A 137,819-nucleotide genomic window follows, 5' to 3' on the forward strand; every position below is an offset into this window, starting at 1 on the left:
ATAGCATATTCAGTGTGGGTATCCCAAAAACCTGTCTGGCCTGGTCTGACCTGAGGACTGGATTGAGAACCCCTGCCCTAGACTAACCATGTAGGCGCCTATAGGGGTATTGTAGGCACGTACATGGTTAATGGATGGTTAAAACGTTAACACGCCCATAACACTGCTTAGTGAACACAGCCCTAAGTCCCGAGGGTCTTCTATGCATAAAAAATCCTTCCAGCCACCCAAAATAGCATGACAGCATTATTTCACAAATTCTTCTATATTGGAGTGAAATCTGGATTCTATACAAGATAGACCAAATTCCAGACATACCTAGTTCCAGGAGAGAGACATAGCTAATCCTGGTTTTTAATTTACATTCCAAAGCAGTGTGTGAGTTCTATTTCCTGATTCTACCCATTGAAATCAATGCTGCAGGTCCCATAATGCATCAGAATAGGGTCATCGAAACCAGAAATAGGCTAAAATCTCCCTGTGAACCGGGCAACTTGGCAGTTCTGAGAATTTGTTTATTATGAACATTTGTTATACCACCACACATGGCGGTTTACAATAGGATGCCAGAGCAAACCAAATGTCAATGTTAATATTAAAAACATCAGAAGCGATCAGAGAAGGCACAAATGGAGAGAAAGTACGTAGAATAACAAAAGTAACCTAATGACAATACATGATAAACCGGACACATAAGGAAGGGAGTAAATAAAAAATATAGCCATCTAATAGAGAAAAGAAAAAACAAAGTCCACACAGTACAAACTGCGACAAAACAAACTCGCTGTATGTAAAAAAATGAATGAGATGGGTTATTAAAATATCTCTCTCTTTATTCTGTCAATAAAATAAAATACCATAAAGTAAAATACCATTTTATTTCTTCTTCCTGTTTCCTTTTGGATCACTATGATCCCTTTTATTTCCACCAGTGATGCTTCCATTTCTTATTTGATTTTTTAACCATTCTCTTTGTAGCTGGTTCAGCATTTCCTCTGTCAGAAGCCCTTGCTGCATTAATTTGGTAGCAAGAGGTCCTTTTGTATGGTCTGGTTCAACAGATCTATATCCCAACACTTTGGATCCTCTCCTTCTCGGGCTCAAGGGCTTTGAAGCATTAAGGTCAGCTGTTGGCAAATCTTCCACATTCACTGTTCTGCCATTAGTCCTGTGTGCAGGAAGGTCTTTGTCTTCAGCCACTGCACCTAAACCTGCACTGGTTTCAGAGGCCCGGATCAGTTTTGTAATGTTATGAACGCCAATCTGTATAATGCCATCCAGCTCCTTCTGTATCTCCCTTACAAGGTTAGCATCCGGGAACATGTCCATAAACCGGTAACTGAAAAAGAAAAAGTAGACATTAAAAAAAAAAAAAAAAAAAAAAAAAAAAAAAAAAAAATATATATATATATATATATATATATATATATATATATATGTTACTACAGGAAGTTTGATTTAAACAAGGTAGTTTTTAACTGGACAAGCCCTTTGTTCACAAGCTATTTCCTTGTGGTTTCTTCGGACAACGAGACTCCACAAAACACATGTCCACATAGTTCCTAGAAACTACACTTACAGATCCAAAAAAAAAAAAATAAAAAAAAAAAGACTGTGGGTCACTGACTTGAAACAATAAAACTAAGATTTAATTTTTCAAAACAACCAACACATATCACTATCTAGATCAATTTGTTTTGTACCTAATCGGTGCCAGGGAGGTTGTGAAGAACTCGGACAGAACCATAGGTGTAGTTTTGACTACTTCATTGAGGGGGGGGGGGGGGGGGGGGGGTGGCAAGGGATAGCGAGATCAGATTGGTGGCAGAGGGAAACTTTTCTCCCCCTCCCCTCACATAGGCACTGATTAGCTTACCTTCTCCCCTCCTATTCCTTTGTTTTCATATTTTACTTACGTTTCCCTTTATTCTACTATACTCTTCCATTTGCTTTTCCTCCTCTTCCTCCTCACTTTTCTGCACACTTTCTTCCTCCCCATCTCTCCATAATTCCATTTACCTCCTTTCCTCATATCTTCCTTCACCTTTCCTCTGGCTTCTCTCCTCTACACCACCCTCTTCCTCTGACTTTTCTCCTTCTGGCCCTTCCTACATCTGTCCACCCTTCTCAGCAATTCTCCTTTCCCTTTCATCTCTCTCCTTTTGCCTTCCTCACCCTGCCTTTCCTCTTGCTTTTTTCCATCTCTTCCCTCCAGTTTCTCTCTCTTCTTTATCTCTTTTCCTTCTCGATCCTCACATCCTCCTCCCCCTCCATATCTATTCCTTCTCTCACCTTCCCACTCCCCAGTACACACTGCTCTTTCTTCCTCTTTCTCCTCCTAGAACACTCCCTCACCTCTCTCCTTCTCTCTCCCTCTTTCTTTTCCTTCATCATCCTGCAACTCTTCTTCTGGGGCAGCAGAACATCTTTTTATTACTTGAAAGAGCCAAAAGATCGTCCCTGCTCCCTTGCCCTTCCCCTAGCGTTGATGCTGCATGGGACAAAAAATTGGTAGGGCCATAGTCCCTGTGACTCACCCCATTCTTCTGGCTATGCTCGCTCTCCCTTCCCCTTCCCCCGCACACTCTTCTCTTCCCACCTGCCTGACACTTTGTGAAGTAACACAAAACCCTCCAAAATGGACACTCAAGATCATACCATACCAGTACATGCACGTGCCATCAGAATCTTTTACCTCAGTTGCAAAACATGACTCCCACTTGATTTTACAAAATAGGAAACCACAAAAAACATGCAGACAAAAACTAAAAGCAGAGATGCAGGATTCTGCATGTTGGGCTACACCAGAGAAACAGAAAGAAATGCACGTTCTCCAGTACAATGCACAGTAAAGCCGACAAACGTAAATTCAATCACTAAACTGAAAATAAAATCATATTTCCTACGTTTGTAGTTTTGTGATTTTATTATTCCAAGCATCAAGTTCCCAATCTTTGGCTCTGCTTTCCTCTGTCTGTGCTCTTTACTCTATTTACAGGGCCTCCTTTCTATTTGCTATTTCTTTTCTCACCTCCTGCCCTATGTCTGCCTGGTACTGATCATTCATGTTTAGCTTTCTTTGATTTCTCTACTTCCTTCTCAAGTCTATCTTGTTTTCCTTCTCTTCTCTTCATATGCAGCACATCTCCCCTCTTCCCTTCATGTGCAGCCTGTCTCTCCTCTCCTGCGGGTCTAGTCTTTTCCTACCTTCCTCCTCCCACCCCTTGGGCCTGTCTTTCCCCCCTGTCACAATTCTTCAAACTTTGCAGTTACCGGCAGGTATTAGAACAGGTCTTCCTCTGGCCATCCTGAGGCTTTCCCTCTGCTACATCCCTCCTGTACAGCAAAAGGAAGTCGCATCAGAAGAAAGGACCCTGGGGCTGGCTAGAGGATGGCCTGTTCTGGTACCTGCCGGCAACTGCGAAGTTTGAAGAATTGCGACAGAGAGGAGAGAGAAGATGAGGTAAATTGCATGATGATCTGGAGGTGATATCTGGCCACCTCACAGCACACCTGGGGAGCAGCTGTGGCACACCAGTTGAAAAATACTAATGTATAGCTAGATTTCACTCCTTTTTGTCTCCCCTCGAAGTCTGCAGTCTCTGTCTTTCCACTTTTCACCTACTTAGCACCTTTTTATTTCCTATTCCTACTTTCTTAGTCTTCCAATTTCCCACTTCTGTCTCATTCCTTCCCCAGCCCATTATATCTCCTCATCTTTCACCAGCTTTCTAGTTCCCCCATCTCCATCCTCCCTGGCCTCATGTACCTTACCCCCTTACCAGTCACAGTTACTTCCCTGTCACCAAACCCTTTCCACGCCTAATCCCTTTCCTAAGGCTTAGCCCCATCCAGACTCCTGCTCTCCCCTTTTACTTCCTCAATTTCTACCCTCTCTCCCTTTTTTTAAAGGCCAGTCCCCTTCCTTTGTTTCTCAACCTTTTGGTAGCCCTCTGTTTTTTTCAGCATCCTCCCAATCCATGCAGGTGCTTCCGCCCCATTTTTCTGCACTCATATCCTTGCACGCTTACCCAGTCCCCACTGTCCTTCCAACTAATCCCATCCTACCCAATCCCCAAGTCTTCATTCACAATCCCAGCCAATCTCCAACTCTCCAATAACATTCCCAAAATTCAACTAATCTTAAAAGTCTGTCTTCTTCTCTTCCACCCAGCTCTAGAGTCTATGCCTAAGTCTGAGTCCCTGCTGTCCCTTTTCTACATATTCATTACCCCTGTCTTTTCCATCTTGATCGACCTACCAACTAGAAACACATCAGAATCAACACGTACGTACCTAAATTTGCACTACCCCAGCTGCAAAGGACTCAAATACAAATCAACTTACACGTCCAGGTTTTCCTACATAAGCACACAATTGTGGAACGTATTACCAAAAACCCTGAAAACTACGAACGACCACCTAAACTTCTGGAAAGCACTAAAAACTAACCTGTTTAAAAAGGCATACCCTACCGATCCAACATAAATGCCAGATCTCTGCAACACAACAAAACTAAAGAACATAATGGACATAACACAACTCTTCCGTTGTACTATTCCCTAGTGTGGCTGGGCCACATGAACTTTATCTTACCACAACATCACTTTGTATTTGTTTACACCGGAGTCTGTAACGCCTCTCGGTTCTACGTAAGCCACATTGAGCCTATAAACAGGTGGGAAAATGTGAGATATAAATGTAACAAATAAATAAATAAAAATCATAACTTTCTCATCTTCCTTAGCATCCTCTTCCTGCATATGCCTTTGTGTTCCCACAAAGTAAACCCTGGCATGCACTAAAGGCCATTTTCCTATCACGGTAGCAGCTAACGAAAACGGAATGCAAATGATCCAAAAGAGCTGCACTACAGTTGCAAGGCTATTATAATGAGATGCACTAACGTTTACCGATGCCCCTTACCGTCGAAAACATAACGTGAGGTCTGCACCTCTCGTTAGGCTGGGGCTGCTGTGAACGGACCCATGGAGACTAGTGGGAAAGCGCCGAACACCCATCTAAAAAAAAAAAAAAAAGAACAAGCTGCGTGTCCCAAGTGCTCGTCAGGGATGTCCGTCTAAAGTGCCTAACATGGCCATCCTTCATGGACGTCCGTGACGTGCACTTGGCTTTTTTTTTCCCGCCCTTCATTATATATATTAAAAAAAAAAAAAAAAAAAAGAGCTGTGTCTATGGATGGTCCTTCGCCCCCGCCCCCGAGGTCGCCGTGCTCCCCCCTTCACTGAAACGACAGCTTCCAGCAGCCCCGGCCTCCCCGCCATCCTCTGCACCCCCGTCAAATGAGGGCGGGCCAGAGAGGAAAGGAGGGAAGTCCGAAGGGAACCAATCAGCTGTTACTTGCTGCAGCGCCTTCACACGGAGGTGAGAGGCGCTGTGAGGGCCGGCCTTGTGGCAGATGGAGGGGGGGAGCGGTGGGAGTGCAGAGGATGGCGGGGAGGCCGGGGCTGCGGGAAGTCGTCATTTCAATGCGGGGGGAGGGGGGAGCGGCGGCGACAGCTCGTATATTCCATCGGTAAAGAGTCGACTGGCCGATGGAATAGAGAATGCAAGTGAGCTACAACGAGCAGCTCATTTGCATTCCCTTTCCTTAATGCATGCCCGTTCCTTACCGGTTTGCTAAGAGAATCGGTAAGGGAAGGGCTTTAACGATTTGTTAGTGCATCTTGGACTCAATACATCTATATTAGTAAAGAATCTTTTGATGCACCTTTAAGCCAGTGGAAAAAAAAACATACTATGAAACATTTTTAGGTATAAACTCTGTACATAAGTTTTTTGATTTCAGCTGCTTTAAGTCCAGTAGGTGGAATTTTTCGACTGTACCACTGGGATATATATTGGTTGGCTAATTTCATGTGGAGTTAGAATATATGTATATGGATGATTAACAAGTATATATGTTTATACTATATGGCCTGTGCACATTTTAGATACTTATGTTATTTTATAATTTATACTTTTATGTTTCCTTTATATGTTTATTAACAGTCGTGACTTCAAGCCCCTGACGCAGCCCTTTAAGAGGGCAAAACATGGCCATATCAGGTTTTAATTATTTATGATTTTAGTGGTGAATAAATTGGCTTTTTATGAAACTTTATTTTCGTACTCCGTGCTCACTGAATACTGCATCCCAAGGGCAAATGTTTTGCGGAAAATTCAAGGTAAAAGCTGTGCGGTCAGTGGCTCTACCATATGGCTTTCTGCATCAACCCACCAGGAAAGGAGAACATACCTAAAGATTTCTGTCTATTGAGAATTGCTTGCCCCTTGTAGGCTTCCTGCATCAAGTTTTAAGTTTGAAATAGAGGAGTAGACTAATGGTTAGTGCAGCAGCCAGAGACCCTGGGGAAATGGGGTCGATTCCCACTGTAGCTCCATGTGACTCTGGGCAAGTCACTTAACCCCAGATTTAAAAAAAAAAAAAGTACCTATATATTTATTTGTTACATTTGTATCCCACCTTTTCCCACTTATTAGTAGGCTCAAAGTGGCTTACATAGTTCGGGAGAGGTGGTTACAGACTCCGGTGTGAACAAACACCGTATAGGGGTACTATTACAGTGACAAGTACAGTAAAGAAGTATCGGTAAACAGGTTGGGGTAATTCGCACAAAATGTTACAGTGTGATCATGCATCGGGGTTGAAAACTGTCTGTTATAATATATAAACCGCTTTGATTGTAACCACAGAAAGGTGGAATATCAAATCCCATTTCCTTAAGTTTCCAAGTTTATTAGTATTTGATATACTGCCTAATAAAATAACCGAGTCAGTTCTCAATGATTACATAAGAAAAACTAATAATAATTAAAAAAAAATACAAGAGAGGAAACAATCTAAAATTACAACAACACTAAGGGCCTCTTTTACCAAACTCAACTAGCAATTCCCACATGGAAATGCCGAAGGCCATTCAAAGTGAAAGGGCTTTGCTAGCATTGCCGTACCAGGAATTGCTAGTGTGGTTTAGTAAAAGGGGTCCTAAGGGACTTTTTAGTTCCACTGAGTCACTGTGTTGCAGGCTCAGCTCCATCCCCACCAGGAGATAACCAATTACACAACAGAAAAAGCCTTATCAAATAAATATGCTTTAAACCTTTAAATTTCTGGAATGACATCTCCAAATGTAAATGATTCAGCAAATCATTACAGAGCATCAGATTCACCTTTTGCCCAAAGAACACTACACCATAATCTCCTTTTTTTCATGAACTTTGCTCTCAGATGACCAAGGTATCGGAAAGTAAGAAGAAATAAAGAGCAATGCAAACATATTAATACCTTAACCAGAGATAGAGATCGAGGACGTCATGAACAGCCTCTAGGTGCACCAAGTCCTTTATGTTCTTGGGTGGGACTAACGGCCAGTTAGTGTGCCTACGCAGCCAGTCAAAGGTCACAGGCTCATTCCTGCTGAACTGTCTGGCAAACTGAAAGAGAAACAAGTTACAGTAAGTTCTAAAACACCTATACAACAGTGCTAGAATTATACAGGCATGTTATTTTCAACTTATATATGGAATATAGTTTCCAAATACAGTTACATTCTTTAACATCTGAATCAAGTGGAATGATATTAACAATTTGATTACTTGATGTTAATAACACTTTTACAAGTATTTCTTTTCCCTGGCTTCCTCTCATTGTCTTGCCAATGAGTGTTAACACAGTTTTAGATGGCCAGCTCCAGGAGTTGAGATGTTACATTAGTTTCTATCCCCACGTAACTCCTGATTTCTTTGCTATGACTTAACTAAATGCCAAAGAGTGAAAAACAAATGATTTTTTTTTTCATTTTCAAGTGATATGTACTCCTGTTCACCTGGGAAATGGATAATTAAAAGGTCCTTTTAATCAAGTGAAACCAATGCAGCTGTACTCCAAACGTTACTGAAATTGTCCACTGAAGCCCACAAAGTGAAATTCCAAAAATGTTCTCAAAGGTTATCCTTGTATTACTTCAGCTGCATCACAAAATACCAACTCTGTTGTCTTTATAAGATTACAGCTCAACACAAGACTGTTGGCAGTTGGACTGTTAGTCGTCATCCATCAATTGATGCACCTAAAATGTGCTGTGATGTGTTAATTGTGGCCACCCATTTTAAAGGTGGTATTTGAACGGCTCCTGAAGACACCTTACAGCAAAACACAGTCTTGTGTTGTGCTGTCATCTTATTATAGAGTTGTTATTTTGTGATACAGATGAAGTAATACAAGGATAACCTTTGAGGACATTTTTGGAATTTCACTTTGTGGACTTCAATGGACAATTTCGGTAACATTTGGAGCACAGCTGCACTAGTTTCACTTGATTAAAAGGACCTTTTAATTATCCACGGGTTATCAGTGCTTGATTTTAGAAATCACCCAATACAGAACATTTGACACTTTATTGTATCTCCTTGGATGATTTATTGATATATTAGATTACTAGCAAAAAATAAATTTGTTTGTATAGAAGAAAGAATTATAATAAAAACTGTGATTGGAGGATGTTAAAGGGTTTTAGACAACAAATAAGTGTTAATTTTGAAAAAATATGTTGATTTATATTAATCTATTCTTATAAATTATTATTATTATTATTAATGTACACCTGCTCAAGTCAGTAATCCAACCTGTCAACACAAATGCAGTGTAAAGTTTTAGTAGCTATTCTGGTCTTGGGAAATTCGAATCTTTGAGGCTGTCATCCTTTTTATTGAAACAACCACCAACAAGTGGGGAAAGCATGAAGTGTATGGTTCATGATAATTATTCCCACACTTGATGGTATCAAAATATTCCACCGGTATGGAAATAATAATAAGAAACAACAAACCTGCTTATAATCGAAAGAGAAAAACGCCTAAATTGCGACCCATATCGGGAGATGGGCGTCTTTCTCCCGTGGGCGCCCAAATCGGTATAATCGAAAGCTGATTTTGGGCGTTTCCAACTGCAATCCGTCGCGGAAACGGGTAAAGTTGACGGGGGCGTGGTGAAGGCGGAACTGGGGCGAGGTTATCGGCCGAGGAGAGATAGTCGTCTTTAGCTGATAATCGGAAAAAAAAAAAAAAAGGCGTTTTTACCGCGATTTTGGGTCACTTTTTATGGACCCTTTTTTTTCACAAACAAGTCCCAAAAAAGTGCCCCAACTGACCAGATGACCACTGGAGGGAATCGAGGATGACCTCCCCGGACTCCCCCAGTGGTCACTAACCCCCTCCCACCAAAAAAAACCCCCACTTTAAAAACTTTTTTTTCCAGCCTGTATGCCAGCCTCAAATGCCGTACCCACCTCCATGACAGCAGAATGTGTTCTATCCTGTGACAGCCTTTCCCTGGTTCTGATGTGGCTCTCGGGTGAGTGTGACACCTTTTCTGTTATGCGCACTGCAGAGTCACATCAGCAATGCGTTGTGGTGGGTGTAGGGTATTGGGCTTCGTGATTCCACTAGCTTGTGGCAAATGCTCACGATTTTGGTAGTTGGTAGGCTCTACTCCCACGGTGCTTTTCCCCCTGTTTACTGGGTCAGAGTGTGCCCTGTTTTGTTTCCGGTAGTCCATGAGGTAGTGGCCATTTTAGTAAGCCAGTTTTAGATCCCTTTCACGTGTTAGCCACGTTACAGAACTTAGTTCTTACCTTGAATGTGGCTGAAAGAGGGCATTGTACACCATTCTGCCAGCTCTGACCTACTGCTCATCTCAGTACCAGGGAGACTCGTTGCCAGTGGGGCACAACCTCTGATCTGCAGTTAACTGTGAGTAAGCGTGCTTATTCCAATAAAGGACGTTTTCGGAGAGATTATTCTTCAGGTGTCAACTGGTGTGCCAATGTTATATAGCAGCAACAAGTCCTAGAGGCCTGCGTGTATGCAGGTCCCTGGAGCACTTTTAGTGGTTACCGCAGTGCACTTCAGCCAGGTGGACCCAGGCCCATCCCCCCTACCTGTAACACTTGTGCTGGTAAATGGGAGGTCTCCAAAACCCACTGTACCCACATGTAGGTGCCCCCTTCACCCCTATGGTAGTGTACATTTGTGGGTAGTGGGTTTTGGGGGAGGGGGTTGGGTGCTTAGCACCCGTGGTAAGGGAGCTATGCATGTGGGAGTGTTGTAAGCAGTGCTTTTTTTGTAGAAAAAAAGGTGCCGGTACTCATTATGGGCGGGGTCACCACATATGGCTCCACCCCTATGATAGCCACACCTACATTAACCACACCCCCTATACCAGCCATGGCGCATATAAACAGACATCATTGAAAATATTATAGTACTATTGGAGAAAAAAAATAACTTGATTTTTTTTCATGATAAATAATCTCTGTAAGCTCTTACAGCTCCAGTATACCCAGTGCAAAATAAGACAGCCAATGTAAATTCTCAAATTGGACATATTACAAACACTAAAATGAAAATAAAATGATTTTTTTCTACCTTTGTTGTCTGGTGACTGTTTTTCTTTCCATATTGGTCCCAGTCTGTGATTCTGCTTTCCTTTGTTTTCGCTTAACTCTTCTGTGCCATTTGTCATTTTTGTCTCCTTTTTCTTTGCTTTCTTCAATATTTTTCAGGCTCTCTCTCTGTCCAGATTTAATTCATTCTTACTATCCATTCTTTAAATTTCCTTCATCTACCTGTGGTTTTTCATCTTTTCCTCACCCTTGTTCTCCCCATGCCCCTTCCTCTTATTCTCCAGTCTTTCTCTATTCCCCTTTTCCATCCAGCAGCTCTGCTTTCTCTCCCCATCCTTCCAGTGTCTCCCCTATTTCTTTCTGCATTCGTCCATCCAGCGTCTTCCCTCTTTCTCTCCCCATCCTTCCATCTGTTTTCCCCCTCTCTCTCCCCATCCTTCCATCTGTTTTCCCCCTCTCTCCCCATCCTTCCATCTGTTTTCCCCTCTCCCCAATCCTTCCATCTGTTTTTCCCCTCTCTCTCCCCATCCTTCCCTCTGTTGGTTTCCCTCTCTCTCCCCAATCCTTCTCTCTGTTGGTTTCCCTCTCTCCCCAATCCTTCCCTCTGTTGGTTTCCCTCTCTCCCCAATCCTTCCCTCTGTTGGTTTCCCTCTCTCCCCAATCCTTCCCTCTGTTGGTTTCCCTCTTTCCCCAATCCTTCCCTCTGTTGGTTTCCCTCTTTCTCTCTCTCCCCAATCCTTCCCTCTGTTGGTTTCCCTCTCTCCCCAATCCTTCCCTCTGTTGGTTTCCCTCTTTCCCTCTCTCCCCAATCCTTCCCTCTGTTGGTTTCCCTCTTTCCCCAATCCTTCCCTCTGTTGGTTTCCCTCTCTCCCCAATCCTTCCCTCTGTTGGTTTCCCTCTCTCCCCAATCCTTCCCTCTGTTGGTTTCCCTCTTTCTCTCTCTCCCCAATCCTTCCCTCTGTTGGTTTCCCTCTTTCCCTCTCTCCCCAATCCTTCCCTCTGTTGGTTTCCCTCTTTCCCCAATCCTTCCCTCTGTTGGTTTCCCTCTTCTCTCTCTCCCCAATCCTTCCCTCTGTTGGTTTCCCTCTTTCTCTCTCTCCCCAATCCTTCCCTCTGTTGGTTTCCCTCTTTCCCCAATCCTTCCCTCTGTTGGTTTCCCTCTTTCCCTCTCTCCCCAATCCTTCCCTCTGTTGGTTTCCCTCTTTCCCCAATCCTTCCCTCTGTTGGTTTCCCTCTTTCCCTCTCTCCCCAATCCTTCCCTCTGTTGGTTTCCCTCTTTCCCCAATCCTTCCCTCTGTTGGTTTCCCTCTTTCCCTCTCTCCCCAATCCTTCCCTCTGTTGGTTTCCCTCTTTCTCTCTCTGCCCAATCCTTCCCTCTATTGGTTTCCCTCTTTCCCTCTCTCCCCAATCCTTCCCTCTGTTGGTTTCCCTCTTTCTCTCCCCAATCCTTCCCCCCCCCCCCCCCCGCGACACTCCCGGCGAGTCCTGCACTTAGTTTTTTTTTTTAAGACTCAGAACGTGCGAACGATGCAGCTGGCAGCGATTGAAAGAGGCTGTCTGGGCTGGCGTCTGCGTCGGAGCTTCCCTCACCCTCTGCGAGTCCCGCCTTCGTTGTTACAACTTCCTGTTTCGCGGGACTCGCAGAGGGTGAGGGAAGCTCCGACGCAGACGCCAGCCCAGACAGCCTCTTTCAATCGCTGCCGGCTGCATCGTTCGCGCGTTCTGAGTCTTAAAAAAAAAAAAACTAAGTGCAGGGGCAAAAAAAGGTGCCGGTACGCCGTACCGCTGCGTACCGGCACAAAAAAAGCACTGTGTCTTTCGTAACCTAGTGCAATCCCTCGTCCTCAGCCATCTGGATTACTGCAACTCATTATACGCAGGCTGCAAAGAGCAAACACTGAGGAAACTTCAAACAGCCCAGAACACAGCAGCCAGACTCATCTTCGGAAAACCAAAGTATGAAAGGGCAACACCACTAAGAGAAAAACTACACTGGCTTCCACTTAAGGAACGCATCACTTTTAAGGTATGCACACTAGTCCACAAGATCATTCACGGTGAAGCCCCAGCCTACATGTCCGAGTTGATTGACTTACCACCCAGAAATGCTAGGAGATCTTCCCGAACATACCTCAACCTCCATTTCCCTACTTGCAAGGGCGTGAAATACAAGACGCTACACGTGTCAACCTTTTCTCACACGAGCACGCAGCTTTGGAACACACTGCCGCGCAACTTAAGAGCGATCCACGAACATGCATCCTTCCGCAGATTACTGAAGACCCATCTATTTGAAACAATTTACGGAAAGAACCAAAACACAGAGTCCACACTCACTGTTCATCAATGCATCATACATCCACTTATGATCTCCCATCCCCCATAATTCAACACTACTCATACATTTACTCACAGAAATATGTACACCATATGCCTTTGTGTTTTAACACTGCCCTTAAGCTTTATGTTGATGTCCCATTGTGATATTCCTAATGATAATTCGATTATCTCGCATAACTTGTACAATATAACCCATAACCAAGTTGTAACAAATGTATTTTCATTATTCTTATCTTATTGTAAGCCACACTGAGCCCGCAAAGAGGTGGGAAAATGTGGGATACAAATGCAAACAATAAATAAATAAATCCATATTTTTTTCAGCCACCCTGCACTCACCCATGAGGTATGAGGAGGAGCTACATCAGGCGTACTGCTTTGGGACCGGAAAGAACCCTACTCTTTACTTGCCCGCTGCCACTGCTCTGGGCTGGTGCTGATGTTTTTTCCAAATTACTGCCGAGACTTCCTGCGGCCATTTTGAAGAGTGACAGCACCACCCATACAGCAGGGGCAGCAAGCGGAAAAGAGCGGGGTTCTTTCCTACCCCCAAAGAGGCCACTAGACCACCAGCACATGCTCAGGTACATGCTCAGAATTTTGGCAGGGGTATACCCCCCCCTCTCTCTCTGCCCCTTTCCATCCAGCATCTGCCTCCTTTTTTGCCCCTTTCCATCCAGTGTCTGGTCTGCCCTTCTCTCATTTCCAGCGCCGTCCGCCCCTCTGCCTGTCCCCTCCTCCATGCTTCATCCATCATCATCATGCCCTCTTTCTCTCCCATCCAGAGTAGTGTTCTTTTTGCCCCCCCTGTCCTTCCTTTTCACATTATGACCCTGAACCCCCCCCCCCCACACACACACACTCACTTGACTGCAGAACTCAGTACTCAAGGTGAGGAGGTTTTACAATTTTCCACAAAGCTCCTGGCTATGACCAGTTTAAATAATAAAAAATCTGGACCCATGCATCAACATCAAATAATATTTTTTTTTACTTTAATAAAAAAGGTCTTGAGCTCAGCTTTAACTTGAGTCAAAGAGGTAAATTGTCTGAGGTGTGGAGGCAAGGAATTCCACAGTAAAGGGCCTAGGGTAGAGAATTTCTATACCCTAGGCCCTTTACTAAGGAATTCCTTGCCTCCACACCTCAGACAACTTACCTCTTTGACTCAATTTAAAGCTGAGCTCAAGACATGGTAAATAATTAGATCCGCGGGACCATTACCTGGCTAGAAGAAGAGAAGAACTGAAGAGAAGATTCGAGTCCAGACTGGTGGCAGGGAGGGGCGAAGGAGTGGAGAGAGACGGAGTGCACTGCAGCCAGCCAGTGCAGGAAGGCCAGGTGGAAGCTTCCAAAGGGCAGACGGAGAGGCGCGAAGCACGAGGAGCAGGAGCCAAGAAGAGTAAACACGGCACCGGCGGACTATCGAGGAGACGTGACGCGGCTACTTCGTTCTTCGACTCGTGGCACACAGGGTCGGTCCGCAGGGGCGTCGTGATGACATCGGGAGGAGCCGCGCGCGCCGGTACGTGCAGTATTATGGAAAGGCATTGGGCGGGCAGCAGACCAGAGGACATCCCCCATTGGTTGCTTCTAGGAGCTTGGGCCAGCCCTGCTGTCGGGTGCGTGCTGTTGCTGGGCCTGAAGCTGATAGGAGGTTGGTAACTTGCTTCAGACTTCCGTGAGTGCTGTCAGCTGAGTTTAAAAAGGTGCCGGTACGCCGTACCGGCACAAAAAAAGCACTGGTTGTAAGTCCACCGCACTGACCTCTAGGGTGCCCAGTTGGTGTCCTGGCATGTCAGGGGGGCGAGTGTACTACGAATCGTGGCCCCTCCCACGACCAAATGGCTCGTATTAGGACGTTTTTGAGCTGGGCGTTTTTAGTTTCCATTATCGTTAAAAAAAAACAAACGCCCAGCTGAAAAACATCCATTTTTTCGAAAATACGGTCTGTCCCGCCTCTTCACGTACTCATTTTCGGACATAGACGCCCATGGAGATAGGCGTTCGCTTTTGATTATGCCCCTCAAAGTGTGATAATGTAACTAACCATCAGATGTCACTGTCAATAGATTTCAAAGGATGGCTTTATAGTTTAACCACATACCCCCTAATTCTGTAACCCCCCCCCCCCCCCCCCCCCCAATTTACTAAGCCATGTTGGCAGCTGGTAGTGTGCTAAGGCCAATACAGCATATTCACTTTGAATGGGCTGTGTTGGTACTGCAGAGTGGCTTTGTAAACAGGGGGAGGGGGTAAAGTTACCCAACATTGCGTGGGTAAATTTGGGAGCATGCCCAATTTACACATGCAATTAAACAAGCTAATTAGTGCCAATAATTGGCTTTTAAACAAGCAATTATTGGCACCAATCAAATTTAATTGAACTGTACATACCTAACTTTTATGCATGATCTGAAAAAGGGGGTGCAGAAATGGTAGGGTCATGGGCAGAATGGGGCATTCCTAAAATTAACACGCATTTGTGCTACGTTTCAGTTAATGCAAATGGCTGCACCTAAAGTTAGGCACAATTCCTGGGCATATGCTATTCTATAAACCACATTTAACTTTAAGTGCAGCTTATTGGAACAGTGCTGATTTTTTTGGCACCATATATATGAATCTAGCCCATAGTGTCAATGTCGTAAGGTAACAGGTACTACTGTGCTTCTCGACCACTAGGTGGCCTAAATATAGCAACCAGTAGCAAACTGCATGGTTCTGTCTCCTGGTGTCATCATAGATAGCACCAATAAGAAAGCTATATGGTTCACTTTCTAGTTTTTATAGTAAAATTTATGACAAAGAAAATTAAATGTGCATCTTAAATCACTAACAGCCAGCCCAGCAAGGACATGGGTGTGGAATGTGGAGGTCACTTGGTGGAGAAAACATGGAGTATGCCACATGAAATTATTTCCAATCTATCTGTGTGAGCATTGAAAAAAAGCCACCGTGGAACAAAATGCCATACAATGAGCTGCCCAGAGCCTGGAGGAAAACTGGCTGCAGTTTGTCACAGATCTGTGACTGGGAAGAATATTCATTCAGTAGAACAGAGTGGCTTGGCAAGAAGAAAGTGAATGTCTTGGATTTGCATCTGGGCTTTGACTGGGCCACCCAACAGAAAACCTGTGGCACGATTTGTACACTACAATCTACAAACCATCCCCCTGAAAGGATGAGTTATTCTGCAAAGAAGAATGGGCAAAAATGCACCACCTCATTGTGCATAGCTGGTAGACACTTAACGTAAACATAGCCATTATTGCTATAAAAGTTGGGTGAAGACTTGTGCAATCAAGAGTTTTTGGTTTCTTACTCTAAATTACTTATCAAATATTTCTATAAATTGTTCTACACAACATACTCTAACCTATTAAAGTGAACGATCAATGAAAAGCTCCTATTCAAATGCATTTTGAACTTTTTTTTAAGACACCAGAATGTGAAACATACACACAAGAGTCTGAAGACTTTTACAAGGCACTGTATATCGGCTCCCCTGGAACAGCAGGAATTAGATTCCAGAGCCCCTGAGGATATACATCCTCTTGCATCTTATGTCATCATATAGTCGTCACTTCATGTTCTGGCTCCACAACTGCGGGGCTGGTCTTAAGGCAGCACTTCCCCCAATACCTCCTGAAAGGTGCTCTGAGCTCTTGCTTTCTGGGTTTTTTTTAGAGGTAAAAGCAGCTGCTCAAGTTCCTGCCTTCTACTCTTCCACATCATGGATCAGAACAACACGAGGAGACAGATACCACCTCAGGCTCTCCCTCCTTGCAGTGAGCATTAACAGGATGCCGTGCCATTGCCTGAACCGTGGGGGAAGGGGGAGCTGATGGTGTTTCACCGAAGGTCTTGCTCTCTCTTTCCTGCTCCTTCTCGTCTACCATTCTGAGCATTGAGAGGGTGGTAGGCCCACATCGTTTTCATGGCTTGACACTCCTTCCTTCTCAGGATTGTACCATGAGGCACTAGATGGCAACAGTTACATTTTTTAAAGATCTAAAGACCTACTGTACAAGAGGGCAATTTTTTAAGGGGGCATCTGTTTGGAGCCTATTCTGTAAAGGGAAGTAAGCACCTATTTTACTGTGCATGAACACTCACACCAGAAAAAGAGCTGGTAGAAATGATCACACCTAGATTGCTGAAAAGCACTTATTAACTACAGCAGTCTATCATTTAGGCATGTAACTATGCAACCCATCCACACTGTGCCCATATGTACACCTACCTTCCAACTATGCATGTTACAGAATTGCACACAGCTGAGATATTAGCACTGATGTGCACATGTATGTGCATGTATGCTAGTATTCTGGACATTTATGGACATCCTCAGGGCTTAAGTGTTAATGCCCATTAGAGTGGAGGAGTGGCCTAGTGGTTAGTGCAGAGGACTCTGATCCTGGGGAACTGGGTTCGATTCCCACTGCAGCTCCTTGTGACTCTGGGCAAGTCACTTAACCCTCTCCATTGTCCCAGGTACAAATTGAATGTAGTTGGAAAAACCACAGAAAGGCGGTATAAAAGTCCCATTCCCTTTCCCTGGTATATAATATGTAAACTGCTTTGAATGTAGTTGGAAAAAACCACAGAAAGGCGGTATATAAGTCCCATTCCCTTTCCCTGAAATTACCTCCTTTGGAGTTATTTAACTAAGGGGCACTTTTTTACTAAGCTGTAATATATGGTAGTGCATGTTTTCTGCAGTTTAAAATGGTATACCATGGGACACGCTCATGTGTCCTGAAGTGGCAAATTAGCACGCGCTGATCCGGGCACTAATACATTTTGGGGGGGGGGGGGGTGTCAAGGAGCGGAGAGTGCACATACCTGAGCAAATTAGTTAGTGCAGCAACATTACTGCATGCTGGCTAGTACAGGATTACTGCAAAATAGGTGTCAGCAAGTGCTCACGCGATAATTTTTTTTTTAATGGCAGTGCACCAATGACAATATTGGCACATGGCCATTAATACATAAAAAATGGTCTTTGCACACAGGAAAAACCTGGTAAGGGTGCCCTAAGGCTACGTTTTACTACTGCTTAATAAAAGGACCCTTAAAGCTTTTCTCCTATTCTGTGCTGATGGGAAATAAAGCTGAGAAAACCAGGTCCTTAGTGACACTGCACAGGAAGCAAATAACACATGGAAAGCATCATTATACGTACACTAGCCAAGTACATATTAGTGCAATATATTGTAAATGTTACTGTTTCATACTGTCACTAAATTTAAAGGTTTAAAGCTAATTTTATTTCAGATTATCAAGATGACAGAATTCATAAGTTCCAGATTCTCGTGTGTCCTTTCAAAGATTTTATTTATTTGTTACATTTGTACCCCGCGCTTTCCCACTCATGGCAGGCTCAATGCGACTTACATGGGGCAATGGAGGGTTAAGTGACTTGCCCAGAGTCACAAGGAGCTGCCTGTGCCTGAAGTGGGAATTGAACTCAGTTCCTCAGTTCCCCAGGACCAAAGTCCACCACACCCTAACCACTAGGCCACTCCTCCAGCAACATCTTTTAGAAATGTTCTGTTTAGCAAATTAAATAAGGACTAGAACAATTTCAAACTACTTTGAAGGACCTGATACCTGAACATATCTAAAGTGCCACCTGCTGATGTGGGTGGACCTGCTTAAGCTCAGGCTCACGTGCCCGTCTCCTGGGTATTAACTGAGAAAAAAGGCAGCCAGGGCTGTGTTTAGACTGCAGAACTATGAAGAGGGTTTTTTTTTTTGTTTTTAAAGGCTTTTCATGCCAAGAAACCCCTCTTCAAGAGAGGGAATGGAGAACTGTGTCTGACCTGGTGGAAGGGGAAGAAGAAAGCGCCAATTGGAAGGGTTTAAAGGCTGTATATGAACTGAGGGTTTTGCTGTAACTTTGGGGACTGGGGTATTAAAGAATTTTTTTTAATTATTTTTTATTTTCAGATTTATATTCCGCTTTAATATTAAAGTGAGTTACAGTAAAACATTCATAAAATCATAAAAAAACAAGATAACAGACAATATCTGTGTGTTCTGCTTGTGAATAAAAGAGAACAAAGGGAACATTCAAGCAAGAGGACTTCACTGGGAGAAAAAAAAAAAAAAGTTGAGGTATGACTCATCTCTCTCCTTCATACATATAAGCACACATGATATATCTTGCTCTAAACTATCACAGATACCTAACACATTAAAATAGAAAACATTACCTTTCCTACCAGAAGGCAAACAGGACATTAAAAGGACCTACCTTTAACAACGAAGTACAGACAAAAGGTTGTTTTTTGTTGATGGGAGCTGTGCAGAACACATATCTAGATCTTAGATTCAAAGGAATATGCTGAATCATATCTGCCAAAAATTTAAAGTCATCTACATTGCAGACAAAATAAAGTCCATCAACTTGTGACAAGCTCACAAAAATATCCTAGAAAAAAAAGTTGAAAACGAGGTTACTAGTTGAGAACCATGTTACAACAGATAGAAGTCTGGCAGCAGCTCTACTCATTTATATGCCACCTATTCATCATACAGTGCTATCACCATTTCTGAGGTTGACCCATCTAGGGTTCAATATTGTATGGATCTGCTAGGAAAATGAATATACCATTGTAAATTAAAACTTAACTGACACTGGCTGCACATACTATAGCAGAACATGTTAATTCACTCATACCCTAGCTAATTGTTCAAGCACCTTGCTAACCTCATTTGCAACTTTCTTTAAATTAGTCCCTTGGGGTCTTAAGTTTTGCTTGAGTTATTTGCAGCAGGGCCTGTAGGAATAAAATGGGCCCTGCTGCAGATAATTCAAGCTAAGCTTTAGTAAAAGACCCCCTTATTTTCTTACTCCTGTCACTCTATCTTATCTATATGTTCCATCTTTGCTTACAACCTTTGATGTCTATTAAAAAAATTTGTATATTGTGTTGACATTGTAATGTAGTCTTACTATACTATACTTGTACTGTTATTTGAATATTTTTACTGCTGCAATTGTCTATTGTTTATGTTTGACTTGTTTTTGCTGTACGCCGCCTTGAGTGAATTCCTTCAAAAAGGCGGTAAATAAATCCGAATTAATAAATAAATAAAAGTTGTTATGCATGGATAGTAAATTAGATTCTATTCCTAATTCCATTCATATTGATCAAACAGAGTATAAATTGTCCACAGTGATAAAAATTTTGGATATTCTAGTAGACAGCTATTTCTATGGAAGCGCAAGTTGCCTCTTTGGTGAGGAAATCTTTTTCATGCGGAAACTGCCTTGTATTTGTAGTCATTTTGAGACAGCTCAATTTAGATTACTGATAAAGGCACGTTGTCTACACTCACAGATAGATTATTGTAACCTTGCTTACTTGGGATGCACTAAATGTCAATTAAAATGATTACAAACTGTGCAGAACACTGCAGTACATTTAATATTTGGCTTAACAAAATATAATAGCATTTCCTCTTTTTATATTAAACTCTGCTGGCTGCCCGTTGAAGTCAGAATTCTTTTAAAACTGACTTTTTCCTGTTTAACATACTATACGTTCAGCTCCCAATGATCTTTACTCTCATTTTCAATTTGCTGCTTCTTCAAGGGCAAGAAAGTCCAGTTGCGCATATCTGTTTTTTTTTACTTCGCCCAAAGGAAGGAGAAGATAAAGAAAGTCTGAACCGACATTGGCTTTTCAAGCTGCTAGGCACTGGAAGGAACTTGCCAAGATATTCTTTTCCTCTTACTCTTATTTGATATTTAGGAAGAAGGATAAGACCTTGTTGTTTCGGAAATTTGTTTTACAAGACAATTTTTAATTTAAATTGATTTTTTTTTCTTTTCCCAGATGATGCTATGTTACCCGCTTTGAACTGCAAGGTGTTAGTGGGATACAAGACTGGATGTTATGCTATGTTACAAGGAGATGGCAGCAACTCTGGTTTCCTGTGGGCCCTGTTGGTAGCAGTGGAGCCTGCAGTAAATCATGAGTTTAATGTGTCATGGCTTCCCAACTCTCACCAAGCACAGCACTAGGACTCTGTATGTGTTACCCTTTATGTAAAAATGATACTCTATAGCTAAGATATAAAACAATTTAAACATAAGAGCAAATTGTTTTTGGGACTAAAGATATTACTATTTCCAGATTTCTCAAAAGACCCGCAAAAAAACCGAAAACAATTCTTGATATTGAAACCAGAAATATTGCGGCTAGGTGGTACATTTTATCTCAGATTCCCTTGTAAATGTGTTATGATACACACAAATATGTTTTCATAGATCCTACCCAATTAACAACATTTGTAGCTTCTAAAAGAGCTGAAGGAGCGAAATAGTATTAACCTTGCTTACATATCTCCTAGTTGTTAAGTTCTTTCAAAAGAAATTTTTTCTTTCTTTCTTACAATCCTCCTATATTAAGGATGTCTCTTTACTTAACGTGGACTTGAGTGTTGAAATATGTGAAATTTATATCTTTTTTTTTTCCTTTTGTTAACTTGAGAAAATAACACTTTCCAATCAAGTGTAATTTCTTCAATATAATTGTATATGCATAAAAATTAAAATAAAAAAAAAGAAGATATAAAACAAAACAAAAAAACCCCAAAGACAGAAACCTACAGGGTACTTTGCAATTCAAGGGATCGCCTAAAAATAAAGAAAATGTAAATGTGCCACATATTCAAAACTGGAAATTTGTTTTCTAAGCTCTGTACAAATAAAATGATGATGAAGAGCATAGATTAAACCTAAACACGCACCTGAGAAAACGTAGGGAGTCCAGGTTTTGACAAACAGGGAAAGATAATGACAGAGTCTGAAGAACTCTAAGCCTTCCCGTCAGAAACAAAATATTCCTATGCATTTCTCTCACTCCATCTCCACCACTCCCTACTCTATCCCTCCTCCAGCACCTCCTTCCCACCCCCAAAGTCTATTCTCCTCATTTCCCCCTTTCTCATCATTCCAAGCTGCAAAACATTTCCTGCTATTCCATGTTCTGTTCCCCTTTGATGTGAGGGTGGGCGGTGGAAGGGGTGTTAGCTGCTGCGGCTCAACTCCTTGGCTGTCTAATTCCTCTCACAGATGAGTGCATTTCCCACACCCCAACTTTCTCTCCTCCCCTGTGCTGTTCTCTGTACCCCTACTCTGCTGAGCCCTGTTGGCAGTGGTGGGCCTGTTCCTCACAGTCCAGCTTGTTGCTTTCTTGGCTGTTCCATACCACCAAGACCTGGCGGTTTTTGCCACATGCCCCCAAATTCTTGCTGGCGTTGAAAATGAATTCACCTGAGGCAAGTCCATTTTTTAACCATGGATATGGTATCCCCCTATCGACATCCTTGCTTTTTTTTTTTTTTTTTATCACACAGCTTAAATAATTACAGTAGACTTGACACCCAAATTACTTTTGGCTTCTAGAGGTTGAATATTGGGGAGAAAAAACCAAACAGCAGCTTATATAAAAAACAAACATTTGGTACCACCTGAATATCTGAAACCTGGCACATGCAGACTCCCTGTTTTACTTACAGACAGGCATTCACCCAAACACAGGATTTTATTTACTTCCGGCAGCCCTCAAGCAGGAATAGATTTACTGCAACCACACCAGATACCTTTACTTTATATTTATATATATATATATACATATATATATAATTTTGGTAAAGTCCCAGTTTTTAATTTAAAATTATGGGTCAATACTTACTTGTACACTACATTTGAGGCGGGTTAGAAATATAATCCAACATGGACATATATGTAAGGCACAACCTTCAACCCCCCTCCACAAAGTCATCTCAGCTTATGCATAGAACCCAAAACATGTTAAATAAAAATTCTACTTCAAAATGATACCAATCACATAATATTACTCAACAAGCAACAAGAGAAGCACAAAGCACATTCATATTATAGGGACTCATTACTACTTACAATTAGGTTTGAAAGTGAGGCATCAGGTAGGTGGTATGCAAACATTTCTATCTGTTCTGAAGTAGGATGAAGACCAACTGTCTTTAAAACAAAGAAATAAATCGTTAGCTGTCAAAAGCCTGGACCTGTCAAACACCCCAGACCCCCCTCCAAAAACAAGGCCCTGGTGACCTAGTGTCCCCCCTCCTCCAGGGCACGGGGCCGGAGGTCCGGTGGATCTACAGCCAACCCAACCCCTCCAAACAAAACATACCTGGTAGCCCAAGTGGGCTGCTAACCCACCCCCTCCATCCTCCCTGGTAATCTAGTGGCCAAGCTGCCCCCCCCCCCAATACCTATGCATTGGAGGAGGAAGTAGCACTCCCACTTTCCAGTGACGCCTTCAAAATGGCTGCGCCCTGCCCAGTATATCCAGCCCCCATGTCGCTATCCCGGGGGGAGGGGGAGGTGTGTGCACTAGGCCACCAGGCCTTTGCTTTTGAAACTGACCCCCCCCCCCCCCAAGGAAAGGGTGTCAGCCTGGACTGCCTGACTTTGAGCTGGGGTAGGGTTAAGGCGCTATTCTCCCCCTATGATCAGCCCTATTTTCTGATCATAGAGGCGGAATACAAGCAGAGAGCATTTAAATTTATATGAGCTCTGCGCTATTGCTTTGCTCAGTTGCTGTTTGCTCGATGTGGGTGCTACTCCGGCACTAGTGGCCTCTAGCGCCTACATTTGATCACTGGGGCCTGAAAGCATCTACCATATACAATTTATTTTTTAAAAGAATGTTGAAGCTTTGGAAGATCTTTACTCAAGTATGGCTAGTTTGTGAAAAAAAGTTCAGTATGGGATTTGTAGTATGGAGTGTTGCCATGATTTGTGTTTCTGCCAGGTACTTGTGACCTGGCTTGGCTACTGTTTGGAAAAACAGGATACTGGGCTAGATGGACCATTGGTCTGACCCAGTATGGCTACTCTTTTCTTACGATCCATGTCCCTCAGCTTAGATAAAATAATCAAATTTATGTCTTCATTCTCCTCTGTTATCTATTCTAAATTGCCTGACAGGAAAACAGACCCATTTTGAAAAAGCCTACCTTGGATTCCTCTCTATCTGTAGGCCAATTTCTAACCTCTGCGTTCTTTCAAAGATAGTCGAGAAGGTTATTTTTCTGCAACTAAGTCAATTTGTTGAAAAGACACTAGTATTGCATTCTTGTCAATTGGGTTTTAGGGTTGCCTGTAGTACGGAAACAATTCTAGCTTCAGTTTTAATTGAAGTACGGTCTAACCTTAATAATCATTATTTCACCTTAGCCGTCTCGCTTGATCTCGCTGTGACTTTCGACCTAATAGATCATTCTTTATTGCTCTCACAACTTTCATCACTAGCACTGTCCTTCAATGATTCTAGTGTTATGTGGCGTCCCGCAGGGGTCAATTCTTTCATCTCTTCTTTTTAACATTTTCATCAGCACACTTACAACCCTTATTCAAGATTCATGTATTTCCTTTCATATCTATGCAGATAACATTCTTTTACTGTTTAAAGTTGATCCCTCAACCATGAATCTGTTAGCTCTTCAACAATGCCTGCATGTTGTTGCACAGTGGCTCGCCTTGTGTTAAATAGTAACAAAATGGATGCCTGTCCCTGTGCTCCGATTCTACTATTTGATAACCATATTTCCCCAGTTCCTAGTTTCAAGTACTTAGGAGTCCTTTTGGACTCTGCTCTTTGTTTCGAACCATCCAGTTTGCCCAACAGATAAAATCATAGCATAAGATTTGATGCATTACTATATACGTATACTTGATCTTGATTTGTCCTTGACATTTTCGGGGCACAGACCCTAGAAGTCTGCTCAGCACTGGCTTTGCTTCCCAATTTCTGGTGTTACCATCTAATTACCACTAAGCTTGTTTGATTCTCTGCCTTCTATACAGGATTCCTTTGTGTTTATCTCACACATTTTTGAATTCCATTACCATTTTCATCTTCACTCCCTGCAGGCGGGCATTCCAGGTATCCACCACCCTCTCCATGAAAAAGTAGTTCCTGGTATTATTCCTGAGTTGGCCCCTAGCAACCTCAATTCTACCACCATCCGTCACTGGAAAAGGTTTGTTTGTAAATTAATACCTTTCAAATATTTGAAAGTCTGTATCACATCACTCCTCTCTCTCCTTTCCTTTAAATATTCTCTTTCTTTCTTTCTCTCTTTCTTGCTCTGGTTCATTTCTCTTTCTTTTCTTTCTCTCTAGTTCTTTGTTATCTGTACTATGTCTCACTCTTCTAAGTGTTCCTTTAGAGATGTCTGGGGTAGTTATCAGTACCCTATTACTGTACCCGATTACTATGGCTGATTACTGTACCTAATTACTTTGGCTGACTACTTTGGCTGATTACTGTACCAAACTACTGTACCTGATTACTGCACCTGATCACTCTGGCTGATTACTGTACCTGATTACTGTACCCAATTACTCTGGCTGATTACTGTACTCGATTACTTTGATTACTACCCAATTACTGTACCTGATTACTGTACCTGTTTACTTTGGCTGATTGCTGTACCTGATTACTCTGGCTGATTACTGTATCTGATTACTGTACATTACTTTGGCAGATTACTGCACCTGATTACTCTGGCTGATTACTTTACTCAATGACTCACTGATCACTACCTGATTACTGCACTTTGGCTGATTACTGTACTCAATTACTGCAATCAATTACTCTGGCAGATTACTGCACTTGATTACTGTACTTGATTACTGTACCCGATTACTCTGGCTGATTACTGCACTTTGGCTGATTACTGTACTCGATTACTGTACCCAATTACTCCGGCTGATTACTATACCTGATTACTGCAATCAATTACTCTGGCTGATTACTGCACTTGATTACTGTACCCAATTACTCCGGCTGATTACTATACCCGATTACTCTGGCTGACTACTATACCTGATTACTGCAATCAATTACTCTGGCTGATTACTGCACTTGATTACTGTACCCAATTACTCTGGCTGATTACTATACCTGATTACTGCAATCAATTACTCTGGCTGATTACTGCACTTGATTACTGTACCTGATTACTGTACCCGATTACTCTGGCTGATTACTGCACTTGATTACTGTACCTGATTACTCTGGCTGATTACTATACCTGATTACTGCACTTGATTACTATACCCAATTACTCTGGCTGATTACTGTACCCTATTACTCTGGCTGATTACTGCACTTGATTACTGTACCTGATTACTCTGACTACTGTACCTGATTACTGCACTTTGGCTGATTACTGTACTCGATTACTCTGATTACTATACCTGATTATTGCAATCGATTACTCTGGCTGGTTACTGCACTTGATTACTGTACCTGATTACTCTGGCTGATTACTATACCTGATTACTCTGACTACTGTACCTGATTACTGCACTTTGGCTGATTACTGTACTCGATTACTCTGACTGATTACTATACCTGATTATTGCAATCGATTACTCTGGCTGGTTACTGCACTTGATTACTGTACCTGATTACTCTGGCTGATTACTATACCTGATTACTGTACCCAATTACTCTGGCTGATTACTGTACCCTATTACTCTGGCTGATTACTGCATTTGATTACTGTACCTGATTACTCTGATTACTGTACCTGATTATTGCAATCGATTACTCTGGCTGATTACTGCAATTGATTTACCTGATTACTGCAATCGATTATTCTGGCTAATTACTGCACTTGATTACTGCACCTGATTACTCTGACATAACTGTACTTGATTACTGTAATCAATTACTCTGGATGATTACTGCACCTGATTACTGCAATCAATTACTCTGGCTGATTACTTCACTTGATTACTGTACCTGATTACTCTGACTGATTACTGTACCTGATTACTGCACTTGATTACTGTACCTGATTACTCTGGCTGATTACTATACCTGATTACTGTACCCAATTACTCTGGCTGATTACTGTACCCTATTACTCTGGCTGATTACTGCACTTGATTACTGTACCTGATTACTCTGACTGATTACTGTACCTGATTACTGCACTTTGGCTGATTACTGTACTCGATTACTCTGACATCACTGTACTTGATTACTGTAATCGATTACTCTGGATGATTACTGCACTTGATTACTGCACCTGATTACTCTGACATCACTGTACTTGATTACTGTAATCAATTACTCTGGATGATTACTGCACCTGATTACTCACCTGATTACTGCAATCAATTACTCTGGCTGATTACTGCACTTGATTACTGCACTTGATTACTGTACCCGAAATAAGATGGGAGAGTTGGAATATATTGCACTAAATGAAAAATTGGATATAATAGGCATTACTGAGACCTGGTGGAAGGAGGATAACCAGTGGGCCACTGTCATACCGGGGTACAAAGTATATCGTAATGATAGGGTGGACCGGACTGGTGGAGGGGTAGCATTGTATATTAACGAGAGCCTTGACTCAGATAGATTACAAATTCAGCAGGACACAAATCACACCTTTGAATCACTGTGGGTTGAAATTCCATGTATAAAAGGGAAAAAAATGGTGATAGGAGTGTACTACCGTCCGCCTCGCCAGGATGAGCAGGTAGACACAGAAATGATAAAAGAAATCAGAGACGCGAACAAAATGGGCAATGTGATAATAATGGGTGACTTCAATTATCCAAATATAGACTGGGTAAATGTAACATCGGGACACGCTACAGAGATACAATTCCTTGATGAAATCAAGGACAGCTTTATGGAGCAACTGGTGCAGGAGCCGACGAGAGAAGGAAAAATTCTAGACTTGGTCCTTAGTGGAGCGCATGATCTGGTGAGGGACGTTATGGTACTGGGGCCGCTTGATAACAGTGACCATAATATAATCAGTTTTGACATCGACCTTGAAGTAACTGTACACAGAAAGTCAAATACGTTAGCGTTTAACTTTAAAAAAGGAGACTATGATAAAATGAGAAGAACGGTAAAAAAAAAAAAACTTAGGGGGGCAACTGAGAGAGTAAAACTGTACAACAGGCGTGGACGCTGTTCAAAAATACCATCCTGGAGGCCCAGGCCATACATATTCCGCAAATTAGAAAAGAAAGACGGAAGTCCAAAAGACACCCGGCCTGGTTGAAAAGTGAGGTGAAGGAAGCTATTAGGGCTAAAAGAAACGCCTTCAGAAAATGGAAGAAGGAACCGTCTGAAAATAACAAGAAACAGCATAAGGAGTGTCAAAGCAAATGCAAGGCGCAGATTAAGAAGGCCAAGAGGGAGTATGAAAAAAAGATAGCATTAGAGGCAAAAAAACATAGTAAAAATTTTTTTCGGTATATTAAAAGCAGGAAGCCGGCAAAAGAATCGGTTGGGCCGCTGGATGACCAAGGGGTAAAAGGGGCGATAAAGGAAGACAAAGACGTAGCGGAGAGACTGAATGAATTCTTTGCTTCGGTCTTCACCGAGGAAGATTTGGGTGGGATACCGGTGTCGGAAATGGTATTTCAAGCGGACGAGTCGGAGAAACTTACTGACTTCACGGTAAACCTGGAGGACGTAATGGGGCAGTTCGGCAAACTGAAGAGTAGCAAATCTCCTGGACCGGATGGTATTCATCCTACAGTACTGATAGAACTGAAAAACGAGCTTGCGGAGCTACTGCTAGTGATATGCAACTTATCCTTAAAATCGAGCGTGGTACCGGAAGATTGGAGGGTGGCCAATGTAACGCCGATTTTTAAAAAAGGCTCCAGGGGAGATCCGGGAAATTATAGACCGGTGAGTCTGACGTCGGTGCCTGGGAAAATGGTAGAGGCTATTATTAAAAACAAAATTACAGAGCACATCCGAGGACATGGATTACTGAGACCAAGTCAGCATGGCTTTTGTGTGGGGAAATCTTGCCTGACCAATTTACTTCAATTCTTTGAAGGAGTGAACAAACATGTGGACAAAGGGGAGTCAGTTGATATTGTGTATCTGGATTTTCAAAAGGCGTTTGACAAGGTACCTTATGAAAGGCTACAGAGGAAATTGGAGGGTCATGGGATAGGAGGAAATGTCCTATTGTGGATTAAAAACTGGTTGAAGGATAGGAAACAGAGAGTGGGATTAAATGGGCAGTATTCACAATGGAGAAGGGTAGTTAGTGGGGTTCCTCAGGGGTCCGTGCTAGGACCGCTGCTTTTAATATATTTATAAATGATTTAGAGATGGGAGTAACTAGCGAGGTAATTAAATTTGCTGATGACACAAAGTTATTCAAAGTCATTAAATCACGACAGGATTGTGAAAAATTACAAGAGGACCTTACGAGACTGGGAGACTGGGCGGCTAAATGGCAGATGATGTTTAATGTGAGCAAGTGCAAGGTGATGCATGTGGGAAAAAAGAACCCGAATTATAGCTACGTCATGCAAGGTTCCACGTTAGGAGTTACGGACCAAGAAAGGGATCTGGGTGTCGTCGTCGATAACACACTGAAACCTTCTGCTCAGTGTGCTGCTGCGGCTAAGAAAGCGAATAGAAGGTTGGGTATTATTAGGAAAGGTATGGAAAACAGGTGTGAGGATGTTATAATGCCGTTGTATCGCTCCATGGTGCGACCGCACCTTGAGTATTGTGTTCAATTCTGGTCGCCACATCTCAAGAAAGATATAGTAGAATTGGAAAACGTGCAGCGAAGGGCGACTAAAATGATAGCGGGGATGGGACGACTTCCCTATGAAGAAAGACTAAGGAGGCTAGGGCTATACAGCTTGGAGAAGAGACGGCTGAGGGGAGACATGATAGAGGTATATAAAATAATGAGTGGAGTGGAACAGGTGGATGTGAAGCTTCTGTTCACGCTTTCCAAAAATACTAGGACTAGGGGGCATGCGATGAAACTACAGTGTAGTAAATTTAAAACAAATCGGAGAAAATTTTTCTTCACCCAACGTGTAATTAAACTCTGGAATTCGTTGCCGGAGAAAGTGGTGAAGGCGGTTAGCTTAGCAGAGTTTAAAAAGGGGTTGGGCGGTTTCCTAAAGGACAAGTCCATAAACCGCTACTAAACGGACTTGGAAAAATCCAAAATTCCAGGAATAACATGTATAGAATGTTTGTACGTTTGGGAAGCTTGCCAGGTGCCCTTGGCCTGGATTGGCCGCTGTCGTGGACAGGATGCTGGGCTCGATGGACCCTTGGTCTTTTCCCAGTATGGCATTACTTATGTACTTATGTACTGCACTTGATTACTGTACCTGATTACTCTGGCTGATTACTATACCTGATTATTGCAATCGATTACTCTGGCTGATTACTGCAATTGATTTACCTGATTACTGCAATCGATTACTCTGGCTGATTACTGCAATTGATTTACCTGATTACTGCAATTGATTACTCTGACATCACTGTACGTGATTACTGTAATCAATTACTCTGGATGATTACTGCAATCAATTACTCTGGCTGATTACTTCACTTGATTACTGTACCTGATTACTCTGACTGATTACTGTACCTGATTACTGCACTTTGGCTGATTACTGTACTCGATTACTCTGACTGATTACTATACCTGATTACTGCACTTGATTACTGTACCTGATTACTCTGGCTGATTACTGTACCCAATTACTCTGGCTGATTACTGCACTTGATTACTGTACCTGATTACTGCACTTTGGCTGATTACTGTACTCGATTACTCTGACTGATTACTATACCTGATTATTGCAATCGATTACTCTGGCTGATTACTGCAATTGATTTACCTGATTACTGCAATCGATTACTCTGGCTAATTACTGCACTTGATTACTGCACCTGATTACTCTGACATCACTGTTCTTGATTACTGTAATCAATTACTCTGGATGATTACTGCACTTGATTACTGCACCTGATTACTGCAATCAATTACTCTAGCTGATTACTGCACTTGATTACTGCACTTGATTACTGTACCCGATTACTGCACTTGATTACTGTACCTGATTACTCTGGCTGATTACTATACCTGATTACTGCAATTGATTACTCTGGCTGATTACTGCACTTGATTACTGTACCTGATTACTATACCTGATTACTGCAATTGATTACTCTGGCTGATTACTGCACTTGATTACTATACCTGATTACTGCACTTTGGCTGATTACTGTACTCGATTACTGTACCCAATTACTCTGGCTGATTACTATATCCGATTACTCTGGCTGATTACTATACCTGACTACTGCACTCGATTACTCTGACCGATTACTGTACCTGATTACTCTGATTACTATACCTGATTACTGCACTTTGGCTGATTACTGTACTCGATTACTGTACCCAATTACTCCGGCTGATTACTATACCTGATTACTGCAATCAATTACTCTGGCTGATTACTATACCTGATTACTGCAATTGATTACTCTGGCTGATTACTGCACTTGATTACTGTACCTGATTACTATACCTGATTACTGCACTTTGGCTGATTACTGTACTCGATTACTGTACCCAATTACTCTGGCTGATTACTATATCCGATTACTCTGGCTGATTACTATACCTGACTACTGCACTCGATTACTCTGACCGATTACTGTACCTGATTACTCTGATTACTATACCTGATTACTGCACTTTGGCTGATTACTGTACTCGATTACTGTACCCAATTACTCCGGCTGATTACTATACCTGATTACTGCAATCAATTACTCTGGCTGATTACTGCACTTGATTACTGTACCTGATTACTGACTGATTACTGTACCTGATTACTATACCTGATTACTGCACTTTGGCTGATTACTGTACTTGATTACTGTACCCAATTACTCTGGCTGATTACTATATCCGATTACTCTGGCTGATTACTATACCTGATTACTGCACTTGATTACTGTACTTGATTACTGTACTCGATTACTCTGACTGATTACTATACCTGATTACTGCAATATTACTCTGGCTGATTACTGCAATCGATTTACCTGATTACTGCAATCGATTACTCTGGCTAATTACTGCACTTGATTACTGCAAATTACTGCACTTGATTACTGCACCTGATTACTCTGACATCACTGTACTTGATTACTGTAATCAATTACTCTGGATGATTACTGCACTTGATTACTGCACCTGATTACTATACCTGATTACTGCAATTACTCTGGCTGATTACTGCACTTGATTACTGTACCCGATTACTCTGGCTGATTACTGCACCCGATTACTCTGGCTGATTACTGCACTTGATTACTGTAACCGATTACTGCAAATCCCAATCCTTTCTGTTGCACCAACTGAGATCGGTCCACAAATTTTTGATCATGATACATTCCATTCACTTATTTTGTCCCTTTTTATCACTCACATGTATTACTGTAACATTACTAAAATTCTGCTTACTAGGCTTCAGACACTTTAAAATACATAAATTTGATCATATTATGCCCACTTTACAAGAGCACCACTGGTTCCCTATCCAATACTGTACCCAGTTTAAAGCTTTATTACTAGGTTTCAAGGCTTTCCGACAACATATACCTTTATACTTGGCCTCTTTGCCTATCCCACATTCTTTACCTCGAGTGTTTTTTTGTTGTTGTTACATTTGTACCCCGCGCTTTCCCACTCATGGCAGGCTCAATGCGGCTTACATGGGGCAATGGAGGGTTAAGTGACTTGCCCAGACTCACAAGGAGCTTGCCTGTGCCTGAAGTGGGAATCGAACTGTTACATTCTATAAATGACCAACATATGACTCTACCAAGGCCTCGCTTTGCACGATTAGAGACAACTCATTGTTGTGCATTCTTTTTTGCAGTCTATCAACTAAGTATCAAGAAATTTAATGCCATGCTAGTTATTTGAGCAAGCCTACTCTGGCTGATTGGGATGGCTTGCAGGGTATCAATGCTTGAGAGAGGGAAATTTTATGTCTACCTCTAACAAAATGCTTATCTCTGTTTGAGTGCTTGTTTACCTTTCCTGTCACAACATTGTAGTTCTTTTTTTTGCTTTGTGTTTTGTTATTATTTTTGTAATACAACTTGCTAGCTGGCAGTTAAAGGCGGTATATCAAGTCTCAAACCAATAAATAAATTAAACCTGTCCCCCTACCCCTCCAGTTTTTAATCTCCTCCTATACTTTCTCTGTAAGAATGTTTGCGGTAACTCTTTATGAACAGGAGTTCTGTTTTCTTCCAGCACCACAGAACTCACAGTAAGTTTGAATTGTGTGATGCTCTCTCAGTCTTGTAAGAATAGAGTTGTATTTTCGGCAAAATATTAAACAGAATAATTGTTATGGAGATATGCCAGCAGAAAGCCTGAGAAAGAAGTGAGCAAAGACTGGAGAAAGTCAGGGGGCCACCCAGAGTCGATAGGGGCTGACATGGGCCTTGCAATGAACAATGTTAACAGTTTGCTTTTTCACTCCAAGTATTTGCAACAGAGCGTTTTCAACTTTAGATAGATATTCTATAAATGAGGCACTGGTTAACCTTTTGTAGGTCACATCCGACACAAGATATGATTGTGTACTTGGGATATAAATATGTACATATTCGATAAAATGCTTCAAAAAAGTTTCTAAACCACTTATCCTATATAATAAAACTCACCTCCAACGTTCTAATGTGCTTGGGACCGTGGCTCCCTCGGCTCAGAGGTGGTCTGCTAGGCAGCATGGAACCCGATGATGTCACTAAACCCAGCTGATCGGAGGAATTGGCTGCTGGCACGCGCCAAAAAACCCAAAAACGGAAACACAAAAAGGCTCGAGACTGCCGCGCTCAACAACCACCCTCAGAATGCTCGCACCTCACGAGACTGCAGACCAACTGAGGAAAATACCGCCGCCCTCCCGAACCTGCCGCCCACCTGAGGAGAATACCACCGCCCCGACACTGCCGCCCTCCCGAGAATACCGCCACCCCGACACTGCTGCCCTCCTGAACCTGCTGCCCACCTGAGGAGAATAACGCCGCCCCGACACTGCCGCCATCCCGAACCTGCCGCACAGCGAACCGCCCTCAGGACCCGCACTAACAAAAAAAAAACCAAAACAGGTGAAGACACAGCCTCTGGGCGCCTCAGCAGGGGACGGCGACCATAACGCAAGCTGCAGGAAGCTGAACCGCCCTCGGGAACTGCACTAACAAAAAAAAAAAAAAAAAAGGTGAACAGCCTCCGCGCACCTCAGCAGGGGACGTTGACCATAACGCAAGCTCCACGAAGCTGACGGACAAACTTTCCTAACAGCAGGTACACTTAAGGAAAGGAAGGGAGGGAGAGAGGGGGGGCCTGGAACATGAAGGGGAGACAAAGACACATGGAGAGGGGGGGGGAGGGGGGAGAGAACAGAACAGGAGGGAAGGGGAGAGGACAAACAAAAAAAAAAAAAAAAGCTTATGATAAAATATTAAGTCTCACCTTACTAGGCTCAATCGGCCTATTCAAAATTTCTTTCAGCAACACCAAGTCATCACGATGCATTGTTGTGACTTCACCCTCTTTAAAAACTGAACTGAATCGTCCAGCTCGGCCTGAGATTTGCAAAGCCTGGGAGGTCGTAATAGTATCAATTTCTTTCTCTCCCTTTTCATTGATGCTGGGCTTAACCAAAGAATTAAAAATGATTCTTTTTATACTCCTAAAATTAAAAATAAAAGTACCGATGTCACATCTTACACTTGTTTATGCTTCTTTTATGTGTAGGAATATGAATGATTAACCAGAGGGAAAAAAAGGAATTGAAAGATGTTTTGCTTATCTCTCCTGCCCCTATACCCCTCTCCCCCACCAAGGAGACAGAGGACACTCATGACTCCAGACAGAATGGGCAGAGAATAGGGAAATGTTGGCGAGGAGGAGGGAGAATATGAAAAAAAAAAATAAAAGAGGAATAAGGGATTAGATGGATTTTGCCATCATTAGCAAAACAACTACATTCTCTTTCTTTCTTTCAAATCTATGTCATCACATTTCAATATGGCAACATACAAACATTCTACATGTGCAGTTTCCACCTATGCTACAAGTTATTTATATCAGTTGGCTATGAACAATTTATAGAAAAGTCATGACAATTCACTCTCATGTTTCTAATATCCCTCCCACATAATATTCCACTAACTCGTCCTCTTGTGTGTGCCTCTGTAATTCTTCATCTTTCAAACAGTAATGCAAAGAAACAAAAGGTTTGAAATTATACACTGCAAAAGCTGCAAAATATATTAAATCATGAGAGGTCAGTGCCAGGCTTAAATATTTAAGTACGAAATAACGAAGACCTCTTCTGTGGGTAAAATCTACAGAAAAAGGCTGCTTAATAATGCCTATCCTACAGGTGGGTAAGAGCATGAACACTTTTGCCACAAGGCTTGTACCTTTTACTCACAGTGTTTAGGAGGTACTCCAGGTACAGGGTTTGTTTGAGGGAGAAAAGTAGATATAGTGAAGGTACTTGCAGGTGTTCTCCGAGGACAGCAGGCTTTATATTCTCACAAGTGGGTGACGCTGACCTGCGTCACCTGGTCCGGAATTTACCAAAGCTAAATGAGAGTTTTGCAGAGTGTAAGACGCACTCCACCACGCATGCATGAATGCCTTCCCACCCGCTGCAAGAACGCGGTCTCCTGAGTTTAATACTACAGTAAAAATAACAAAGACAAACCAACTCCAAGTGGCAGTGGGAGGGATTGTGAGAATATAAAGCTGCTGTACTCAGAGAACACCTGCTACAGGTAAATACCTTTGCTTTCTCTAAGGACAAGCAGGCTTCTAATTCTCACAAGTGGGGAATCCTAGCATCCAGGCTCACCAAAAAACAAACAAACTTTGGTCAACTGGGCCTCGCAATGGTGAGGACATAACACAGATTAACCTGAAACTATATACAATCTGAAAGAGTGCGCAGCCTGGAACAGAATAAAACGGGCCTAGGAGGCTGGAGTTGGATTCTAGACCTCAAACAGACTCTGCAACACTGTGACTGTTGCATCAGGTACCCTGCTGAAGGCAGTAGTGTGATGTGACTGTGTGGACTGAAAACCATGTCACAGACTTGCAAATTTCTTCAATGGAGGCCAATCTCAATTGGGCTACTGACATGGCCCATGGCTCCAACATTATGAGCCGCGACATGACCCTCCAAGGCCAGTCCAGCTTGGGGATAAATGAAGGAAATGCAATCTGCCAGCCAATTAGAAATTGTGCGTTCCCCCGATGGTGACCCCCATCCTATTGGGATCAAAAGAAACAAAAAGCTGGGCGGAATGTCTGTGGGGCCTTGTTCGCTCCATGTAGTAGGCCAATGCTCTCTTGCAATCCAAGATATGCAAGCTGCTTCCGCCAGAATGGGCATGAGGTTGGGGAAAAAATGTTGGCAAGACAACTGACTGGTTCAGATGGAACTCCAACACCATTTTCAGCAGGAATTTAGGGTGCATGCGGAGGCCTACTCTGCTGTAATGAAACTTAGTATAAGGTGCATCCACTACTAAGGCCTGAAGCTTACTGACCCTATGAGCTGAAGTAACAGCCACCAATAAAAAGGCCTTCCAGGTCAAGTACTTCAGATGGCAGGAATTCAGTGGCTCAAAAGGAACTTTCATCAGCTGGGTGAGAATGACGGTGAGATCCCATGACACTGGTGCAGGTTTGACAGGGGGCTTTGACAAAAACAAACCTCTCATGAATCAAACAACTAGAGGTTGTCCAGAGATGGGCATACCTTCTACACATTGATGATAACCACTAATTGCGCTAAGTTGAATTCTTACGGAGTTGGTTTTGAGACCACACTGATAGATGCAGAAGGTATTCAAGCACAGTCTATATGTAGGGAAAGCAAGGGGATCCAGAGCCTTGTTCTCACACCAGACAGCAAACCTCCTCCATTTGAAAGAATAGCACCTCTTAGTGGAGTCTTTCCTGGAAGCCAGCAAGACCCGAGAGACATACTCCGAACGATCCAAGGAAGCGAATTCTAAGCTTTCAACATCCAAGCTGCAAGATCCAGAGACTGGAAGTTGGGATGTAGAAGGGACCCCCTCACTCTGCTTAACGAGGGTCAGAAAACACTCCAATCTCCACGGTTCTTTGGAGGATAACACCGGTCGTAGAGGGAACCATATTTGCCATAGCCAATGGTGCAATCAGAATCACAGTTCTGCGGTCTTGCTTGAGTTTCAACAAAGTCTTCCCCTCTAGAGGTACGGGAGGATATGCATATAGAAGACCTGTTTTCCAATTGAGGAGGAAGGCATCTGACACTAGTCTGCCATGGGTCTGAAGCCTGGAACAGAACTGAGAGACCTTGTGATTGATCTGAGTGGCAAAAGGATCCACCGAGGGGGTGCCCCATGCTCGGAAGATCTTGCAGGCTATGCCCATATGGAGAGACCACTTGTGAGGTTGTATTATCCTGTTCAGTCTGTCGGCGAGGGTATTGTTTTTGCCCACCAGATTAAGTGGCTCAAGCCCAATGCCACATCAGTATACCCTCCATACACAGAGGGCGTGATCTGGACACAGAGGGCGTGATCTGGTCCATCCTGCTTGTTGATGTAATACATTACAACTTGATTGTCTGTGTGGATGAGAATAATTTGCTGACATAGCAGATTTCTGAAAGCCTTTAGAGCACTCCAGATCGCCCGAAACTCCAGGAGATTCATTTGAAAACAACTTGTTTCCTGAGAGGACCAAGCTCCTTGAGTGTGAAGCCCATCTACATAAGTGCCCCATCCCAGGAGAGATGCATCCGTCGTCAGCACTTTTTGTGACTGAGGAATTTGGAATGGCAGTCCCAGAGCCAAACTGGATCGAATGGTCCACCACTAAACAGAGCGTACAAGTTCTGGGGACATTTGGATGACATCTTCTTGACTCCCCGATACTACCGAGAAGCTAGGGTTCATTGAGCTGATCTCATATGAAGATGTGTCAAGGATGTAACATACACCATGTGGCCCAACAATCTTAACATCTGCCGAGTTGTGACCTGCTGAGAGGCACGAACCTTGGAGGCAAATGCAACAAAATTGTGTGCTCTCATCTCCAGGAAGAAGGCTCAAACCATCTGAGTATCAAGCAGGGCTCCTATGAGCTCCAATCACTGGACAGGGTGAGATGGGACTTGAGGTAGTTTAAAACAAACCCTAGTAGCTCGAGCACCTGAATAGTTATCCGCATGGACTCCTGAGCACCCTCTTCCGAGGTGCTCTTCACTAGCCAATCGTCGAGATACAGGAACACATGAACTCCCAGTCTGTGTAGTGATGCTGCAAATACAGATAGACATTTGGTGAAGACTCTGGGAGCTGACACGAGGCCAAAAGGCAACACGCAAAACTGAAAGTGATGTGTTCCCAACTGAAACCGAAGATACCTCTGATAGGCAGAAAGTATCAGGATGTGATTATATGCATCCTTTATGTCCAGAGAACATAGCCAATCATTTTTCTGAATCATTGGGAGAAGGGTGCCCACGAAAACCATCCTGAACTTTTCTCGGACTAGGAATTTGTTCAGTGCCCTTTGGTATAAGATGGGACGCATTCCCCCTGTTTTCTTGTGCACAAGGATGTACCTGGAAAAGAAGCCCCGCCCTTCCTCCTCTGGTGGAAAGGGCTCGATCACATGGGCCTTCAGAAGGGCTGAGAGTTCCTTTGCTAGTACCTGCCTGTGCTGACAGCTGAACGAATGAGCTCTCTGTGGGCAATTTGGAGGTTTCTGATACCAATTGAGGGCGTATCCGAGACAGACTATTTGAAGAACCCATCCTTTGGTGAAAATATTTTAGCCTTCCCACGACTGACAAGTTGTCCGGGATGGACACTTTTACTGCGGCTATGCTCTGCTGGACCCTTTGGTGCACACTGTTGACATGAACGACCACACTGGGACTGAACCTGAGGAGGCTGGCGAGCTGAAGGTTTGTACCGATGCATAGAATAGTAATAGGAATTCCTCCCTGGCTTGCAAAAAGTCCTCCTGGTTGAGGAGGCAGGTGTAGAAGGCGTCCGGCAGGAGAGAGAAGAGATGGTATCGGTACATTTTTTAATTTGGTCTGCAACCTCTTCAACCTTCTCCCCAAAAATGTTATCCCCCTGGCATGGGGCATCCGCCAACCACTGCTGAACAGAATGTTCCAAGTCAGAAACACGCAGCCATGAGAGTCTGTGCATTGCTATATTTTGGGCAGAGATCCTGGATGCCATTGCCCCTGGTCAAGAACTTTTGACACACCTTCTGCTGCTTGACCAACTGGTGAACTGACTCGGCTTGCTCCTGAGGGATCATATCAGCCAGGTCAGACAACTTGCACACTGAGTTTCGCGCAAGTGGATGCTTGTGAAGAGCTGGTACGATTGTATTTGGGAAGGTAAAATTATGTATCATACCTGATAATTTTCTTTCCATTAATCATAGCTGATCAATCCATAGACTGGTGGGTTGTGTCCATCTACCAGCAGGTGGAGATAGAGAGCAATCCTTTTGCCTCCCTATATGTGGTCATGTGCTGCCGGAAACTCCTCAGTATGTCGATATCCAAGCTCCATCCGCAGGACTCAGCACTTAGAGAATTACACCCACAAAGGGACACTCTGCCCAGCTCACCACCGCCGAAACGGGGGAGGGGAATTAACCCAGCTCATCCCCACACAAGTGGGGGAGGGGAATCCGTCCAGCTCATCCCCGCGGAGCAGGTGAGGGACACCACCCCGCCAATGCGGGGGGATCTGGCTTATCCTGCAACCGCAACCGCGGGAGGAGCTGACTGACCCTAACACCGCCGAAGCGGGAGGGGTACAAAGCTGCCCTACAGCCGCACGAAGCGGGAGGGAGCACCGGCAGAATTTATGTCTCAATCCAGCCCCGTAAAACGGAGGGGAGAGGAATGCAGCAGCTCACTGTAACACAAACTCGTCTCAACTCTTGAAGAATCCAATTGAAAAAACTTGAACACGAAGTCCTCCTGAACAGGAACTGAAGACTAAACTTGAACCTGAAATGCAACCAGAATATAAACAGTATAGATATCTGGGAGGGGCTATGGATTGATCAGCTATGATTAATGGAAAGAAAATTATCAGGTATGATACATAATTTTACCTTCCATATCATCATGCTGATCAATCCATAGACTGGTGGGATGTACCGAAGCAGTACTCACCCAGGGCGGGACATTGAAATCCCTGACCGCAACACTGAAGCTCCAAACCGGGCCTCCGCCCGAGCAGCCACAGTCAAGCGGTAATGCCTGGAGAAGGTATGGGCCGATGCCCAAGTTGCCGCCTTGCATATCTCTTCCAAGGAGACGGACCCGGCCTCTGCCATCGAGGCCGCCTGAGCTCTAGTGGAGTGAGCCTTCAGCTGAATAGGCGGCACCTTCCCCGCGGCCACATAAGCCGCTGCAATGGCTTCCTTGACCCATCTTGCCACTGTAGGCTTAGCAGCCTGCAGACCCTTACGAGGACCTGCAAACAGGACAAACAGATGATCCGATTTCCGGAAATCATTGGTCACTTCCAAGTATCTGATGATGACTCGTCTCACATCCAGATATTTGAGAGCAGAGTATTCCTCTGGGTAGTCCTCCCTACGAAAGGGAGACAGAGCTGCTGATTCACATGGAAGCGAGAAACAATCTTGGGCAGGAAGGAAGGCACTGTGCGAATAGTCACTCCTGCCTCAGTGAACTGCAGAAAAGGCTCTCGACATGAGAGTGCCTGGAGCTCGGAAACTCTTCTGGCTGAAGTGATAGCCACCAAAAAGACTGCTTTCAACGTCAGGTCTTTCAGAGATGCCCTCGACAAGGGTTCAAAAGGCGGCTTCTGCAAGGCTCTTAGCACCAGGTTGAGATTCCACGCAGGCACCACTGAGTGCAGAGGAGGGCGCAGGTGATTAACTCCCTTGAGAAAACGTACCACATCTGGCTGCGAAGCCAGGGAAGCACCCTTCAGGCGGCCCCTGAAGCAAGCCAGAGCCGCTACCTGGACTTTAAGGGAACTGAGCGACAGGCCTTTCTCCAGACCTTCTTGCAGGAACGCCAGCACTGAAGAAATCGGAGCAGTGAAGGGAGAAAGTGAGGCTGCTTCACACCACGCTGCAAAGGTACGCCAAACCCTGGCGTAAGCAGTAGAAGTAGAGCGCTTCCTCGCTCTCAGCATAGTGGCGATGACCTTGTCTGAGAAGCCCTTCTTCCTCAGACGCTGCCGCTCAATAGCCAGGCCGTAAGACCAAAGGGGGAGGGATCCTCCATCACCACGGGACCCTGATGCAACAGGCCCTGCTCCACTGGCAGCCGCAGAGGGTCGTCCACTGAGAGCCTGATCAAGTCCGCATACCAGGGACGTCTGGGCCAGTCCGGACCCACCAGGATTATTCGGCCCGGATGCTTTGCCACCCGGTCTAGTACCCTGCCCAACATGGGCCAGGGCGGGAACACATAGAGAAGCTCCTGTGTCGGCCACTGTTGGAGAAGAGCATCTACTCCCAGAGATCGAGGGTCCCGTCCTCTGCTGAAAAAGCGCGGCATTTGGCAATTGGCCGATGACGCCATCAGATCTAGGCTCGGCTGGCCCCAGCGCTTCGTGATGTCCAAGAACGCCTGAGCCGATAACTGCCACTCTCCGGGATCCAAGGTATGGCGACTGAGAAAGTCCGCCTTGACATTCATGACTCCGGCAATGTGGGCCGCTGACAGCTGTTCCAGGTTCGCTTCCGCCCACTGGCATAGATTCATGGCTTCCTTGGCTAGAGGGGCGCTCTTGGTACCTCCCTGGCGGTTGACATAGGCCACAGCCGTGGCATTGTCCGACAGGACCCGTACTGGCTTCAACGCCAGTACCGGGAGGAACTCCAAAAGCGCCAACCGAATGGCTCTGAGTTCCAGGAGGTTGATAGACCACTTTGCCTCTGCAGGAGACCAGAGCCCCTGCGCTGTCCTTCCCAAGCAGTGGGCTCCCCAGCCCGTCAAAGAGGCGTCCGTCGTGACGACAATCCACTCCGGGGTCACAAGAGGCATCCCTGCAGACAACTTGTCTGTCTTCAGCCACCAGCTCAGCGCCTTGCGCACTGCTGGGTCCAAGGGAAGGCGCACAGCATAATCCTCCGACATCGGAGTCCAGCGCTGCAGCAGAGAGTGTTGTAGTGGTCTCATATGAGCCCTGGCCCAGGGCACTACTTCCATCATGGCCGTCATAGAGCCCAACAGCTGCACATAGTCCCAAGCCCGAAGCGGAGAGGCTACTAGGAACTGGTCCACCTGAGCCTGAAGTTTGACAATCCGATTGTCCGGCAGGAACACTCTGCCCACTTGGGTGTCGAATCGAACTCCCAGATACTCCAGGGACTGAGTCGGGCGCAGCTGGCTTTTCTCCCAGTTGATGATCCACCCCAGGGAGCTCAAAAGAGCAATCACCCGGTCCACAGCTTTGCCGCACTCTGCATAAGAGGGGGCTCGGATCAACCAGTCGTCCAGATAAGGATGGACTTGTACTCCTTCCTTTCGCAGGAAGGCCGCGATGACCACCATTACTTTGGAGAAGGTCCGCGGAGCAGTAGCCAACCCGAACGGGAGGGCTCTGAACTGGAAGTGTCGGCCCAGGACTGCAAAACGCAGAAAGCGTTGATGAGGAGGCCAGATGGGAATATGCAAGTACGCTTCCTTGATGTCCAAGGATGCCAGGAACTTCCCTGCCTTCACTGCCGCTATAACAGAGCGGAGAGTCTCCATGCGAAAGTGCCGAACTTTCAAGGTCCGATTGACCCCTTTGAGGTCGAGGATAGGCCGTACAGAACCTCCTTTCTTTGGTACCACAAAGTAAATGGAGTAACGTCCCTTGCCAAGCTGATTTTCTGGCACCGGAACGACCGCACCCAGGCGGATCAGATTGTCCAAGGTCTGCTGCACTGCCACAGCTTTGACCGGAGACTTGCAGGGAGAGAGTACAAACCCGTCTCTTAAGGGTCGGCAGAACTCTAGCTTGTAGCCGTCTCTGATGACTTCCAGCACCCAAGCGTCTGAAGTTACCCTGGTCCACTCGCCCAGAAACGAGGACAGGCGTCCTCCAATCTGCACTGGGCCATGGACCAGGACCCCGTCATTGGGTACGAGACCCTGGGGGAGGACCGGAGGGCGCACCTCCGGGACGGCGGTCTCTGCGAAAGGAATGCTGCTTGGGGGAGAAGTTCCTCTTGAAGGAAGAGGGGGCAGAGGAGCCCGACTTGACCGGGCGGTACCGACGGGCTTCCTGAAACCGTCCTCTGGAGATACCGGGGCGAGCACTGGCCCGAGCCCTGACCTCTGGTAACCTCTTGCCCTTAGACGTGCCGAGATCGGTCACGATTTTGTCCAGCTCGACCCCAAAGAGCAGCTTGCCTTTAAAAGGCAACTTAGCCAGGCGGGACTTAGAGGCGTGGTCAGCAGACCAATGTTTCAGCCAAAGCCACCGCTGCGCAGAGACTGTCTGAGCCATACCTTTAGCCGAGGCTCTCAAGACATCATACAGTAAGTCTGCCAAATAAGCCAAGCCCGATTCCAGGGCCGGCCAATCAGCCCTCAAGGAAGGATCCGATGGGGAAGCCCGCTGCACAATCGTCAGGCACGCCCTGGCCACATAGGAGCCGCAAACTGAGGCCTGCAAACTTAAGGCAGCCGCCTCGAAGGACGACCTTAAGGCCGCCTCCAATCTTCTGTCTTGGGCGTCCTTTAGGGCCGTGCCACCTTCCACCGGCAACGCCATTATCTTAGTCACCGCAGTGATTAAAGAATCCACGGTAGGCCAAAGAAAGGCCTCCCGTTCACTTTCAGGCAAAGGATAGAGGCGGGACATAGCCCTAGCCACTTTGAGGCTCGCTTTCGGGACATCCCATTGAGCCGAAATTAAGGTGTGCATGGCATCATGCACGTGGAAGGTTCTAGGCGGGCGCTTCGTCCCCAGCATAATGGCGGAGCCAACAGGGGCTGAAGGAGAGACGTCCTCTGGAGAGGAAATCCTCAAAATGCTCATGGCCTGCACTAACAGGTTGGGCAAATCCTCTGAGCGAAAGATCCGCGCTGCAGAGGGGTCATCCACTCCATCCGAGCGGAAATCCGTCTCCTCCAAGGAATCCCCAAAGGACCGTTGGGAGAACTCAGATACGCTGCCCTCATCTACATCAGAGGAGACAGAGTCCTCTAAGGCCTGGGAATCCACCCGAGGGCGTTTACTTCCGGGGGCCTCAACCCCTTTATCGGACAAGGGAGAAGGGGCAGTGTTTTGCATAAGGAAGGCCTGATGCAGCAGCAAAATAAACTCGGGGGAGAAACCCCCCAGACTGTGCACTTCAGCAGCCTGGGCCACAGCCCTAGACGCACCCTCAACCGGCGCTCGCAAGAGCGGGGGAGAAACATGCTGCGCATCCAAGATGGCGTCCAGCGCGACACTCCGCGAAGGAGCCACGCGGGAAGAACGGCGCTTAACTTTAGCCGCTTTTTTGCCGTCGCCCAAATCAAGGGCGGCCATGGCATTAACGTCTCCCAGCTCAAGGGCGGCCCAAGAAGAAGCCGTCCGAGCAGAGTGGCCGGCCAAGATGGCGGAGGCGAGCAGCGGGGGATGGGCGTTTATGGCGGGAAAAACCGCCGCACCGGAGGAAGACCCGGGACACTGACCGGCCTCCAAACTGACACCCAACAAGGGCGAATCAGACTTTAAGACCCCCGCATCCCCGCTAGAAGCGCACACGCGGTCCGGGGAGCGATTCTTCGCGCCCTCGCCCTCCGACGCCATAGGCCACGTGGAGATCGATCGGGGAACCCCCTGCCCGCTATAAAAAGGTAAAAATTACCTGCTTCTTGCTCCAAGCTGGAACGAACTGGTGTCCCAGTGAGTAGCTGCAGTAAACGTTTTTTTTAACGGAGCCAGCGGGAGGGGGGAGAAAACGAGGGACCTGGCGCCACCAGGTTTGCACTTGCTCAAGAAGAGCCCTCAACCCCAGGTACTCAACAAAACCTAAAAATTAGGCTTGGAGACCTAGCCAGAGCTGCTGCTGTGTGTGACCACCACCTGCTGAGATAGAGAACATACTGAGGAGTTTCCGGCAGCACATGACCACATATAGGGAGGCAAAAGGATTGCTCTCTATCTCCACCTGCTGGTAGATGGACACAACCCACCAGTCTATGGATTGATCAGCATGATGATATGGAAATGAGAATTGAAGCAGATGCTTCTCAGGTGCCAACACCATGTGTTGAGGGTGAACGATGACCGAGGCTCCTCAGTACTGACAAGGATGATGTCGAATCCACACACTGCCTCGGGGTTGGGTCCAACGATGGACGGTCCCAGGGGCCCTGCACAGCAGAAGGCCTTCAGGCAGGTGGAGACCCACTCAATGCTTCACTGCTCCCAATGTCTAAGGGTCTAACAGCAGCCATGCTTACCGATGCTAGACGTCGATGAACAAACTTGGCTCCAAAAATCCTCTCTCGTTCAGCCTCTCTGGAAACCTGGGTCCTCTTCTTCATACGAAAACAGAGAACAAACACAGTTAGTGGGACTATAGTCATAGGCCCAAGACACTGTAGACACCAAGAATGGGTATCTTTCAGACATTGTCCGATTGCACTGGGTACAGCTCTTGAAGCCACTGGGAACCTTTGTGGACATGGAAGGAAAAACTCAGCTAAATCAAACGAAGCAATGGTGCCTGTAAAAGGGACAAAGCATGGCAAAAAAGAAAGGGAAGTTCGTGGTCGAAGTCAGGGCCTAAAAGTGGCCAGATGGCGATGGAAAAATAAAGGAAACAAACCCATGCAAAATTGCTAATACTCAAAAGAATGGGGGTTCCAACAACTGGAATACAATAAAAGAAAAAAAAAAAAAGAATGAAAAATAGCCAAAAGGCAGAAAAATAGCTCTCTAGGACAGAGTGATGTGAACAGACGGTAAAAACAAACAAACACACCCTCTCCTCACCGTGGTAGAAAAAAGACAGAGGAGATCGCGTTCTCACAACGGGTAGGAAGGCACTCATCACATGCTCCACAAAGCTCTCATTTAGCTTTGGTGAATTCCGGACCGGGCAACGCGGGTCGGTGTCACCCACTTGTGAGAATTAGAAGCCTGCTTGTCCTTGAAGAAAAATGAACTATGTGCATGTTTTTCTTTCAAGAGGTACTCGGACAAAAAACAGATGCAAATTTATGCAGGCACCTTTCTTTTGGCAATAATCAAAGCACAACACCTTAGTTTACTTTGATTAAAAACTACTTATAGGGTTTGCCTTGATAACATAGGAAAGGGTGACAGATAAAGAATATATAGCCGGGGGAGGGGGAAATTTTTTGTACTCTCATGTCTGTTAGTTGATTAGCATGAAAGAGCAATGTTGGGGGGTCAGGAATTTGTCTTTCCTTTTGTAATTTTGTATGACATACTACTGGGCCTTAGGTTATTCCTTAATCTATCCCTTCTCACCATCAACCTATACCCCCCTCATTCCAGAGCCTCCTTTGAACTCCTGGGCATTTATGCTATGGAGGAATTTCAAAGTCTCTTTTTTTCTCCTGCCTTTCTTCCAAAGTATACACGTGAAGGGCAATTCTACAATCTAGGCACCCACATCTATACACATTGTGTGGGTAAATTTTTAGAATACTAGCACTTACATAAGTGTGCACGTATCCATGTCAGTGCCAGCAAGAAACACAAGCACTATTCTGCAAATTCCTGTTTAAACTTACATAGCATGTATTTGCAAAGGATGTGTACACACTGGGAAAAGACCAAGGGTCCATCGAGCCCAGCATCCTGTCCACGATAGCGGCCAATCCAGGCCAAGGGCACCTGGCAAGCTTCCTAGTAACTTACAGAATACTGTAGATTATGCACATCCCTGCCACATTCAGGAACCCTCACTGATGCCAGCTCTAAGGGTGGTATAACTGTGGGTGCCTAAATGTCAGGTGTGCCACAAGCAGGGTATGCTAGTACTTTACAATGAAATCTAGCAATTAGCCTTGGGCGTGCCTAGAGGCACCCAGTTGTAGAACTGCCTCCATTGAGATTTTTAAGTCTGTCCCCATCTGCTTAATGATGAAGACTAAGGACCATTTTAGTAGCTGCCCTCTGGCAAACCTTACCCGACAGCCCTTCCATAGTATCATTCACAAAATGTTAAAAACAAAAACCAACCTAGACCAAGGCCCGATCCCCTTAGCACACTACTATAATGCCCTTATCCTTGGAGTGAATTCCATTTACCATTACCCTCTGTTGTCTCCAACTCAACCAGTTTCTAAACCAGACAGCCACTTTATGGCCCATACCAAAGATGAAAGGCTTTGTTTAAAGCCAAGTACACCACATCTGGTGCTCTCCGTTGGCCAGACAAGAAAGTATACTGCCGGCACGGATGGCAGAGATATCTTTTTGGGGATGATATAGCCGTGGGGCGAAACATGTCATGTTGAATAAAAAAATCCCCCTTAAAATCGACCTAAGATAAGTGAAAAAGTTTATCAATACTGCTCTAAGTTTTGAAATCTATTCTAAAGTTATAAATAGGAAATATGCAAGATAATTTGAACAATTTCAAAAAAACAAAAAAAATTAAAAAGCGAAGACCGGTGACGATAGGAGAGTGGTGGCTAAGAACATACACTGCTCCACAACTCTGCTTGACTGAGGTCTTCAAGAAATAAAGAATTGATTCAAATTGGTAACCCTACATAAGCATTATTCTATGATATTATTGATTACATACCCCTAGCTTATGTAAATAGTAGAGCCTCGCTCAGTCTGTCAAACTTTACTTTGAGATATCAAGAAAAAAACAGCAATAGTGAAATCAAAACTAGATAGTAAAAATTTTGACCAAATAGTGCTCAATGTGATAGAGACCACAGTCATGAAATATTAAGAAAAACTACCTAGAGGACCTAAGGTGGCAAAACTGCAAAAGATAAATAAACAAATAATTTTTTTTTTTTTTTTTGTTACATTTGTACCCCGCACTTTTTCCCACTCATGGCAGGCTCAATGCGGCAGGCAATGGAGGGTTAAGTGACTTGCCCAGAGTCACAAGGAGCTGCCTGTGCCTGGAATCGAACTCAGTTCCTCAGTTCCCCAGGACCAAAGTCCACCACCCTAACCACTAGGCCACGGGGGGGGGGGGGGGGGGGGGGGGGGGGAGAGAGGAAACGACAACGACAAAAATACAGCGACCACTAGGTTCCACAGGGGGAACCCCATCCCATCCCATCCCTCCCTCCCAGATTTGACCCTGCACATACACAGAACTATCTAGAGAATTCTAAAGCTTATTTACACTGCTCCAGCCTCAAGCCCTCTTATATAATATCACCCACTCGTGAGAGCTGGTATCTTGCTTCTCCTTGGAAAAACTCTGAATTCAGCGGATACAAATTTCAATTAAGGAAACAATTTAAGGAAAACAGTAACGCACTACAGCTATTACCAAATTAAAAAACAGGATAAGCAGTTGCTTATTAAGACAGCCTTACTTACAAATTAAGGCCCATTCCAATAGCGTCTGTAGCAACTAGAATTTTACATGGATCATCTGGATCATTGAACTTCTTTGCCTGAGCAAGTTTTGTTCCTACAAACAAAAATAATTAATGAAAACAAGAACTAGCAATTTATATTGCATTCAATACATCCTATGTTTGTGCCTCTGCAGAAATGCATGCTTTTGTTACTTTGAAAAGATTTGCTGAAATTATACACTTAAAATATCCCTGCCTGCGATCATAAGTACAGAGTGCATATGTTGTTTGCCCTAGTAGCCGTAAGGAAAGTAACATTATTGTTTTACCTGCTATGGTGTCAAAATAGAGAGGCTGTATTAAAAGCACTTGTACTGTCAATATCCGGTGCTAACTGCATAAGGGCATTTGATATACAGTTTACATTTATTATATGCAGATACTTTATTTATCTCATTTATACCCCACATTTTCCCAACTGCGTCAGGCTCAATGTGGCTTACATCGCACCGCATCTCTGTCTCTATTGGGCTCACAATCTAAGGGCCCTATTTACTAAGCCGTGCTAGAGGTACGTTAGTGCTTTTAGCATGCGGTAACCATTAGCACACGCTAATTGTGTAGGCACCCACAATATTCCTATGGGCGCCTACACAGTCCACGCGTCTTAATTTTGTGCACGAGCTAAAAAATGCTAGCGCACCTTAGTAAACAGAGCCCTAAGTTTTTGCACTTGTGGCAATAGAGGGTAAAGTGATTTGCCCAGGGTCACAAGGAGCCACAGTGGGAATTGAACCCAGTTCCCCAGGTTCTCTGCCCACTGCACTAACCATTAGACTACTCTTTTCTTTAAAATTTCCAGGCCGCTAGATGCCCAAGTTTTGTCTGAAAATACACAAAAAGATATCCATATAACATATGGGAAAATTAGGTTCTTACCGTGATAATTTTCTTTCCTTTAGTCATAGCAGATGCAGCCATTACAGATGGGTTGTGTCCATCAACCAACAGAGGGAGATAGAGAGCACACTTTTTTCAGTGCTTCATACCAGCTTGCTCCACTGCCTCTCTTCAGTATTTGAAGCTTCCAAAGCAGTATGGCAAACCGCAATGGGAATAACATAAGCTTTCCTCACAGCGAACGATGGCCCTACAACAAAGGGCATTAACTCAGAATGGAGGGAATGAAACATCCTCCCGGAGGGCATAAACTCATCCTCCACTGAGACATAACTGGAGAGAATAAACTCATCCTCCCGGAGGGAATAAACTCATCCTCCAAAACATGAAACTGGAGGGAATTAAGTCATCCACCTTTAATTGAACAAGAATCCTGAAGAATGTTTTTCGACTTGCTCCCAAGGACGGAATCTCCAGGAAACACGAACAGAACCTGAAATAGATTTACAGCAGATAGCATCAGACAGGGAGGGATCATGGCTGCATCTGCTATGACTAAAGGAAAGAAAATTATCACGGTAAGAACCTAATTTTCCCTTCCTTGTCATCAAGCAGATGCAGCCATTACAGATGGGATGTATCAAAGTAATCCCTAGATAGGGTGGGAACAAGCCACAACACGCGCCAGCACTTGCGCTCCAAAATGTGCGTCCCTCCTGGCAGCCACATCCAGCCTGTAATGTCGGGCAAAAGAGAGCTTAGAAGCCCATGTTGCTGCACTACAAATCTCATGAAGAGAGAGTGCTCCAGTTTCAGCCCAAGAAGAGGAAATTCCTCTAGTGGAATGCGCCTTAAAGGCATTAGGCGGAGGCCGGCCGGCAAGCAAATAAGCTGAAAAGATAGATTCTTTAAGCCAGCGGGCAATAGTGGCTTTAGACACTGGAGACCCTCTGCGAGGACCTGATAGCAAAACAAACAGATCATCAGAGGTCCTGAAAGAGTTAGTAACTCGCAGATACTGCAACAGAGTCCTGCGCACGTCCAACAGGTGCAATTGCCCAAAAGATTCTGGAAACTCCTCCTCGACAAAGGAGGGCAAGAAAATAGGTTGGTTTAGGTGAAACGCTGAAACCACTTTAGGCAAGAAGGAAGGCACGGTCCGAACCATGACCCCGGACTCTGAAAACTGCAGAAAAGGGTTTCTACAGGACAGCGCCTGGAGCTCTGACACCCGTCTCACCGAAGTAATGGCCACTAACAAGACGGCCTTCAGTGTCAAATCTTTCTCTGAAGCACGCCAAAGCGGTTCAAAGGGAGCACCCTGAAGGGCCTTCAGCACTAGCCCCAGGTTCCAAGCTGGACAAGGTGCACGCACGGGAGGACGGAGCCGAAGCACCCCTCTAAGAAACCATGCCACATCCGGATGAGCAGCTAAAGACACGCCTTCAACCTTGCCACACAGGGAGGCCAACGCTGCCACTTGCACCCGCAGGGAATTATAGGCCAAGCCTTTTTGTACACCATCCTGCAAAAAGTCCAGAATCGGCGAGACAGGAGCCCGCAGGGTGTGATCTCTCTGGAAGCACACAGACTTCAAACTGGCGCCAAATCCTGGCATAAGCCACGGAAGTGGAACGCTTGCGGGCTTGCAGGAGAGTGGTAATTACTTTATTGGAATAGCCTCTGCCTCTCAATTGCGCCCTCACAATCGCCAGGCCATAAGACCAAATCGGCCGGCGTCCTCCATGGTCACCGGACCCTGTGACAACAGGTTGGGAACCAGAGGTAACTGAAGGGGATCCTCTACGAGCATCTGTCGGAGGTCCGCATACCAAGGCCTCCTGGGCCAATCCGGGGCGACGAGAACCACTTCTCCTGGATGCAGCCGAATCCGCAGAAGCACTCGCCCTATCAAGGGCCACGGAGGGAACACATACAGTAGGCCCGGAGGCCAGGGTTGAGCCAAGGCATCCAACCCCGCCGCGCGAGGATCTCTCCATCTGCTGAAGAAGCACGGGACTTTGGCATTGGTGCTTGTCGCCATTAGATCCACTTGGCACATATCTGCAGGAACACTTCGTCTGCAAGTTCCCACTCCGCTGGATCGATCTGATGCCTGCTTAGATAATCGGTTTGCACGTTGCTCTGAACTGCAATGTGAGCTGCCGACAGAAACTGTAGATGCAGCTCGGCCCAGTTGCAAATTTGTTCGGCCTGCGCGGCTAGAGCTCTGCACTGAGTGCTGCCTCGTCGATTTATGTAGGCCACTGCTGTCGTGTTGTCCGACATCACTCTGACAGCCAATCCTCCCAGGGTCACTTGAAAGGCCAGAAGCGCCTGAAACACCGCTTTCAACTCTAGGCGGTTGATGGACCATTCCGACTCCTCGGGTGTCCATAGACCCTGGGCATGCTTCCCCTCGCAATGTGCGCCCCAGCCTTTCAGACTGGCATCTGTCACCACTAGGCACCAATCGGGGAGCGCCAGCGGCATTCCTCGCCGCAGCATGCTGTCTGAGAGCCACCACTCCAAGCTAAGTCGGGCTGCAGGGAGCCAAGAGAGTCTGCATCGGTAATCCTGAGATACTGGAGACCATCTTTGGAGTACAGCATACTGTAGAGGTCTCAGGTGTGCTCTCGCCCAGGGCACCAGTTCCGTGGTGGCCGTCATCGATCCAAGCAGCTGGACAACGTCCCAAGCTTGCGGGTGGGGCATCCTCAGGAGCAGACGGACCTGATTCTGAAGCTTGCATCGCCTTTGCTCGGGTAGGTACACATACCCCGAGGCTGTGTTGAACCTGGCCCCCAAATATTCTAGAGACTGCGAGGGGGTCAGGTGACTTTTGGCCAAATTGACGACCCAGCCCAGAGATTGAAGTACTGAGACCACTCTGGCTGTTACATGCTGACTCTCTGCAGCAGAGTTTGCTCGAATGAGCCAGTCGTCCAGGTACGGGTGAACCCAAATACCCTCTCGCCTTAGAAAGGCAGCTACTACCACCATAACCTTTGAAAAGGTGCGGGGAGCTGTGGCGAGGCCAAAAGGCAAGGCCCGGTACTGGAAATGCTTTCCCATCACCGCAAACCTCAGAAACTTCTGGTGCGGGGGCCAAATTGGAATGTGCAAGTAAGCTTCTTTCAGGTCCAGAGACGTGAGAAACTCTCCTGTCTGTACCGCCACAATGACGGAGCGCAGGGTTTCCATGTGAAAATGCCGCACTCTCAGGGACTTGTTTAATTCTTTTAAGTCCAGAATAGGGCGAAAAGACCCTCCTTTTCGCGGCACCACAAAGTAGATGGAGTAGCGGCCGCAGCCATGTTCGGCGGGAGGTACCGGGGACACGGCCCCTATCTGAATCAGACCTTGTAAAGTCTCCTCTACCGCCACAAGTTTGGCGGCAGAACCGCATCGGGACTCCACAAACACGTCTCTTACAGGGGAGTCGAATTCTATTCTGTAACTGTCTCTGATCAGGTCCAAGACCCACTGATCTGAGGAAATGTTGGCCCACTCCTCGGCAAAGAGGGAAAGACATCCTCCGATGACAGGACTTGAGGAGAGGGCCGGCGCACCATCATTGAGAGGGTCGCCCCTGAACTCCAGGCCTTGAGCCAGTGGCTGTGGAACGTTTTGTCCGAGCGAAGGAGTTCCTCTGCTGAAAACGGACACGAGAAGTGAACCCAGCAGAACGCCCTGGGCGGTACCTTCAAGCTTCACGGAAGCGAGGTCTGTAAGAGGAGTGGACCGCCGCACCCTTAGAGGAAGGCTGAGGCCTATCTTCGGGGCAAGCGCTGGGGTTTAGCCTCACCCAGGCCCTTCACAATTTTCTCCAACTCCTCACCAAACAGGAGAAGGCTTGAAAGGGCAACTTCACCAACCTTTGCTTAGAGGCCATGTCCGCCGCCCAATGCCGTAGCAAGAAGACGGCGAGCCGCCACTGCTACTGCCATGTGTTTAGCCAAAGCTCTGTATCATAAAGGGCGTCAGCAAGAAAGGACAAGGCCGACTCATCCGCGGAGCCACATCTGAAAAGGGCTCCGCTCCATCACCGGGCTGTTCCACTGCCTGTTGCAACCAAGCCAGGCAGGCTCTAGCAGCATAACAACTGCATGCAGACGCTCCGAATAGTGAGACCTGCAATTTCAAATGACCATTTAAGTGCTGATTCAAGTCTACGGTCTTGAATATCTTTCAGGGCAACACCTCCTCAACAGGGAGGGTAGTTCTCTTGTCACAGCTGTGACTAGGCATCCACTTTAGGCATAGCAAAGCGAGCCATATGCTCCTCACTCAGAGGGTATAATTGCCCCATAGCCCTGGAAACTTTCAAAGGTCCCTCGGGGTCAGCCCATTGAGCCGAAATAAGCTCTTGGATGGAGTCATGCAAAGGAAAGGCTCGAGCAGGCTTTTTGGTACTAGCCATCCTAGGATTCACAGAGGAGGCTGTGCCACTGGCAGGGTCCTCAATAGAGAGAGCCTGCAGGGCATCAGAAATAAGCGCTGGCAGCTCATCACGGTGGAAAATCCTCACCGCGAAGGGATCGTCCAGATCCTGAGTCACTTCTGCACCAGACTCTGGCTCCTCAGACCATGAAGGCCTGCCAGAGTCCTCCGAATCCTCGCAGCCCGACCATGGGGGGGGGGGGGGGGGAATGGAGGTGCAGCGCTGTCTGAAGGGGAATGAGCCCTTCTGCGCTTCATATTCTGCCAATTATCAGGGAATAACGCCTCAGAGGACATACCCAGGCTAGAATCCACCGGGGGGGGGGGGGGGGGGGGGGCATTAGAAGAGGCCCGTGCCGGGCTTTGTGGGAGAGCTCTTTTAAGCATGTATGCTTTATGCATTAATAAGACAAAATCAGGGGAGAAAAACTCACCCTGGGCACCCGGATCTCTGCCGGGGCTAGTAGCTCCCATATCAGCCTCACTCCGAGGCCTCCCCCGGGCTCAGGACTCTCTGTCTCAGCAGAGTTCGTGCCATGTGGTAAATTCAAAATGGCGCCCGCTGCCAGCTCAGAGCGTGAAGAATCGTCGCTCACCATGCTCGGGCCGGCTCTAACATCTGTACAGCACGATTTACAGAGCCCCGCTGCTGATCTGCGCTTGCCACACTTGGAACAGCGCTTTACTGTCTCCGCAGCCATCGCCGAAAACGGCGGTAAAATTCAAAATCGCCCCGATCGCGGGCCCACCCTGGAGGAGTCAGAAAACACTCTTACCTCACTGGACCGAGTATCACAGCTCCGGTCCCACAGAAAAAGGCAAGGAAAAACCTCTGTTACAGCGTCTAAGCGCTTTTTTTTTTTTTTAACGCTGTGAGGAAAGCAGAGGTAAATAGAACTCCGGAGGCTCAGGTGAGTGGGAAAGGTAGGGAAAGGGTGAACCTATGTGCCTGCATCCACTGTTGGTGGGGAAGGACAGGCAAAGCTAAGCAATGTGTCCACATCCACGGAGGTATGGGTAAGGCTGGGAAAGGGCGAACCTATGTGCCTTTAAAGTGAAGCTGCTATAGCCTCCAACACCCCTGCTAACAACTGGCAAAAGCACAGGAGCAACCTCCAGGCAGATTTTAGATGGAGCTCGAAGAAGCTGCAGCCACTCTGCTAGGGGAGATAGAGAATACTGAAGAGAGGCAGTGGAGCAAGCTGGTATGAGGCACTGAAAAAAGTGTGCTCTCTATCTCCCTCTGCTGGTTGATGGACACAACCCATCTGTAATGGCTGCATCTGCTTGATGACAAGGAAATGGATATCGTTATGCACTGAATACTGCCCACACAATTTTTATAAGAATCATGGCACAGAATATGCTTGATCAGCCAAAAAGAGAGTGGAAAAAATAACTCACTTTAAAGTAAAACAAAAAAAAAATGACACAATGGAGGAAAAAGACCTCAGCTGACTGTGGTAAACCAATCGAATAGACCCTATATTGGGGTATTGTAATATTCAAACTACAGTTCACAGTGAACTTTGGCTCAAATATTATGATACCTCAATATAGGGTTTATTCGACTGGTTTACCACAGTCAACTGAGCTCTTTTTCCTCTATTGCGTCATTTTTTGTTTTACTTTATTTTTTCCTCTCTTTCTTTTGGACGATTGTGTGTATATATTTGAGTGCGTTTTTTTTTCCAAGCATATTGTTAGTATTGAATATGCTTACAAATAGTGCTAGTAAAATCCCACTATAACATATCTTCAAATATCCCAGATTTATTCCATAATATTATTTATACATATAATAAATTTTACTTCTATTATGTTTTTTTTTCTATGGGGTCCTTTTACTAAGGTGCACTAATGATTAGCGTCTCAAATGTTAAAAAGTCCATTATATTCCTATAGCGTCTTATTATTTAGTTTGTGCTAATCGTTAGCACTCCTTAATAAAAGGACCCCTATATCTCGCTCACTGGTGGGGTAGGAAATGCTTCAGAAAATTCAGGTAGCTACAGCTGTAGGAATTGCTGTGTTTACATGCTGTAAACACTGCAATTCCTTTAACTACCTGAATTTTCTGAGTGAAATAGAGAAAAAAAGAAAAAAGATAATAGAAGGAAAATTTATATATGTATAAATGTTATGACATAAATCTGGGATATTTGAAATATATATTACAGTGAGATTTTATTAGGATTATTTGTTTCTGTACCACTGTTCTCATTTGTTTTATAAACACAAGCCCTGTTTTACTGTAAAGCTGACTAGCAACAGATCAGCTTAATAGTGTTCTTCAAATCACCGAAGAAACAGAAGTTTAGGGGGTGATATTTAGAACATCTTTCCAGCTAGCTGGGGGTGAAGTATCAGAGCTAATACAGTTTTAAGCCAGGGTATAAAATCGCTTTCTTTAATGAGTACCCTCAAGTTCCCAGATATGTGACCACCTTTAGGAAACGGTGACTAAAGTCTCCAGAAACAAAAACTTAGGTTTTAATACATTCTGTTAGAGCAAAACATTTGTAATACAACAGTCAGTCAAAACCCCATCCTTTTATGTGAAAAAATAAAGTTACAGAAGTTCAAACATGTAACTTTTGAAGACTGCTTATTGACCCATGACATGAAAAGATGCCCACTCTCAACATTTTGGATCTGTCACCTTTTCCCAGTGACAGTCACATATATAGTCTGTCTTATCCAACGGTGATCTCCCGTCACTGAACAGAGCCACAGCTTACCCACAAATTGTAATAGTATCTGAGCATGTTCAGTACAAAGAGACTGAAGAATTAAAAGAGAAAAGTTATTTTAAAAAGGGTTGGATGAGGTTAATGTCATGACTGTGTTAATGAATCCCTTTGCATGTTCCTTGAAGAGTATGCCCTGTATTTGTTAGAAGGCTACTGTGACAGGGAAGCACAGAATGTAAGAAAAGTGATAATATGACCAAAATGGGAAATAGGGACCGGAAAAAGGGGGGGGGGGGGGGGAAGATATGGTACTGAAATAGTTACCAGGAGGCAAACTGCCATATATGACAGCACATTCTATTCCACGGGCTTCAATTTGCCGACTCACAGAATAAATATCATTCTTGTTGAAGCACACAATGCAGTCACCAGGACGGAGGTTATCCAAGGATTCTAGTGCATAATCCAGCACAGTAATGGGAGTCAGTCTCTCGTAGCTTCGTACCTAGGAAAGAAGGATCATAATGCAAAATGTGCTGCTCTGTACAAATGACACAGTGAAAGAAAGAGATTAAATGACAAACAAAACCATAACATACTTCAAATATGCTTGGTCAGACGAAGAGGAGCATATCAGGAGCAAGCTTAGGAGACTGCAGTGCTGCAAACATTCTGCTTTATATACCCATTATGAGATAAGGCAGCAGGAGAGAATTAAAGGAATTAAAGAATGCCAGTGACACTTAAAGCAAATGTGCTTGGCGGCAATGAAAGCTGAGATTGCTGCTACACAGAAACAGACCTTGGGACCCACGCGGATGGATTGGATTAGTTGCTTGTGAGTTGTTTCCCTATGCCATGGAGGTTATCTTTTCTCCCATTCTCCCCGCCCAGCTGGCCGCGGCGTTGGCGTCGGGTTACTACTTTCGCCCTCCTGCAGTTTTCAACCTCTCCTCCTACCACAGTCACACTGCTTCTCATCCTTTGAAGTTCACTCCATCCGTCTATTCTACCCGCTGCCACTCAGAGTTGCAGTCATTTACTGCCCCCTGATAAGTCCCTCTCTTCCTTCCTTACCGACTTCGATGCCTGGATCTCCGTTTTCTTGACCCTCATCCCCATCCCTCATTCTTGGAGACTTTAACATACACACTGATAACCCATCCGACTCATACGCTTCTCAGTTCCTCACTCTAACCTCCTCCTTCAAAACTCCAACTGAGCTCCACCACCCCCTCTCACCAATCTGGCCACTGTCTTGACCTCGTCCTCTCCTCTACCTGCTCACCCTCCAATTTCTGTGCCTCAGCTCTTCCTCTCTCTGACCATCACCTGATCACCTTCACACTTCATCACCCTCCCCCTCAGTCCCGCCCAACACTAACCACTACTTCCAGGAATCTCCAGGCTGTCGACCCTCCCACCTTATCCTCTAGTATCTCTAATCTCCTCCCTGCCATCATGTCCTCGAGTCTGTCGAGCAAGGCTGTCTCCACTTACAATGCCACTCTCTCCTCTGCTCTGGACACCCTTGCACCATCTATCTCCCGTCCCACTAGGCGTACTAATCCCCAGCCCTGGCTGACCCCTTCCACCCGATACCTTCGCTCCTGCGCCCGATCAGCTGAATGCCTCTGGAGGAAATCTTGCACCCATACTGACTTCATTCATTATAAATTCATGCTATCCTCTTATTCCTCGCCAAACAGGATTATTACACCCAATTGACTAATTCCCTCAGCTCTAACCCTCGTCGTCTCTTCGCCACCCTCAACTCCCTCCTCAAAGTGTCCTCCACTCCCACCCCCCCACTCTCTCCTCAATCACTGGCTGACTACTTCCGCGACAAGGTGCAGAAGATCAACCTCAAATTCACCACCAAACCTTCTCCTCCTCTTCACCCTATAACCCACTCCCTCAACCAACCAACCCAGGCCTCCTTCTCCTCTTTTCCTGACATCACCGAAGAGGAAACCGCCCATCTTCTTTCCTCCTCGAAATGCACCACCTGTTCTTCAGACCCCATCCCCACCAACTTACTTAACACCACCTCTCCTACTGTCACCCCACCCCATCTGTCATATCCTCAACCTCTCTCTCTCCACTGCAACTGTCCCTGACACCTTCAAGCATGCTGTCACACCACTCCTCAAAAAACCATCACTTGACCCTACTTGTCCCTCCATCTACCGCCCCATTTCCCTCCAAGTTACTTGAACGCACCGTTCACAGCCGTTGCCTCGATTTTCTCTCCTCTCATGCCATCCTCGATCCGCTTCAATCCGGCTTTCGCCCCCTACACTCAACAGAAACGGCATTATCTAAAGTCTGCAATGACCTGTTCCTTGCCAAATCCAAAGGTCACTACTCCATCCTCATCCTCCTCGACCTATCCGCCGCTTTTGACACTGTCAATCACAATTTACTTCTTGCCACACTGTCCTAATTTGGGTTCCAGGGCTCTGTCCTCTCCTGGTTCTTCTCTTATCTCTCCCACCGTACCTTCAGAGTACATTCTCATGGCTCTTCCTCCACCCCCATCCCGCTCTCTGTTGGAGTTCCTCAGGGATCTGTCCTTGGACCCCTTCTCTTTTCAATCTACACCTCTTCCCTGGGCTCCCTGTTCTCATCTCATGGTTTCCAATATCATCTTTATGCTGATGACACCCAGCTTTATCTCTCCACACCAGACATCACTGCGGAAACCCAGGCCAAAGTATCAGCCTGCTTATCCAACATTGCTGCCTGGATGTCCAACCGCCACCTGAAACTGAACATGGCCAAGACCGAGCTTATCGTCTTCCCACCCAAACCCACTTCTCCTCACCCTCCACTCTCTATCTCAGTTGATAACACCCTCATTGTCCCTGTCTCATTGGCCCGCAACCTCGGAGTCATCTTCGACTCCTCCCTCTCCTTCTCTGCGCATATTCAGCAGATAGCCAAGACCTGCCGCTTCTTCCTCTATAACATTAGCAAAATTCGCCCTTTCCTCTCTGAGCACACCACCCGAACTCTCATCCACTCTCTCATTACCTCTCGCCTTGACTACTGCAACCTACTCCTCACTGGCCTCCCACTTAGCCATCTATCCCCCCTTCAGTCCGTTCAGAACTCTGCTGCACGTCTTATCTTCCGCCTGGACCGATATACTCATATCACCCCTCTCCTCAAGTCACTTCACTGGCTTCCGATCAGGTACCGCATACAGTTCAAGCTTCTCCTACTAACCTACAAATGCACTCGATCTGCAGCCCCTCCTTACCTCTCTACCCTCATCTCCCCTTACGTTCCTACTCGTAACCTCCGCTCTCAAGACAAATCCCTCCTTTCAGTACCCTTCTCCACCACCACCAACTCCAGGCTCTGCCCTTTCTGTCTCGCCTCACCCCATGCTTGGAATAAACTCCCTGAGCCCATACACCAGGCCCCCTCCCTGCCCATCTTCAAATCCTTACTCAAAGCCCACCTCTTCAATGTCGCCTTCGGCACCTAACCACTATACCTCTATTCAGGAAATCTAGACTGCCCCAACTTGACATTTCGTCCTTTAGATTGTAAGCTCCTTTGAGCAGGGACTGTCCTTCTTTGTTAAACTGTACAGCGCTGCGTAACCCTAGTAGCGCTCTAGAAATGTTAAGTAGTAGTTTGCGACATGGAGCAACTTACAAACCAGGTACTAAGTGGCAACAACCCATCTCAGGAAGAATGGTCCCACCTGGACATAATTATTGCAGAGGGGAGGTATCAGAGGAGGGTAAGGGAGGGACGAGCTAAAGGGACATGCTGAAGTACCAACAGCGTGTCCTTGTGTACTGTGGAATTGTGAAAGAGGAGGGAGGGTAGCTGGGAGTGGGGGGGGGGGGGGGGGGGGGGGGGGGGAGGTGGATGGTGGCAAAAACTAAGTAATCCAAGTTGAAGTTTTTCTATGGTGTATTATGTTTATAATTGTTCTTTGTTTACTTGTGTTTGATATACATAATAAAAAAGTATTGAAACAAAAAACAAACAAAAAAAGGAATTAATAAGGCATGAGCTAGCAAGACTGCTGCATGGAAACCAACTGGATTAATACAGCAAAACAGGGGTGGCCAGGAACTGTCCAGCACAGTCACAGGAATACAAGCAGCCAGAGCTATAGCCTTTTTGTACTGATAGCTGTTTGTTATAAGATTGGCTTTAAAGATTCTATTTGGACACATACTGCCTTTCTCTTCCTAAAGGGGCCCAAAGTGGTTTACGTGTGAAAGCAGTAAAATATATTAAGGTAATACATCAAGAAAACGAAACGGAATACATTTACATAGGGAGGATGAGGAGGCCTGGGTGTTGTTTTAATTATGGGAACTTAAATCTTAGATAAGGCTTCAGCAATATGACAAATACTAGAATACCTAATTTCTTTTATTCACTTACACAATGACTGGAAATCCATCATTGCTGGTACTTTCAGTCTATTTGTGCCGACTCTGTGGAGGGTATAAAATTGTACTAATGGGCTAAATCAACTTCTTGGACGCCAAACACAACTGTATACTACAGTTATTTATATAAGTTTAAATATAAAGATATGACTACAACATATCATTAAATGATTCCTTGTATTTGATACTGAGCTTTATCACAGTTGTGCAGGCTACTTTAAAGAGCTTTAAAATCTCCATTAAAATGGTTTTATTTTGGCATTACTGTAATTCCCCCTCCTAACTAGAATAAATATGGATACATTTCTACATTTTCAAAATGATAAAGCTCACTTGGCACATACAGATTAATACTGAACTGCAGGACTTGCTTGGCTTTGGAATTCACTTGCCCAAGTCACCTCAAGCTTTGCTAGCTGGTGCAATGTTCTCAACTTCAGCACCTCAGGAGTCTCTAACAAAAGGCTAAACACAAAATACACTGGAAAGAATTAGCTGAGGTGGGTTGTGTTCAATCATTTTCACTGGCCCCAGACTCCAGCATCCCCAATTCCCCGCTATAAAACAAAATCAGATCGGCTACCTCAACTTCCTCCCCTGTGGTAAACATGAGTTCTGTCACCAAATTAATAGCAGCAGCTTCTCCGCATACGTGAATTTCTTCAGCACAGAGGCCTAGAAACAAAAACAAAAAAGGAATTCTATCATGAAATGAAGAGACTGCTGGGGCCTCAATGTTTAAAGAAACAATCAGACTGATATTCAAGATTATCCAGCACCTGCTACCTGGATAAGCGCTGCTGATCAGGGCCATCCATTGATTTTCAGAGGCTTTATCCGGAGAATGCAGCTGAAAACCTTTAGATCACCTCAATGCTATCTGAACAGCACTGGGATGGTCTACAGGCAGTTCCAAGAGTTATCTGGATAGTGGAGATATTCAGCTCACTAACTGGATTAACTATCCGGATAAAGTTAGGACAGAAAAAACTCTGACTAGCTATCTGCATAGTGGGCTGAATATCAGCACAATCTGGATAGCACTGGAATGAACCACACTATTTTTCCAGCCATGGCAGCCAGCATTAAAAAAAACAAGGAAACCAACCACACTAACTGCCCACATCTGAATACATAAAATGCGCCATCAGGTGAAGTGACTACAGAAATCCAAACTAGTTTATTACATAAATAAGCAGCTTATGCCTAAACTAATAGCCTTGTAAACAGATACAATGTTGATGTTGCTAGTGCAGTGTTTCCCAAGGTATCAGGGCTGCCCAAATGAATATGAATGAATTATATTTGCATACATGTAAGACCTTGTGTATGCAGAGCTGGCACAATAAATCTTCATAGCTTTGCGTCCTCCCATATCATCATTCAGGCATCTCCCCCACCAAGCTTTTGATAATTAAATAAAAAAAGACAAAATCATCCCAACACCTATAGCCAGATCAGGTAAATATATATAATTAAAATATAAAACAGTGGGAATGACTAAACAGAACAAATCAAGTGATTGAATATCAGAACATCCTTTATTGTCAATCCTAGTCAAGTGAGTTGATGCGGACTCGACATGGGTAGTGTTTAGGCTCTATCGCCTGCATCAGGAGTCCATAAAAACCAGTAGGTGCAAGTCCAAACTTCACCAAACTGGCAAAAATTGCATCTTTGATCTCGGTTTTCAAGGGCTTCTGGTGCAGGTGATAGATTTGAAACACAGCCCGTGTTGAGTCCACATCATCTCACCCGTCTAAGATTGACAATAAAGGATGTTCAAATATTGGATCACCTGATTTGTTCCGTCTGGTCAGTCCCACTGTTTTTTTTTTTGTTTTTGCGTTTCGTGGGACTCTTTGGTTTTCTTCTTTTTATATGGAATAGACATAGACATCACACTTTAAATATATATATATATATATATATAATGTTACAAAAAAAAAAAATCATAACATTTCAGTTGTTTTTTTTAACTAAAGATTAAGCTCATGTTATCTGCAGTGGGGCTCATAGGAATAAAATGGATGCTGCAGCAGATAACACACACTAACCTTAGTAAACGATCCTCTTATCGAGGGCAATTCCAAAATCCATTTGCAAATGGCCTTCTCTCACAAGGATAGTTTGAGTTTTATTGGTTATGAGGACCTATCATTTTGCTTTGACTGAAGCTACTCTGTGCTGCCTCCCAGGAATTGCCCACACATACGTGACATGTCTAGTCAGCTCGAGAGATTTACATATACTCAATAAGCTTAACTATTCATTTTATTTCACAATTTATAAACCGTTCTATCCTTCATTCTAGGCAGTGTACAAGCATAGCATACATAATATATAAAATAAACAGAAATAACTTTAAAATCACAATCATAAATGCACAAAACGGACATCCAATTTAGTAGCTAATCCTGTTCACAAATATTCAATTAAAAGCCTGAACAGGAAGGCTTTTAGCGATTTCCAAAACTGTAAAAAAAATTGGTCATAACTTGCAAATATTCAGGAAGCATATTCCACAGTACTGCCTCTGCTACAAAAAAAACATTCTCTGTGTATAGCAATCCAAGTGAACATGTCTAGAAGAGGAACTATCGAGGCAGAGCATGCATGCCGAGTGCAATGAGCGCTGGGGACACTAGATTCTCAAAGAAGTTGATATTACAAGAGAAACATTATCATTCAGAGACATAGATAAAAATCAAGACTAAATTGAATGCACCATTTTATCGGAAACCAGTGTAGACTTTTTAAAAGTGGGGATACATAGTTAAATCTAGATACACCTGTCTAAATTCTAGCCATCACATTTTGTGCCAATTGTAATGGTTTCAGCACATACCCTGACAAACCCAAAAGCCAAAAAATTACAGTAGTCAAATAATAGCATCATTGATGCATGAACTACCATTTGAAAATTAGTATCAAATAGCAAGTCCTTCAATCACCTTAAAAGATTTCATTTAAAAAAGATTCTCTTCACCAGGAAATTATATAAGAATTAAAGGTCAATGCTGAACCATATATGTAATTTCTTGCAACATTGGGATTTTTACAACATCCATCACAAACTCAGTTGGAAAGCTCCTCTCAGGTGCTGTGGCAATGTGAGGATGTGCACAGTCTCTTTCCATCTCTTATCTTGCAATATGCTTAAGTATTTTGAGAAGCTCTCTATGCAGCCCACTCGTCAAGTGGTTTTCCCCCCAATTACGGCAGTCAGAAATCATGGCGTTTACTTTTGCTACTCAGGGCGAACACGTCAGGGAGAAGAGCTCAAGCTTTGGAGTGAAGTGACGCTTATCCCCGTAGGCCCTAATACTACCCCCCTGCCTCCCAGATTGGAGTCAAAGCTGGGATATGCCGGGGCATCACTGGTTGTGTCACCCTTGGTAGGAGCCTTGGAAGGCTGAGGTTCTCTCTAGAGCGATGGCATCACAGCAACACCATTGGGTGAGGTACCAGCTGGGGAGAATCTGGAGAAACAGGCTGCGGACTCATTAGTGGTTCTGCTGCTGTTGGCCAAACCATTCAAGATCACCTTGGAGTCGATTTGGTATGTCCTGGAAGCCCTCTACATGTTATTTTCTGAAGCCCTTCTTGCGATGGCCCAGAATGTTGGTCGGATTCAAAACTTAGGAGAGAGCACTGCGGCCATCAATGGGAAGGTGGGGACCTTGGAATTTCAATGAAATCTACTCAAACTGCTATATTACAGGATAAGATGGTGCTATATAACAGAACTGAAAACTTAGAGGACTATGTTAAGGGATTGAATTTGAGGTTATTGAATTTTCCTCAATTTATTATCTAAAGAGATATTTTATAAATTCTTAAAGGAGGTCTTTAAATGGTAAACCTGCCACCTCTGAGTAAGGTTTACTTTATTCCATTACCATCTAAGAAACACAGTAGTTCCTTAGTGAAACCTGACCAGGGAGAACTTTCCTCAAATAGCTTGAATCTAACATTTTGAAGACCTCCGCAGAAGAAATAATATCTTCTGCTACTCTTTTGGTGTCTTCTGCATTTCAACAGGACAAAGAAGCACTTTTGTGTCTTTTCTTTAAAATAAGAGATTCTAACTTTATTGGGGGGGGGGGGGGGGGGCATTACCTTTCCTAATGTTTCTAGCTTATTGTCAGAAGGTTCTAGCTTTAGGCGCTACATTTTAATTACAGTTTCCTTGCCAGTGTATGATTTCCTTGAATAATGTTAAATATGACTTTTTGAACCCTCCCAGTTACAATTTTTTCTTGAGGGAATAGAACTGTACCATCCTGATTCCTGGTTGTATGACATCATGATTTGGGCCATAATGTGTTTTATAGCACAAGTTGCACATTTTTCTTAGCTTTTTTTGTGATTTTTCTTCTAGATTTACCCAACTTGGTCTCCTCTATTTGTGGGCTATTGATGTGTGGAAGCTTTTATATATTGGTCAATTCATTTCTCCTTTAATATGGTGGAGCTTTTGTGCTGTTTCTTATCAAAGTTCTTCTTTGTATTAATTATTTGAAAAGTCAGTTTAAAAAAAAAAGGAAAATTCCTCTCACAATCGTGAAAGGATTAACATTTGTGTCGTCGCCATAATCAATTTATGTCTATATGCTGTCATTCAACTTTGAATAGATTTAAGAACTGAGGTCAACATACCCTGGGCGTCTTCCATAGACCTTTCAATAGGGAGAAGAAATACTAAAAGGTAAGTCCCAAACCTCTAAGGAGTTTACATAAAGACAACATGTATACATTGAACAAAACAAAGAAGAAAGCCGAATCCTATGGAAACCTTGATGTGACCTTAATCCAGTCTGAAACATCCTTTGCAACCAACTATTCATGCATATTCATTAAAAGCCTAAACACCAGACCAGTTAAGAGTGCTTCATGGATAAGATTGTGAAGCAACACTTTCATAGCCAAAATATTTGGAATGAGTGCAGTAGTAATATATACTATTCTGATTTATGGCAGCCCATATTGTATTAAATGCCTGAAAGGAAACAGCATATTATTGGCAATGCTAAAACCAATTTATGTACTGGAACTCAAAGCACTGGAATTTTTCTGTCAGCATGGCTGGATTTCTTTGTTTATATATGGAGGACCCATTAAACATAAGGAGTAATATCTTACAATTACTGCTTTTCATCCTCCTCCTTACTTTACGAGTACCGATTAGGCCAAAGACAAAATGTATAATTCTGCATCAGGTTAAAGGTATGATGGTCAGGGCCGGTCTTAGCAACTGCGGGGCCCTGTGCAGACCAGTTCGTTGGGGCTGCCCCCCCCCCCTGCCCCGCCCAGCCCCTTGTTGACAAGATATGTTTTAAACATTTTCTTTTATTTCAAATAACGACAAATCAAGCAAAACTTGTATACAAAAACTAATTCAAACATGAAAAATGCTATACTAGGAAACCTTTGGGTTTAAAAAGCAAAACCATGTGCACGTAAGGACTAGATTAATGAATTAAAATGAATCCCCTTAATATTTAATTCTTGGTAGCAATAATGAAACAGAGATGGAATATTCATATAGCAAGCAGCCTGAGCCAACAGATTTATTTTCCACTGAACATAATTAACTTTGTATGAACTTGGTTGCTAATAGAGTGCTGAACTGTACAATGTTGGCACATTTAGCCACACCCTTTTACCAGCCATGGTGCCTATAAACAGTAATCATTGAAAACATTACACCAGTACAGGAGAAAAAAAATAACTTTTTTTTTTCTCATTATAAATAATTTCTGTAAGCTGTTACAGCTCCAGGATACCCAAAATGACACAAAACAAATTAGCATACAGACTCTGCATGCAGCACAATACCAGAAAAACAGAACATTGCTATACATTGCAAAATAAGACAGCAGATGTAAATTCTCAAACACTAAAATGAAAATAAAATGATTTTTTATACCTTTGTTGTCTTGTGACTGTTTTTCTGATCATGTTGGTCCCAGTCTCTGATTCTGCTGCTCTCTATCTGCTCCCTTAACTCCACTTCAAGGGCTTCCTTTCCATTTCTTTCTTTCTTTACTTTCCTCCTTTCATCTTCATTTCTTGCCCTACATCATAGGTAAAAGCTGGGTACTCCGCAGACTTGACTGGAGGAGGTATAGAGTGGATCCAGCTTTTGCCTATTTTCTCCAGCCATCTCTCTCTTCCCTCTCCTCCATCCATGTCCAGCATTTCTCCTCTCTCTCCTCCATCCATGTTCAGCATTTCTCCTCTCTCTCCTCCATCCATGTTCATCTCACATCCTCTCTCTTCCCTCCCCTCCATCCATATCCAGCATTTCAACTATCCCCTCTCCTCCATCCGTGTCCAGAATTTCTCCTCTCCCCTCCATCCATGTGCATCTCCTTCCTGTCTTCCCTCACTTCCATCAATGTCCAGCATTTCTCCTGCCCTCCCCTCCATCCATCCATAACAACTCTCCTCTCTCCCCTGCCCTCCCTACCCATCCATGTCCAGCAATTCTCCTCTGCCCTCCCCTCCCATCTATGTCCAGTGATTCTCCTTTGCCCCGTCCTCCCCTCTCATCCACATCCAGTGATTTTCCTCTGTTCCCTGCCCTCCCCTCCATGACCAGCATTTTTCCTCTCTCCCCTCCATCCATGTGCATCTCCTTCCTGCCTTCCCTCACCTCCATCCATGTCCAGCATTTCTCCTGCCCTCCCCTCTATCCATCCATGTCCAGCAACTCCCCTCTCTCCCCACTCAACCATGCCCAGCGATTCTGCTTTGCCCCCTGTCCTCCCCTCTCATCCACATCCAGTGATTCTCCTATGTCCCCTGCCCTCCCATCACAACCCATCCATGTCCAGCGATTCTCCTCTGCCCTCCCCTCCATGTCCAGTGACTCACCCGCCCCAGCCCCCAACTTAACTTACTCCCCTTTATTCAGCCACAGCCCCATCTGTGCCCTCAGTTTTCCTCAGCTGCTTTCCTTCCAGCTGCCCTGTGTTTAAAAAGACGCAGCGGCAGCAGCGAAAAAGCAGGCTCACCTCTAGCCTTTAAGCCTTTCCTTCTATCTCAGCGTGCACTGTGCCACCTTCGCGGAAACCAGAAACAGGAAATTGCATCATAGAAAGGCGGCACAGTGCACGCTGAGAGAGAAGGGAAGGCTTAAAGGTTAGAGGCGAGCCTGCTTTTTCGCTGCCGCGACTTTTAAAATGCAGGGCGGCTGGAAGGAAAGCAGCTGAGGATCAATGGCAAGGAGCAACAGGAAGCGCCGCGGGGCCCCTGGAGGCACGAGGCCCTGGGCGACCGCTCCTGTCGCCCCTGCCTAAGACCGGCCCTGATGATTGTACACAATTCTGTATCTTACCCAGAAGGGCTCTCGTCCAGGCCCAGCCTCTAGCAGGATCCTTGATCATCTGGACTTCATCAACTACAGCAACCTCATCTTAAAGCAAGAAAACACTGTAAGTGCAAGGCAGCAGTGCTTTCAGTACAGTATGCTGCACTACAAATTGTACAAGTATTCATTCTAAGGTTGGTTTTAATTCAAAGCATGCATGCAAGCAAAAAACAAAAACACACGAAATAAAAGACTGGAACATAAGTCAAGGTGGCACCTTTCAGTCCATGACGCCACCACTGAAAGGTAAGCTGGCATACAGTAACCTAAAAGAGAGTAATTTTATAAGAGGGGGTTTGGCTTAAGAGGGTAAAAAAGCATCTACTTAGGAGCCTATCTGTGTTTATAACATAAAAAAGTGTAAGGTGCTGAAACTGCACCTTAAATGCAGGTACAGAGATTTAACATGCATAGATTAAGGTATGTTATAATCAACATGGGTATTTGGAATCTCTGCTCAAACTGCACCTGTGGCTCTACCTACCAGATGCACTGCCATTTTGTTCTGGGTGGGCCCACAGGCAGGAGGGAGGCAGTGGTCCTTCTGCCTCCAACTTCTAAGGTATGGGGACAGGTCGATTGGGGGGGGGGGGGGGATGAGGGTGGGAGTGAAGGAATCCCACTAGACCATCAGAGCTTGCCACTAGGGGTACGGACCACTGGGTTGGGGGGGGGGGGGACCTGGTGGGGGTTGCTGTAGTGTGCAGCGGCTTGAGAAGGGGGAGGTGGTGAAGAATAGTTCTAGACAGTAGTGGTCTAATGACAGATGCTGTCAAATGCAATTTTCTTCACATGTGCTAGGCTACCCGAGTTGCAAACAGTGACTGATGCACAAAGGTGGATCTGTACATCTCATTTGCATGCGATCCCCTCTGTGCATCAGTCACTGTTTGCGACTCGGTAAGTTTTCCCGTAGCACCCATATTTAACAGGTGCCTTTGTGCATCAGCCCTTAAGTAACCACTGAAATAATAGCCCAAAGCCCTCATTATAGCATGACAGGCCAACTTTCAAATCCTGGAGAATAACCTGATAGCTTGGTAGTGTATTTGTAATAAGCATCTAATTTCACAACACCAGAACCCAAACACAAAAGATCATAGACTACAAGAACATTTTCAGCTATACACCCTCTATGATATTTCCTCATTCTAAAAGGGGACCCAAGACTTCACGTGAAATTAGAAATATTCTTAACCCACAACCTCCCCCCCCCCCCCAACTTATCCTCTCAAAACTGTACAAACAACCACTTGTATCAGATTCAAACACCAACCTGCCCCACTAGATTATCGCAACAGATATGGGCAACTAGTTCGCTCACCCAAATGCTATCCAACGTCAATATACAAGTGTTGTGGAAACTAATCCAGATTACCACTTAACTGAGGCCTATTTTGTTTCATACAAAGGCTCAGTACCTCTCAATTCTGAGGAAATTTTATCAAACCACTGTAGTTCTTGCACCACCCATCTCCAGTAACTCGGCATAGGGGGAACATTACTTTTCCAGTGCCGAGTGATAGACCGGTAATTGGAGAGTAAAACCAATGCTGGGTGGACTTCTATGGTCTGCGCTCTGATCGTGGCTGAATAGATATGGATGGGCTGGAGTGTAAATTTTAAGAGGCTTCGACGTTAGCTTCAGAACTTTTAGTATAGGAACAGTGCTGGGCAGACTTTTACGGTCTGTGCCCTGAGAAAGGCAGGGACAAATCAAACTCAGGTATACATTTAAAAGTAGCACATACCATGTAAAATGAATTTATCTTATTGGGCAGACTGAATGGACCATTCAGGTCTTTATATGCCATCATTTACTACGTTTAGTAGCTAAGAACAAGGTGTAACTAAAATCTCTAAATAATACTCGGCAATCTTCCCCTGCCCTGTAGCTTAATGAACACCATTTAGGATTATTCCGTTTATCCATCCCCAGCTACTGTTTAATCTCATTCCAGGTTTGCTCCCAAAAATTTCCAGTCGCTTTATACTTCCACCTCAGATGACCAAAAGGAATCCCATCCACCACAGCCTCACCAACATTTACCTGCTCCACCATTCACAAGCCTTCTCCCCTCACACCGGTGTCCAATAAGAACAAGTTACTAGGGTATACTGGGACTGCCTATAGTTCGTACTAGCAGAGCAAATCTGAATATGATGGTATAGAGCCTCCCACTTTCTAAAAAAACAAAACAAAACAAAAAAAACTCACATCTAGTCACTCCTCCCAACTACTTTCACGAGCCAGAGATGTTTACTGTTCCCTATCCTCCAGAGCACTTCTGAATTCTGAGAATCTCTTTTTATCAGATCCCATTTTAATAAGTAGCGTTTCCAGTGGGGAAATTTCCCTAAACATGTTAGACTCATCGATGCAAAAAAACCCGCAGTTGCTCTTAATTGAAAGTATTGGTAAAATGGAACTCATAGATCTTGCAAATATTCAGGAGAAACACAGCTCCTCTGGGGTATTAAATCCTTATAAAAACAGATTCCTGACTCTTCCAAGTCCTCCCTCAAGCCGTTAAGATAGGGCGTGGACCCATAAGGACCCATTCTAGTATTTACCCAAGTTGCATAAAATATACTGTCCACAACTTTTAAAGTGGAAGAAGATCCCCAACTCTTTCTGAGCTATATGAAATAACAGTTAATTTTGCCAGTACTTAACTACTTTTATATTTTTACTAAAGAAATCCTGAGGTCTGGCCTTTAAAAGAAAAAAATATATATATATCACAATGAAAATAAGTGCACAAATTCTGTGTCTAGTTATACTGATTAGAATCAGCCCACATGCAGATTTATGGCTATGAAGGCTGAAAAAAATGCAGTTATCCACATCTAAATGTTACGAACAAGATGCAGCCTCATGAGGAAAAACATCACATGTAAAGCACACTCCAGTCTTGCAGCTCTTGCTGCTTAAATCTCAAGGATACTGCGGCTCGTGTTTATACATTTACATACAAAATGATGAAGATTCATTGCCCAGACAAATCAGATTTCTAATCAGATTTTTCTAACAAGTATCTAATCACTGAACACAAAGGAAAAGGCAAGCAAAGTAAAGAAGAGTATACGTACAAGGGGTCATAACACTGCACATCTCAATAGTGCAAGCTGCATGGTTAGCCGGTCTGCCTTCTGGATCAACAAACACTAGTTCTTCTCCTGTTACCAAATCACACGGCACACCCTAGAAACAATGACACATTCATAACATATTCCCATCTTAAGAAAATCAGCACCTTATCTGTATTTATGATTATTACTTTTGGAATCAGTTTCAAAAGATTTATCAAATATTTTTGAAATATGCTTTTATTATTACATGAAGGCAAGCTTAGAATTTAATGGAATTTTAAAGCCCTGTTTTGGCAAATTGTTTAGCAGAGTTAGCTGAACAAATTAAAAACCTTCCAGTAATGTTAAAGCTGGAACATGTATGGATACCTGCTCAATTCACTTAAAAAAAAAAGCAAAGCTGCTTACATATAACAGGTGTTCTCCGTAGACGGCAGGATTACAAATCAGATAAACAGCTCTCCCACAGCTCAGAACTAATGGAAAATTGTGAGCATGTGTGGACCTGCCAGTCCCCTCAATTTGTACAACTCCCAGGGAGACAGGTGGGATTGTGTGTCTGATTAGGCCTGCTGTCTATAGAGAACAGACATTACAGGCAAGCAATTTTGCTTTTTCTCTCAATAAGCATGATTGTGTGCCTGACACAAAGGGATGACTCCCCAAGCTCAGGGTTACTCCAGTTTGAATATAACTTTTCACTGTGATGTGCAACCATGTGATATGATAGTAACACAGCAACAGCAAATAAAGACTAGCATGGTCCATCTAGTCTGTCCAGCAAGGTAGCTAGAGTCATAGATGCTGCTCTGGGCAAAACATGCAGGTTATGTCTTCTATTTAGGATCGTACCTGCTGTTCTGTAAAGGTAAAACCCCTCTATGTCATTTGCTTGGCTTTGATACTCTTTCTATAAAGGGATCCTTTGAGTTTACCCCATGCCTTTTTGAATTCTGTCACTGATTTTGTCCCACACACCTCCACTAACCTTTCTGTGAAAAAGTGTTTCCTGATGCTGCTCAGTGGATTAGAGTTAGTCACTACTGCATGACAAAAGCACTGTCTGAGGACTGGTCCAAGAGCAGTGTGAAATGAAGGTATTAAGCAAGGCCCAATTAGCTGTTGTAAGTATGCAGATTTTATGTTTAAATATCTTTATTAAAAAGAAAACAAAACCGTTAATTGGTATATTATTTTTTCCTTTTATATAGCAACTTGCAGCAAGGCACAATATATAGTTCCAGTTTCCAGAAATCCTGCCCTAACATCTCCTCCCACCATAGCAAAGCACATTTTAAGAGTCCTACGATAGCAGCAATAACTTATTTGATGAGGATTAACTATATTGGTTAGAGAAATAGCAGCCTGCTCTTAACTAACTTATTACACATGACACCAGTCAAATAGACTATATGTTCCAACAGAACTACAAAGTCTTTTAAGATCAAAGGAGATGAAAAGCATAATGGACTCAGTGATGGATTGATTCTGTTCTGAGATAGCAAGTAAAATCCCATTTACAATCCATGGATTTCTTCTACTGATGTTTCTGACGTGTAGGAAAAAAGGAGTATCTTCAATAACATGAAAAGGCGTGACCATCTTTGGTAGGACTTTAGGGTGAGTGCATAGGACAACCATACAATTACTATGATGAAATTTTGTATTATACTAAATATGTGACAAAGGCTGGCAGTTCATTAACTCTTCTGGAAGAATCGACTGCTATCAGAATAAGTATTGTCCAGTTTAGACTCTTGAGCAATGAGCAGTCTTTCAGCTCAAATGGCACTTTCATTAGAGATGCAAAGGTGATATTCAGGTCCCATGGAACAGGAAGCTCCTGAATTGATGGTTTGATGTGAAGAAGTCTCCTCATGAATTTAGCCAAAGCCCTGTCTATAAGGACGTGATAAGTACAGCGTGCCATCAAGATGTGCTCTAATAGCGGAGGTCTACAGTCTTAGCCAGTAGAGATGTAGAAATATTGAAGCATACTATTTGAAGGGCCCCAAAAGAGGTCCTGCCCCTTAGTAACCTCTTCTATTTTAAAATCTATGGAAGGTTTCTTAGCTACCACCAAGATGTCCTAAATTGCAAGTGGCAAACTCAAGGAGGCAAGTAAGCACTGCACAAAGTTCAATTTGATGAAGTTAAGGAATATGGTGGAAAGGGCAGACATTGTTAATTTCTCTTTGAGGAGAAAAGTTTGAGGTCTCTGAGGTCCAAATGAACCACAGTCCTCCTGTCTTCCTTAGGATGAAGAAACACTAGGAACAAAACTTCTAATTCCTTTCCTGTAATGGAACAGTTTTGATTGCATTGGCCTACAATAGCAGACCCACATCTTGCCCTATCTGATCTTCCATGATAGGTAGGAAAAGTTGTGGGTCTGAAGACAAGTTGGCAATGTCCCAAATAGTTCAGTCACCAAAGAGGAAGGCTGCCTGGGTTGAAAACAGGGGTAGCCTCTTGTTTTCTTTCTCTCTCTGGCAAGGCCTAGAATAGGATTGTTGCTGAGCCTGTTGCATTTATTTAACAACAGAGAGAAAAAGCTTGTTTTTTTTTTTCTAAATGAGAACTTCCTATACTGGGCTATGGGCTATGCTCATTCATCTAGAGGATGTTGTCTGCTCTGAAACAACAAAAGAAAGATGTTGCTCGATTCGTTTCTTTAACTTTTACCCTCCAAAGTGTATCTCCAGTACAGGCTGCTAACTTGGGGCTCAGATAAGAGCCAAATGGCCCATCCAGTCTGCCCTTCCTCAGTAACCACTAACTCTTCCATTCCTAAGGGATCCGACTCCATCCTGTTTATACATTTCTGTAGGTGCGGTCTCCAGAATTGCATGCAGCACTCTAAATGGGGTCTCACCAGAGACTTATACAGGGGCACTATCACCTCTTTTTTCCTGCTGGTCATCCCTCTCCTTATGCACCCAAGAATCCTTCTGGATTTGACCGTCACCTTTTCTACCTGTTTGGTCACCTTAAGGTCCTCAGACACAATCACCCCCAAGTCCGCTCTTCTTTCGTACACAGAAGCACTTCACCTCCAATATTGTACTGTGCCCTTGGATTCTTGTAACCCTAGTGCATGACCTTGCATTTCTTAGCATTAAATTTTAGTTGCCAATTCTTTCCTCATGTCATTCACACCCTCTGGGGTGTCCACCCTATTACAGAGTTTGGTATCATCCGCAAAAGAGACATATCTTACCAGACAGCCCTTCTGCAATATCACTATCACTCACAAAGATGTCTGAAGACTGATTCCTGCGGTACACCACTGATAACATCCCTATCATAAGTACTGCAATACTGGGACAGACCAAAGATCCATCAAGCCCGCATCCTGTTTCCAAAGTGACCAATCCAGATTACAAGTACCTGGCAAGATCCCCAACATAATACAATACATTTTATGCTGCTTATCCTAGAAATAAGCAGTGGATTTTCCCCAAGTTCATTTTAATAATGGTTTATGGACTTTTTCTTTTAGGAAGCTATTCAAATCTTTTTTAAACCCAGCTGTTTTTACTACATTTTCTGGCAACAAATTCTAGAGTTTAATTACACGTTGAGTGAAGAAATATTTTCTCCGATCCCTATCATTAGAGCAAGCTCCATTTACCACTACCGTCTCCTCCCGTTTAACCAGTTTCTAACCTAGTCACTTTAGGTCCTATACGAGGGCACTGGTTTATTAATCAGTCACCTGTGTGGCAACAGTGTCAAAGGCTTTACTAAAATCCAAGTACACCACATCTAGAACCATTCCCACGTCTTACTGTTTGTCACCCAGTCAAAGAAAAGTCAGATATTTCTGATAAGACCTGCCTCTAGTGAAGCCCTGCTGCCTCGGGTCCTGCATGCCATTCGATTCGAGAAACCTCACGATCCTCCGCTTTAGAAGCATTTCCATTAATTTACTCATCACCGAGGTCACACAGACAGGTTTTAATTCCCAATCTCCTCCTTACGTCCGCTCTTGTGCACAGGGACCACATCTGCCTTTCTCCAGTCTTCCGGGACCACACCAGACTCCAGGGAAGCATTGAAGAGACGCCAGGACATCTCCTAGTTCGAGTTCCCTTGGATGTACCCCACCAGGCCCCATCACTTGTCTACTTTTAGTTTAGCTAGCTCCTCATGAACACGGTCTTCTGAGAATCGGTCCAGGTCTACCATACATCCATACCCATTAGCGTTTGTTTCTGTGGTCCTACCCCCGGCCCTCTCATCCGTGAATACAGAACAGAAGTCATTGTTAAGCAGTTCTGCTTTATCCTTATCGGATTTATATATAACTATATATAACTAATCTACCAATCTCGGATACCCTAAGATTCTTGGAGTCACCATTGATCGGCATCTAACACTTGAGAATCAAGCGAAAAACACAACCAAAAAGATGTTTCACTCAATGCGGAAACTAAAAAGAATAAGACCATTTTTTCCAAGGATCATCTTCTGCAATCTGGTACAATCATTGGTACTCAGTCATCTGGATTATTGTAACTCACTCTATGCCGGCTGTAAAGATCATATACTGAAAAAACTCCAAACAGCCCAGAACACAGCGGCCAGACTAATATTCAGAAAACCAAAATATGAAAGTGCAAAGCCCCTACGAGAGAAACTGCACTGGCTCCCACTCAAAGAACGAATCACGTTCAAAGTATGCACCCTCGCTCATAAAATTATCCATGGAGATGCCCAGCCTACATGTCAGACCTAATAGACCTGCCACCAGGAATGCAAAACAATCCTCTCGAACATTCTTAACCTTCATTTCCCCAACTGCCAAAGGTCGAAATACAAATTAACACACGCCTCCACCTTCTCATACATGAGCACGCAACTCTGGAACGTGCTACCACGCTATTTGAAGGCAACCTATGAACTGACTAACTTCCGTAACTACTAAAGACTCATCTCTTTGAAAAGATATACCACAAAGATAAAATATGTATATCTCCAAATACACATACCAACGTCGTAACATGGTCCATTGTTTTACAATGTCTCTATTACACCAGTATATTCTATTCCTAATGTCTGATGATGTCTTCTGTAATACTACTATCTAGTATTCCTATTGTCTGTCAATGTCTTCTGTAATGCCACTATCTTGTACTTCATGACCATGTAACCCAAAATCCTTCTGTAAAACAAATATATCTTTTGCTATTTCCATTATCCATGATATATGTAAGCCACATTGAGCCTGCAAAGAGGTGGGAAAACGTGGGATAAAAATAAAATAAATAATAAATAAATATTTTTCCCCCTCAGGCTTTGAGACTCACAATGTTATTCTGGAACTTCTCCTGTCATTACATCTGAAAACATCTTGTCCCCCAATTTATATATCAGCTACCTTTTTCTCATTTGCCTCTTGGCTTCCCTGACAACTTTTCCAGCTTCTCTTAGTTTTTCCAGGTATTTTTTGCCTGTCTTCTTATTTCTGAGTCGTCTTGTATCGTACGAAGGCTAACCTTTTTTCCCTTACCTTTTCAGCAACTACATTTGAGAACCAGAGTGGTCTTCTTTTTCTCTTACTTTTAAGTCATTTTCTAACATAAAGGTTTGTCGCGTTTAAAATGGCTCCTTTCAGTTTTGCCCACTGCTGATCTACTTCCTTCAGCTGTTCCCGTTCAATTAACTGTACTTTGAGAAATTCACCCATCTCGGCAAAATTAGTTCTTTTGAAATTTAGGATTGTCAATCTTGAAAAAGCCCTCTCCTCCTTTGTCTTAATATTGAACTACACCATTCTGTTATCACTAGATGCCAAATGATCTCCCACCCTAACATCAGAAAACACTGTCCCCATTTGTAAGCACCAGGTCTAGAATAGCTCCATTCCCGCGTCGGTTCAGTCAGTCAATGCTGAAACAATTCTTCCTATAGAGAATCCAAGATCACTTTGCTTCTAGATGACCTCGCAGCAGGGATGCTCCAATCGATGTCTGGCATATTAAAATCACCCATCAGTAGTACTTCCCCTTTCCTAGCTAACTTGTGGATAATGTGAGATACAAGGATCAAATAAATAAAGTGGCATTAAGATAGGGATTTTCAGTTCATTGAGAACAGTGAGCATCACCAATCCTTTCTCTCCTTAACCCACCCTCTCACTATGACCTGTTTCTTCCAATCCAGGTGGTTTCTATTTTGCTCCCCCAGTGTATTCTCCCCCCCTCCCCCAACTTTTCCATCCCTTCCACCCCTCCTCCCTCCTAATCAACTCTTATCTTGTCTTCTGTGATCCTTCCTCTCTTGCTCTCTCTCTTCTCTCATTTTGCCTAGGAAGCCCCATACACACAACTTCCCTAGGTTGCTCATTTCACACTTCCATCTACCTCCTCTCTCCTAAACCGCTGCTGCCTCCACTTCTCCTTGTAACTCTTGTTATGCCTCAGACAGTCTTTTCTGCCCCTACCCCCTACTCAGCAACCTCCCTCACACATTACAGACACCTCCCCACTTCCTTCTTTTCTACCAGCAACATTAGTTAATACACAGCTACTTGGCCACTGTGTGGCTCAGTCAGCTTTAAAGCACACTATGGTAAATTTGGGAGGTCTTCCACTATCGTAGTGGGGTAGGGTGAACCAAGTTCAAATGATTATATTTCCTTGTTGGCTTTATGTGTTGCAGATGCTTCCACTTCGCTTGTTGTAGAAAGACCTGAAAAGTATTTATGGGGCCTACAGCAGGTTCTGTTGGGCGAGAAGAAGCCTAAGCTGCGGTTCTCGTTTATGCTGGGGGCTTGGAGGCAGAGAGGTCTTGGGCTCCCTGATTTATCTTTGTATAATCAAGCCTGCTTATTGCGTCATCTGGGTGACTGGTTTTGCCAGACCAGTGTGCTTACTCCGATTGATATGGAACAGGAATATTTTGCTCCCTTTGATTTTTTTTCGTTGTTGCATCATACTCACGGCCATCTCCCACGTCATTTTAGGCATTGTGTGCTACTTAATCCACTGCGGGAGGTGTGGAAGCTGCTGGTGGGAGAATATGGGGGGGGGGGGGAGCCCTAACGGTGTCCAGACCAACTAACCATTCGTGGCAACCCAGCCTTTGAGCCGGGTCTGGATAATCCAGTGTTCCTTGCATGGGAGCGGTATGGAATCACGAGGGTTGAACACTTACTGGGGAGGGAAGGTGATTTAATAGGTTACGAAGAGTTGCAAGCGAGCATTGGGATGTCCTGGGGGAACCGTTTTGCATACGTCGAAGTTAAACATTACATATCTGCATTGGACCAATCAATGCTGAGAGCAAGCCTGGGACACAGAGTATGAGAATTCTTTCAGGAAATGGAGGCCACGGGGTTGTCAGTGTCTGCACTTCATAAACCATTAGTACGACGGTACCCTTCAAAAAGTTATTTAGTTGTCAAAGATAGGTGGGAACAGGAGTTGGGGTTTTCTCTGATGGGATGGGATGTTGGGTCTACGTTGCGGGGTATCCCAGCCCTCATTTCGGATGAGAGATTACAGGAGTGTGGCTACAGGGTAATCATGCGTGCATACATGTCTGGACAACAGTTAGACCATATAGGCTCTTTACAGGGGGCTACCTGTGTTAGGTGTGGCCATTCACCTCATTCACTTTTTCATGCCTTCTGGGCTTGCCCAGGAGTGCGGGCCTTTTGGGAGCGAATTAGAAGGTTTATGGTTAAATGCTGGGGACACCTGCGACTGGAACCTGGGACCATTTTGTCCTGGATACGCAATTGGCTTTTAGTGCTCAATCTAAAGGGTGCTCGTCTCTTATGTCGCAAGTTGAGCTTGGTGGCTCGGAAAAGCATATTACAGTGTTTGGACAGTTTCGGAGCCACCAGCTATTGGCATTGGAGGAACCAGGTGCAATCTGTTAGCTGTGTGGGAGGCGAGGGAGGCGAAGGGTTTCCCGAAGCGGTTGTTATGTTTCACACAGATCTGGGATCCTTATCTGCAGGTGCTGAGTCCCAGAAGGCGAAGCCTGCTTCTTAAGATGATATAATACGATGCTTTAGAGTGACCCTGGGGCTCATTTTCAAAGCACTTAGCCTTCCAAAGTTCCATAGAAACCTATGGAACTTTGGAAGGCTAAGTGCTTGAAAATATGAGGCTTCCTCAGGGTTCACCCAGTTTAGCCAGTTGACATCCCCAGGGGGATGGGGTGGGAGTCCGAGGGGATATGGAGGAGGGGCGGCTTAGGAGCGCAGGGAGAGGGGGGGAAGAGGGGGTCCTGCTCAGTGTTGCCAGGTGGGCGGTTTTACCGCCCAATTGGGCGGTTTTCCGCGATCCGCCGCGGGAAATTTTTGCCCGCGGCGGGTTGCGGTTTTTTGGGCTGTTTTTGGCCTTCAGGGCGGTTTTTTCAGCCGCGGGGGGGCGGGGTTAGTGACGTTTTTGGGTGGGGTTATGACGTTTTGGGCGGGGTTAGTGACGTGGGAGGCGGGGCCGATTGACGGGGAGGCGGGGCCGATGACGTGAGAGGCGGGGGGCCGATGACGGGGAGGCGGGGCCGGTGACGGCGGGGTGATGACGGCGGGGCGGGGGTGATGACGCGGGGGGGGGGGGGTCAGGGGCGGGGTTTGTGTTTGGGCGGGTTTTTTGGCTGTTTTTTTGGGCTGGATTGGGCTGGAAAAAAATTTTCCCACCTGGCACCTGGTCCTGCTGGTGGGAAGTGGTTGGGGTGGGGGGGGGGGGGGGTAGGGTCTAGGCTTTGTTTGCTAGTATACGTAATAGAGGGTGGGGGTTGGAGGGGGGAATTGGATGGGAGGAGGGGGGGGGAGACAACTGAAAATGTGATGTTGGATGTTTTTTTTTTCCTTATGTATATTATACTGGAATGAGTCTTTTGATATGTATCATCATTTGGATGTTGGAAGTATGCATCTTTTTTGTGAAAATAAAAACATGTTAAACTAAAAAAAAAAAAAAAAACAACATCACTATCGCAGCAGTAACTATGACTGAAAGGAAAAGTCACATGGTCAGGTGCCGCAGAACTGCTGCATTAGCTGCTACTTCAGCAGGGAAGGAGAAAGGGGCGTCAGAAGGGGTAACTAAGGGAATCGTCATCAGGAGTGGGGAAGCAGCGGACTGTGAGGGAGATGCAATGGGTGGTAGTACTGGATGACGCCTGAAAAGCGAGTTTGCTGCAATCTCATGGTGGGGGGGGGGGGGGGGGGGGGAGTTCTACAGAAACCCCATGACTACAGCATTGCAGACAACTGAGATCTTTGATGATATTGGACGACAAGCACAGTGTTTTTACAACAGCTAAGAGCCACAAGGAAACTTTATACGATAGGCTGAGAGCACTCATTTGGCAACATTTACTAACCGCATCGTTAGTCTTTTGGTAGATCTCATGTGCCAGAAGTTTTAAAGGACCACAATACACGCCTGATTTTGCTGCTAAGTATCTTTGTATAGCATGGTAAGTTTTCCCACTGTTTGTAGGGCCAGCATGGAAAACTATCTTTCGCTGAATAGCTCTTGCTTCAGGATACCTACAAAATAAAATACATGAAATCAGAATGCACACACACACATTTAGGGCTCATTTTACAATGGCACGGTAGCATTTTTTGCATGTGCGTTAAATATGCATGCACTAAATGCTTGAGATGCCCATATATTCCTATAAATCCCAAACATGTATACTCAACTTTCTTCCGTTTAAATGTTAGGCGAGCATATTTTTGTTCTAGCAACATCAAAGCATGTAACTTATTCCTTCATTGCCAGAATGAAGGAGCTTGGTCACTAACCCATCCTCCTAGCACTGTTCGTTTACCCAGCATCCCTGCTTTCCTAATTAACAACAAATAATTTTTTTTTTTTAAATCAGGATTTATGAGGCTTGTGGTATCTCCTCTCTCAAAATGCTTGGCTCAAAATACTTAAAGCCATTTTAGAGGTCGGTATGCTAATCTGATGATCCCCTGCAAACGCCTCAACATGTTTAGTTATACAATGAGGATAAACTGAAGTGAAGTTGAGTATACATGTTTGGGATTAATTGCACACTCCCTTCACATATATAATTGATTATATGCCTATATACTACTACATATATTCCTATAGGCATCTCTAGCATTTAGTGCATGCTAATGATTAGCATGCGCTAAAAGTGCTAGTGCGCCTTTGCAAAAGACTCCCTTATTGCACAATCTGCTTCACCACATCATTATAAAATTTAACGTAAGTTTATCTCTGAAATTTGGTAGGTTAAAAGGCGTCAATAAAATTGATAGCCTGGGCATCCCCATTTTGAAAGCTTGATAAATTAAATTATCGTCTCTGCACTTTTTTTTTTTGTTGCTTAAGTTGGAATGCACCTAGGTAACAGTTAGAAGACTGAATGGATGCTTTCATTATTTATTTAAAAACAGGCCACAGTGGAATGTTACTGTACAGAAATGGAGGCCTGTGCCAAAAGGCTGAAGGCTTTTTTCAAATACTTTTAAATGATTTAGTAGTTTATTTACTAAAGAGCAGCAAACTAATCTGTTGCTGCAGTACCTTATCATGTGTCCCAATCATTTGTTAAAAACTGCACCGCACTGTTTTGTAGTTGACTTGACAACTAATCTCAATAATCTGCTATCTAAGGGTCTGTTCCCTCCTGACCATGGTCGCATACTTCTTACGCCCATTCCTAAAAACCCTAAGGTTAAACCTGATGTAATCACAAATTACCGTCCTGTAGCTTCCATACCTCTGTTAGTCAAGGTCACGGAGAGTAGTCAACACTCAACTGAATGAATTCCTGACGAACTTTGATATCCTGCACCATTCGCAGTCTGGATTCTGCGCTCAGTACAGTACCGAAACAGTGCTGGTTACTCTCCTGTCTAACTTCAAACGTGAGATATTGGTTGGAAAAAAAATTCTTTTACTGCAATTTGACTTGTCCAGTGCTTTTGATATGGTGGATCACGGACTCCTCTTACACCTACTTGATACGTTTGGAGTGGGCGGTTTTGTTTTGCACTGGATTAAGGGTTTCCTGACGTCAAGATCTTACCAGGTCAAAGTGAAATCAACCATTTTCCGCTCCCTGGAGAGCCTCTGTGGGGTGCCTCAAGGCTCGCCCTGTCGCCCACATTGTTCAATGTCATGCTGATCCCACTTGCTACTGCCCTATGCAACCTTGGTCTAAACCCGTTCATTTATGCGGATGATGTCACCATCTACATACCTTTTGTAAGACAGTAGCTGAAATCTCGGATCTCATTGCTGCAAGTTTTTCTACTATGGAACTTTGGGCGAAGGTGTTTCGGTTCAAGTTAAATAAGGATAAAACTCAGTGCCTTCTTCTCCACTCCCCTTATTTTACACTTCCGACAGATTCCCTTGTAGTAAAAGACTACGTTCTCCCTATTTCTAGTAGTCTAAAGCTCCTTGGGGTAAATTTGGACAAGCATTTGCATATGGATCATCATGTACGAGTCGTCACTAAACGAATGGTCCATGCAATGTGGAGACTTCGACGGATAAGATACTGTCTAACCAGAGTACTGTTCCATATCCTTGTTCATTGGTTAGTGCTGTCTCACCTAGACTACTGCAGCGGGATCTACGCAGGTTGCCACGAATATCTTTTGAAAAAGTTCCAGACCGCTCAAAACACAGCGGCGAGATCAATACTGGGAAAACCTCGTTTTGAACATGCTCAACCACTGCGTTTCATTCTCCACTGGTTGCCTGTGAAGGAGCGTATCTCTTTTAAAATCTGCTCATTAACTCATAAAATCATTTACAGGCAAGCTCTGGAATATATGCTTGGTCTTATTGACCTCCTGCCCAGAAACGCAGTAGCTACCTCGCGTTTGTATCTCAACCTGCACTTCCCAAATTGTAAAGGCGTCAAATACAAATCGATCTTCTCCTCGTCTTTCCATTACTCCAGTGCTAAGAATTGGAATGTTTTGCCGAAATACTTAAAAATGCAAATGGATCACCAACTGTTCAAGAAGCTGCTGAAAACTTACCTATTTGGATTAACCTACTCCTCCCATAGCCTTACCGAACAATGATTCCACTTGCTTATTCCCTGGTTCTGATATGCCTTTCCATGCTTACTGTCTCTTAACATAACTCTTACTGTATTGTATTGTTATTTTAATTATTCCTATATAAGCCACATTGTGCCTGCATGTGTGGGAAAATGTGGGGTAGGAATGTACTATAAATAAATAAAATAAACTGAACCTGGCTATTACAGTTTAATAAATCAGATGGTAATTTACCATGTGTGATCCTGGCTCAGAATTTTGCACATTCCTAGTTTCACAAGGAAATCACCTTTTGAAGAGGCCAAAAAGACTAGTATAAACTCCCTTCCTCTCTTGGTACAAATTTCCCTGGTGGTCCATAGTGAATTCAACCTTCCCTTCCTCCAAGTACGCCCATAAATGTGCCAAAAACATGAGCAAGTTCCTGGAGAAAAGCCACAGACTGCTATTCAGGGTTAAGAAGCATTGAATCTAGCTACTCTTTGGGATCCTGTCAGGTACTTATGACACTAACTGGCCACTGTTGGGAATAGGATCCAGGGCACATGGCTTAATGGACCCTCATCTGATGAAGTAATGTATTATGTTCTTAACATATAACTTGACTAGGGGCACCTAATCCTTTGTAGGCAACTGCAAAAGATTTATTGCACATTCTGCTTCACCTCATGACTAAGGTTATCTCTGAAATTTAGTATACATGGAGGGGCATAATCGAAAGGGGCGCCCAAGGTTTCCTGAGGATATCCTCACAGGACGTCCCGGCGAAGGGGCGGGGAAACCCGTATTCTCGAAACAAGATGGGCGTCCATCTTCCGTTTCGATAATATGGTCGAGGACACCCAAATCTTGACATTTAGGTCGTCCCTAGAGATGGTTGTCCTTAGACTTGGTCGTTTCTGATTTTCGGCGATAATGGAAGCTAAGGACGCCCATCTCAGAAACGACCACATGCAAGCCCTTTGGTCGTGGGAGAAGCCTAGTGCACTGGTCCCGCTGACATGCCAGGACACCAACCGGGCACATTTCAATTGCTCCCAGGTACATAGCTCCCTTACCTTTTGTGCTGAGCCCCCCCAAAACCCACTACCCACCACTGTACACAACTACCATGACCCTTACAGGTGAAGGGGGGCACCTAGATGTGGGTACAGTGGGTTTGCGGTGGGTTTTGGAGGGCTCACATTTACCAGCACAAGTGTAACAGGTAGAGGGGGGATGGGCCTGGGTCCGCCTGCCTGAAGTGCACTGCACCCACTAAAACTGCTCCAGGGACTGTATACTGTTGTCATGGAGCTGGGTATGATATTTGAGGATGGCATAGAGGTTGGCAAAAAAATATGTAAAAAAAATTTTTTGAGGGTGGAAGGGGGTTAGTGACCACTGGGGGAGTAAGGGGAGGTCATCCCCGATTCCCTCCGGTGGTCTTCTGGTCAGTTTGGGCACCTTTTCGTGGCTTGATCGTAAGAAAAAAAGGACCAAGTAAAGTCATCCAAGTGCTCGTCAGGGACGCCCTTTTTTTCCATTATGGGTCGAGGACGCCCATGTGTTAGGCACGCCCAAGACCCGCCTTCACTACGCTTTCGACACCCCCCCGGGAACTTTAGTCGTCTCCACGACGGAAAGCAGTTGGGGACGCCCAAAACTGGCTTTTGATTATGCCGATTTGGGCGACCCTGGGAGAAGGAAGCCCATCTCCCGATTTGTATCAAAAGATGGGCGTCCTTCTCTTTCAAAAATAAGCCTGCTAGGTTAAAAAAATGTTTTAATAGAGCATCAATGAAATTTTTTGAAAGCTTGATAGTGCAATAAGAATATATATATATATATATATATATATATATATATATATATATATATATAGCAGATTACAATCTTCTCCTTCATCATGCTCTTCAGAATAATTACTGACTACACCATAACTGTTACATGGCAGACTTATGAGTACAACCACAGGGAGCCACCCTATGGTTAGTCCTCTATTTTAAAAAGCACTTGGAAGTTATGGGCTCCTTTTACAAAGGTGCACTAGCGATTCTGTGCTGCAAATGTGAAGAAGCCTATTCAATTACTAAGGGCTTCGACGTATCTGCCAAGTGGGATTCATTAGCGTGGCTTTGTAAAAGGAATCCTATGAAACTTAACTGAGTTTTTATCTGTGATACCACTGTTTTAGAGCATTATTCCTTCATCAGGGGTGAATGGGGGAGAGGAGGGAGGGAGAAGGTTCTAGTATCGGAGGGCTATAAGAACCAAAGCCTTCTGTTTGTTATGAATCACTGTGCAGTAAGCTTAGGTTTGAGAGGGCATGGGTTCAAAGAAAGGGGGGGGGGACCAATTTTGTATAATTCTAGACTTATTTTTGATAGTTTCTTTTGTTACACTTTGTCTAAACTCAATAAAAAAACACTTGAAAGATGTTATCTCTATACAAACATTTTTTTTCCATCTAGTTAACAGTAAAATGAAATACTCGTTGCTTCACACATGCATGGACATGAATGCATAAAAAATTATGTCCTGAAGCATGCAAACTGCTTTTGAAGACGCATCGTGCTATTAATTTATAAGCTTACCAATTGGGTGGTAATCTCAAATCGCTGATTTTTCGTAAATCATCCATACAGTCCAGCATAGGAAAGATCTGCTTGGCATGCCTCATGAAGAATGGGAAGAGATCATCAACGTGACCTGGAAGAGAAATCTTACTATTGAAATAAAGCAAATACATCTTATAAAATAGAGGCTTAAAAAGTTGTTAAAACACAGTGTGATCCATTATGCCCCAAATGTATTTAGTCACTAAAATACAGATGTAATCAAAATTCATCTAGACCGTTATCTTTAACCAACTCTTGTACCAGTCCAAAGAAAAAGTTATTACAATCCCTTAATGCCATCCAGATTTCTGAATGCAAGGGAAAAGAAGAAATCAATGAATTTACACCAGATGCCAGGAGAAAAAGGAAAACTCATGGCACTCATCACCCCGACTGGCTTTTCTACAAAGGGGTAACTCTGCAGAACCGTTCCTTTCTTAATGAATTCCATTACACCAAGGTGCTAAGGTATGCAATAATCCCCAGAATACCTTTATTTGCTTTAAGGATCAAGCACAACTTCTTAAGAGGAGGAAAAAAATATACCCTCTCAACGAAAAACATTGCTATTCACTTTGCTTTAATACTGACCATTGAAAGTATTTACCTCCAGGACTGTGGTGTGAACCAGGAACAGCAGAAAATGGAAAAGCAAACTGAGAATCACTAGTTCTAAGTGGTTACAGTGATTGTTAAGACATTTTTTAGCACGGCAGCCCGTTAGAAGTTAGTCACTATAGGCTGCGTGCCTGATTGATAACTTCCCACCATAGTTGTAACAATGTGAGGTACTGTTAAGTTGGGCTATTTTAGAACAGGGTCCCATTTCATGCAATCAGATCCTGTTCCAAAATAAGTCAGGTTAACAGTAGCCTTACCCCCCCCCCCCCCCCCCCCCCACACACACACACAATATCTTACATTTACCACCTTTTTGAAGAAATTCATCTAAGGTGGGGTATACCAAGTATAACCTGGACATAGGCAATGAACAATTACAACAGTAAAATATTCAGACAGTACACATTATAGCATAGCATGATCCTTACAAAATGTCAACACAATACACATTAAAACAGCCTAACAAATGGGTCAAGCTGAATCAGATGAGATAGATAAGGGTATCTAACAGGCAGAAAAGGTGCATGCAACCAATCTCAGCTACAGTAAACAAAACCTGCAGTATATGCAGCTGATTTTAGTCCCAGTATGTGTGACTAGCTAGCTAGTTCCCTCTTCTACTAAGGAGCCTATTTAAGGTGTGGTAAAAGTCGGGCTGTTACCACAACTTCTCACAGACGTGACTAACCTGGGAGCATCAGGCCACTTCTTAATGAGGCTGGCCAAACTGCACCCCCACCCCCAGAGTCTAATGTGGTTGAGGCAAGAGTGATCCCCAGTCGCTGCTGCTGCCACATGCCAGTGTCAGATTGAAAAAAGCACCAGCAACCCCTAGCGGAGGTTTCACAGTACTACCACTAGGGGGTCCAGGAATAATATAGCTTGTGTTGTTTACCACAAGCTGCAATATTCAATTTACACACTAAGGAGCCTTTGTGCATGTAACAGCATCTCATTATTGTTTATCCCGTGGTACCTAATATTAACATGCATTATAGTAATATAATGCACATTACCCTTTAAATGCATGTTAATGCCTACCCTCCTAAAGATTAGGATATATGCTTCAAGAACCTACTGAATAGTCTAGCTTGAAGATGTATATTAGCCCTTGCCCTCAGTAAAATACAGGCCAATGGCTCAGCCTAAAGAGCTAGGCCTCTTTAAGAAAATCAGAATCATTCCTGATTTAATATATTTCGCTGCAGCTCAAGCTGAAATGAGTTTTCAGAGAGCTAGCCTTATAAAAAATCAGAGATCACCTTTGACACAGTTATATTTCACTGTATCAAGTGCTGAGCTGGCAAGGAGGGGGTTTTTGCTCTTGGAAACTGTCCTGGAACTGGCACCTGTGAGAAAGTTACGAGCACAGATGTTATGGTTAATGTACGTCACTAGAGGGGATGAAAGTAGGGTTGGAGCGGAAAAGAGGGCAATGTGACCTGTGAATTCATTTCACAGATGGGCCTTCAGGGTATTTTGTGTATACTTTAGGGCTTAAGAATATTTGAAGCCATTGTTATCAACGGATAAGGGCCAGAAACCCTGGTGAGAAAATTGGGTTCCACTGAAACCAATGGAAGAGAAGGGTATATAACAAGGCAGTCTGAGGGGTATTGGAGCAGAAGACTCCAGAAGGCGAGAGAGAGAGAGAGACGTGTCATGAACTGTTGTACCATCCTATAAATGCCTGCACCATCATTGGGTGAGATGAAAATGCTAATAAACTATCTTGCTATATCTACTGCATACCGGGCTCCTTTCTAATTGGGAAGGTTACCACTGCCTGACGATGTAGAACTGTCATGAGCAGATCCAAGGTTGGGATGATTAAGTTTCTAGAGGGGATTTGCAATTCTATCCAGGATAACAGAGAGTCCATGGCTTCCGCTACTGCCCAAGTAGGTGAGGCAGATCCAATAAATAAACAAGCTCAGCGGTGTCCAACCTGAGCCCTCGAGGGCCATAATCCAGTCAGGTGTTCAGGATTTCCCCGATAAGTACACATGAGATCTATTTGCATATACTGCCTCTATTGTATGCAAATAGATCTCATGTATAGTCATTGTGGAAATCCTGAAAACCCGACCAGGCGAGGGCTGAGGTTGGACACCCCTGGTCTAGCTGAAAATCTGAAAAGTCTGAAGGAAAACTTAGGCACAAACTTATCTTTTCAGTTTCTTAAATCGAAAGATTTTCTGACATAAAAAGCTGTTAGATAAAGAGAAGTGAGGGTGAAAAGAAAAAAACAGTAGCACATCTTGAAATGTTTTGAACTTTACAAAAATATATACTTGCCTGCACCACAGCATATATCACTTAGAATAACATGGAGATCTACGCTGAGAGAATCTGACTCCATCACATATTTTCTGAAGCTGACAAAGGCTTGGTGGAAAAGACGAGCTGTGGAGAAGTAACTATATGGAGTTTTTACAGCAGTCTACATGCAGGGAACACATTTTAACAAGGCTACAGAGACTTGCTTTCAGAGTGCAAATTAAAGCAACCTAATACCAAGACTTACACTTAGCTAGATGCATTAAAGTCATGCTATGAATTACACATGACCACACAATGCATCTATTTTGTATATTATAAATTGTCCATCCGAGATAACCCACAAAATCAATTTAGACATTATCCAATAACAATATACCTCCTCTCGCTATGCTGTCTTATATATTTTCCTATATGTAGCTACTCTTTCACACAGAATGAGGTTAAGTAGTAACTCTCATGCTGTAATGACTCCTTCAGTTTCTGAAACCAAGAAAGTAAAGAGGGAATCCTTAGTGCAGGGCTTACAAATCCCAGGTGTCAGGCTGCCATGGAACCCATAATCTCATTCCCTGAACTGCCTGCCACCGCTGCTGAAGAAAGAAGCGCTCTAGGTACACTTGTACCCACACTTCTTACTTGGAATAAGCTGCGGTGCGGGAACTTCCAGAGGAAGTTTTATGAAACTTGTACCACAGTCCATGCACCACACAGCTTAAACTTAATGAGAGCCATGAGTGCAAGTGCAAATGGCGCACAGGTTTCTATCGTGGAAGCAACAAACTGAAAATGGGAAGGTACATTAAGCCTGCTGTCTGACTGAGGGGATGCCTAGAACGTGTGAAGGCAAGAGGGATTTACTGACTTGTTACGTGTAAGAGGCTGGGACTCCTGTGTATAAGGGTAGGGTACGAGGAAACAGAAGACCAGTAGTGACCTGAGCCATGGTGATACATGAAGCAAAAAGGCATGCACTTTAGGTGCAGCTATCTGGGATCAGCAGCAGTCTGCTGATAGCATGGGGGTAGGGGTGGGGGGTATGTGGAGGATGGAGAGAGGTCATTGGCTTCTGCTGGCACTGTGCAGAGGCACATTAAGGACCTAAACTTTATTTTCCCAAAGACCCAAAACAGGAAAATAGTCTTAGCAGATGAGGCCCCAAAGGAGCTATGGCAGATCTGGGGTGGGCAGGTGGGGAGAAGGCATTGTGAGAGAGCCCTCAGTTTGCTGACTCCTAGAATTTTAGACAGGCTTCTAAATTCTTAACAAAATGTCTAAATGCCTCCCTTAGTGCCATAAGGCGATTTCTTTCTATCCCCTTACCATCCAGTCCATTTTCTGCTGCAAGTCTCTGCATTTCTTTCCTTTTGTAGAATTTGTTTAAAAGTGTCAGGATGTTACCTGTACAAATAAATGAACAGAGTTCACATATCTTGGAGTTAGCATCTGCATCTAATTTACACAGTGTTCAGCCTCAATATATATATGGCAACTCAGGGGTACATTCAGCAGCAAGAGCAATTCTAGAATAAAGGTTCCAAAATTCTGTGGCAATTGTGCAGTAAATCTATATATCAGACAGGGAATTTTATATGGGGAAAAAAAGACATTAAGAACAAGCTGTGTGTCCTATCCTGAAACGAGGTTCTTTAGACCTCATAGTCTGAAAAATTTTAGACCAGTGTCAAATCTTCCATATATTTTAGGAAAAATTATAGACAAAGGAGTGCTTGAAAAAGGCAAAGGTTTTTAAAGGTCTACTAATTTTTGTAGCACCTTTCTAGTCTTCTCAAATACAGTAATTAACCTACAGAATGCATTCCATAAAGTGGAAAGATATGAAAAACATTTTATATTTTTAATCTACCTTCCTAATATCAGAATCAATCACAATCTTAAAATACATAGCAAATCAACACTACAATAAAACCACAACCCTGAATTACAAACAACTCAAATACATACTTAAAAGCACTTCATAAATAAACTAAATCTATAAACTTATAATGTGCTCAAATTAAACATTAATAAATCTAAAAGTATCCTATAAACTGTAGAACGTTTCATAACCTAATCTCACTAAAAGCTAATTCATAAATTAGCTAATACATGACAGGATAATCATGGTTTCCTTTGTAAGACTATGAGGCATATTTTCAAAGCACATAGCTAAGTGCTTTGAAAATATGCCTCCATGGAGCCCTTTTACTAAGGCATGGTAGGCCTAATGTGAACTTACCATGTGGTAAAAGGGTGCTTTTTAAGTTAGCATTTCAAATGTGAAAAGCTGGCAAGCTTTCTTTGGGGCCCTTTTACTACGCCATGGTAGCACTAGCGCATGGCTACCATGCGCTAAAAAGCACTTCCGCGGGATGCACTGGGTGTCCCATGGCAGTGTGCCGCTCAGCATGCACTAATCCCACTTGGAAAATATGCCCATGGGTGGACAGTAAGTGTGCCCTATGCTAATCAGGTGGCGCAGGTACATTGCCACAAGCTGCCCAATTACTGCAGGAGCCCTTAGTAAATAGGTGGCGGTAACGGCTCCAGCGGTAATGGTCACGCGCTAATTGGGAAATCAGCATGTGGCTATTAATGAGGGGTATAGCAAATGCAGCAATTTTACTGCTGCACTAAAAGTGGCCATAGCACATGGTAAACCCATGCACTGATAGCACCGCCGGCCACTTTTTAACACAGCTTAGTAAAAGGGCCCCTTTTTAACACAGCTTAGTAAAAGGGCCCCTTTTTAACACAGCTTAGTAAAAGGGCCCCTTTATGTTTAGACTGGATAATTTTATTTTTAAACTGAAGACCTTTTTTTTTTTTTTTTTAAGAATTGTTTTATAGTTTTTCAGGTTCCCTCTAAGGATCGATGGCTTCTGTGCAAAATTTCAACTAAGCAGAGTACAATAAAACATACATAAAAATAAGTGAATAAAAAAAAAATTATACATTTTATGCTTTACTTAATACAAATTAAAAACACACAAAAAAGGAAGGCATTTCAGACTTGTGATGAAAGCTGAGAACTGAACAGAAATAATACCACTCCTCCTTGTCAAACCTTCCCCCTCCCCCACATCAGGGCTTTTAAAAACAGAATCAGCTTAGAAGGATCATAGTTAATTTAATAATTACTGTGTTGCCAGCAATCTATGATTAATATTATCCTGCCATCCTATGGATGGGACCAAACAGCCAACTTAGTAGAATGCCTATTTATGCTAAGTAATCTCTCATCTGAAGAGACAGATGTGAAGTTCAGTTTCTCTGTGCTGCTTTCGACCAACTAACAAAAATTTCTCAGTATTATATTTTCTTGTACATACTATGTTTTGCTGTGTGCAACATTCATAATCTCTGTGTGCACATGTGCTAGGTTTAGAGGCTACACTGCTGCCTTTATATTATGACTGTAGTTTCTTTTATGGTTGTTTTTATTCTTTCCAACCCAACAGAATGTTAGAAATTTTTTTTACATAAGGAATTAAAAAAAAAAAACCATCCCCCCGTCTTTCCAGGGGCAAAATAACTCTCAAAAACTTAACAAAATGGGACCAAATTTGGAATGGGGAACACCAGTAAAAACACAGCATGCTTTCCCACTAGAAAAACCCTTTCTCCCCACTGACACCCTTACCCAGCTGTGCTGACTGCTGGTAATTAAGCGGGTCTTTTACTAAGGCGCACTCATGTTTTTAGTGCACGCTAAAAATAGGCGCCATCTGAGGGCTTTAGAGATGCCAATGCATGCCTACGGGTGTCTCTGTTTAGCATGCGCCCAATTTTAGCGTGCGCTATAAACATGAGTGTGCCTTAGTAAAAGACACCCTCAGATGTGTATTTCATTTTCTTACTTGTACACTGTACTGCAACCCCTGACTGAAATGTCACCATACATAGCTATATTCGTTTATTCTTTCTAAACCAACAGAACGCTTAGGAATCACTCCATTCAAACCACTCCCTACCCTGCAGGTTAGACACAACCTATATACTAGAGAATTACAAGGGGACAAAGTCTGTCCCTCTCCCCTCCCCGTGGGTTCTGTCTCCATCCCCATGCCATCCACACAGGCCCTGTCTGTATCCCCGCCCCTGCCTCTTGGGCTCTGTCCTCATCTGCAGAAGCCTCGAACACTTATGATTTTTAATTTAAATCTTTTTATTAAAGTATAAAAAGGAACAATATGCTGTGCAACTGTTGTGTATAAATTACAAACAGAAAAACAACAATGAGCACCAATAATAACCCTCCTTCCCACCACCACCCCTCTACCCTTCCAATCCCAACAATAGGTGATTTCTACTACACCAAGGAATCCTAATTCACACTGTTAAAATGTCCAGGGGTATAAAATAAAACCCGTTCTATATGACCTAGAGGGGGAAAATATGCCCTATGAAGCACTGTTATGGTTTTTTAATCTGTAGATAATTAAGAAGTCATCAACAATCTCAGGATTCTATCTCTCCTGTCTTCCACAGTCCTTCCTGGAATAGAAGTTGTCTTCTTAGAAGATGTGCTGGTAGCAGGATGTACAGGATCCCCCATGCATATTTTGCTAGTTGTGGCCAGTATGTTTGCTTGTTTTTCCAAAAAATCAAAATATCTTTGTAGGCACAACTCAAACACAAATAACAGTCCAGTTCATTAACAGGTTTCAAAGTAGAAAATGACAAGGGGACAAAGTTTGTCCCCGTCCCTGTGGGCTCTGTTCCCATCTCCATCCCCACAGTTACTGTGGTTCCCCATCCCCATATCATTCTCTACTATATACACAGACAAACAGAGGAACTGTAATAAGTTATATGAGCCATGCTGCACATGCTTTCCCCATTAGTAAATGACCCCCACCCCCATATGTTCTTACTATTCATATATCCTGTTTATTTTGTACAACTGTCACTTATTTTAAGTTATTTTAACTTCCAGTTTAAGCAAAAAACAGCAGATACATCTCTTCTTCAGTTTTATAAAATAGTCATGTTCTGATCGCTGTGTCTGGATCATTTTTTTTCTTGAGTTTTACAGATGGAGAAATAAGAGTTTAATAATCATTGCAGGTATGGGAGCAATAGTTGATGGGAGAATGATCCCTTCTCTCACGTGACTCTCACTCATACACGTCATTATGGGGTTAGACAGTTCTCGGTCCCCAAACACACACATTCTCAGTGATAATAATCCCCTCTCCCACGCCCCCAGTTTACATCCACCTCCTCACCCAAAACACTACTTTGTCCCACTTCTGGGTCCCCTCACTCATTCTCCTCACTGAAACCTCCCTCCATTTACCTTCTCTCACCCTCCTTCCTGGCCACTGCTGCTTCTCCCACCGCACTCCCCTGCACTTTGCCCGAGCAGCAGCAAAACTTACTCTTGGTTAGGACCTGCGTCAGCTCAGCCCCAATGTTCACATCTGAACCCTGCGCAGGCTTTACCTCCAACGGCACAAACAGAGATGTGTCGGGAGCTCTGAAAGGACCGTTGCTTCCGGAGGACGTGCTCCTACTGCTGGATGCGGCTAGGAGACTCCGCTGGATGGCGAAGGACGAGGGACGGAGTGCAACGGAACAGGGCCCAGAAGCCCGAGGCCGTAGGAGTAACAAACATTTGTTCAATGCCATGCCGAGACCAGCTGCGGACACCCAAGGCAAGAACAGGAGAAAGGGAAACGTTCAGCTCGCAAGCAGCAGCATGGTACCAGGCGGCGCATTCATTATACGTCACACAGACTCAGTGAGTGCCCTAGAGATAAAAGGACCCCTGTGTGAAGCCTCCTATTCTGCCACGGATGGTGGAAACCAAGGGGGTTTAATAAACAGGAGTGGAAGTGAGCCTATCTAGTCCATTCTAAGCAAGGAAGCCAATTAGGGTAGTATACGTTTCCCCTTCCCAGCGCAGCCGTCATCTCCATTCACTCAAAACAAAGCAAACAAACCTATGAGCTGCTGCATCCACGTTGTCGTTTTTTTTAAATTGTTGGTCCATCTGTAACAAGTTAGTCTAAAGCTTTTTTTTTTTTTCCATTGGATTGGCAGTACTTTAAAAGGTGAACGACAAAAGGTTTTTTTTTACTTATTGGACAGCTTTTTCTTTGAAAGCTTCCCATATGTACTACTACTACTTAACACTTCTAAAGCGTTACAAGGCTTACCCAGCGCTGTACAGTTTAACAAAGAAGGACAGTCCCACTCCCTGCTCAAAGGAGCTTACAATCTAATGGACAAAATGTGCAGTCAAACAAATTGGGGCAGTCTAGATTTCCTGAATAGAGGTATAATGGTTAGGTGCCAAAGGCGACATTGAAGAGGTGGGCTTTGAGCAAGGATTTGAAGATGGGCAGGGAGGGGGCTTGGTGTATGGGCTCAGGAAGTTTATTCCAAGCATAGGGAGAGGCGAGGCAGAAAGGGCGGAGCCTGGAATTGGCGGTGGTGGAGAAGGGTGCAGGGAGGGATTTGTCCTGTGGGCGGAGGTTTCGGGTAGGAGCGTAAGGGGAGATAAGGGTAGAGAGGTAATGAGGGGCTGCAGATTGAGTGCATTTGTAGGTTAGTAGGAGAAGCTTGAACTGTATGCGGTACCTGATCGGAAGCCAGTGAAGTGACTTGAGGATAGGGGTGATATGAGCATATTGGTCCAGGTGGAAGATAAGACGTGCAGCAGAGTTCTGAACGGATTGAAGGGGGGATAGATGGCTAAGTGGGAGACCAGCGAGGAGTAGGTTGCAGTAATCAAGGCGAGAGGTAATGAGAGAGTGGACGAGAGTTTGGGTGGTGTGTTCAGAGAGGAAAGGGCGAATTTTGCTGATGTAGATATAAATAGATATAAATATCATGGAATAACAATTGAATATCAATAAAACAGTTAAAAAAATTATTATAGCTGGTAGAAACAGCAATTTTAAACTCTGTATTTTGTGCTCATTTTTCTACACTAAAAACTAAATAAATACACTGTATACAATACAGATGGCCAAATTTCAGTGAGGATATCCTGTTTCCTGATGGGTTCATCTTAAATGTTGTTGTAATCTGCCTTGGGAAGCTTGGTATTATAAAGATGATGGAATATATTGAAATTAAATGGAAATAGAATTAAACTCTCCTTTCAATGGGGCACATGGAATCTTCATCTGTTTTGTAGAAGTTTACCTTTTAGATACACAAATGGATTATTCTGTTGTTTTTTCACAAAACAAAGGGGTGGAAGCCGAACCAAGTCCAAATGACCAGCACAACGAAACGACGCTCTTACCCTTTGGTTGTGCTGGTCATTTGGACTTGGTTCTGCTTCCAACCCTTTGTTTTGTGCTCGCTTCTCTTCTGTGGAAGGTGTGGACCCCCCCCCCCCCCTTTCCCTTTTATTCTGATGTTTGACCATGTTTCAGGCACAAGTGGTTTATAAGTCAAAATAATAAAAATATTTTCTGTCAAACAGCTCTCTCATTTGTTGAAACATAACTAAATGGGCTATAAGCCCCTAATGCACTCTATTGGTTTTCTTATATTTTGTTCTTGTGATGGCTTATACTGTGCCCAAACTGGAAATACAGTGAGACAGAATAATAGAATTCAGTAACATCTTTATTAAAAGCAAAACATGTTGTTTGATAAGCTTCATAAAGAACAAGAAAAAAACAGTAAACCATCCAACACGGCACAATAAAAACTTTTACAGAGAACATACCCCAAGAACCCTTCCCCTCTCGTACTCCCCTCCTTCCTTATAAGCCTACCTGACTGTTTCCACCAGCCAAAATAACACAACAGATGTACAGATCAGTAGGACTCAAGCATTTCATAACAAGCACCGCCTCTACTGTATACAACTCTCTCTCTCTCATGAATATTCATTGTCAATATCCTGACAAACCTGACTGGCTTGAGTAACTCCAGAACCAGGCTATCCTAACTACCATAAGAGGCTGACACAGTTGTATAATTAACATTATAATTTTATTTGTATTTGTGTAATAACTGAGAAAATGCTATTAAAATGATATTACAAAGCATGAAGTTGACTTGGTTAACTTCTGCTGTATATCAACCAGTAGTAAATAATAGTAATAAACAATATTAAGTGCATTTTTATAATATATCACTGCATTCTTCAAAACAGATGGAGCAAGTTCCCACAAACCATCTTTCTCTTTTGATCTAGGCACAGGAAAAAAAAGTTTTCAAATGCACCCTGATTTCAACCTAACACATGTTAAATGTGGGATATGTATGTCATAAATAAATAGATAGAAACTCTGAATGTTGAGCACCTGATTCACAGTTTTAGTGGCCCATTATCAGGAGAAAAAAAATCTCTGCATGAATATAACACGTGCTAGGGTGTCCCTATAACCAGTATAACAAATTACTACTCTACCTATGAAAAGATATTCCATTATTATACTTCCTCTGTGTTAATCCGTATGCTGCACAAGCTAGTATGTTTGAAAATATAAGTGAGATTAAATAAAAATGCTACTAACAATAAAGAACAACAAGGTGGATACAGCAGCTCATAGGTTTGCTTGCTTTGTTTTGAGTGAACGGGGATGAGAGCTGTGCTGGGAAGAGGAAAGTTAGACAGACCTAATTGGTTTCTGCATTCTGACATCACTTCATCTCCTGTCTATTAAACCTCCTTGGAGGTGGAGGTTTAATGGCAGGGGACAGCATGAGCCTATCTGGCTCATGATCTGGGCTTAAGGGAGTGAGCGTAGCTTGCTGCCCTATTGGTCAGAACAAAACAATAGCAAACTTGTGAGGTTTCCTAGGTTTTGCATTCTTTTTGTTAGGAGGGGATGGGGAGAGTGTTATATTCAAAATGTATTTGTCAGTGCTCCAGAGCTTGCTTAGTTATTTCCAGTGCTGCCTTTATTTTTGCTCATGATGGCAATAAAGATATTTCTATATAAAAACAATAGCAAATGCTTATGGCCAATGTAACGCCGATTTTTAAAAAAGGTTCCAGGGGAGATCCGGGAAATTATAGTCCGGTGAATCTGACGTCGGTGCCAGGGAAAATGGTAGAGGCTATTATTAAAAACAAAATTACAGAGCACATCCAAAGACATGGATTACTGAGACCAAGTCAGCACGGCTTTTGTGTGGGGCAATCTTGCCTGACCAATTTACTTAAGTTCTTTGAAGGAGTAAACAAACATGTGGACAAAGGGGAGCTGGTTGATATTGTGTATCTGGATTTTCAAAAGGCGTTTGACAAGGTACCTCATGAAAGGCTACAGAGGAAATTGGAGGGTCATGGGATAGGAGGAAATGTCCTATTGTGGATTAAAAACTGGTTGAAGGATAGGAAACAGAGAGTGGGGTTAAATGGGCAGTGTGCTGCTGCGGCTAGGAAAGCAAATAGAATGTTGGGTATTATTAGGAAAGGTATGGAAAACAGGTGTGAGGATGTTATAATGCCATTGTATCGCTCCATGGTGCGACCGCACCTTAAGTATTGTATTCAATTCTAGTCGCCGCATCTCAAGAAAGATATAGTAGAATTGGAAAAGGTGCAGCGAAGGGCGACTAAAATGATAGCGGGGATGGGACAACTTCCCTATGAAAAAAGACTAAGGAGGCTAGGGCTTTTCAGCTTGGAGAAGAGAGGGCTGAGGGGAGACATGATAGAGGTATATAAAATAATGAGTGGAGTGGAACAGGTGGATGTGAAGCATCTGTTCAGGCTTTCCAAAAATACTAGGACTAGGGGGCATGCGATGAAACTACAGTGTAGTAAATTTAAAACAAATCGGAGAAAAGTTTTCTTCAACCAACACATAATTAAACTCTGGAGTTCGTTGCCGGAGAACGTGGTGAAGGCGGTTAGCTTGGCAGAGTTTAAAAAGGGGTTAAGACGGTTTCCTAAAGGACAAGTCCATAAACCATTACTAAATGGACTTGGGAAAAATCCACAATTCCAGGAATAACATGTATAGAATGTTTGTACGTTTGGGAAGCTTGCCAGGTGCCCTTGGCCTGGATTGGCCGCTGTCGTGGACAGGATGCTGGGCTCGATGGACCCTTGGTCTTTTCCCAGTGTGGCATTACTTATGTACTTATGTAGGTTCTTTTTTTGTTTGACAGCTTCCTATATATATATATATATATGTTGTATATATATGTATATATATTATATATATATATATATATAGAGAGAGAGAGAGAGAGAGAGAGAGAGAATGAAATAAAATTGAAAATCACTGAAACAACATTAAAAATTATTGTAGCTGGCAGAAACAGCAGTAATAAACTCTGTATTTTGAGCACATTTTTTTTTTACACAGTTTTATACCTACGGTAACACATGCCCAAATCTCAGTAAGAATATCCTGTTTCCTGATGGGTTCATCTTAACTTTTCTAATCTGCCTTGGGAAGCCTGGTGTTATTAAGATGAAATATATTGAAATGAAATGGAAGTAAACTTAATCTCGTTTTAGAGCATATGGAATCGCATCTTCACTTCATCTCTTTTGTAGAGGTTTGCATTTTAGATACATAAATGGATTTTTCTGGTTTGAGCATGTTTCAGGGATAACTGGTTTTATAAGTGAAAATGATAAAAATAAATATTTGGTTTCATGCAGATCTCTTCAGGGCCACTGTGGGGGGGGTGGGGTCAGGGGGCAAAATTCTCCAGGTCCGGCAAGTTTCTTCTTGCTGCCCACTTCTGGGTCTGTCCTCCCCTGCTTCTGTATGCCATCCAGGACCTGGCAGTGCATGCACATCTATCTCATGAACATTCCTTGTGGATATCCTGAAAACCTGACTGGCTAAGGTGTCTTCAGGACCAGGTTTGGGAACCACTGCTATACAGACAGATGATCCAACCCAATAGGCACTATTGCCTATGTGAAACACTCCTAAAAAATGTAGGCTATGGTGATTTCTAGATGCTGTCCCAATTGAGCAATATACTGTTCCTATTATTTCAGAAGTTTGTTATCTGGGAACCATTTTAAAATTAAGAGTGCTAAGGCAACTATGGTATCTTATCACTTTGGAAGATTTTTTTGTAGTCTTACACTATTTAGTTGTGTTATCAATTGATTATTGTTATGTACTTTTCTTGGGATTACCTATCTCTGTAGTTAGTTTTCCAATTCACTCAAAATTCAGTGGCATATTTGATTGCTGTGGTCTCTCATACAGAAAATATTACACCAGTATTAGTTTCATTGAATTGGTTGCCCATGACTGCACAAATTAAGATATTGGTCTTGTTATTTAAGGTTTATGGTATGAAATATAATTTGTCATTGGATACCTATCCAATGTGGAGTGGAGGAATGGCCTCGTGGTTAGAGCACTGGTCTTGCAATCCAGAGGTGGCCAGTTCAAATTCCACTACTGCTCCTGGGCAAGTCAATTAACCCTCCATTGCCTCAGATAGAAACTTAGATTGTGAGTCCTCCTGGGACAGAGAAATATCCAGTGTACCTGAATGTAACTCATCTTGAGCTACTACTGAAAAAGGTGTGAACAAAATCTAAATAAAATAAATATCAACCAGCTAGAGAACTGCATTTGCAGGTTGATGATCTTTTGGAGGTTCTTTAGAAAGGCAATAACTAGAACATTCATTATTTAGTAGGGCTGTATTGAATATTCATATTCGATGAGTCAACCCAAAATACATTATTCATATTCAAACAAATAATGATTTAACTTTGAATACGAATAATCCAGGGATCTACTGTGCTAAATCCTACTACTACTACTACTACTACTACTACTTAGCATTTCTATAGCGCTGCCAGGGTTACGCAGCGCTGTACAAGTTTAAACACGGGGAGGGACAGTCCCTGCTCAAGAGAGCTTACAATCTAACGGTAATAGACTACGCAGTCAGTGTAGGTAACAGGAATGGGGAAGGTGGTTAGGCGCCAAAAGCAAGGGAGAAGAGATGGGCCTTGAGTAAGGACTTGAAGATGGGCAGGGAGGGCGCATGGCGTATGGGCTCAGGAAGTCTGTTCCAGGCATAAGGTGCTGCGAGGCAGAAGGGGCGGAGTCTGGAGTTAGCGGTGGTGGAGAAGGGTACGGATAGGAGTGATTTGTCCTGAGAGCGGAGGTTACGGGTGGGAACATACGGGGAGAGGAGGGTAGAGAGGTAATGGGGGGCAGCAGATTGAGTGCACTTGAAGGTCAATAGAAGAAGCTTGAACTGTATACGGTAGTGGATTGGGAGCCAGTGAAGCGACTTAAGGAGGGGGGTGATATGAGAGTATCGGTTCACGCGGTAGATAAGACGTGCGGCGGAATTTTGGACAGATTGAAGGGGGGATAGGTGGCTAAGCGGGAGGCCAGCGAGGAGAAGGTTGCAATAGTCAAGACGAGAGGTAACGAGTGAGTGGACGAGGGTGCGGGTGGTCTGTTCAGAGAGGAAGGGGCGAATTTTGCTAATATTATAGAGGAAGAAGCGACAGGTCTTAGCTGTCTGTTGGATATGGGCAGAGAAGGTGAGGGAGGAATCGAAGATGACTCCGAGATTGCGTGCTGAAGAGACGGGGAGGATGAGGGTGTTGTCGACAGAGACGGGAAGTGGGGGAAGAGGAGAAGAGGGTTTGGGTGGAAAGATAAGGAGCTCAGTCTTTGCCATGTTCAGTTTCAGATGCCGGTTGGACATCCAGGCAGCGATGTCGGAAAGGCAGGCTGAAACTTTGGCCTGGGTTTCAACTGTGATGTCGGGAGTGGAGAGGTAAAGCTGGGTGTCATCGGCATAGAGATGGTACTGGAAACCATGACATGAGATCAACGAGCCAAGGGAAGAGGTGTATATCGAGAAGAGAAGCGGTCCAAGGACAGATCCTTGGGGAACCCCAACAGAGAGCGGGATGGGGGTGGAAGAGGAGCCATTAGAAGATACTCTGAAGGTGCGTTGGGAAAGATACGAGGAGAACCAGGAGAGGACGGAGCCCTGGAACCCAAATGAGGACAGTGTGTCAAGAAGTAAATTATGATTGACGGTGTCAAAGGCGGCGGATAGGTCGAGGAGGATGAGGATGGAGTAATGGCCTTTGGATTTGGCGAGGAACAGGTCATTGCAGACTTTAGAGAGTGCTGTTTCTGTCGAGTGTAGTGGGCGAAAGCCAGATTGAAGCGGGTCGAGGACAGCCTGAGAGGAGAGGAAGTCAAAGCAACGGCTGTGGACAGCACGCTCAAGTAATTTGGAGAGGAAGGGTAGAAGAGAAATGGGGCGGTAGTTGGAGGGACAGGTGGGGTCAAGTGATGGTTTTTTGAGAAGTGGTGTGACTACTGCGTGCTTGAAGGTGTCAGGGACAGTAGCAGTGGAGAGAGAGAGGTTGAGCATGTGACAGATTGAGGGGATAACTGTAGGAGAGATGTTGGTAAGCAGATTGGTGGGAATGGGATCCGAGGAACAGGTGGTGCACTTGGAGGAAGAAAGAAGGCGAGCAGTTTCCTCTTCGGTGATCTCAGGGAAGGAGGAAAAGGAGGCCGGGTTAGGTTGGTTGAGGGAGTGGGTTAAGAAGTCACAGGGAGGAGAAGGCTTGGAAGTGAATTCAAGGTTGATCTTCTGCACTTTATCGCGGAAGTGGTCAGCTAGTGATTGAGGAGAGAGTGAGGGAGGGGTGGGAGCGGAGGGTACTTTAAGTAGGGAGTTGAGAGTGGCAAAGAGGCGACGAGGGTTGGAGCCAAGAGAATTGGTTAATTGAGAATAATATTCCTGTTTGGCAAGGAATAGGGAGGATTGGAAGGAGGATAGCATGAATTTGTAATGGGTGAAGTCTGATAGGGTGCGAGATTTCCTCCAGAGTCGTTCAGCAGATCGGGTGCAGGAGCGAAGGTAACGGATGCAGGGGGTTAACCAGGGCTGCAGATTAGTGCGCTTAGTGGGGCGAGAGACAGATGGTGCTAGGGTATCCAGAGCGGTGGAGAGAGTTTCATTGTAGGTAGAGACAGCCGTGTCGACAGATTCAGAAGACGAGATGGAAGGGAAGAGATTGGAGATGTGGGAGGATAGGGTAGGGGGGTCGACAGCTTGGAGATTCCTGAAAGGCGTGGTTATAGTTGGGCGAGGTTGAGGGGGAGGGTGATGAAGTGTGAGGGTAATTAGGTGATGATCTGAGATAGGAAGGACTGAGGTGCAGAAATTGGAAGGTGAGCAGGAAGAGACGAGAACGAGGTCGAGACAATGGCCATCACGGTGAGTAGGGGTGGTAGAGCATAGTCGGAGGTTAAAGGAGGATATCAGAGTAAGGAATTTAGAAGCGTAGGCATTGGATGGGTTGTCAACGTGAATGTTAAAATCACCAAGAATGAGGGAAGGAGATGCGGGATCAAGAAAGACGGTGAGCCAAGCGTCGAAGTCAGTAAGGAATGAAGAGAGGGGTTTGTCAGGGGGGCGGTAGATGACTGCAACTCTGAGTGGTAATGGATGGAATAGCCGGATGGAGTGAGCTTCGAAGGACGAGAAGCAGTGAGACTGCGGTAGGAGGAGGGGTTGGAAACTACAGGAGGGTGAGAGAAGTAGCCCGACGCCTCCACCGCGGCCATCTGGGCGGGGAGTGTGGGAGAAGAGATAGCCTCCATGACAGAGGGCCGCGACTGAGGCAGAGTCGTCAGGGGAGAGCCAGGTTTCAGTTAGGGCGAGCAGTTGGAGGGAACGAGAGATGAAGAGATCGTGGGTGAAGGGCAGTTTGTTGCCGATCGAGTGGGCATTCCACAAGGCACATGAGAAGGGGAGGGAAGAGGGGGGGAGGAGGGGAATAGGGACGAGGTTGGAGACATCACGGAAGCGTTTGAATGGAAAGGAGGAGGACAGGTGGGGGGGGCCTGGATTAGGGTTAATGTCTCCCGCGGATAGCAGGAGGAGGAGCAAGAGAGTGCGGAGGAGGGTGGGGGAGGTCGGGCGACGAAGGCGACGAAGACGGGGTGCACATAGGAGGAATGGTGAAGGGTTAATGGTAGGAAGGAGATGTTGGAGATTAAGGGCTAGGAAGGAGGAGGGGGACAGGAGAGATGGTGAGGTGGTGAGGGATGCCGTAGCGGGCAGGATGGGAGGGAACACAGGAGGGCAATGGGTTCCAGCGGTAGACAGCGGTAAGGGGAGGGGAAAAAGATTAGGAAGGGACAGGGCAAGGAAGAAGATGTGGACAGGGGCCATAAGTAGTTGTTACAGTGTGACAGGTGTAAGTGTAGTGACAGAGCGAAGAGCCGGAGGCTTGGAATTGGTGGGATTGATGTACTGGAGAGTGGGTAAGTGCGTGGCTGGCAGGTTAGGAGGCAGGCAAGTGTGGCAGTGGCTGCAAGCTTGTAGGCGGGGTGAAGCAGGCTGGTGCGGATGGACAGGAACGAGCAGGGAGAGGCAGGTGGGCTGGAACAAGCAGTGAGGCAGGTAGGTTGACAAGTTAGCAGGTCAGCAGGTAAATCAGTGGGAGACAGGTTAGCGGGCGGGTTGGGGCATGCTGGTGCCGATGGATAGGAATGAGCAGGTAGACGCTGGAGAGCAGGTAAGTTAAGGGCTGACAAGTTAGCAGGCGGGCTGGAGCATACTGATGCAGGAGGACAGGAGTGAGCAGGGAGAAACTGGAGAGCAGGTATGTCAATGGCTGGTGAGTTAGCGGGCTAGTAAGCTAGTAGGCAAGTAAGTCAATGGCTGACAAGCTAGCCGGTTGGCTGGAGCAGCTGGTGCGGATGAATAGGAACGAGCATGGAGAAGCTGGAGCAGGCAGTCTGGAGCAGATGGACTGAGACAGGCAGGGAGAAGCTGGTTCAGGTGGATTGGAACACGCTGGAGCAGATGAGCTGGAGCAGGCAGGCTGGAGCAGGTACTGGAATAAGTAGGGAGAAGCTGGTTCAGGCGGACTGGAACACGCTGGAGCAGATGTGCTGGAGTAGGTAGGCTGGAGCAGGTGTACCGGAGCAAGTAGGCTGAAGCAAGCAAGGAGAAGCTGGAACAGTCGGACTGAAATGCTGGAGCAGGTGTACCGGAGCAAGTAGGCTGAAGCAAGCAAAGAGAAGCTGGAACAGTCGGACTGGAATGCTGGAGCAAACAGGGAAGCTGGATCGGTGGACTGGAACAAGCTGGGATTGGAGCAGGTGTATCGGAGCAAGTAGGCTGAAGCAGATGGGCTGGAACAAGAAGGGAGAAGCTGGAACGCTGGAGCAAACAGGGAAGCTGGATTGGTGGACTGGAACAAGATGGGATCATGCAGACTGGAACGAGCTTGGAGCAGGCGGACTGGAACACACTAGAGCGTTTGGACTGGAACAAGCAGGCTGGAGTAGATGGACTGGAACAAACAAGGGGGACGCTGGATCGGCGAACTGGAACAGGATGGGCTCAGGCGGACTGGAACAAGCTGGGAAACTGGAGGGCCGGAACAATCTGGGGTCAGGCGGACCGGATCGGAACAAGCCAAGCTGGGATCAGGCGGACTGGAACACGGTAGACCGGCTGGATTGCAGCAAGCAGGGGGGAGCTGGATCATCGGACTGGAAGAAGCTGGAACCGTCAGACTGTAGCAGGCAAGCGGAGAGAGGCAGGAAAGCTGGAGTAGCTGGGGTGTTCTCAGAGCGACCGAGCAACTGAGCTGGGCTGCCCTCAATCAGCAAACTGAAATAAACACTTGGATCTCTGATTTCACATTGCTTCTTTTATTATTTGTTATATTAAAAAGTACAATGTCCATTATTCATATTCAGCTGAATAGTAAACAAGTTATTCAGCACAGCTCTATTATTTTGTGAGAGGTCCATGATAATGGAAATATTTTTAAATGAGTTCAAAATGTATTTGTTTCAGGAGGTGGATGAAGAATTAGAAAGCAGGAAAGATGATTATAGGACCTCAGATGTTTCTATTGTTGACCCTAAATTATGGAGCACACTGCCATCCTCTTCAAGATCAGAGGACCCTCAAGGTTTTTAGGAATACATACCCTCCCGCACTCTAAGGTCATTGACCGTCAATCAGCTTGTTCTCCCTCACCCATCTAAGGCACCCTTCCCTGCCTCCTTAAAGATTTTTTTCAGTTAGCTTTGAACACTAAGGTGTCCATTAATAGTCCCTGACATGACTGCTTACTCAATACTGGCTATTGTCTGATTGACTGGATGGACCATGCAGTTCTTTTTCTGCCGTCATCTACTATGTTACATTCGTTACTATGACTAAGTGTTTACACTTCAATGGAAATAATTATGTTGTGTGGTGTTTGATTGCCTCTGTATGATTATCTGTGCCTAGACTGGTTGAGCCTCTAATGTGTCTGCTCTTTCCTATTAAATAATGGAGTTCTTTTTTTCTTTCCTTTATTTGATGCAATATAAACCACTTCATTATAAACAGATTTACAGCAGTATATTAAATGAATAAACGATAAATAAGTAAGGCGATGAGTTGTATTTACACCGTCATCCTCTTTAAGATCAATGAAGACCTAAAATATTTTTTAAGATGAAATTTAAAAAGCTTTACTTTAAAGGGCTTAGGGGCCCTTTTACCAAGCTGCAGTAAAAGGGGGCCTGCGTGTTTTTGACACACACTGAGGTCCCCTTTTACTGCAGCGGGTAAAAGGCTGTCTTTTTTTTTTTAAGAAACGGCCATGCGGCAAGTGAGCCACTTGCCATGCGGCCATTTTAAGGGGAGCACTTACGGCTGCCGCGCAAACCCAGCAGTAACTGTGCTACATGCGGCACTTCCTGATTACCGCCAGCTAAACACAGTAATCAACATCATACAAATCTTTTATTTATTCATAATCTGCTTCATCTACAATTCTGGATGGAGTACATAAAAAATACACCAAAGTCAATAATACAGGCAATACATACGAGAAAAATCCACACAAAATTTTTTTTAAATAGCTTGTGCAGATATGTCTCAACACCTTAAATGATATTTTCAAACAACCTATGGAGGTCTTTTACAAAGTGGCGGTAAACCCAACACAGGCTTACTGCACGCTAATCCAGAACTACCACCAGGTTACCGTAGGAGCTCGGCTGTAGTTCCCACCCCCAGCCACACAGGATTTGCCATTTTTCTCACAGAATCTACTGCAGGAAAGGTGGCTGGCTGGCTAGTCTGCTACCCCATGACTCCGAGCCTACCTTAACACCCCTGGTGGTCTAGTGGCATCTTCAGGGGCAGGAAAGAACCTCACTCTTTCCCGCCAGCTGCAGCTGCTCTGGGCCAGTACTATCGCTTTTTCAAAATGGCCAAGAGACTTCAAGCAGTAATCTCATGAAGCTGCCACAGGAAGTCTCGGCTGCTATTTGGAAGAAGCGGCGGTACCGGCCCAGAGCAGCTGCAGCAGGCAGGAAAGAGTGGGGTTCTTTCCTGCCCCGAAGAGGTACTGTCACTGCAGCTGCTCCTCATAGTAGTTCACTGGTGAGTGTGAATGGATGCTATGTGTGGGTGTGGGGCTGGGAAAAAAAACTATGGATGATACATGGGTGTGGGGGAGGGGCTGTAAAAAAAACTATGGTTTATGGATGCAGGGGGGTCAGAAAAAAACTATGGATTGTGCGTGGGTGCATGGGAAATTATGAATGCTGTGGATGCACTGAGGGGGTTGGAAAAAAGGTGGATGCTAGGGGTGTAGAGAGGGGATGGAAAAATTTGGATCATATCTGTGTATGGAGGAGTTGTAATATTGTTACAAATAAACTTGCAGAACTCATTTTGTGCACAAAAGTTTGATTTTTTTGGCACAGGAGTATTTATTGTAGTTAATTCTGTGATTATTATGTGGTATGTGTAATATAAACTGCTTATAACTTTATGATCGGCAGCACAGAAATGTTTTAAATAAAGATTTGGATATTAATGGCACTCACTTTAAAATTTTGTCCTCTGTAATTATACTTTGGTTATTCATCCTTTTTTGTTTTTTGACTTGAAACCAAATAGTTGACATAGAGGGGCATTTTCGATAGAACGTCTAAATCAGAATTTGGACGTTTTACAAAAACATACAAATTCTGAACAGGAAAGAAGGTCATTTTTGAAAATGATAGACGTCTTCCTTTTGGTCCATTTTCAAACAAAAGACATCCAGAGGAGTGGCTTAATGGTTAGTGCAGCGGGCTTTGATCCTGGCAACATGGGTTCAATTCCCACTGCTGCTCCTTGTGACTTTGGGAAGTCAAATGCATAAGGAGCATTTTTGGATATGACATCTAAGTCTGAATTTGGACCTTTTTTTGTAAGATGTCCAAAATCAGAACAGGAAAGGTCATTTTCTACAAAAAAAAAAAGGGAAAATTAGGTTCTTACCTTGGTAATTTTCTTTCCTTTAGTCATAGCAGATGAAGCCATTACATATGGGTTATGTCCATCAACCAGCAGGGGAGATAGAGAGCACTCAAACTTTCACAGTGCCCTCTTGGCCAGCTAGCTCCACTGCCTCTTCAGTATTTGAAGCTTCCAAAGCAGTATGGCAAACCGCAATGGGAATCACAAGAGCTTTCCTCACAGCGAACGATGGCCCATCACAAGGGCATGAACTCATAAAGGAGGGAATGCACATCCTCCTGGAGGGAATAAACTCATCCTCCTTATTGTATAAGTGGAGGGGAACACACGCGCCTCCTGGAGGGAATCACACATCCTCCCAACACACTGGAGGGAATGAACTCATCCTCCTATTTATAGAACTGGAGGGGAACACACGTGCCTCCTGGAGAGAATCAACACATCCTCCAAAAAAAACATGCTGGAGGGAATGAACACATCCTCCTAAATTTAAACTGAACATGAATCCTGAAGATTGTTTTCCAACTTTCTCCCAAGGAAAGAACTTCAGGAAATTAGAACAGAACCTGAAAAAACAGATTCACAGCATACAGACAATCATACAGGGAGGGCTCATGGCTTCATCTGCTATGACTAAAGGAAAGAAAATTACCAAGGTAAGAACCTAATTTTCCCTTCCTTGTCATCAAGCAGATGAAGCCATTACGTATGGGATGTAACAAAGCAATCCCTAGATAGGGTGGGAACAAGCCACACCACGCGCTAGCACTTGTGCACCAAAACGCGCATCCCTCCTGGCAGCCACATCCAGCCTGTAATGTCGGGCAAAGGAGAGCTTAGAAGCCCATGTTGCTGCACTGCATATCTCTTGAAGAGAGAGTGCTCCAGTTTCAGCCCAAGAGGAAGAAATCGCTCTAGTAGAATGCGCCTTAAAGGCTACAGGCGGAACCCTGCCGGCCAGCAGATAAGCTGAAAAGATAGTTTCTTTGAGCCAGCGGGCAATAGTGGCTTTAGACGCTGGAGACCCTCTGCGAGAACCGGATAGCAAAACAAACAGATGATCAGAAGTCCTGAAAGAGTTAGTAACTCGCAGATACTGCAGCAGAGTCCTGCGAACATCCAAAAGGTGCAGCTGCCCAAAAGATCTGGAAACTCTTCCTCTGAAAAAGAAGGCAAGAAAATAGGCTGGTTTAGGTGAAAGGCTGAAACCACCTTAGGCATAAAGGAAGGCACGGTCCGAACCGTGACTCCGGACTCTGAAAATTGCAGAAATGGGTCTCTACAGGACAGCGCCTGGAGCTCTGACACCCGTCTCGCCGAGGTAATGGCCACCAGAAAAACGGCCTTCAGTGTCAAATCTTTCTCCAGGTTCCAAGCTGGACAGGGTGCTCGCACTGGAGGTCGGAGCCGAAGCACCCCTCTAAGAAACCGTGCCACATCTGGGTGAGCAGCCAAAGACACGCCTTCCACCTTACCACGAAGGGAGGCCAACGCTGCCACCTGCACCCGCAGGGAATTATAGGCCAAGCCTTTTTGTACACCTTCCTGCAAAAAGTCCAGAATCGGCGAGACAGGAGCCCGCATTGGAGCAATGGCTCTGGAAGCACACCAAGACTCAAACAGGCACCAAATCCTGGCATAAGCCACGGAAGTGGACCGCTTGCGGGCTTGCAGGAGAGTGGAAATAACTTTATTGGAATAACCTTTATCCCTCAATTGCGCCCTCTCAATAGCCATGCCGTAAGACCAAAGCGGCCGGCGTCCTCCATGGCTACCGGTCCCTGAGTCAACAGGTTCAGTACCAGAGGTAACGGCAGAGGAGCCTCCAGGAGCATCTGTCGGAGGTCTGCATACCAAGGTCTCCTTGGCCAATCCGGGGCGATGAGGACCACTTCTCCTGGGTGCAGCCGAATCCGCAAGAGCAGGCGCCCTATCAAGGGCCATGGGGGAAACACATAAAGAAGACCCGGAGGCCAGGGTTGAGCCAAGGCATCCAACCCCGCCGAGCGAGGATCTCTCCGTCTGCTGAAGAAGCACGGGACTTTGGTATTGGCACTTGTCGCCATTAGATCCATCACGGGCTTGCCCCATTTGGCACAGATCTGCAGGAATACTTCGTCTGCCAGATTCCATTCTGCTGGATCGATCTGATGCCTGCTCAGATAATCGGCCTGCACATTGCTCTGACCTGCAATATGAGCTGCCGACAGACACTGAAGATGCAGCTCGGCCCAGTGGCAAATCAGTTCGGCCTGCGCGGCTAGTGCTCTGCACCTTGTTCCGCCTTGTCGATTTATATAGGCCACCGTTGTCGTGTTGTCCGACATCACTCTGACAGCCAATCCTTCCAGGGTCACTTGAAAGGCCAGAAGCGCCTGAAACACCGCTTTCAACTCTAGGCGGTTGATGGACCACTCAGACTCCTCGGGTGTCCATAGACCCTGGGCATGCTTCCCCTTGCAATCTGCGCCCCAGCCCTTCAGGCTGGCATCCGTTACCACTAGGCACCAAAAGGGGAGCGTCAGCGGCATTCCTCGCCGCAGCATGCTGTCCAAGAGCCACCACTCCATGCTGAGTCGGGCCGCAGGGAGCCAAGTAAGTCTACATTGGTAATCCTGAGAAATAGGAGACCATCTCCGGAGTAGGGAATACTGTAGAGGTCTCAGGTGCGCTCTCGCCCAGGGCACCACTTCCATCGTGGCTGTCATCGATCCTAGCAGCTGGACAATGTCCCAAGATCGCGGGCGGGGCATCCTCAGGAGCAGACGGACCTGATTCTGAAGCTTGCACCGCCTTAGCTCGGGTAGGAACACATAGCCCGAGACTGTGTCGAACCTGGCCCCCCAAAATTCTAGAGATTGTGAAGGGGTCAGGTGACTTATGGCCATATTGACGACCCAGCCTAGAGATTGCAGTACTGAGACCACTCTGGCTGTAGCTTGTAAGCTCTCTGTTGCAGAGTCTGCTCTGATGAGCCAGTCGTCTAGGTAAGGGTGAACCCTGATACCTTCTCGCCTGAGAAAAGCAGCTACTACCACTATTACCTTCGAAAAGGTTCGGGGAGCTGTGGCGAGGCCAAAAGGCAAGGCCCTGAACTGGAAATGTTTTCCCAACACCGCAAACCTCAGAAACTTCTGGTGCGGGGGCCAAATCGGTATGTGCAAGTAAGCTTCTTTCAGGTCTAGAGACGTGAGAAACTCTCCTGGCTGTACCGCCGCAATGACGGAGCGCAGGGATTCCATGTGAAAATGCCGCACTCTCAGGGACTTGTTCACTTCTTTTAAGTCCAGAATAGGGCAAAAGGACCCACCTTTTCGCGGCACCAGAAAGTAGATGGAGTATCGGCCACAGCCTTGCTCGGCGGGAGGCACCGGGGTCACTGCCCCTAACTGAATCAGACCTTGAAAAGTCTCCTCCACCGCCGCCCGCTTGACGGCAGAACCGCATCGGGACTCCACAAACACGTCTCTTACTGGGGCGTTGAATTCTATTCTGTATCCATCTCTGATCAGGTCCAGAACCCACTGATCTGAGGAAATCTTGGCCCACTCCTCGACAAAGAGGGAAAGCAGTCCTCCGATGACAGGCATCGAGGAGAGGGCCGGCGCACCATCATTGAGAGGGTCGCCCCTGAACTCCTGGTCTTGAGCCACCGGCTGCGGAACGCTTGTCCGAGCGAAAGGAGTTCCTCTGCTGACCACGGGCACGTGAAGTGAACCCAGCAGAACGCCCCGGGCGGTACCTTCTAGCTTCACGGAAGCGAGGTCTGTACGAGGAGTGGACCGCCTGGCCCTTAGAGGAAGGCCTCTGCCTATCTTCGGGCAAGCGCTGGGGTTTTGGATCACCCAGGCCTTTCACAATTTTCTCCAACTCCTCACCAAATAGGAGAAGTCCTTGAAAAGGCAACTTCACCAACCTTTGCTTAGAGGCCATGTCCGCTGCCCAGTGTCGTAGCCACAGACGACGGCGAGCCGCCACTGCTACTGCCATTTGTTTAGCCGAAGCTCTGACAAGGTCATAAAGGGCATCAGCCAGAAAGGACAAGGCCACCTCCATCCGCGGAGCCACATCCAAGAAGGGCTCCGCTCCATCACCGGGCTGAGCCACTGCCTGTTGCAGCCAAGCTAGGCAGGCTCTAACAGCATAACAGCTGCATGCAGATGCCCGAACAGTGAGACCTGCAATTTCAAAGGACCGTTTCAATGCTGTTTCCAGCCTACGGTCTTGAACATCCTTCAGGGCAACACCTCCTTCAACAGGGAGGGTAGTTCTCTTTGTCACCGCAGTGACTAGGGCATCCACTGTAGGCATTTGAAAACGAGCCATATGTCCCTCACGCAGAGGGTATAACTGCCCCATAGCCCTGGAAACTCTCAAAGGTCCCTCGGGGTCAGCCCACTGAGCCGAAATAAGCTCTAGGATGGAGTCATGCAAAGGGAAGGCCCGAGCAGCTTTCTTGGTACTAGCCATCCTGGGATTACCCGAGGAGGCCATGCCACTGTCAGGATCTTCAATCGAGAGGGCCTGCAGGGTATCTGAAATAAGCACTGGCAGCTCACCACGGTGGAAAATCCTCACCGCGGAGGGATCATCCAGATCCTGTGGTAAATCCGCACCTGACTCTGGATCCTCAGACCAAGAACGTCTGTCAGAGTTCTCCGAATCCTCACACCCCGACCACGGGGGGGACAAAGGTGCACCACAATCTGAAGGGGGATTAACCCTTCTGCGCTTATCTTTAGGCCAAGCATCCGGGAAAAAGGCCTCACTGGGCAGTCCCAGGCCAGAATCCAGCGGGGGGGCAGAGAAGCCTCAGGCGACCCTTGAGGAAGGGCTCTTTTCATCATGTATGCTTTATGCAGCAAAAGCACAAAATCCGGGGAGAAAATCTCACCCTGGGCACCCAAATCCTGTCCGGTGCTAGCCACTCCTGAAAGAACCTCATCTCGAGGTGCCCCACCCGGCTCAGGTCTCTCCGTATCCACGGAGGCCGCGCCATGCGGTGTAAGCAAAATGGCTCCTGCTGCCAGCTCACAGCGGGAAGAAACATCGCTCGCCATGCTCAGGCCGGCTCCTACGCCAGAACAGCACGATTTACAGAGCCCTGCTGCTGATTTGCACTTGCCACAAGTGGAACAGCGCTTTACATTGTCCGCAGCCATCGCCGAAAAACGGCAGTAAAATCCAAAACGGCGGTTTCGCGCCAAAATCGCCCCGATCGCGGGCCCACCCCGGAGGAGTTGGAAAACACTCTTACCTCAAAGGATCTAGTGTACAACTACGATCCTGCTGAAAATCAGGTCAAAAACCTCTGTTCCAGCGTCTCTGCGTTTAAAAATGCGACGCGACTTTTTTTTTTTTTTTAAAGCTGTGAGAAAAGCAGAGGTATTGAAGACTCCGGAGGCTCAGATGAGTGGGAAAGGCAGGGAAAGGGCGAACCTATATGCCTGCATCCACTGTTGGTGGGTAAGGACAGGGAAAGCAAGGCAATATGTCCACATCCACAGAGGTATGGGTAAGGCAGGGAAAGGGCTAACCTATGTGCCTTTAAAGTGAGGCTGCTATAGCCTCCAACACCCCGGTTAACAACTGGCAAGCCAGGAACCACCTCCCGGCAGATTTTTCTGGAGCTCGAACAAGCTGCAGCCACCCTGGTAGGGGAGATAGAGAATACTGAAGAGGCAGTGGAGCTAGCTGGCCAAGAGGGCCCTGTGAAAGTTTGAGTGCTCTCTATCTCCCCTGCTGGTTGATGGACATAACCCATACGTAATGGCTTCATCTGCTTGATAAGGAAAAGTCTATTTTTTTTTTCCTTTTGGAAATGCTGTTTGTAAAAATGTTTTGTGATTTGGGGGAGTAAGGGAAGGTGATCCCCAAGTCCCTCCAGTGGTCATTTAGGGCACCTCTCATGCGGAGTAGCCTAGTGGTTAGTGCAGCAGACTTTGATCCTGGGGGAGTGGGTTCAATTCCCACTGCAGCTAATTTTTTATAAAAACAGGTCTAGCTCAAAACGTCTAAATTTTTGTCTGGGACATTTTTGTTTTGTTCCAAAGACATTTCAGTCTTAGGAACACCCAAATCCTACCTTGAACACCCCCCCCCCCTTGAAATTTGGATGTCCTTCTGATGGACTTCAGAGAAAGTTGTCTAAAAAGACGTTTCAAAAATACTGATTTGGACATCTTTGTGAGACAGATGTCCAAATGCAGACGTGTCACTTTTTGGACATTTTTCTCATTTGAAAATGAGCCTGATAGGGGTCCTTTTACTAAGGTGCACTAATGATTAGTATGCACTAAATGATAAGAAGCTGATTATATTCCTTTGGACACCTTATCATTTAGCACAAGCTAAGGGCCCTGTTTACTAAGGCGTGTTAGTGTTTTTAGCGCGCCTACACTTAGTGTACATGCTATATAGGCACCTATAGTGATATTGTAGGCATGTACATGGTTAACACGCATTAAAAACATTAACATGCCTATAACGCTGCTTAGTAAAGAGGGCCTTGTCTGTTAGCGCACCATAGTAGAAGGACCCCATCGTGAGGTGGATTCCAGTGAAGTAGATGAGCTCAGCAACACAGCAGAGCAACATAAGAAAAGCCATGCTGTTAAACATCAATCAAGTTCAGCATTTTGTCTCTGAAAGTTGTCACAGTATGTCACAAACATGCAGCAGATTTAGAAAAGTAGATTTATTTCTCATAGTTAATTCCAGAGATCAGCAATGGTTCTCAGATGTCAATGTACCTGCTAAGCTTTAAAATAAAATTTGATTTCTCATCCAGGAACTTGTCCTAACCTCTTTGGAATTCCACTTTGTTCATTGCCTTGGCCACAGTTTTCATAACTTGATTTATTTTTAGTCCGTTGGTCACTAGTTTCATGGAACACCCTCTTGTTTTTGCATTGACAGATTAAACAACAGCTCCCTTGTTAACCATGCCACTACTCTCATAAACTTCCCTCATAGCCTTTCTTGGTCATCATTTCTCCAAGTTAAAGAACTCTAACCTGTTCAGCCTTTCTTCATTTTCTTTGTTGCCCTTTTCTGAACCTTTTATAGTTCTGCTGGACCCAATTTTGAGATGATGCAATAGAACAGCATACAATACTCAAGATTAGTCATATCAGGGATGGTAAAGCAATACTCTTGGCTGGCTTCCCAGAGTTATCAATACAGTTAACATTTCCACCAGCCAGACTGCCTCAGCTGGATGCATCATGCATAGTTACAAGGTCTATGTTAAACTTAGCCTACCTGGCTGGTGTGGTGCCAGTTCACAGGTGGTATACAGTGAAGGTGTAGGCAGTAGCCTTCACTCCTTCCCTCTGGGCCCTCTTAAGCCAACTGTGGCCCTGGCCCTGCCTTTTACAGTTCCTGGTTTTAGCTAACCCCTTCCATCTCACTTCCTAAGGGTTTAAAGTAGCTTGCAGTACCATAGCTCATTTCCAATAGGAACCACACTGATATCATGTGTTACTGAAATTAGCCTACGGTAAATGCTAGTTAAACAAGAGAGGCAATCAAGAGGTAATCATGTGGAACATGACTGTGTGTATGAGCATATATTGGCTCTGTAGAGCTTTGACCTAGAGAGGAGAGGCAGTTTACATAGAGCAGTACTCAAACGTTGTTGCTTTAGAATTATTTTTTTAATGTTCTTTCTTATATAGTACTTGCAAGCCTAAGAACTATCAACGAAGCTGAAGAGCACAAGAATGATAAAATGAAACTACATGTATCAAAACTATTAAGATGGCACTAGCAACAAATTTTAAAAAGAGATTTTTATAGTTAACACCCAGGGTGCCACAGTTCTAAGCAATCATTAGAAAGCCATATGGTTCAGTCTCTATCTTACACACTAGAATTTTCAACAAAGAAAATGAAATATACCTCTGAAACATTAAAAGGTAGCCATTCAGGCACTGGAGGTTGGGAAGATGCACAGTAAGGTTGGGGGGGTCGAGCATTCTTCCTGAAATTATATCAAATCCTAAGAGAAAGAGGCACTTTGGAAGGAGCACTTTGGTTCAGTATATCAAAATTTCGATGCAGGGCAACTGTTTCTCCTATAGAAATGCACTCCATCTGCTGCTGCTGCCTATTTTCAAACTGTCATTACTTATTACCTCTGCCCCCATAGTCTGTTAAGTTTTCATAGTACTATGTTTCACAGCCATTCTCAAGCTCTTAGTAAATTTCTTTACAACATCCATTGGGCTAGAAAAAAAATACAATGAAACATAAGAACACGGTATGATCAAACAGACCCATTGTTCTATGATTGTGCTTCATCTTGCCTACCACCCAATTTAAATATTAACACTTTCAGATACTTTTCTCTTGCCACAACATATTTTTGTGCATTTGTACAAGCAGTTATGAGTGTTTATTTTGAAAATTCACCATTTTACATAACAAGATAAGTCTTGTTACCTTTTCTATTTGGAAAACGGTAATAGGGAATATAAAAGAGTCACTCAAAGGAATCTTAAGGCAGTAGAGATGCACTCCTGAATCACTCCTACTCAAGCTTTAGAGGCTGGCTTGTAGATGTTCGATTCCCACTTCAGGCACAGGCAGCTCCTTGTGACTCTGGGCAAGTCACTTAACCTTCAATTGCCCCAGGTACAAATAAGTACCTGTATACAATATGTAAGCCGCATTGAACCTGCCATGAGTGGGAAAGGTGAAATTAGGCCTTACCTGCTAATTTTCTTTCCTCTAGACCCTCCAGACTGGTCAAGACGCGTGGGTTATGCTCGCCTGCCAGCAGAGGGAGACTGAGAACACTAACTTCAAACTATGTACATATAACCTGTGCCCATCCCACAAAAGCCAGTATACCCTTAGCAAAGCAGAGAAACCCCCTGCAACAGTAACTCTGAATCTAGAACCCCCTGTGCCTGGAAAACCAATAGTCAACACCAACAGTGTGCTCAGACGGAACGTCAAGCGCCCCGCTCTGTACAGTATTATGGGCGAAGAAACCTCTCCGGCCCACTGAAAGTAAAGGAATAGTCATAGCAGAACACGGCTCAAATACTTCTGATACTACCAATATCTCGGAAACTCAATAGGGCGGGCTCTTGACCGGTCTGGAGGGTCTAGAGGAAAGAAAATTAGCAGGTAAGGCCTAATTTCACCTTCCTCAGCGACCCTCCAGACCGGTCAAGACGCGTGGGAAGTACCAAAGCAGTAGAAATTTAAGGGTGGGACCCTCGCAAAGCAGAAGACAACACAGCCGCTCCAAAACACGCATCCTCTTTTGCCTGAACATCAATCCTATAATGCTTCACAAAGGAATGAATGGACGACCATGCCGCTGCCTTACAAATATCCTGCGGAGGAACAAAACTACTCTCCGCCCAGGAAGCAGCAACCCCCCCCCCCCCCCGAGTTGAATGTGCCTTAAGTAGCGGGGGCACCGTACGCCGCTTCAACAAATAAGCCAAGGCAATAGCCTCCTTCAACCACCTAGCCAGAGTCCCCTTGGAGGCCGCAGCCCCTTTCTTGGGACCTCCAAACAAAATGAATAACCTATCCGAAGCCCGGAATTCTCTCGTTCTGCTCAAATAGGACCGCAAGGCGCGCCGAACATCCAACTCAGCCAACCGATGCTGAGAGATATCCCCCGAACGATTCCCCAACACCGGTAACGAAATCACTTGATTCACATGGAACGCCGAAACCACCTTAGGAACAAAAGAAGAAACCGTACGCAAAGTCACTTTCTCTTTTGCAAAGGACAGAAAAGGCTCCCTACAAGACAAGGCCTGCAGCTCTGAAATTCTATGAGCGGAAGCAATGGCCACCAGAAAAACAGTCTTCAACGTAAGATCCTTACATGTGATGGACGCCAATGGTTCAAACGGAGGACCCACCAGAGCCTCCAAGACCAAATTCAAATCCCAAGGCGGAACCATCGGACGGGTCGGCCGAATCAACTTTACTGCCCTCAGGAACCGCCCTACGTCCGGAGAAACTGCCAAGGAGACTCCTCGAATCTTACCTCTGAAACAAGACAAAGCGGAAACCTGCACCTTCAGACCATCCTGCAAAAACTCCAAAACCTCCATCACCGAAGCCCGCAAAGGGACAAAATTCCGTTCTTGACACCAACTCTCAAAGATGCGCCACACCTGCACATAAGACAACGACGTGGACTTCTTACGCAACCGCAACATCGTATCAATTACCCTGGCCGAGAAACCCTTCTTTCTCAATCTGTGCCTTTCAAGAGCCAAGCCATAAGCAAGAATGGAGAGGGGTCGGCCATCTCGATCGGCCCCTGCACCAGTCTCATCCGAGGCCCCAGGGGAAACGGATCCTGCACTAGCAAACGCATCAGATCTCCGTACCATGGCCGAGGCCAATTGGGCGCTATCAGAATCACTAAGCCGGGATGACAACCGATCCGCTTGCACCACGCGGCCCACCAGCGGCCACGGCGGAAACACATAGAGCAACTGCTGAGCCGGCCACGGCGGAAACACATAGAGCAACTGCTGAGCCGGCCACGGCAGCACCAACGCGTCGAGACCCTCGGCTCGAGCATCTCTTCGACGACTGAAGAACCGAGCGACCTGAGCATTGTCGGCCGACGCCATGAGATCCAACACTGGCCGACCCCACTGCAACACTATCCGCTTGAACACGGAGGGATGGAGAGCCCACTCTCCGTGATCCAAAGTGTGCCTGCTCAGATAATCCGCGTTCACATTGTCCACTCCTGCTACGTGGCCTGCCGAAAGAGCCTGAAGATGAGCCTCTGCCCTCCCCAGCAACTCCGCCGCCTCTACAGCTAATCCTGGGCTCTTCGTCCCCCCCTGCCGGTTCACATAGGTGACAGCCGTGGCATTGTCGGAAAGAACTCTGACCGCCTTGCCCTCTAGTAGACTCTGGAAGGACCGAAGAGCCAACCGAATTGCTCGAGTCTACAGGTGGTTGATGGACCACGACGCCTCTTCCGACGTCCAGCGCCCTTGGGCCACCTGCCCTAGACAATGCGCCCCCCAGCCTAACAGACTCGCATCCGTGGTCAGTACCACCCAAATCGGCACATCTAGCGGCATACCCCTCGCTAGATTCGGAGTGTGAGCCACCAACGGAGGCTGTGCCGAACCATCTCCGGCAGCGCTAGCCTCTCCTCCAAACACTGGGACTGAGGGGACCAACGAGACAACAACGCACCCTGCAACTGTCTCATGTGGGCCCTGGCCCAAGGTACTACCTCTATAGACGCAGCCATCAGACCTAACACCTGAAGATACTCCCGCGCCGCAGGCACCTCTGAGCTGACGGATCTGAGCCTGCAGTTTGGAAATGCGAGGAGCCGTCAAAAACACCTGGCCTCTCTTCGTGTCGAAACGGACTCCCAGATATTCTAGAGACTGTGACGGAACTAGGTGACTCTTGGCCAGATTGACAACCCAACCCAGCGACTGCAAAAAGGTCACCACCCAGGCGGTAGCCTCCTCGCTCTCCGACCGTGTTTTGGCTCGAATTAACCAGTCGTCGAGATACGGATGAACCAAAATGCCCTGCAACCGTAGAGCCGCTGCCACAACCACCATCACCTTGGAAAAAGTGCGAGGAGCTGTAGCCAGACCGAACGGGAGCGCACAAAACTGAAAGTGACTCCCTAACACCACAAAATGAAGAAAACGCTGGTGCACCTCTAGGATGGGGATGTGTAAGTAAGCTTCTGTCAAATCCAATGCAGTCAGAAATTCCCCTTCCTGAACCGCTACAATGACAGAGCGCAACGTTTCCATCCGAAAGGAAGGAACCTTTAGAGCCGCATTGACCCTCTGGAGATCTAAAATGGGCCGAAAAGAATCCTCTTTCTTTGGAACCACGAAGTAAATGGAGTAACCACCGGTTCCTCATTCTCCTGGCGGAACAGGCACCACAGCGCCTAAATTGACCAGACGTGACAGTGTCTCGCACTGCCCTTGCCTTGCGCCTTGAGTGACAGGGAGAGACGAGAAAGAAATCGGACAGAGAACCGTCGAACTCCAGCGTGTACCCATCTCGCACTATCTGCAGCACCCACTAGTCTGACGTGATTTGGGCCCACCTCTGGTAAAACAAGCGTAAACGAGCCCCCACACGCACCAGAGGCTGGACCCCCAAACCATCATTGCGACCCACGGGACGTGCCGGCTGTTCCTGAAGAGACATCTGCCGCCCCCCCCCCCCCCCCCCGGCGGCCACCACGAAAGGACTGGGTTCTCGGGAAAAAAAACGACCCCTGGTCCCCCCCGAGGACCTACCTGGCCGATACCGTCTAGCTTCCCGAAAATGGCCTCGCACCGCAGCCCCCTAGAAGCCTTAGGCCGAAGCTTCGGAAGCCGAGGGATCTTAGCATCACCAAGACCCCTAACCAACTTATCCAATTCTTCTCCAAAAAGCAAAGCGCCCTTAAAGGGAAGCGAACACAACTTTGCCTTGGACGCAGCATCTGCCAGCCAGCCCCGCAACCACAGGGCCCTTCGAGCCACCACTGCGAGGGTCATGTTCTTCACCGATGCACGCAATAAATCAAACAGCGCATCTGCCAAGAAGGACGAACCCATCTCCAACTTTGCCAAATCCTGCACTAAGGCGGCTCTATCAACCTGCGGAGAATCTAGCAACCGCTCAGCCCAGCAGAAACATGCTCGAGCCACCAGACCTCCACAAACCAATGCTTGCAAAGCCAGCGCCGATAAATCAAAACTTCGCTTCAGAAATGTCTCCAATTTCCTGTCCTGAGGGTCCGGCAAGGCAGCCCCTCCATCCACAGGAATTGCCGTAGCCTTAGTCACCGCCGTCACTACGGCATCCACGGTCGGAGGCTTCAAAGAATCTCTATCCTCCTGCGGAAGGGGATAGAGCTTAGCCATGACCCGTGCCACTCTGCACGGCGCCTCCGGCGAGAGCCATTCCTGCGTTACCATCTCTCTAAGGTCCGCATTCATAGGAAACGTACGAGAAACCCTTCTGATCCCCTTAACCAGCGGGTCCTGCTTTTCGGATGGAGCCGAATCTACTGCCGGATCAAATTTGAGCGTAGCAGACACCTGCTCAATAAGATCCGCCAACTCCTCCCTGTGAAAAATGCGGACCACCGAAGGGTCCTCCCCGGGCACTGTCTCTCTATCTGGCCCAGACAAGGACCCCTCCTCCTCTTCCAGGGGACTAAAGTCACCCTCTGACTCCGGGGGAGAAAAACAGTCCAAGTCCTCGGCCCACTCAACATGTGGCCTCTTAGCGCTCGTGACCCTCGTCCCCAGACTAAGGGGCTCCGTGCGCGACGGTCCCGCCTGCCAGGTCTGAAATAAGGACCAAACAAATTCTGGGGGGAAACCCATCCTTCCCGAAACGTCCCCTCCAGAAACCCCAGCCATCGGGCTGTCCTGAGGTCCACCGACTAAGTCCGGGATTCTCGGGGCCGAATCCAAGATGGCGGCGGTTCCCGCCAAAATCGGGACCGCTGCTGAACCGCTAGTCGGAGCCCCTGCAACCTCCTGCAAGGCCGGCGCGGGAAGCTGCGGAGGACTGGGCCTTCGGTTCCCCGCAGAAGTGGCAGGAACCGCCACTCGCGTCAACCCCCCCGACGCGCGCAAATACGGCAACGAAGCGGCTTCGCGGACATCCTCTGTCCAAGGTAAAGGAAAAAGGAACTCACCCAAAACAAGCCACTCACAGCTCACCTAGAATGGCTGACCAGCTCCGGCACTCCGGAGTGCAGCTGCACAGCTCTCCACACCGTCTGGGTCTTTTAGTTGTCTTTTTTTTTTTAATCTTTATTGCCGCACAATTTGAGCCCTCCTGCTGCTATCAAATCCCTGGCACTCAAGGCTGCAATATAAGAACTGCAGCCGAGGCACAAAGCTGCCCAAACGGGAGAGCTAGCTCGGGGGAGGGACCCGGCCACCCGGGTGTGACACCCCAGAGGGGACAATGGCAGACCCCACCGGACCACCAAGTCCCAGCAAACAGAGTTTTGGCCAGGCACAGGGATGCTCCACAGAAATGATCAATAGACCAACCTAAAACTCTCAATTAATCCCTGACTCCTACCAGACCGGACAAGCTGCACAGGCTGCCTTGTCTACCCTCTGCTGAGACTGAGAAAATACTGGCTTTTGTGGGATGGGCACAGGTTATATGTACATAATTTGAAGTTAGTGTTCTCAGTCTCCCTCTGCTGGAAGGCGAGCATAACCCACGCGTCTTGACCGGTCTGGAGGATCGCTGAGGAAGCGCGGGGTACAAATGTAACAAAAATAAAAAATGTTTACAGGCACGGCTGATTAATACTAAGTTTAATGGTAGGAGCAGCTTTTTTTTTTTTTTTTAACTTTGCTTTTAACACAAGGTATTTGTTAAAGAATGTGAACTGCCAATTCAATAAATAACTACAGATTTGTCAAGTTTCTTTTCTCCTACCCACTTTGGTTCTACATATGGGAGATAGTTCTATAAAATTAAGCTAAAACATTGAATGCTGAGCTAGTATTTTAGAACAGCATCTGGGGGCCCAGGTTCCGTTACAGAATACTCGAGTAAGACAGCAGCAATACACAAACTTTAGACATGTCAAGTTACTCCATCACTATAGCTAGTGTAAATGCACATTCCTAAATATTGGCACTTAAGCACACAACTTACAGTATTCTATATTTTTCATGCATATATTGTGGAACCTGCCCATGCCCCTCCTACATTAACATCCCTTTTGCAGTTAGCACAAATTTAAGTTACACAAGTGGTGTCATTCTATAACTGTGCACACTCTATAAAGAATGAGGATGAAATCAACACAACAGCATTAGGAGAAAGATGATAGACTACACTTCAACTACAGCCGTGTTCTGTAGGTAGACCTGAACACATTTAGGTGTCTGAACTGTCACAGTATAGGGATACAGAGCACTGAAACATGCCATAACTTGTACTGCAAATCTTCAGCTGAGAAAGGCTTTGCTTTTAACCAAAACATTTAGCTTCGGGTGCACTACAACAAAAATACCACACTGAAAAAAGAAATAGAAACAACAGCAGATAAGGGCAAAATGGCCCACCCAGTCTGCCCATCCTCAGCAACAACCATCTCCTCCTTTCCCTAAGAGGTCCCACATGCCTGTCCCATGCTTTCTAGGCAGTCCTTGTCTCCTCCACCGGGAGGCTATGTTACATGTCCATCACTCTGTGAAAAAGTTATTTCCTTAGATTAAGCCTGAGCCTATAACCTCTTAACACCCTCTCATTCCAGAGCTTTCCTTCATTTGAAAAAAAGCTCACCTCCTGTAACTGCCACAGAGTTATTTAAATCTCTCTATCAAATGCCCTCTCTCCCACCTTTCTTCAAGAGTATACACATTGAGGTCTATAAATCTGTCCCCATACCTTTATGACAGAGACCACTGACCAAGTTTGTAGCCACCCTCTAAACTGGGACTCACCAGAGACATATACAAGGGCACTTTCACCTCTTTTTTTCTTGTTGGCCATTCCTCTCCCTATGCACCCAAGCATCCTTCTGGCGTTGACCGTCACCATTTCTGTTTCGCTACCTTAAGATCATCAGATATGATCACCACCAAGCCCTGCTCTTCTTTCATACATAGAAGTACTTCATCCCCTATACTACACCATTCTCTTGGATTTTTGCAACCCAAGTGCATGACCTTGCATTTTTTTTTAGAATTAAATCTTAGTTGTCAATTTCTGGGCCATTCCTCAAGCTTCACTAGAGTTTGGTATCAATTGCAGAGAGACAAACCTTACCAGACAGTCCTTCTGCAATATCACTCACAAAGAGCCGGCCCAAGGCCCGATCCCTGCAGTACACCACTGAGAACATCTTTTTTCCTCAAACTCCATTTACCATTACTCTCTGTCTCCTTTCATTTAAGCAGTTTTTAACCCAGTCAGTCAGTTTAGGGCCCATACCAAGGACACTCAGTTTATCAATTGCCAATGCAGAACTGTGTCAAAGGCTATGCGAAAATCCACGTACACCTCATCTAGCACCCCTCCCATATCCAACTGTTTGGTCACCCCATCAAAGAAATCAATCAGATTTATCTGACTCTAGTGAAACTATGCTGTCTAGTGTCCAGTAGGCCATTCGATTCTAGAAATTTCACAATCCTTTACTTCAGAAGAGTTTCCATTAGTTTACACACCACAGAGGTCAGACCAACAGGCCTAAAATTCCCAATCTCCTCCTTACGTCCGCTAGTGTGGAGGGACATCTGTCCTTCTCCAGTCCTCTGGGACCACTCCAGATGCTATGGAAACATTGAAAAGGCCAGAGAGCAGAGTTGCCAGAACTTCTCCAAGTTCCTTGAGAACCCTCAGATGTATCCTATCAGGCACCCCTTTGTCTAGTTTTAGTTTAGTTAGCTCCTCACAAACACAGTCTCCTGAGAATCGGTCATGGTCCGCCACACACCCATTCCCATTTGTTTTCTGCACTCATACCCCCTGCCCTTCATCCGTGAACACAAAACAGAAATAATTGTTCAGCAGTTCAGCTTTATCCTTATCAGCTTCTACATATTCCTCTCTTTCACCCTTGAGCCTCACAATGCCATTTTGGCACTTCTTCCTATCACATATCTACCGTATTGGCTATCTTTTCTTTCATTTGCAGCTTTGCTTTCCCCGACAGCTTTTCCAGGTATTTTTTTGCCTGTCTTCCTCTTTCTGCAATGTCTTGTAACTTATGAATAGTTCCACACTAGAAGAAAACTAAGATTGAACATCAAATTGCAAAAGATACAAAAAAAAAAAAAAAGGGGGGGGGGGAGGAGGAAGACCTCAGAAACCATATGTAATTTATGAAAGCTACCTTTCCCCCTTACCTTTTCCGCTACTACATTGGAGAACCAAAGTGGCTTTCCTTTTCTCTTACTTTTATGTACTTTAAAAATAGCCTCTTTCAGTTTGACCCACTGCTGTTCTACATCCTTCAGCTGTTTCTGTAGGGATAAGAGACCCTGTATAAAGTGGTACCATGAAGCACTATTCCACAATGTAAACCTGACTTTTTACAGACTTAGGAGGTCAGCTTTCAGGCAGAGGCTTGATACTGTAACAGGCCTCTAGGATTTTGCTAAGACATCTAGGCTACCAGAAGTAAAACAACTGTCCACAACAACTTTTGTTTACTGTTATTGGGACAGAACAAGAACATTTATGACACCAAGATTCAAGTTCTTTGGCTCCAACACAACACTGGAAAGCACCATGACATCAGGACCTGAGGAGAGGCGATAAGACCCCCATCCTTGAAGCTGTTATCTGATGGAACCCAGATAGCTACTATCAGCTGGCTCAGAGCCGGCCACAGGATGAAGGCTCATTAATCTGTGGCATCACTTTCCTGCTTACTGTTGCTCAGGTGGAAAGAGTTCACCTGCTGCCTGAGTTCCTGATCGTGGACCATCATAAGTTCCTGACTACTGTAGATCCAGAGTGTGAATATTATCTTGTCAGGTCCAATTACTCTGCAGTGCCAGGTACTGCTTGGGCGTTAGGTATCCTAATAACTTCAGGATTGGTTAATAGTGTGGATTATCTTTAACTCCTTTGACAGGTACTTAAAATACTTCACCATCATACATCATATTGGGTGATTTTGCATGATACAGTGTGTCTGATTACATCTGCTATTGCTGCCACTATTGTCTAATAAACAGCTTTTCTATTTTTATAAACATCTGAGCCTTGTGTCTGTTCCTCTTAGTATGGTAAAGCGAATGCTACATACCTGTAGAAGGTATTCTCCGAGGACAGCAGGCTGATTGTTCTCACTGATGGGTGACGTCCACGGCAGCCCCTCCAATCGGAAACTTCACTAGCAAAGTCCTTTGCTAGTCCTCGCGCGGCCGTCTTCCCGCCCGAAACCGGCTCGAGCCGGCCAGTCCAGTATGTAGCAAGACAATACACTTCAAGGGAAGACACAACTCCAACGGGGAGGCGGGCGGGTTTGTGAGAACAATCAGCCTGCTGTCCTCGGAGAATACCTTCTACAGGTATGTAGCATTCGCTTTCTCCGAGGACAAGCAGGCTGCTTGTTCTCACTGATGGGGTATCCCTAGCCCCCAGGCTCACTCAAAACAACAACCATGGTCAATTGGGCCTCGCAACGGCGAGGACATAACTGAGATTGACCTAAAAAATTTACCAACTAACTGAGAGTGCAGCCTGGAACAGAACAAACAGGGCCCTCGGGGGGTGGAGTTGGATCCTAAAGCCCAAACAAGTTCTGAAGAACTGACTGCCCGAACCGACTGTCGCGTCGGGTATCCTGCTGCAGGCAGTAATGAGATGTGAATGTGTGGACAGAAGACCATGTCGCAGCTTTGCAAATTTCTTCAATGGAGGCTGACTTCAAGTGGGCTACCGACGCAGCCATGGCTCGAACATTATGAGCCGTGACATGACCCTCAAGAGCCAGCCCCGCCTGGGCGTAAGTGAAGGAAATGCAATCTGCTAGCCAATTGGATATGGTGCGTTTTCCTACAGCCACTCCCCTCCTATTGGGATCAAAAGAAACAAACAATTGGGCGGACTGTCTGTGGGGCTGTGTCCGCTCCAGATAGAAGGCCAATGCTCTCTTGCAGTCCAATGTGTGCAGCTGACGCTCAGCAGGGCAGGAATGAGGACGGGGAAAGAATGTTGGCAAGACAATTGACTGGTTCAGATGGAACTCCGACACGACCTTTGGCAGAAACTTAGGGTGAGTGCGGAGAACTACTCTGTTGTGATGAAATTTGGTGTAAGGGGCCTGGGCTACCAGGGCCTGAAGCTCACTGACTCTACGAGCCGAAGTAACTGCCACCAAGAAAATGACCTTCCAGGTCAAGTACTTCGGATGGCAGGAATTCAGTGGCTCAAAAGGAGGCTTCATCAGCTGGGTGAGAACGACATTGAGATCCCATGACACTGTAGGAGGCTTGACAGGGGGCTTTGACAAAAGCAAACCTCTCATGAAGCGAACTAAAGGCTGTCCTGAGATCGGCTTACCTTCCACACGGTAATGGTATGCACTAATCGCACTAAGGTGAACCCTTACAGAGTTGGTCTTGAGACCAGACTCAGACAAGTGCAGAAGGTAATCAAGCAGGGTCTGTGTAGGACAAGAGCGAGGATCTAAGGCCTTGCTGTCACACCAGACGGCAAACCTCCTCCAATGGAAGAAGTAACTCCTCTTAGTGGAATCTTTCCTGGAAGCAAGCAAGATGCGGGAGACACCCTCTGACAGACCCAAAGAGGCAAAGTCTACGCCCTCAACATCCAGGCCGTAAGAGCCAGCGACTGGAGGTTGGGATGCAGAAGCGCCCCTTCGTCCTGTGTGATGAGGGTCGGAAAACACTCCAATCTCCACGGTTCCTTCGGAGGACAACTCCAGAAGAAGAGGGAACCATATCTGACGCGGCCAAAAGGGAGCAATCAGAATCATGGTGCCTCGGTCTTGCTTGAGTTTCAACAAAGTCTTCCCCACCAGAGGGATGGGAGGATAAGCATACAGCAGGCCCTCCCCCCAATCCAGGAGGAAGGCATCCGATGCCAGGCTGCCGTGGGCCTGAAGCCTGGAACAGAACTGAGGGACTTTGTGGTTCACTCGAGATGCGAAGAGATCTACCAAGGGGGTGCCCCACGCTTGGAAGACCTGGCGCACCACTCGGGAGTTGAGCGACCACTCGTGAGGTTGCATGATCCTGCTCAACCTGTCGGCCAGACTGTTGTTTACGCCTGCCAGATATGTGGCTTGGAGCACCATGCCTTGACGGCGAGCCCAGAGCCACATGCTGACGGCTTCCTGACACAGGGGGCGAGATCCGGTGCCCCCCTGCTTGTTGACATAGTACATGGCAACCTGGTTGTCTGTCTGAATTTGGATAATTTGGTGGGACAGCCGATCTCTGAAAGCCTTCAGAGCGTTCCAGACCGCTCGTAACTCCAGAAGATTGATCTGCAGATCGCGTTCCTGGAGGGACCAGCTTCCTTGGGTGTGGAGCCCATCGACATGAGCTCCCCATCCCAGGAGGGACGCATCCGTGGTCAGCACTTTTTGTGGCTGAGGAATTTGGAAGGGACGTCCCAGAGTCAAATTGGAGCAAATCGTCCACCAATACAGGGAGTCGAGAAAACTCGTGGACAGGTGGATCACGTCCTCTAGACCTCCTGCGGCCTGATACCACTGAGAGGCCAGGGTCCATTGAGCAGATCTCATGTGAAGGCGGGCCATGGGAGTCACATGAACTGTGGAGGCCATGTGGCCCAGCAATCTCAACATCTGCCGAGCTGTGATCTGCTGGGACGCTCGCACCCGCGAGACGAGGGACAACAAGTTGTTGGCTCTCGTCTCTGGGAGATAGGCGCGAGCCGTCCGAGAATCCAGCAGAGCTCCTATGAATTCGAGTCTCTGCGCTGGGAGAAGGTGGGACTTTGGATAATTTAGCACAAACCCCAGTAGTTCCAGTAGGCGAATAGTCATCCGCATGGACTGCAGGGCTCCTGCCTCTGATGTGTTCTTTACCAGCCAATCGTCGAGATATGGGAACACGTGCACCCCCAGCCTGCGGAGTGCCGCTGCTACCACAGCTAGGCACTTTGTGAACACCCTGGGCGCAGAGGCGAGCCCAAAGGGTAGCACACAGTACTGGAAGTGGCGTGTGCCCACCTGAAATCGCAGATACTGTCTGTGAGCTGGCAGTATCGGGATGTGTGTGTAGGCATCCTTCAAGTCCAGAGAGCATAGCCAATCGTTTTGCTGAATCATGGGGAGAAGGGTGCCCAGGGAAAGCATCCTGAACTTTTCTTTTTCGAGGTATTTGTTCAGGGCCCTTAGGTCTAGGATGGGACGCATCCCCCCTGTTTTCTTTTCCACAAGGAAGTACCTGGAATAGAATCCCAGCCCTTCTTGCCCGGATGGCACGGGCTCGACCGCATTGGCGCTGAGAAGGGCGGAGAGTTCCTCTGCAAGTACCTTCTTGTGTTGGAAGCTGTAAGACTGAGCTCCCGGTGGACAATTTGGAGGTTTCGATGTCAAATTGAGGGTGTATCCCTGCCGGACTATTTGCAGAACCCACTGATCTGAGGTTATGAGAGGCCACCTTTGGTGAAAAGCTTTCAACCTCCCTCCGACTGGCAGGTCGCCCGGCACGGACACTTGGATGTCGGCTATGCTCTGCTGGAGCCAGTCAAAAGCTCGCCCCTTGCTTTTGCTGGGGAGCCACGGGGCCTTGCTGAGTCGCACGCTGCTGACGAGAGCGAGCGCGCTGGGGCTTAGCCTGGGCCGCAGGCTGTCGGGAAGGAGGATTGTACCTACGCTTGCCAGAAGAGTAGGGAACAGTCTTCCTTCCCCCGAAAAATCGTCTACCTGTAGAGGTAGAGGCTGAAGGCTGCCGGCGGGCGAATTTGTCGAATGCGGTGTCCCGCTGGTGGAGAGACTCTACCACCTGTTCAACTTTTTCGCCAAAAATATTGTCCGCACGGCAAGGCGAGTCCGCAATCCGCTGCTGGAGTCTATTCTCCAGGTCGGCGGCACGCAGCCATGAGAGCCTGCGCATCACCACACCCTGAGCAGCGGCCCTGGACGCAACATCAAAAGTGTCATAAACTCCTCTGGCCAGGAATTTTCTGCACGCCTTCAGCTGCCTGACCACCTCCTGAAAAGGCTTGGCTTGCTCGGGTGGAAGAGCATCAACCAAGCCCGCCAACTGCCGCACATTGTTCCGCATGTGTATGCTCGTGTAGAGCTGGTAAGACTGGATCTTGGACACGAGCATAGAGGAATGGTAGGCCTTCCTCCCAAAGGAGTCTAAGGTTCTAGCGTCCTTGCCCGGGGGCGCCGAAGCATGTTCCCTAGAACTCTTAGCCTTCTTTAGGGCCAAATCCACAACTCCAGAGTCATGAGGCAACTGAGTGCGCATCAGCTCTGGGTCCCCATGGATCCGGTACTGGGACTCGATCTTCTTGGGAATGTGGGGATTAGTTAAGGGTTTTGTCCAGTTCGCAAGCAATGTCTTTTTTAGGACATGGTGCAAGGGAACAGTGGACGCTTCCTTAGGTGGAGAAGGATAGTCCAGGAGCTCAAACATTTCAGCCCTGGGCTCGTCCTCCACAACCACCGGGAAGGGGATGGCCGTAGACATCTCCCGGACAAAGGAAGCGAAAGACAGGCTCTCAGGAGGAGAAAGCTGCCTTTCAGGAGAGGGAGTGGGATCAGACGGAAGACCCTCAGACTCCTCGTCAGAGAAATATCTGGGGTCTTCCACTTCCTCCCACGAGGCCTCACCCTCGGTGTCAGACACAAGTTCCCGAACCTGTGTCTGCAACCTCGCCCTGCTCGACTCAGTGGAACCACGTCCACGACGGGGGCGTCGAGAGGAAGACTCCCTCGCCCGCATCGGCGAAGCTCCCTCCGCCGACGTAGTCGGGGAGCCCTCCTGGGAGGTGGCCGCGGTCGGCACCGCACGCGGTACCGACGTCGGGGACCTCAACCTGGGCGATGGGCCAGCCGGCGCCACGCTCGACGGTACCGGAGGCGCAAGCACCGCCGGTACCGGAGGGGTAGGGCGCAACAGCTCTCCCAGAATCTCTGGGAGAACGGCCCGGAGGCTCTCGTTCAGAGTGGCTGCAGAAAAAGGCTGAGAGGTCGATGCAGGCGTCGACGTCAGAACCTGTTCCGGGCGAGGAGGCTGTTCCGGGCTGTCCAGAGTGGAGCGCATCGACACCTCTTGAACAGAGGGTGAGCGGTCCTCTCGGTGCCGATGCCTGCTGGGTGCCGAATCCCTCGGCGACCCAGAGCTCTCGGTGCCGACACGGGGAGGAGACCGGTGTCGATGCTTCTTCGATTTCTTCCGAAGCATGTCACCGGAGCTCCCCGGCACCGACGAGGACGTAGAATCCATCCGTCGCTTCCTCGGGGCCGAGACCGAAGAGGGTCGATCTCGGGGGGGCTGTACCGCAGGAGCCCTCAGGGTAGGAGGAGACCCACCCGAGGGCTCACCGCCACCAGCAGGGGAATGGACAGCCCTCACCTGCACTCCACTCGATGCACCACCGTCCGACGACATCAGGAGACGAGGTCCCGGTACCACCGACGTCGATGCAGCTATCCGATGTCTCGGCGCCGATGCAGAGGCCCGATGCCTCGATGCACTCGATGCAAGGGCGGCCAAGGAAGATGGTCTGGACGCTGACGACGTCGATGCACTCGAAGATCCCGGTGCCGATGCCGACGAAGAGCCCGAGAACAACACGTTCCACTGGGCTAGTCTCGCTACCTGAGTCCGCCTTTGAAGCAGGGAACACAGACTGCAGTTCTGAGGGCGGTGCTCAGCCCCCAGACACTGAAGACACGACGAGTGTCGATCAGTGAGCGAGATAACCCGGGCGCACTGGGTGCACTTCTTGAAGCCGCTGGAAGGCTTCGATGTCATGGGTGGAAAAATCACGCCGGCGAAATCAAAAGCCGAAATGGCGAAAATTGAAGCACCAAAATTTAGAGGGAGAAAAAATCTCGACCGCGGCCGAAAGAGGCCTACCCCGACGACGAAAGAAAACTTATCGGGGCAAAAAGCTGGAAGTACGGGGAGGATTGACACGAAACCCGGGGAGGGTTTCCGGAGCACTTCCCGCACTAGAAGAAAGCTTTTCCGAAGAAAAAACACGCTCAAAAAAACTTTGGACGCGCGAGGTCGACTCTCCGGGGCTCGACACGGCGAAAAAACGACCGTACCGAGTGCGGACAAAAGAAGACTGGCCGGCTCGAGCCGGTTTCGGGCGGGAAGACGGCCGCGCATGCGCGGTGTGCGCGAGGACTAGCAAAGGACTTTGCTAGTGAAGTTTCCGATTGGAGGGGCTGCCGTGGACGTCACCCATCAGTGAGAACAAGCAGCCTGCTTGTCCTCGGAGAAAATTATGTATAATCATACCTGATAATTTTCTTTCCATTAATCATAGCTGATCAACCCATAGACTGGTGGGTTGTGTCCATCTACCAGCAGGTGGAGATAGAGAGCAAACTTTTGCCTCCCTATATGTGGTCATGTGCTGCCGGAAACTCCTCAGTATGTCGATATCAAAGCTCCATCCGCAGGACTCAGCACTTAGAGAATTACACCCACGAAGGGACACTCTGCCCAGCTCACCACCGCCGAAACGGGGGAGGGGAATTAACCCAGCTCATCCCCACACAAGTGGGGGAGGGGAATCCGTCCAGCTCATCCCCGCGGAGCGGGGGAGGGACACCACACCCGCCGATGCGGGGGGATCTGGCTTATCCTGCAACCGCGGGAGGAGCTGACTGACCCTAACACCGCCGAAGCGGGAGGGGTACAAAGCTGCCCTACAGCCGCACGAAGCGGGAGGGAGTGCCGGCAGAATTTTAAGTCTCAATCCAGCCCCGTAAAACGGAGGGGAGAGGAATGCAGCAGCTCACTGTAACACAAACTCGTCTTAACTCTTGAAGAATCCAAGTGAAAAAACTTGAACACGAAGTCTTTCTGAAGTAACTGAAGACTAAACTTGAACCTGAAATGCAACCAGAATAAAAACAGTACAGATATCTGGGAGGGGCTATGGATTGATCAGCTATGATTAATGGAAAGAAAATTATCAGGTATGATTATACATAATTTTACCTTCCATATCATCAAGCTGATCAATCCATAGACTGGTGGGATGTACCGAAGCAGTACTCACCCAGGGCGGGACATTGAAATCCCTGACCTCAACACTGAAGCTCCAAACCGGGCCTCCGCCCGTGCAGCCACAGTCAAACGGTAATGCTTGGAGAATGTATGAGCCGAAGCCCAAGTTGCCGCCTTGCATATCTCTTCCAAGGAGACGGATCCGGCCTCTGCCATCGAGGCCGCCTGAGCTCTCGTGGAGTGAGCCTTCAGCTGGATAGGCGGCACCTTCCCCGCGGCCACATAAGCCGCTGCAATGGCTTCCTTGACCCATCTTGCCACTGTAGGCTTAGCAGCCTGCAGACCCTTACGAGGACCTGCAAACAGGACAAACAGATGATCCGATTTCCGGAAATCATTGGTCACTTCCAAGTATCTGATGATGAAGTGATAGCCACCAAAAAGACTGCTTTCAACGTCAGGTCTTTCAGAGATGCCCTCGACAAGGGTTCAAAAGGCGGCTTCTGCAATGCTCTTAGTACCAGGTTGAGATTCCACGCAGGCACCACTGAGTGCAGAGGAGGGCGCAGGTGATTAACTCCCTTGAGAAAGCGCACCACATCTGGCTGCGAAGCCAGGGAAGCACCCTTCAGGCGGCCCCTGAAGCAAGCCAGAGCCGCTACCTGGACTTTAAGGGAACTGAGCGACAGGCCTTTCTCCAGACCTTCTTGCAGGAACGCCAACACTGAAGAAATTGGAGCAGTGAAGGGAGAAAGAGAGCCTGCTTCACACCACGCTGCAAAGATACGCCAAACCCTGGCGTAAGCAGTAGAAGTAGAGCGCTTCCTCGCTCTCAGCATAGTGGCGATGACCTTGTCTGAGAAGCCCTTCTTCCTCAGACGCTGCCGCTCAATAGCCAGGCCATAAGACCAAAGGGGGAGGGATCCTCCATCACCACGGGACCCTGATGTAACAGGCCCTGCTCCACTGGCAGCCGCAGAAGATCGTCGACTGAGAGCCTGATCAAGTCCGCATACCAGGGACGCCTGGGCCAATCCGGACCCACCAGGATTACCCTGCCGGGATGCTTTGCCACCCGGTCTAGCACCCTGCCCAACATGGGCCAGGGCGGGAACACATAGAGAAGCTCTTGTGTCGGCCACTGTTGGAGAAGAGCATCTACTCCCAGGGATCGGTCCCGTCCTCTGCTGAAAAAGCGCGGCACTTGGCAATTGGCCGATGACGCCATCAGATCTAGGCTCGGCTGGCCCCAGCGCTTCGTGATGTCCAAGAACGCCTGAGCAGATAGCTGCCACTCTCCGGGCTCCAAGGTATGGCGACTGAGAAAGTCCGCCTTGACATTCATGACTCCGGCAATGTGGGCCGCTGAAAGCTGCTCCAGGTTCGCTTCCGCCCACTGGCAAAGATTCATAGCCTCCTTGGCTAGAGGGGCGCTCTTGGTACCTCCCTGGCGGTTGACATAGGCCACAGCCGTGGCATTGTCCGACAGGACCCGTACAGGCTTCAACACCAGTACCGGGATGAACTCCAAAAGCGCCAACCGAATGGCTCTGAGTTCCAGGAGGTTGATAGACCACTTTGCCTCTGCAGGAGACCAGAGCCCCTGCGCTGTCCTTCCCAAGCAGTGGGCTCCCCAGCCCGACAACGAGGCGTCCGTCGTGACGACAATCCACTCTGGGGTCACCAGAGGCATTCCCGCAGACAACTTGTCTGTCTGCATCCACCAGCTCAGCGCCTTGCGCACTGCTGGGTCCAAGGGAAGGCGCACAGTATAATCCTCCGACATCGGAGTCCAGCGCTGCAGCAAAGAGTGTTGAAGTGGTCTCACATGAGCCCTGGCCCAGGGCACTACTTCCATCGTGGCCGTCATAGAGCCCAACAGCTGCACATAGTCCCAAGCCCGAAGGGGAGAGGCTACTAGGAACTGGTCCACCTGAGCCTGAAGTTTGACAATCCGATTGTCTGGCAGGAACACTCTGCCCACTTGGGTGTCGAATCGAACTCCCAGGTACTCCAGGGACTGAGTCGGGCGCAGCTGGCTTTTCTCCCAGTTGATGATCCATCCCAGGGAGCTCAAAAGAGCAACTACCCGGTCCACAGCTTTGCCGCACTCTGCATAAGAGGGGGCTCGGATCAACCAGTCGTCCAGATAAGGAAGGACTCGTACCCCTTCCTTTCGTAGGAAGGCCGCGATGACCACCATTACTTTGGAAAAGGTCCGCGGAGCAGTAGCCAACCCGAAAGGGAGGGCTCTGAACTGGAAGTGTCGTCCCAGGACTGCAAAACGCAGAAAGCGTTGATGAGGAGGCCAGATGGGAATATGCAGGTACGCTTCCTTGATGTCCAAGGATGCCAGGAACTCTCCTGCCTTCACTGCCGCTATAACAGAGCGGAGAGTCTCCATGCGAAAGTGCCGCACTTTCAAGGCCCGATTGACCCCTTTGAGATCGAGGATAGGCCGGACAGAACCTCCTTTCTTTGGTACCACAAAGTAAATGGAGTAACGTCCCTTGCCAAGCTGACTTTCTGGCACCGGAACGACCGCGCCCAGGCGGATCAGATTGTCCAAGGTCTGCTGCACTGCCACAGCTTTGACCGGAGACTTGCAGGGAGAGAGTACAAACCCGTCTTTTAAGGGTCGGCAGAACTCTAGTTTGTAGCCGTCTCTGATGACTTCCAGCACCCACGCGTCTGAGGTTATTGTGGTCCACTCTCCCAGAAACGAGGACAGCCGTCCTCCAATCTGCACTGGGGCGTGGACCAAGACCCCGTCATTGGGTACGAGACCCTGGGGGAGGACCGGAGGGAGCACCTCCGGGACGGCGGTCTCTGCGAAAGGAATGCTGCTTGGGGGAGAAATTCCTCTTGAAGGAAGAGGGGGCAGAGGAACCCGACTTGCCCGGGCGGTACCGACGGGCTTCCTGCAACCGTCCTCTGGAGGTACCGGGACGAGTACTAGCCCAAGCCCTGACCTCTGGTAATTTCTTGCCCTTAGACGTGCCGAGATCGGTCACGATTTTGTCCAGCTCGACCCCAAAGAGCAGCTTGCCTTTAAAAGGCAACCTAGCCAGGCGGGATTTAGAGGCGTGGTCAGCAGACCAATGTTTCAGCCAAAGCCACCGCCGCGCAGAGATTGTCTGAGCCATGCCTTTCGCTGAGGCCCTCAAGACATCATACAGCAAGTCTGCCAAATAGGCTAAGCCCGATTCCAGGGCCGGCCAATCAGCCCTCAAGGAATGATCCGAGGGGGAAGCCCACTGCACCATAGTCAGGCACGCCCTGGCCACATAGGAGCCGCAAACTGAGGCCTGCAAACTTAAAGCAGCCGCCTCAAAGGACGACCTTAAGGCCGCCTCCAATCTTCTGTCTTGGGCGTCCTTTAGGGCCGTGCCACCTTCCACCGGCAACGCCGTTTTCTTAGTCACCGCAGTGATTAAAGAATCCACGGTAGGCCACAGATAGGCCTCACGTTCACTCACAGCCAAAGGATAGAGGCGGGACATAGCCCTAGCCACTTTAAGGCTCGCTTCCGGGACATCCCATTGAGCCGCAATTAAGGTGTGCATGGCATCATGCACGTGGAAGGTTCTAGGCGGGCGCTTCGTACCCAGCATAATGGCAGAGCCAACAGGGGCTGAGGGAGAGACGTCCTCCGGAGAGGAAATCTTCAAAGTGTCCATGGCCTGTACCAACAGGTTGGACAAATCCTGTGAGCTAAAAAGCCGCGCTGCAGAGGGGTCATCCGCTCCATCCGAGCGGGGATCCGTCTCCTCCAAGGAATCCGCAAAGGACCGTTGGGAGACCTCAGACACGCTGCCCTCATCTACATCGGAGGAGACAAATTCCTCCAAGGCCTGGGAATCAACCCGAGGACGTTTACCTCTGGGAACCTCAACCTCTTTACCAGACGAGGGAGCAGGGGCAGCGTTGTGCATGAGGAAGGCCTGATGCAGCAGCAAAACAAACTCGGGGGAGAAACCCCCCAGACTGTGCACTTCCGCAGCCTGGGCAACAGCCCTAGACGCACCCTCAACCGGCGCTCGCAATAGCGGGGGAGAGACATGCTGCGCATCCAAAATGGCGTCCGGCGCGAAACTCCGCGAAGGAGCCGCGCGGGAAGAACGACTCAACTTTAGCCGCTTCTGTGCCGTCGCCCAAATTAAGGGCGTTCATGGCATTAATGTCTCCAACCTCAAGGGCGGCCCAAGAAGAAGCCGTCCGAGCCGCGTGGCCGGCCAAGATGGCGGAGGCGAGGAGCGGGGGATGGGCGTTTATGGCGGGAAAAACCGCCACGCCGGAGGAAGGACCGGGACGTTCATCGGTCACGAAACTGTCACCCAACAAGGGCGAATCAGGCTTTAAGACCCCCGCATCCCCTCTAGAAGCGCTCAAGCGACCCGGGGAGCGACCCTTTGCGCCCTCGCCCTCCGACGCCATATGCCACGAGGAGAAGAATCGGGGAACCCCCTGCCCGCTATAAAAAGGTAAAAATTACCTGCTGTCCGCTCCGAGTTGTAACGACCTGGTGTCCCAGTGAGTAGCTGCAATAGACGCTTAAATAAACGTCGAAATAAACGCCTTTAAGGACGTTCAAAATTTTTTTTTTTTTTAACGGAGCCAGCGGGAGTGGGGAGAAAAGGAGGGACCTGGCACCACCAGGTTTGCACTTGCTCAAAAGAGCCCTCAACCCCAGGCACTCAACAAAACCTAAAAATTAGGCTTGGAGGCCTAGCCAGAGCTGCTGCTGTGTGTGACCACCACCTGCTGAGATAGAGAACATACTGAGGAGTTTCCAGCAGCACATGACCACATATAGGGAGGCAAAAGTTTGCTCTCTATCTCCACCTGCTGGTAGATGGACACAACCCACCAGTCTATGGATTGATCAGCTTGATGATATGGAATTATACTTTAGGGCTGTTTTCATGAACTGGAGTGGGAAGTCCAGATCTAATTCACCATTATTATTGTTTGTTTTACTTTTCACTCATTGCCATTCCTCTCACAAGGTCTGGCAAATGTGTTTTGTCCCCCCATTTCCATCCAACTAACTCTTCCTTGAGATATTACCCCCATCTTGACAAAGTTCTTTGGAAGTCTAGAACCTTCAATCTTGAATAAGCCCTCTCCTCCTTGTCTTAATAGTGAACCACACCATTCGATGATCCCTAGGTGCCAAATGACTCACCATAATATCAGAAACACTCTCACCATTTGTAAGCAC

At 45.9% G+C, this 137,819-nt stretch overlaps 1 protein-coding gene across 2 annotated transcripts; it reads right to left on the reverse strand.

Moving 5' to 3' along the window:
• Nucleotides 1–393: 393 nt before the first annotated feature.
• Nucleotides 394–94,479, reverse strand: SUPV3L1 (Suv3 like RNA helicase). 2 transcript variants are annotated; one of them, XM_030203150.1, is made up of 15 exons: nt 94,073–94,479; nt 90,012–90,089; nt 88,707–88,814; nt 85,764–85,878; nt 80,508–80,676; nt 71,163–71,274; nt 68,037–68,114; nt 61,275–61,366; nt 56,592–56,772; nt 48,251–48,344; nt 34,158–34,377; nt 22,708–22,788; nt 19,030–19,206; nt 7,310–7,458; nt 394–1,339 (listed from the first exon to the last, which is right to left on the reverse strand). In XM_030203150.1, the coding sequence occupies exons 1-15, from the start codon at nt 94,320–94,322 to the stop codon at nt 877–879; spliced, it is 2,367 nt and encodes a 788-aa protein (XP_030059010.1). In that variant the 5' UTR covers nt 94,323–94,479; the 3' UTR covers nt 394–876. The 2 variants fall into 2 exon arrangements, with proteins under 2 accessions (XP_030059010.1, XP_030059011.1); XM_030203151.1 differs by having other exon boundaries at nt 94,137–94,201.
• Nucleotides 94,480–137,819: the final 43,340 nt, after the last annotated feature.

This window comes from Microcaecilia unicolor, chromosome 5, assembly GCF_901765095.1.
Source record: "Microcaecilia unicolor chromosome 5, aMicUni1.1, whole genome shotgun sequence".
NCBI lineage: Eukaryota > Metazoa > Chordata > Amphibia > Gymnophiona > Siphonopidae > Microcaecilia > Microcaecilia unicolor.

Bases quoted from the DNA above. Each gene is read 5' to 3' on its own strand.
- SUPV3L1 (XM_030203150.1), bottom strand. From the start codon at position 94,322: ATGGCATTGAACAAATGTTTGTTACTCCTACGGCCTCGGGCTTCTGGG. The intron at 56,773-61,274 runs GTAGCCGATCTG...CTTCTTTCCTAG, and splicing joins CCACAGGGGAGGAAGTTGAG to GTACGAAGCTACGAGAGACT. The intron at 22,789-34,157 runs GTGAGACTTAAT...TTTGTTTTAAAG, and splicing joins GGCCGATTGAGCCTAGTAAG to ACAGTTGGTCTTCATCCTAC.